The 144179-nt window shown below is 44.0% G+C and overlaps 2 protein-coding genes across 2 annotated transcripts; both read right to left on the reverse strand.

Annotated features, from left to right (window-relative positions):
- Positions 1-3454: 3454 nt before the first annotated feature.
- LOC142490604 (vomeronasal type-2 receptor 26-like) lies at positions 3455-42284 on the reverse strand. The gene is made up of 3 exons (XM_075593020.1): positions 42222-42284; positions 20596-20734; positions 3455-4353 (listed from the first exon to the last, which is right to left on the reverse strand). The coding sequence occupies exons 1-3, from the start codon at positions 42282-42284 to the stop codon at positions 3455-3457; spliced, it is 1101 nt and encodes a 366-aa protein (XP_075449135.1).
- A 213-nt stretch (positions 42285-42497) lies between these two features.
- Positions 42498-112940, reverse strand: LOC142491260 (vomeronasal type-2 receptor 1-like). Its single transcript, XM_075593551.1, has 5 exons — positions 112925-112940; positions 112327-112617; positions 63568-63859; positions 50914-51729; positions 42498-45008 (listed from the first exon to the last, which is right to left on the reverse strand). The coding sequence occupies exons 2-5, from the start codon at positions 112596-112598 to the stop codon at positions 44724-44726; spliced, it is 1665 nt and encodes a 554-aa protein (XP_075449666.1). The 5' UTR covers positions 112599-112617; positions 112925-112940; the 3' UTR covers positions 42498-44723.
- Positions 112941-144179: the final 31239 nt, after the last annotated feature.

The raw sequence follows: 144179 nt of genomic DNA on the forward strand, positions 1-144179 counted from the left end.
ATCAGCAAAGATGGAGACTTTGCTCTCGATCCCAACCTCAAGGTCATTAATAAACAAGTTAAAAAGCAGGGGTCCCAGTACCGATCCCTGAGGTACTCCACTCATGACTTTAGCCCAACATGAAAAAGCTTCATTTATGACAACCCTCTGTTGTCTGTCCTTTAACCAGTTTTCAATTCAGGTGCATATATTATTACTGAGTCCAAATTTCTTTATTTTGTACACCAACCTCTTGTGCGAAACCGTATCAAAAGCCTTTGCAAAATCTAAGTAGACCACATCAACTGCATTACCCTGTCTAAATTTCTACTTACCTCTTCAAAGAAACAAATAAGGTTCGTTTGACAAGATCTATCCTTCATAAATCCATGCTGACTATTACTAATAATTTTGTTTTCCATTAAGTATTCCTGAATATTATCCTGTATTAAACCTTCAAGTAGTTTCCCTACTATTGAAGTCAGGCTTACAGGTCTGTAATTTCCCAGTTGCGATCTAGCTCCCTTTTTAAATATAGACACCACATCTGCTTTACGCCAATCTTGTGGTATTGAGCCTGTGGAAATGGAGTCCTTGAATATTAAATATAATGGTTTTGCTATTTCTGAGCTTAACTCCTTGAGAACTCTTGGATGCATGCCATCGGGGCCATGTGCCTTATTTACTTTAATTTTATCAAGTCGCTTATGAACTTCTTCCTCAGTTAACCAGTGATAGAACAAAGTGTGCAATTAAAACATACTATAAAAATACACTGTAAAAATTATTATAAAAGTAAACCGGTGACCAATAATATAAATTAGATAGTAAAAAATACAAAGTGATCCCATTCAACCTTCAAATAAGGAAAAGTCTTCTTGTTCCTTGGTGATCAGTGGGTGAATAGGATGAGGGAGCGGGATCACATATGTAAACAAAGAGATAAAAGCAATTCCTGAGAAAGCTATTGAAGATAGCGAAACGCATAGAATCGAGGCAACAGCGGAGCGACATTGAGGTGGACCGACGCCGAGTCTGAAGTGGTGTTTCCTGCGGCCGCATTTGGATATACCGCCTGCAAGGCGCTTCCGGGTTCCACCAATCACGGAGCGGTGAGGACATCTTCGCTCCATCTGATAACTCTTACATGCTGATTTTAACTTGTGAATTTGTAAGTGCGCACTTGTGAAGTGCTTCTTTATTAAAGTACCTTATACTGTATACTGTCTATGCTATGGTGTTTCTCCGCCTTCTGTCCTAGTACACCCACATCCATCTCCTGCACCCAGAGGGTTCACTACGCGGAGTCTCAGTTTCTATACACCATTTAATGTGACACACTTGTTTGACTCACACGTATGTGAGAATAACATCTACAGACTTTTTGTCTACACTTTACATAATTTTCACTACTGTGCTGTACTATTTACTTTTTTCTCTGTTTACATATGTGATCCCGCTCCCTCATTCCATTCACCCTTTTTTAAATCCAGGCATCATGTCTGTTTTACGCCAATCTTGTGGTACTGAGTCTGTGCAAATGGAGTCCTTGAATATTAAATGTAATTGTTTGGCTATTACTGAACATAACTCTTTAAGAACTCTTGGATGTACACCATAAGTGCCTGGTGCCTTATTTATTTTGATTGATCCATACTGGTAATGGTATTGGGGCAGGTACCTAGGCAGAGACAGGAACTAAGGTTGGGGCAGGTACTTTAGTAGATGCAAGTAGTTGGGATATAGGTTTATCTTGGTTTCAGAGTTGATTGGTCTGTATTGGAAATGGTATTTGGGCAGGCACTTACATTGGAGCAGGTACTCGGCTGGAGGAAGATTGGGGGAACCGGTTTGGGAAGGTCTATCATTCAATTTCTTGGTCCAGACTATTCTCTTTCTCCTTCGAAAGCTGTCATGATAAAAATACCCATCCACAATGCGTGCAGTGCCCAGTAACCGCCCCTGTTGCCAGGATGCAGAGGTGTTATAATAAAGCAATCATTCATGCTTAAGTGGTGTCTAATAGAATTCCTCAACCATTCTTGGTTTGGTTATTCTCTGTAGAATTTGTACTTATCAACGATATACTCATAGATCCCATCTAGAGTTGATCTCTTATTTGCCCTGACTACACTATACTCATACTGTAGATCTCATCTATATTTGCTCTCTTATCTGTCCTGACTTGAATTGCTCAATATATGATATAGGCATAACGGCAAGCTGGTCTTGTGTAGCATGGAAGAAGAGTCGTGTCCCATGCCATGCGCAGTAACAAAAAAAGTTATGACACAGATTCCATAAATGCATAGTGTTTTTTTTAATTAAGTGTGAAACTGAAACAGTAGATATGCACAGCACTGTCCAAGGTCATTAAACATAGACACATCTGCACATTTATCTTCTCCTAAGACACTTGCACAGACTGCGTTGTACCACTCAGCGTATCATAGGTAAAGCTATTCAGTGTGCCACCTGCTGGACATATACTGAACTGCAGAAACACAAATGATAATTCTGTCTGACCACAAACAAGGTCCATGGGCTCACTGCAGTGAGGAGCAAGGTGAGGCTGCACATGAGGTGCACACTATTCAGGGCAAATTATACATAAATCATGGTCCATCTGTATTTACATGAATCTCTTCCACATACAGATGCAACGGATGTTATTTTAAGGAATTTCGAAATGGAATTCCGAGATATGCCCGAGATCCCCTGCTGTGTTACTCCGGCGGGCCATTAGTCTGCAACTGACCATCTCGCGACGCAACACGGGTGTACCCAGATATTCCTTAAAATAACGTCCACTGCATCTGTAACAATGTTAGATGTAAGAAACGTATTGCTATTCCACATAGCATGTTCCTACAAGCCCATAGAAACTTAACTGAAACACGTCACACGATCAGACTCATCTAAGAGTAGGAAGTGCAGAAAGGAACAGGAGAAAGTAACTTCTAGACTATTGTAAGTATTAGTTTGATGAGTTTGATAACTTAAACAGTTGGGAGTGTTGTCCTTGTAATCTTTATGCAGTTGTATACAAGTGTTACTTGCATTGCAGAACTATGTGCTGTTGCTGAGTGCTACTTATGCTGCCACTTCTTCTTGCACTCCATCCTGATCATCTCACTACACCTCTTTTCACCAACATATTTCTTTCCCAACCCTTCTTCTTTGCTGCCACCAGTGTTATTCAGAATCACTGCCCTCCCCATAGACATACTGTAACTTAATCACATGCACATTGGTTAATAATAAATCTTTATTACAGTATATTGTAGCCCATATTTGCCCAGCTGCAGTACTGGAAAGGAAAGGGTGCACATAATGTAATATTATTATGGACACAACGTGCCTTATCTGATATGCTGTGAAGCTGCTTCTCTGTGTTAGTGCTCCATTCATTTAGATAGGGCGGCACTGACACAGACAAACAGCCTCACAGCATATTTTGAGAGTAAGAAATATGTCAGTGTTTCCCAATGACATGTTCCCTGGTGTTCAGCTCAGGCCTGAGCAGGATAATGTAACACTTGGGAATGAATATACAGCCCAGAAGTCCTGCACTGGAAGCCAGGATAGCGAATATCTCCACAGCCACCGTGTTTCTGCCCTTGGTGCTCAGGTACGCTGGGAGGAAGGAGACCCAAACACTGCAGAACACCAGCATGCTGAAAGTGATCAGCTGGGCCTCATTGAAACTGGCAGGTAACTTCCTAACTAGGAAAGCAACAATGAAACTTAACACGGACAAGAATCCCATGTAACCAATCGCAATGTAGAATGCAGTGTCAGACCCTTCGTTGCATTGTAATATCATCTTCCCAGTGTCAGATTGTGTGTCATAGTCTGGGAATGGGGGAGAGTGAACCAGCCACACCATGCATATCACAACCTCCCCCAGTGAGCAGAGAAGGACCAGGCAGCTGGATACTCTGCTCCCCACCCATTTCTTTATCTTGCTTCCAGGCTTTGTGGCATTGAAGGCGATGACAACAGTGACGGATTTTGCCAGAACAGAAGAGACTGACACTGTAAAAATAATCCCAAAAGCAGCTTGTCTGAGCAGGCAGGTCACCTTCACAGGACGTCCGATGAATAACAAGGAACAGAGGAAGGACAACATGAGGGAGAGGAGGAGGATGTAGCTGAGGTTTCGGTTATTGGCTTTAATTAGAGGTGTCTTATGATTTTTTATGAAGATTCCCAGCACTGAAGAAGTGATTATGCAGAATATAATGGAAAGAGAAGTTAAAGAACCTCCTAGGGGATCCTCATGTGAAAGGAACTCTATAGTTCTTTGGATGCACATGTCTCTCTTCTCATTGGACCACTGATCTTCAGGGCACTTCACACAATTTTCAGCATCTGCAGAAAATCAACATTAACATTTTTATACAGTAAACTGTGTACACAATGCTTTGTAGTAAAATAATATACACAATACACTAAGGTCACCTTTACCTGTAATTTCACCCACAAACTCCCCCATAATATTGTTCTAAAGAACGCTACTACAGACAGCAAAGTTGGTTCATGTTCCTCTACGGCTTCCAATGTCTCTTGAGTAACTAGCTTCACTGCAGCTTTTGCCATTGACTTCCTTCTGATATTGCATCTAAATGGCTCAGTGCATTAGTTTACATACATAGGGGGCTATGCACTAAGCTTCGTTAAGTTGTTTTAAGAGCGCAAAGTGCTCTTAGAACGTGATGTTCCGCCGAACACGATGCACTAAACCACGCAAACAGGCACTTTGCGCTCTTAAACTGACTTTTCCTGGAAATCCAACTTTGCTCTTACGATAACCTTTTTGCGTTCAATTCTGCCCTTCTCTGGGATTCACTAAGCTACGCAAAGTTATCGTACGCGAAAGTTACGTTCAAAAAAGATTGCCAGCTCAAGGCAGGTGATAAAAAAGCTGGACTTTGAAAAATGTCTTTGTTTACATTTTTGAGTGCGCAACACCCATACAACAGGCCGGTGGATGTCCCCGGCTGATCTCGCGTGAATCCATAAGGGAATAATACATTATTATGACAATATTTGGGGGGCATTTGTGGCTTGGTATTGCTGTTGTTTTTTTTTTATTTCAATTTCTTATGTGGATGTGATTGTTTGTTTTTTCCTGCTTAATGGTAATAAAATGTTTGCGATTGGTGTTCGTTTGTAATTAATGTTGTATTATGTTAGCTAATGCATTTTATGGTTATTTCAGATATTGTTTGAATTGATTTCTTTGTCTTTTAATGTTTACATTCATTAATTTTGTAGTAATTCATTGGTTTGATTGGTTAGTGTTACTATTCATTTTGAGTTGGTTTAGGAATTAATTGGTTTCATTGGTTAATGGTTTAATTAATTCATTGTTGATGTTGTTACTGCTTGTATTCATTGGATTAGCTGGCTACTGTTTTTATTTACTTTATTTAGGTATGCTAATGCAGTGTTTAATAAAGGGCAAATAATCTATTATCCATATCTGGATAATAGTTATTTTGCACATTATTGTACTGAATGTGTTAGGGCGGAGGGAGGGGGGATGGGGGGGGTCGTGTTTTGATGTTTGTTAAATCTTTTTTTAATATACATGTTTTTCATAGTGTAGATGTGCAGGGGGTCTCCGGAGCTGAACCGCATTGGTTTCAGGTCCGAGGACCCCCTACTTCAGGAGATACAGGCCCCGTAATGGGGTGCCGGTATCCCCTGCACTTTCAAGCATCCGCGTCACGTGACCGGGACATTGAAATTCTGCAGGGGATACCGGCACCCCATAATGAGGCCTGTATCTCCTGAAGTAGGGAGTCCTCGACCTGAAACTATATCCCGTAATAAAGTAAGGCGCATCGGTACTTTCAGTGGACTTAGTTTGCCTGGAATACCTCCTATCCATACTGATCAAGGAATCCCTGTCAGTGTTAAGGGCTGCTTCATAGGCCTTGTCTAGATCCTCATTAGCGTTGCCCCTAGACAAAAATCTTCCCCTCATTTCATCTGTCTTCTGAACAAAGTCCTCCAGAGAGGAACAATTCCTGCGTAAACACAGGAACTGGCCCTATGGGATACCCTTGAACAGAGGGGGGGAATGGCAACTCTTTGCATGTAACAATTTGTTTCTGGCATTATCTTTCCTAAATATGTCAGATTGTACTTTTTTCTCATTATCCACATAAAGGTTTAGATCAAGAAACTGTATGCCATGCATATGGTAATTATGCGTAAATCTGAGGTTAAGTTTATTATCTGCCAGATAGTCAAAGAATTTGAAAAGCTCATTCTCCCCACCACTCCAGACCATAAGCAGGTCATCAATATATCGCTTGTAAAATGCTATATTGTGCCTGAATGGCTTTGTATCTCCAAACACGTGTTTGGAGATAAAACTGTTGATCGAAAAGAAAATAATTATGTGTGAGTGAAAAACGGATGCTATCAAGTAAAAATGCAATGTGTGCTGGAGAAAGTGAAGAATGAGCATCGAGAAAAAACTCAACTGCAGTGAGGCCGTGATCATGATTGATGTTGTCATAGAAGGAAGCTACATCCAGGGTGACCCAGATGTAGGATGTGTGCCAACTAAAATGTGCAAGCAGTGATAAAACGTGTTTGGTGTCAATGATAAGTGAAGGTAAATTGTGTACTAAAGGTTGAAGGAAGTGATCAATACATTGTGAGAGGTGTTCACCCAGGGAACCAATGCTGGAAATAATGGGTCTACCTGGGGGTGCAAAGAGTGTTTTGTGAATTTTAGGATGGGGATGAAAAATGGGAGTGATAGGATCTGGAGTGATGAGGAAATCTCACTCAGAGGGTGTGAGAACTTGTAGAATCTCACCTTCCTCCATCAACCCTGCAAATTCCTTGCGGAAACGGGAAGTGGGATCAGCGTCTAGGGTGACATAGGCCTCTGGGTCTCCAAGTTGCCTTCGTGCCTCCAGGACATAATAGTCTCTATCTAAGACCACCGTTGCGCCCCCTTTGTCGACTTTTTTGATTAAGATAAGATCATTATCTGATAGTGACTTAATTGTTGCCCTCTGGTCAAGAGTCAAATTGTCTTTATGAGATCAATGAAAACTAGACTATCTCCTATGTCCCTGGCTAGGAGTGACAGATCTCTTTCTACCGCTTTTTGAAAGGTGTCTATGAACTGCCCTTTCATATAAGTGGGATAAAAAATTGATTTCCTCTTGAAACCTGAGTTGATGCTCCCCAGGAATTCCATGGGGTCATCAGTCACAGTGTTGTTTTCATTGTAGAGATCTGTCAAATCCTGACGGTAACAAAGGTCTTGAAACCCTAAGGGAATAGAAGTATTAGAGATAACATCAAACACTGGTAGTAAAGCATCCCCAAAATTAGAAGGACCCCTATTCTCAACCTTGGTGGAAAAAAAACGTTTGAGTTAGTTTGCGTATACTGCTGCGGCAGCTTTTATTCTAACAAATCACCGTTTTTTACCTGGCTTGTTCCTGGAATGCGACACTCTTCACCTGGCGCATGCCGCGTTCATTTTGCGTTCCCAGCCACAGGTCATGCCCGGCTGACGCGCGGTTGATGGGTTTATTGATAATGGTTTAGATTTAATAGGCTGCAGTGCTTCGCGTGTCCGCAAGATGGCAGATATTCATGAATTGTAATGCGCATGCGCTTCAGTAATGTGTCGGCTTGCAGGTGTTTCGTTTAAAAAAGATACTGTACCACAGTGTGCCATTGTACTGTAACTTGGCCTTGAGACTGAAGGAAGAGTTTGCAAAAATGTATCAATTTAGGCTTTTCATATTAAAGAAAGACAAAGACCAGTTTCGGTTACAGTATTCTCCAGAGACCCGCCCGCCATGAGTGTTCAAGTGCAGCCCGCTTTCCAAAAACCCGACAGAAGTTACGCGTATTTGATATGGGTCGCGATTAAGGCAACAGAAGATAAGATGGCAACAGTTGTTCAAATTTATCAGTATTTTATCGAAAACTATGACTTTTACAAATTTTCGCCAACTCCTCATACGTGGAAGCGTGCAGTAAGGAAAAGGTTATGTAGCAATCCCTGTTTTCATCTTATTGAGCCACAATTTGTTGGAGGGTATTGGTGTGTATCACCGGATTTTTCCGGTATCTATGATCATGAAGGCGGCAAAAGGCAAAGGGTCATGTTAAAACCAACTAAGAAGCGACAGTCGCTGCCAAGCAATGCACCAGCACCGGCTTCCAATGATGGTCCCGCCATGAGTGACAACCCTGAGGCTGAGCCTGAGGCTGAGCCGTATTTTGCGTGCTGTTTTGATGAAGCTTGCATGTACCTAAGCGATTTCCAGCCTCACCAGCTGACTACAGGTGGACTAGTCCCGCAGCAAACTATCGACGTGGATGATCAAGAAAGCTGGACTGGCAGTGGACCGGCACCAGCTGAATGGGAAATACTATGGTGAGTATTGTTGCCGTATTATTTTCTGTGTTTTTTTTTATTTTGACAATACTGTATAAATATCGGTGCGATTCCAAAGTCAAGCGATTCTCCTGTAAGCAATATCATTGGCTGAGCGGCTTCTACAGTACTGTACTGCAGATACTGAACAATTGGTGGAGTGCTAGGCGCATGCGCATGTGAACAGGAGAAAATTATTGGTGGGGCTGGCTGGGTACTTCTATAGGGGGCTGACCATTACTGTACATTAAAACTTTTCTTTTTGTTTTTCCTCAGAAAAGAAAAGGCTAATGGGGGGATTTCGATGGATAATATCGCGTTGTGTGACAATGCCTGCACATTGCTGAATCGGATTTAAAACCCCACGTCTACAGTTTTTTCCCCTGGTTCCGGCCGTACAGTATACTGTGTAAAAGACCCGAAAAAATAAAACTATGCATTTATTCTACATGTACAGAATAATTTACATTACATCTACAGTATACAGTGCCAGGTTCCTAACATCTATGGGCAAAATGAATGTTATTTCTAGGTGCGCTAGAACAGAAGTTCCCACGCCATTTGGCCGTGAACTTGACCGAGGCCCTAGTTCCCAAGCCAAATGCGCGATTACCCTGACTCCGTTCTGTTGTCATGAGAGGGTCGCTATTTGCCATGCAATCCTGCATGAACTAGGACTACATGGTGACCGAATCTGAGCCCTCTAGGTTGAACAGAACCGGAGTTATGGGTTCCAGGTTTCTGCTCATTCTGACTTAGCCGTTTCAAAGCAGCCTGGCTTTCTCCGCCATTACAGTCAATGATAGGACCCTCCTCGCCGGCGTGACCCTTTCTCGCCACCATTACTGGTCGGACCCTGTTGTGGTGAAGTGAGGGCGTTCCTAACATGTAGGGGCAAAAAGAATTTTATCTCTAGGTGCCCTAGAACAGAAGTTCCCATGCCAATTGCCCTAGTTCCCACCCCAATTGCCCTAGTTCCCACGCCAATTGCGCGATCAGGCAGTAAAAAAACAGTGCAGCAAGCCTCGACATTCTAGAAACACTGTCTTTTGTTATACAGTACTATCAAAGGAGCAAATGAAAACAATGCACAGTACAGTACAGTAAGACAAATCAACATGTTCTTTTATTGGTGCTGTCAGTTCAAAAACATTTATTTACAAATACAATGTTAAATTTTATTTCTAGGTGCCCTAGAACAGAAGTTCCCACGCCAATTGACCTAGTTCCCACTCCAATTGCGCGATCATTGCTCTTTTTTGACAATGTTGCCGATCTTGCGGCTTTGCGGTCTGGCAGTAAAAAAATAGTGCAGTAAGCCTCGACATTTGTTACACTTTCAAAGGAGCAAATGGAAACAATGTAAGACATATCAACATGTCCTTTTATTGGTGGAGTCAGTACAAAAACATTTATTTACAAATACTGTACAATGTTGAAACATTTTAAGTGCACAGCAATTCAAAAAATCGACAGTACAGTCCTAGAGGGCAGAAAACAGGGCAGGTTTTCAGGGCAACCTTGAAAACCGTGCCTGTTTTCGGCCCCCAGGGACTGGAGTCGTGCATGTCCTGTGTAAAAAAACACACAACAACATTTCCTTTGTTTAAGTACAGCAGGTACAGTAGGGCAAAACATGTACAGTACAATACAGTTCACCACAACAGTATGGTCTCACATAAAGTCCTCCACATTGTCCATCCATGGCCGATTCCATGCATGGCGCAAAACGCCATTAATGCAGTCCCGAACGCCTTTAATTACAGGATCTGTAATTGGATAAAAGTGCCGCATTTCATCCACAAAATGTTTCCTTAAATTGACAGGAAGCGCCTTTTTGACGCGATTCCCATTGTAGTTCACTTTGAAGGCCCACTCGCAGTACAACGAGTAGGGAACATGGTGCTTAAAAATGAACAAGGCATACTTGTGGGGTGCACCAGCACTCTTCACCCTATACGTCTCCCTGAGCTTCGGTGGCAGATCGCACAGGGTGATGTCAGGCACCGTATCGATGCGAGCGGGTGTAGGTCTTTTGGGAGCGGGTGTGCTTGAGGCGACGGGCGATGGTAGGTTGTCTGGGAGGAAGCTTTCCTCCGGTTGTGGTCGCCGTGTTGTCTCCTGGCGTGGTCTTGACGGGGTTATCATGTCCTCCTCAATGGCATACATGTACACTACATCTTCTGGTGGAGAGGGTGCGCTTGGTGATGGAAGGGGGTCGAAGGTCCCATTCATCACATCCATGTCACCCCCCTGCTCCAGCATTGGGGAAACAGGGGCATTAGCACCGAGCAAATAATGTATGCCCGCTATGTCAGCCTCTATCTTCTCCATCCATCGATCCATCTGTTGATCCATTTGTAGCATCCGTTGCTCCACATTTAACATGGTCTCCAGAAGCAGATCTATCTTTGCCAGCACAATAGAATTCCCGGGGAGATCCACACTTATCCCATTCAGCATCCGGTCTAATGAGCTGCTTCTTGTGCATGGCGTCTGGACATCTGGGGGGATGGGTGCAACGGAGGATGAGATGGGGGTTCCATGGACAGAAGCGGCATCGACATCAAGGAAGAGTGGAGGAGGTTACCTGTGGATACCCGGTAGAGGAGAAGCGGCAGCGTCGTCGAAGAGGGATGGAGAAAGTGACCTTTGGATTTCTGGGCGAGAAGCAGAGTCGTCCAAGAGCAAAGGAGACAGTGACCCGTGGATTTCAGAGGCGGCGGCATCGTCGGATGGAACTGGAGAAGATGGGGGTGGAGAAGACGGGCTGAAGATTTCCGGGACAGCTACAGCAGAGTCGTTGAAGCATATGTGAGGAAGTGGTCTGCGGGTTCGATGGGTTGGCTCCCATTCATTTTGCGTCGAGAGTACATAACCGTATATCTTCTTCACATAATGAGGCTTACGTCTAAGAAAACCCTTAGCCTTTGGGGTCAGCAGAAGGTTTTCTTTATTGGCCTTAGCCTGTCGCTTTGGCGTGGAAACGGCAACCGCCTTTCGCTTTTTCAGCTTGACAGGCACGGCAGAGGCGAGAGGGTTCCTGTGTCCATAGAGTCGGGGTTGCTCCATGGAAGCAGGTGGCACAATGCAGTATCTGGACAAGGGCAAGTTCAGACAAAGATCATTGAGTGGTGGGCTACAGTATGCAAAGTGTGTAACATTTTATGCATGGCGACCAGGTACAGGTGTTGAAAGTGGGCGCACTCTAATGTGAGTCATTACCGTATAAATACACCATCCATTTTGTGTATTAACTGCACATAGAATACACATCGACTAAACATCGAATATACATTCTTGTGTTTGTATTTCTTTCTACTCGCAGCAATGCCTGTTAAAAAGATTTCGAAGGATCTCAGCATGCGAATTAAGGAGATGTACACGAGCGGACAACGAATTGCTGCTATCCAACGCTGGTTAGATACTTCTGGCATCATTGTGCCAGCAACCACCGTGTGCTATCATGCATACGGAAAAAACAGAGACCGCAAAAGGGCACCAAGGGTAACTAACGCGTAAGTATATTTATAAAACTTAACAAAAAAATATATAGAAAACTGTACGTACTGTACTGTACTGTTCATACAGTACAGTACATCCACAGAACAGTTCTGTATCTAATACTGTTTTTATTTCTGTTGATTTATATTATAACAGTACAGTTATATATATTTTGTATATTTATATTTATAGTACAACAGTATACATTTTTTGTATTTTTATATTTATCGTACAACGGTATAAATAGGATGTATATTTATATTTATATTACAACAGTATATATATTTTGTATATTTATATTTATATTACAACAGTATATATATTTTGTATATTTATAGTACAACAGTATACATTTTTTGTATATTTATATTTATCGTACAACGGTATATATAGGATGTATATTTATATTTATATTACAACAGTATATATATTTTGTATATTTATATTTATATTACAACAGTATATATATTTTGTATATTTATATTTATATTACAACAGTATACATATTTTGTATATTTATATTTATATTACAACAGTATACATTTTTTGTATATTTATATTCATCGTACAACATTATATTTATATACATTTTATATTGCTGTATATTAATAAAACAATATATTTTCTTTACATTGTAGGGAGACAACTCTTCTGGTGGACAAAATAAGTGAGGAGAATGATGAGAGGAGTGCATTAAGGGTTAAAAACACTCTGCAGGAAAAGCACAATCTGACTGTATCTGAGAGCAGCATAAAGAAGATGAGACGCAGCATTGGATGGAAATATGGACGTGTGAGGTTAGTAGTGGACAGTACAGGAGCTAAAAGTGTTGTTTAGCAAACTGTACTGTACTGCACTGTGCCGCTAAATTTTTTTATTCCTTGTCATTACAGAGCATACCCCATGATAAGGGACGCAAACAAAATCAAAAGAGTGGTCAAGGCCCAGGCATGGATCGACAGTGGGGAGACTTTCCAGGATTGCATCTTCACTGATGAGTCTACTGTGTCGCTGGAGAGATTTGCAAGCTTTGCATTCCACAAAAAAGGCCGCATATCTTTGAAGCCGCGGCCAAAACACCCTGTGAAGCTGCATGTGTGGGGTGCCATCTCTAGGCGTGGACTGGGTTGCATTGTCATCTTTGAAGGTAAAATTTATCAAATATAATGTCGCCTAATGCACTGTACTTTACTAGTGTTGCCTTACTGTATGCACTGTACTGTACTATTGTGCAGTTTTTTGAGCACTTTTCTTTTCTTGCTATAGGAATCATGAATAAAGCTTTCTTCCAAGACAACATTGTGCCCAAGATAGTGCAATACATCACACGCGAGTTCCCCAATGGTCACCGCTTCTACCAAGACAACGATCCGAAGCACACCGCGTCAACGGCGCATATCCTTGAGCGCGGCATCAACTGGGTGAAGACACCAGCGGTGTAAGTGCAGTAAACCGTGTCCCATTTTTGTTCCCCACTGTTTTTAGCTCTTAAACCAATTGTCCTTTTTTCCAATGACAGATCGCCAGACTTCAATCCGATCGAAATTGTCTGGCATCAGCTGAAGGACCATATCCGGAAAGTGGCGAAACCCTCCAAAAAGGACGAGTTGTTGAAAGGCATAATGAGTTTTTGGAACGATGTACTCACCGTGGAACGCTGCAATAAATATATAGACCATATTGCCACTGTGTTGCCCATTGTCATCACGCGTAATGGGCAAGCATCAGGAAAGTAGTACTGTGCTGTAGTATTGTAAGTACAGTATGATACAGGGAAGTATGGCACAGATTTTTTCTTTCCAGATAGTCAGAGTAATGAAATTGAATGAGTGACCTCGCTCAAAACTCTTATACCAGTGAGTGGCGTAGGTCGCGTGCTGCCAGGGATAAGACCATAGACAGAAAGGGATATGTGTGTGAAGAACACACGACAAAAGATCCCCATTAAGGCGCACCGCAGGCCTGAGTTGAATTAAATCCTGGTCCTATGGTGCGCTAGACATACAACATAAATATTTTTCTTTTAATCCTAATAAAATGTTTAAAAACCCAGAAGCTCTTAGTTTCTCCAGTGTAACATGAAATCAAGTCCAATCAAATAAAGTCAAATACGGCAGAAAGAGTGTCTGTGACTCTTCTTATATTCCCCTCTTGCTAGTTGTATTGCCTCTTAGGAAATTCCTGGGTGAGGTATTAATATACCTTTATAGACACCTTATGTTGATAAGAGGCGATACATCAATGGCTAAGTTTGTATATAAATATACCTGCTATATCCCTCTGCTATAACATGAAAGTTCAGAGTGGATATATGTGGTATCTAGCATGGGGTGGGAACTGAGATAGTGTTAAATACGCTGCTATTGCTGTTGTGTTAAGGTATGGTCATATCTAATGATGGAATAAGTGTAGACATATATACGCCCAGATATAATTAATTTATTCTTAATGGCATATGTATACACGTTGCATAGTGAATAACGTAAGGCCAGTATGATGATACAGATGTATGGACCATAATGTTCAAAACCAAAAGAACAACTCAGAGTACCACTGCATCCCATACCATATATATGAGGGCTTTTTGTCTAATATCAGTTATGACTAAATATACATTTGAATGTAGCTTTATCCAGTGCATTCAGGATTGTCCCTATGTCTACTGCTAATTCCAAGTGTTTATCATGGTGATATAGTTGCTAGATGTACTAACTGATTTATGACCATGTGAGCAGCTGATGTCAAATAGTGGCCCAATGTATCCAAAGTGCCCATGTATTAATACACATATAGTTGTTACATCATTAAGGCAGTGTCTTTATTAGTACATATAATACTTAGACTAATCAAGCAAGTATGGTAGATTAGTAGAGTGGTTGTATGTTAAGGCGATATATCTTCTGCTGATGCGTGCGATATTGATCACATGATTGTAGTCGCCGCTGGTTCCAAAACCAGTACTTATGTAGAGTCCGCACTACACCTGAATAGTAGGGCTAGGGCGGACAGTACTAATGTAATTCGCCGGTCTGATAGTCACTTAAACTGGCGGTATGCCAACTGTATAGACGCGTGACCTTGGTCACGTGGTAGCAGCCGTCTGCAAGACCGCGCTGCTGGTATAGAGATCAGTGCTCGTACAGCATCAGCGTATCGTGCCTATTTGACAGTATTACATGATAGGAGACTAGGACAGCTTTGGGTGAAGCAACGTAACATTAAAAAACATTAAAAAATTTACGTTGCTTCACCCACGATACGATACGCTGATGCTGTACGTGAACTGATCTCTATACCAGCGGTTTGTGTCCAGTCTAATCTGTTTGTACAGTAAAATGTACAGTTTATAAACAGCAGTAATGATGTACACAAAACCTCTCCTCTCTCAATGAACTACTGTTCTGTAGACAGAATGAGGAAAAGATAAAGACGGAAAAAATAATATTACTATACAGTATATACAGTATACAGTATATATATTATACAGTACATTACAGTATATATTATTAAATAATATTCTTATAAATGTGCATTATTCATGTTTCCCCATGTTTTACAAATGTTTTCTAAATGGTTATCCAATTTCCATCTGGCAAAAGAACTTAATAAAGACTGCATTATGTATTATTCATGATTATTTTTATATTTGTATGTTTTGGGTCCTGACAAAATAAAATACATATTTATTCACTTTCCTGCTAATCATAATCATTGACAACAACCACCCCCCCCCCCGACAGTATAAGAATGAATGACAAAACAACATGAATCAGTTAATGGTTTTTTTACTCTCAATTCTCACAATGCTGGGCACATCAGATTTACATTTCAAATTCGAGAGGGGATTTTCCAAAGCGTTACCGTAAACAAAGCCTCTAAGGGTTGGGGGGGGGGGGGCATGGTGTGATTACATGCAGGCGCACTGAGGCTTTGAAGCTCGGCTATGGACGGATTAAGAACACAATGGCAATATTCAGAAGATTAACGACTCTGTCGAGAGAGGGGGTTGGTAGGGTAGGGTGACTCATGCGCTGTAAGCAGCAAGCTCCCATCTCTAAAAGGATTAGAGTACACGCAGGCGCAGTCAGCCGATTGACGCTTGGCTAGGGACGGATTAAAAACACAATGACTACAGTAACTGCAGAAAATGAATGACTCTGGAGGTGTGTGGCTAAAATAGTTAACAGTACTGTAATTTCAAAAGGCAGTTCATCATAATAATTTGATGAATAAACCCCCAAATACAACCCCCAAATACAGTACATAAAAAGCAAGTCACTTTAACTCCCTGTGCCTCAGGCACCAAAAACAAACAGTAGATTTTATATATATATATATATATTTAATTAATATTCATATAAATGTCCATTTTTCATGTATCTCCATGTTTTACAAATGTTTTGTAAATGATTCTCCGATTTCAATCTGCCAGAAGAATTTAATAAAGGCTGCAGTATGTATTATTCATGATTATTTTTATCTTTGTATTTTTTTTTTTCCCTGATGAAATATAATAAATATTTATTCACATTCCTGGTTATCGTAATCATTGACAACAACCACACCCCCCCCGACAGTATAAGAATGAATGACAAAACAACATGAATCAGTTAATGTTTTTTTTACTCTCAATTCTCACAATGCTGTGCACATCAGATTTACATTTCAAATTCGAGAGAGGATTTTCCAAAGCGTTACCGTAAACAAAGCCTCTAAGGGTTGGGGGGGGGATGGTGTGATTACACGCAGGCGCACTGAGGGCTTTGTAGCTTGGCTATGGACGGATTAAGAACACAATGGCAATATTCAGAAGATTAACGACTCTGTGGAGAGAGGGGATTGGTAGGGTAGGGTGACTCATGCGCTGTAAGCAGCAAGCTCCCATCTCTAAAAGGATTTCTCTAAAAGGATTAGAGTACACGCAGGCGCAGTCAGCCGATTGACACTTGGCTAGGGACGGATTAAAAACACAATGACTACAGTAACTGCAGAAAATGAGCAAAGCGTTGTTATGTGTTTTTTTACACAGGACATGCACGACTCCAGTCCCTGAGGGCCGCAAACAGGCACGGTTTTCAAGGTTGCCCTGAAAACCTGCCCTGTTTGCTGCCCTCTAGGACTGAACTGGTGCAATTTCAACCCGCTCAGACCCACAGAACGGATTATTTTAAATTATATTTATATATTTATATATTTATATTTTAAAGATATTAAAGAATGTACTGTATTGTATTTAAAACATGTGACTGTAAACCATACTGACTGACAAATGTTTTCACACATGTACTGTAGCAGTAAACCCTACACCTGTTGATGTTTTGAATTGCTGTGCACTTAAAATGTTTCAACATTGTACAGTATTTGTAAATAAATGTTTTTGTACTGACTCCACCAATAAAAGGACATGTTGATTTGTCTTCCATTGTTTCCATTTGCTCCTTTGACAGTGTAACAAATGTCGAGGCTTCCTGCACTGTTTTTTTACTGCCGGACCGCAAAGCCACAAGATCGTCAACATTGTCAAAAAAGAGCAATGATCGCGCAATTGGCGTGGGAACTAGGGCAATTGGCGTGGGAACTTCTGTTCTAGGGCACCTAGAAACAAAATTCATTTTGCCTATAGATGTTAGGAAACCCCTCACTTGACCCCAAAAGGGTCCGACCAGTAATGGCAACGAGAAAGGGTCACGCCGGTGAGGAGGGTCCTATCATTGACCGTAATGGCGGAGAAAGCCGCGCTGCTTTGAAACAGCTATGTCAGAATGAGCAGAAATCTGGAACCATAACTCCGGTTCTGTTCAACCTAGAGGGCTCAGATTCGGTCACCATGTAGTCCTAGTTCAGGCAGGATTGCATGGCAAATAGCGACCCTCTCGTGGCAACAGAACGGAGTCAGGGTAATCGCGCAATTGGCGTGGGAACTAGGGCCTCGGTCAAGTTCACGGCCAATTGGTGTGGGAACTTCTGTTCTAGGGCACCTAGAAATAAAATTCATTTTGCCCATAGATGTTAGGAACCCTCTCACTTGACCCCAACAGGGTCCGACCAGTAATGGCAACGAGAAAGGGTCACGCCGGCGAGGAGGGTCCTATCATTGACCGTAATGGCGGAGAAAGCCGTTTCAAACCAGCGCGGCTAAGTCAGAATGAGCTGAAGGTATTAGACTTCAAAGACAACAGCTCGCAAATGCCCCCATGAGTTTTTACACGGCATTGCAGTATTGCAGACAGCGAGAATAAAATGCTTAAATCACGGGCGCGAAAATAACGCAATTCCCTCCGGGCGAAAACGACACAAAACCGCACATAACCGGGATAATCTGAAATTCGCGGAGCTAGCCGAGTTAGAATAAAGGGTGTCGCCACTGTAAATCTATAAACGTCAACCATGGTAAAAAAGAGGTTAAAATGCCTATTGGGTGCAAATGATAGTCCAAGATGTAAGACGGACAACTCCGCCTTTGTGAATTCGTGTTTGGAAATGTTAATCACATTACTACTCCCAATGTCTACGTTTTCAATCTCTTTGATGCCATCCCGCTGTGGGTTCTTTCTCTTGCCTCTTCTTGTCTTTCCTCATTTTTTGAGGACTTGTGACTGTCCGTTCTACTGGAGTGAGTCATCACACTAGGTATGATGTTTTCTTCCCCAGATGATGTATAAAATTCACTCTCGGAAAAAGAGAAAGAAACTGCATGCGGTGTTTGATCACTATCTTTAGTTGTTTTGAGAATAGACTTATTACCCCCGGAATCTTTATTAGATTTCTTAGGTTTGCTAGGTTTTCCTCTGTTCTTGAATGTCAATTTTTGCCAGATGTAAATCTGTTGAGATTCATAATCGGCTTTATATCGCTCAAATTTAATCTGTTTAGTGATCATTATGATCTTCTCTTGCTTGTTGAGCTTGCTCGCTACTTTGGAATCTAATTCCTTAAAGTTTTTCATATGAGCAAAGACCTGTAATTTCTTTTGTAATTCTGTCACTTGTTTAGCTACACATTTGTTTTCTTGTGATTTACTGTATGATGAATGATAGGGTCCATTAATTTAAATGAACATTCATCAAGAATGAGGCACCATTGTCACTCAAAGTCCCCTTTATCAAACCCAAAGGAAGGTGTCTTGGTGAGGCGCAAGCCCCTTGGTATGCGTTTGACTCTGTTGTAGTTCTCCATAGTAATAATGTCCCACCATATTCTCTGACGGTGTAACAAACATTTCTCCAACCGAGCAAAATGCATCTTAAGATCTGCTGTATCTTCACATAATATCTCATTGGTATTGTTAAAAATTGCTTCATCCATACAGTATGTAACCAGGTGGAAGTGTTGCAGCAGCTAAAAATGGAGTCTGAAATGTGAGAAATCAGTGTGCTTATAGAAGCACAGTCTTGTGTTCAAATTCAATTGCCATCCGGTAGAAAGCACATGAAATGAACTGTGTCCACCAAGCTGCTGACAGGGTGAGTGCAATAGAAACAGAGATGCTGTCTTGCGCTCAAGTGAGCAGTTCCAGCACTCGTGAGTGTCAATATAGCCTGATCCCTTTAACAACACCTACTGTACTCTATCCAAGGAGCTTTGTTATAGAACGGCACAGGGATATAACCTGACTATTTAGGGGAGAGAGATGGAGAGAGCAAGACTCTTCTTTGCTAAATATGTTATATTTATCTCCTCTCCAGCAAACCTACAGTATATTGCATGGGCGCATTGTCACCTTTAGGTAAGAGATAAACGGTACTTAAAAAGAGTCATGTTTCTTTAAAGATGACGTGAGGCCATGCTAAATTCACATGACATTAAGCCTATGCTAATGAGATATAAATGGTTGTTATTTTTGCATATAATTAGCTTTTTGGTTATGCATTAACATCAGAGAATATAATGTCCTTTAATGATTACTATAACATCCCGTTATTTGCATTGAGTTAATGGAGGTTTGTGACTCAGGATCCAGGTTTTTTTTAGTACCTCTCACCTGTCTCACCTACAGATGTAGCCAGACCTAATCTTCCCACTGACACTGAACTGACGCGGAACTGACCGCGGCATCCCCTGGCAGTGGGACATCTCTCCATGGGAGAAGTCAGTCTAAAGAACAGACCCCCACTGGCTGCCATGACCCATTGTTCGGGTCTTTATCAGCAAAGCCCTTGAACATTTTTGTATGGTTTATTTTTCTTACATTTCCTACTAATACTATGTAGATTAGTTCTGCATTGCTCTCAAAAGCTTATATTCAAAATATATTATAATGTCAATTAAAAAAGTGTCATCTTCTAGTAAGATACTGTACAGTGCTCACACATTTTTGTACAATTACTGTCGCTGTTGTAGTAAAATCACTAGCTATAAATGTACACAGGATATCGTTTCTGAATAATGTATTATTGTTGCAGTTTTCCATGATCCCAAAATGTAATAGTATACAGTATATTTGATGTAGGTTGTGATGCCTTTAAGTGGACCAGCATTATAGTTTTTAATAGAGGAAATCATAGTGTACAGAGTTGTAATTGTAGTGTAATTAAAGAAAGGAATCACAGCCTACATAAAATCTGTGTTTCTCCAGAAAAAATACAAATACTAGAACATTGAATGAAAGACGCAGCATGAAAAGAATCCTTCTCATACTGTATGTAATATATTTCTCAATGTATGAGGCTGTCACTTGCACTGACCTGTTGTGTTAGAGATCTCTCCTTCTGAACATCGCACACAGACATAGCAGCAGGCGGGCTGTCCCTGCTGAGAAGCTTTCCTGTATCCAGGAGAACAGCTCTCACTGCACGCTGACCGAGGAGTCTGGCCGAAACTTTCCTAAGAGAGGAACAAAATAACAGTTTTATATACAGGAATTCTTACATATATTTAATGCGGTGATGTCTACTTGTATTTACTTTTTATATTGGAGGATTTAATAAAATGAACGTACTGTATGCATGTTGTGACGGGGAAGGGGTAACCAGGCCATTAATAAAGGTATTTGGCCCGGCTGGGTGCCCTTAAGCCATATTGGGGAATTGTGAGTGCCAGCTCTTTGACCCAATCATGGCATGTAACTGCATGTATAATGAAGATCATGAGTTTCAGGGGGGATTTTATAGTAAAATTTTGTCAGGGTGTGATTGGGTAGAAGGGGGCAAGAGTTGCGGGTTACCCCGAAACATGTACTCAGGAATCCCCTCAGATTCCGGAGGACATGAGCAAAACAGACCACAGGATAAAATCCTCTCTAGAAAGCAGATTTCCACTCACCGACAAATCCCCCTGCTTCAGCACAAACCAGGACAGTAAAACCAGGCAGGGAACTGAATTACATTAAAGGTTCTCGGCATATGCCCAAACCCCAGAACCCAATGGGGGTTCCATACATCTCTCACCAGGTATAAGGTGAAGAGAGTTATAGGGGTTTAAGTTAAAGTGTAGAATGTCAGCTCTGCTACTCAATGATGGCTGTAATACTGTAATTGTAGGGGACGGTCTGTGTGTCTCCCACCAGGGCTAAGGGGGTGAGAATCACATCATACTTCAATGGTATGGGTTATTGTATGTATGTATGTATGTATGTATGTCTTTATTTATATAGCGCTATTAATGTACATAGCGCTTCACAGTAGGAATACATGTGGTAATCGAATAAATAACAGATAATATAAATAACAGATCATGGGAAAAAGTGCTTTAGACATAAACATAACATTAAGGAAGAGGAGTCCCTGCCCCAAGGAGCTTAATATCTAATTGGTAGGTAGGGAGAACGTACAGAGACAGTAGGAGGTAGTTCTGGTAAGTGCATCTGCAGGGGGCCAAGCTTTATGTATCATGTGTTCAGAATGTTCACAGTGCTATTCGTATGCTTCTTTAAGCAAGTGTGTCTTAAGGTGAGTCTTAAAGGTGGATAGAGAGGGTGCTAGTCGGCTACTGAGGGGAAGGGCATTCCAGAGGTGTGGGGCAGTCAGTGAAAAAGGTTGAAGGCGGGAGAGGGCTTTAGATAAAAAGGGGGTAGAAAGAAGACATCCTTGAGCAGAACGCAAGAGTCGGGATGGTGCATAGCGAGAAATTAGGGCTGAGATGTAAGGAGGGGCAGAAGAGTGTAAAGCTTTAAAAGTGAGGAGAAGAATGGAGTGTGAGATGCGGGATTTGATTGGAAGCCAGGAGAGGGATTTCAGGAGGGGAGATGCTGAGACAGATCTAGGAAAGAGTAGAGTGATTCTGGCAGCAGCATTTAGGATAGATTGTAGGGGAGACAGGTGAGAGGCAGGAAGGCCGGACAGCAGGAGGTTACAGTAATCAAGACGGGAGAGAATGAGGGCCTGAGTCAGAGTTTTAGCAGTCGAGCAACAGAGGAAAGGGCGTATCTTTGTTATATTGCGGAGGAAAAGCGACAATTTTTAGAAATGTTTTGAATGTGAGGGGCGAATGTGAGAGAGGAGTCGAGTGTGACCCCTAGGCAGCGTGCTTGGGCTACTGGGTGAATGATTGTAGTTCCAACAGTAATTTGGAAGGAGGTAGTAGGGCCAGGTTTGGGAGGAAGTATGAGGAGCTCTGTTTTAGCCATGTTGAGTTTAAGGCGACGGAGGGCCATCCAGGATGATATAGCAGAGAGACATTCAGAAACTTTGGTCTGTATAGCAGGTGTAAGGTCATGTGTTGAATAGTATATCTGTGTGTCGTCAGCATAGAGGTGATATTTAAATCCAAAAGATGTTATTAGGTCACCTAGAGAGAGTGTGTACAGAGAAAAAGAGAAGAGGTCCCAGGACAGAGCCCTGGGGTACCCCCACAGAGAGCTCAATAGAGGAGGAGGAGGTGTTAGCAGAAGAGACACTGAAAGTACGATGGGAGAGGTAGGATGAGATCCAGGATAGAGCTTTGTTCCGAATACCAAGAGTATGGAGAATGTGAAGGAGAAGAGGGTGATCCACAGTATCAAATGCTGCAGAGAGGTCGAGTAATATGAGAAGAGTGTAGTTACCTCTGTCTTTGGCAGCATGGAGGTCGGCAGTTATTTTAGTGAGGGCTGTTTCTGTGGAGTGAGCAGCGCGGAAGCCAGATTGTAGAGGGTCTAGGAGAGAATAGGTGTTGAGAAAATGGAGCAAGCGAGAGAATACAAGACGTTCAAGGAGTTTAGAGGCAAAAGGCAGGAGGGAGACAGGTCGATAGTTAGAAAGACAGGTAGGGTCAAGCTTGCTGTTTTTGAGTAATGGTATGACTGTTGCATGTTTGAAGGAGGATGGAAAGGTTCCAGAGCAGAGGGAGGAGTTAAAAATGTGTGTGAGCGTAGGGATTATAGTAGGAGCAAGAGGTTTTAGGAGATGGGAGGGAATGGTGTCAAGAGGGCAAGTGGTAGAGGGAGAAGAGGCGATCAACAGCGACACATCCTCCTCTGAGACAGTGGAAAAAGAGTCAAGGAAGGCAGGAGAAGAGTTAGGAAGAGGTGTAGGATGGGAAGAAGAAACAGAGGGGATGTTCTGACGTATGGATTCCACCTTTTCCTTAAAATAGTCAGCAAAGTCCTGAGCGGAGATGGAGGAAGGAGAGGCAGCAGAGGGTGGTTTGAGTAGAGTATCAAAGACAGAGAACAGTCGGCGTGGGTTAGACTTGTGCATGTTGATTAGTGCAGAAAAGTAGGCTTGTTTAGCTTGCGAGAGGGGAAAGTTGAAACAGGATAGCATAAATTTGTAGTGAAGGAAGTCTGCGAGAGTGTGAGACTTCCTCCAGAGGCGTTCAGAGGAATGAGTGGAGGAACGCAGCATGCGTGTGTGGGAATTTATCCAGGGTCTAGGGTTAGAAGGGCGAGTGTGGCAGAGAGAAATTGGGCATGTAGATCAAGAGAGGAGGACAAGACAGAGTTGTAGTTCCTGACCAGGTTGTCGGGGTCTGTAGCAGAGCTGAGAGAGGAGAGGGAGGAGCGTAAAGTGGACTCAAAGTCAGGTAAGTGAATAGAGCGCAGGTTTCTGCAGAACCGTGGTGTAGATGGAGGTGGAGAAGGGGAGAAGCGAGATAGAGAGAATGAGATGAGATGATGGTCAGAGAGAGGAAAAGGAGAAATGGCGAAATCGGAGAGAGAAAAGTTCTTAGTGAAAACCAGGTCTAAGTAGTGGCCATCCTTGTGGGTGCTGGCTGCAGTCCACTGTTGAAGGCCAAAAGAAGAGGTTAGAGAAAGAAAGCGGGAAGCCCAAGGGAGAGAGGGGTCATCAATGTGGCAATTGAAGTCCCCAAGGAGAAGAACAGGGGAGTCTGAGGAGAGGAAGAAAGAGAGCCAGGATTCAAAGTGAGAGAGAAAGGCAGAAGGGGGGTGAGTAGAGGTAGGTGGGCGATAGATGACCGCCACATGAACAGGGAGAGGAGAGAAGATCTGGACAGTGTGAACCTCAAAGGAGGGAAAGGCAAGAGAGGGGGGAATTGGAAGAGTTCGGTAACGGAAGAGAGAGGAGAGCAGGAGCCCCACACCTCCACCCCTGCCATCAGGGCGCAGAGTGTGGGAGAAGGAAAGGCCACCGTAGGAGAGGTCAGCTTCCAGAGCAGAGTCAGACTGAGTGAGCCAGGTCTCAGTTATAGGAAAGAGAAGCAGGGAGTGAGAGAGAAAGAAGTCATGCACAGAGAGGAACTTGTTAGAGAGGGAGCGAGCATTCCAAAGGGCACAGGAGAAAGGGAGAGAGGAGGGAGGGTGGCAGGGGATGGGTATGAGGTTGGAGGGGTTAACACCAGGCGTAGAAGTTGCATGTGGAAGGCGAGGACGAGCGCAAGTTGAAATAAGACAGGGAACAGGATTGGGAGAGATATCCCCAGAAGCAAGGAGGAGAAGCATGGATAGAAAAAGGATGTGTTAGGATGATTTGTAGGGGTGTTTTTTATTGCAGGGGATATAGCTGTGTGGTGTCAGAGGGCGCAGGTAAGAAAGGAGTTCATATGAACTGAGAAGTGGTGAAGGAAGGAGAGATAGAGATATATGATTAGAGTTAGAGACATACTGAGGCTGGTAAAAAGAAGTGCATAATTTGAGAAGAAGTGAAGTCACAGCAAATATAAATGGTAAAGGCACCATCACAGCAGTAATGATGCAGTCTGGTATTGATGATATCCTCCTTTCCAGCGTAGTTCAAATGGGGGTGTCCACTTCTTCATCACTTCTTTTGAACTTCCTTTTAAATTCAGTTGTTCAGTAGTCATGCCACTTATAATGGGCCACTTGGATATGGGCTGCAAGCAGACTAGCTGTTCTGACTGGGTTTATATAGGCCTAAAAAGTCACCTGACAGTGTGGTTCTGTCTGCTTAATTAGCACATCTGAGGCACATTGTAACAAGGTTTTCCTGTATAAGGGGAAAAGAAAATATTATTTAACAATTTTATATTTTTATTCCAGTACTGTTCAGAGGAAGGTATTTAGTATCGATAAAAATCCATATGCATAGGAAGCAGGGGAAGCTACTCCGCCTCTGTGCATCAAAGAATCAGCTTCAAAGGCCATCCAGGATGCAGGTGTTAAACATTTTGTAGCAGGGAGGAGAAAATGTAGAGAAGTTCAATAAGCCTTCCTGGCAAATGGCTTCTCGGTCCCGATTCACCAGAGCTGAGCTGGCAGGGAGTCTCACATGACAAGTGGGGGAAGATGGCGGTTCGCACATGCTCAGTTGCTATACTGAAGCTCTCTGCCAGGTTCTGTAAGAGACTGGCAAAACCTGATGATAGGTGGGTTATTTCGTTCCCATGCATTAGTTGGCTGCAGACTGTACAGAATGGGACTTGGAGGGTTTAAAAATCTGTGCAGCCCCTCATGTAACACTTCCATCTGAGTTCCATCATGTAATAGATTCACCTAAGGATTCCTGCAAGAAACATCTAAGCTTCCAGATTTTAAAAGTGTCATCACGAACGAAGCAGCACCATTCAGGCTCTTTTTGCGAGTAACTCCCACAACTGAGAAATTGCTCCTACAGACTTTGTTTTGCAACATTTCGTTTTGGGAACCATTATTTCATTTGACCCCATTCCAGTAAGTGTATTTTCGTAGTATTTTTTTAAATTGAGCTGTGTATGTTCATTGTTTGAATAAATTACAATTTATTTTATCTTTATGCTTTTCTTAGCCAAAGGATCCAGGTATTTTTGTGTTAAAAGCATTGGTCTCCCGTCACACATGTATTTACATGTGTTGACAGATTTACTGTCCCTGGATCCCCAGCATGAGAAGCCAAACATTGCAGTTTTACTGACCGATAAAAAAGGGCACAAACAGGTTTTATTTACAGTATGTGGATTTATGAGCAACTCAGCCTATGACATGTTGGGGCCTATTCTAGTAGCTTCGATGTTATTGCTGCCAACTCGAATGTTGTAGCATGGACCTACCTTACGTCTGACATTTGCGTTATCACAGTATTCAGAAAGAATTGCTGCCAGTCAGAAACCGTGAGTTAGGAAAATGCTAAACCGCTCAGGATAGCAGTGCCTTTATCTGTGTATGTTTCTACTTCTGCCCCTGTGATCTGCCTGCAGTCTATTAGAGCTGTATCTCCCTGCACAGCCCTTACAGGCGGTCTCTTTGAACAGAGGGAGCTGCATCACTCGTCACAGCCCTTACAGGTGATCACACTGTTTTTATTAACCAGTATTGAAGCAGGGTGTCTCCGGAGCTGAACCACATCCATTTCAGCCTCGGGGACCCCTTGCTTCCTGAGTTGCAGGCCCAGTTAAGGGCATGTCAATGTTATTTTTTTGTGTATTTCAAATACGGGCTATTAGCCATGTTTGGTTACTTGTGCCTTTGGTCATTTTTAATTGTGGTAATGGGTGTACGGTGGGAGGGGTTAGTTTCCCCGGGGTGGGTGGTTAAGCCTCCCGGGTGTGTATCGGGGGATGGGGGGTTAACTCCCTTAATTACTATAGTGGTTAGAAACCGTTAAGTTAATTAAGGGGTTACTGGCAAGTAGTTAGTATTTTTATTTTAATGTTGCTTTCCACGGAGGACGGTAAAGAGGGCAGCTATCATCCTGGCAGCCGTAAGTACAACTTTAATTTACTTTATTCTGGTGGGTAATTGTGACGATGACGCATTATCTTTGCCATCAATTAAAGGCAGGTTTCCCAGCAAGATAACCCCTGAGTCATCAAATGTGCCTTTAAAGTGTCAGCTCTGCAGTCCCGGGCCGATTGCAATCTTTAAATAAATGTATTTGCATGTTTAAAGTGTCAGCTCTGCGGACTAGGCCTGACAGCAGTGTTATAAATGTATGTTACCCTTTGTTCAGATGTTCCTGGGGGAAATAAAGGCTGCTAACCTGTGTTTAAGGGGTTAATTAGAGAAGTACATCTGGGATTGTGAAGAATACAGAATTGTAACACTGCCTTAACCCCAGACTCAAGTGGATAGTGGATACTTGACTTGTGGTTAAATAAAGCCCAAATATCAAAAGTTTATCAAATTAAGGATATAATTTTAGTTAGGAAGGGACTAGCTTTCTGAAATTTTATTTGCAGAGGGTTAGAAGGAAATCATGTAGATTGAGATGGTTTTAAAAATTGTAGAATGTGTGTTTAGCATTCCAGGGGAAGGCATGCATATATGAATGGCCAGGCTTCTGAGATAGCGTGTGGAGATATCTCAAGGATGTATACAAAAGTCCAGAGCTCCAAAGGGACATTTGCCCCAGAGGTGCGATTGGTGGGGTTAGCAGGAAAGACCAAATAATTAGTTAACCCTTCCATTCTAATTGAAGCCCCGATATCCTTAGATCAAAAGGGTCCCTTTGGCCTAGCTAGACTGAGCGGCATTCAGTAAGAAAGCATGATGGCATATGCTAAGTGGCAGGTGGCCAGTATGGGGAAGATGACATTTTAGTTGCACATGCTCTCTCACTATACTGAAGCCGGGTAGCCAGGAGTTATGAAACTTGCAAACTGTGTGAGTGGTCAGGGATAAAATTACCACGCAGTAATTCGCTGCAGACTGATAGGATAGACTTTTGGGAGTTTTTAAAAGGTCATTCAGTCCGTCGGAAAATCAGTTCCATCTAAGACTCATCTAAGTTCCATCTTGTGTGATTCACGAGATTCATCTGATTAATCTCAGCTTTACCAAGATACGTCCATGCTACAGCATCAGCGGTTCCGGAGTGTGAGGGGTTAACTACAGCATAACGAAGATTTTCACCCCTTTTCCAGAACTCGTTTGAGCCAGGGAGTCCCAAACGAATCCTGTAAGGACTGAATGAACATCTTTCCTCCGGTGGAGATACAGGGCTGGCAACTTGTGCCCCTAGCTGAGGACTGTAGAACGGCTCAAATCACGCACCCACTTGCATGCGTGCTGGGGTGCCAAGAGACTTTGTTTTCAAGTCATTTGTTCCGTGGACATTTGATTTAGTTCCCCCAACCAGTAAGTGTTTATCCAGTGTAATTGTGAAGATTTGTGTGTTTGTCTTAAGAGGAAATAAATTACAATTTGTTTTGCCCTCCTTGTTGTGCTCAATCCAGAATCCCGGTATTAATGTGTTGGTAAGACCTGGTCTACCCTGACAGTAATGTTTTATTTTCAACCGAAAAATTAGCTAGGATCCAGATGTGGATAATAGGGATTTTGCCCATAACTGTACTGTATGTGTTGGGGATAGGGTGGGTGGTTGGGGATAGAGGAGGTGGTTAGTGTGGTGTCTATTCATTACAGACACGCAGACTGGGGCTTGCCCAATAGAGACCTGTACAAGAGATCAAATGTGGCGCTCAAACGTGAATGTGATAAGTGATAAAAATGTGAGTCCTAGTACAGGATTAATGTGCAAAAAATACGGATTTGTCAATAAGTGAAAACAACCAAGCAAGTGACACTATGGAGCTATGCACTTAGCAGCAAAAATCTCCCTGCCCTTTGCTATTCAGTAAGCAGCGAAAAATCGCAGATAACAGACTTTTTCGGCAAATTAGTAGGCAAAATATATTTTTTACGGCAAATGTCCGACGATAAGCCACTTTTTGGCACTTTTTCAACCTCGCTCAATTTTAATAGCCCCGATCAGCCTATTGAGGCTGTTCGCCGCTCTAGAATTGAGAATTCCTCTCCAAAACCACCTCGCCAGCAAAGTTGGCAAGAAGGTGGGGAGAGGCTGCGGAGAAACGGCAAGAAATCACTTAGAAAAAAAAATTAATTTTTCTAGCATTGGATTGATGCCGGGGTATCCGAAGCTGATATACATTAATATCACTATCGGAGACCCCGGCATGAATCAGATGCATGAAAAATGCATTTACAGGCATTTTCGTTACCTTAGCAGCAAACCTCTAAGGAAATTAAGGCGTTAACCATCAGTGTCATGCTTATTGTGGGTAGCGGGGGTAGGTGAAGGTGGTATTATATCCTTGGTGGGTGTTTAGGCCTTATGGTGGGTAGCGAGTGGACTTAACCCCTTCATTACCTTTGCGGTCAATACCGCTAAGGTAATGAAGGGGTTAATCCCTTCCACTACCCACCCGGTAGGCCTAAACACCCATCCTGAGAACGAATACCCCCTTCACCCACCACCGCTACCCACAATAAAACAAAATACTCACAACAGGCCCACTACCGACCTCCTAGGCACCCAATAAACATTACAATAGCTAGTAATAAACCAAGACACAACACACCCACCACCTGTGCCCACACATTAAACCAATATTTATTATTTTACACACAGAATTAATACCACATGCCAGCGGGGTCCCTGGGTGTTCCCCACAGGTGTCCACAGGCCCCACAGTGCACCCTGTGAGGTACCCACGGGTGTCTAGGGGCCCTCTGGTGGTCCCCGTTAGGCTCTGTGGGCCTCCATGGGTTCCCCACAGCCCCAATTTGGGCCACGAAAAAGGGGGGACCCTGGTACTGAGGTGGGAAATTATAGAACTGCACACCCACAGCAGATGAGGCACGCCTGGAGGTTGGATAGTCAAGAACGCCGGGTCTGGATTGAAGAGAATGGGTTAGCCTTGATACTTTTATGAGGTCGTAGGAAGGTGCCAGGAGAGTAGTCTGAGTCCAGAGTGCCTTGGTCAGGGGTTGTTGTCAGTAGGAAGGTAGTAGTCCGATAGCTGTGGTCAGGGATGGAGAAGTGCGGATGGTCTGAGGCAAGCCAGGGTCAATAATCCAGAGAGAGGTCCTAAAGTGAAGTTGGGTTGGTGCACAGGAAAGCAAGCAACAAGGTTAGTAGTACACAGGAAAAAGGCAAGGCAGGGACGTCGGAACACAAGGCAACAAAGTACTACGCCATAGAATGAGAGTGCTAGCTGAGCATATATAGGAGCAGTGGACAAATAGGAAGGAGGGGAGAAGCCAAGGTGTGGCCTCCACGGAAGAGAAGCAGCAATTAGCTGCAAGGTGCAGGAGACAGGGGCGAGAGAAATTAGAGTTGCTACGCAGCTGGGGAGAGGTGCATGCGCATCATGTGTGCGCACCGCGCAGGGCGGCCACACATTGCGAGCGGAGGGGTGGAGCCAAGCTCCGAGGAATCCTTGAAAGCCCCATGTGGGTGGGAGACTGTAAGAGCAGGAGGCAAGGAGGAAGCATAACACTGGGGACGCACTCTCTGATCAATTGCAGCGGAATGGTGTGCAGCCGGAGGTACGGAGGGAACACGCCAAAGGGGACATGCTCCCCGATTCCATACATCTCCCTCCCCCAGATATGGATAATAGATTAGTTGCCCATTATTAAACACAACATTAACTATGCAGCATAAATAAAGTAAATAAAAACTGTTCTACTGTTGCGGCAAAGTTTAATCTAAAGCTTAAACGCAATTGTTCGTGGCTTATTTTTTTAGCCGCCGAACTTGGCTGCACGCCAGCCGCATGTTGCGGCCGCGCGCCGGCCATTTCTCCATTCAGCGTTAATGGCGCTGAACAATGGAAGCGCCTGCGGCGCTAAAAAAAAAAAAAAGCTGCGTCTGCACGGAGTTTAAAAATTCCTGTGGTTGCGGCCACTTTAGACTCAGGGTGGCCGCCACTGTACTTATCCCTGCCCATATGAAGTGTGTCTTCTTCAGCTTACTGCAGGTCCATGTCCTCCGTTGCCAGAAAGAATAGATAGTAGAATCCAAAAATACAATCTAATGGCCCCTAAACCCTTAATCACCTTAGCGGGTAATAACCGCTATAGTAATTAAGGGGTTAATCCACCCTGCCCCTCTACCCATGCAGGAGGCCTAACCACCCACCCTGGACACACTATACTCACCCTGTACTAATTGAATGGCATAGTGGTACCTCATTACCCATATAATATCTGCAGGATAAGCCACTATAGCACTCAATGGGCACCTAATAAAAATACATAAAGGCCAAAAATAAACAGTAATCAAACATATACACAAGCAGCTAATCAATCCCATTCAATAAATCAAAACCCTAGCCAACAAATGAAATAAATACAAGCACTAGCCAACCAATTACATAAAAACACTAACAAAAAAACAATTTATTAATTATAACCAGTAACCAACAAAGCAATTATTTAGTAAAACCATTATCCAACAAATCAAGTCAAACCAAGAGCCAAGCAAACAAATAAATATTTTAAAATGCTAATCAATGCAAACCATAACAAAAGTCAGCCACACAACACAAAATATAAGCCAAACAATCATGCCAAATCAGAAAAATAAAACTCTATAGAAAATAAGCAATTTACCAAAAAAGCATTGGCTATCACTGTATTACACTGTACCCAAACCGAGAACAAATTAATACAATGGCAGGCAACGGGCTATCAAAAACATAAAAAAAAAAAAATACAATCGAAAAATCTGTAAAAAATACATTCAATATTTAACTTACCTTTAGAAGCATTGGCCATCTGACTCCCGGGGAATCAGGAAGCTCACATTCTGCAAAGGCCTCAAACTCCATAAGATGCCATCCGTCATGAAGATCTGGATCAGGTACCCAAAATTGTCTTTATTTTATCTTACATAGTTAAATAGTGTATATGGTTCAACAGCCATCTGATTGTCTGTTAAATCCATGTGCCCATTTTTTTCTGTGACTTCATGTAAAGGGACAAGAGCAAGCCAATCAGAATGGCTGTGCTTCCTTTCCCTTTAACATCACGTCACAAAATTCAAAAAAGGTTGCCATCACATGGTACTTGAGCCAATCAGATTGTGGGAACTAAATCACCAATCTGATTGGTTGTTGAAGACCATGTGACTCCCTTTGGATGACTGTGGTGATGGAGGGGTTAATCAGGTCATTAATAAAGGCATTATACACGGATGATTAACCCAAAATCGCTTTGGGAGTGAAGGGGTTAAATGTATGTGCATCACCCTGATATATTTGCCCGTGCCCCAGCTTTCTTGTCCCCATTTTGCAACCTGTTCCTTGACTGTTGTAATAGGAATGAATACAAACTGTGCCATTAGCTTTTCATTCACAAGATGGCGTTGTTTGCGCTGAGCCAAGCGCTGATTGAAGACGCGTGGCTGTGTATGGGAGGGCTGCTTTGAAGTATAGGTATCCATTTCTAAGCACTAGAACTCGTAACCGCATGGTCAATTGAATAAGTGGTTTGCGGTTAGACTGAAGTGGCTTTCTGTCAAAATGTATCCCTTGCCTTGTTAGCGTCTTAACTTGAAAGGGGGAAGTATATTGCCGTGAGAACTAGGTTAACTATGGACCTCACATCATAGCCCTTTCAATTAAGTAGGCTAACTTGAGAACAGAGTGAACTAGCACTCTAGTTTTAGGAGTGCAGCTCATGATAAAGAAACCATACACCCACATATAAAGTTTATTCCAGTGGCACAAGCAGAACATACTTTATTAATAAAATGTATTTTTCTGTTGGTTTTAAATGTACAGGCAGGAAAAGCTTTTTCTGCAAGCCCGGAAAAAATCCTTTAGCATGCAAATATGCTAAGGGTGAATGAGCTGAGGGTATTTTCCTCTCCGTACTGGGAGACTTGGAGTCTAGTGAAGTCCGGAGTTGAAAATCCTCATAGATTCAAATTGTGAAAGTGGCCGGGATGTTGCTGAGTGCAAGATCCCGGTACTCAGCATGAGCCATTCACACAAACCCCAGACTAAGATTCGCCAGGTACGGGGTGAACCCCCCCGTATGGTAAACCACCAAGGTGTCAGGCAGACACATACGCTTTGCAAACCGGAAAGCCCTTTTTACCCGTTTTACAAACTCCGGGCAAATCAGGGATTGGTGGGTTAAATTTTCCCACGGAGGGGTTTGGGCACACATGTTAGGGATAGGACTGTAAACCCTATAAACCTGCCTGCCGAGCTATCCCATGTGTGATTCATGATTTCTTCAAGCGTTGTTCAAGTTCCCGTACAAGTACAGCGGCAGCGGTTCCGGAACGCAAGGGGTTAAAAACATCGTAACCAAGAATTTACCACTACTTCAGGAATTCATTAGTGCTGGGGAACTTGAAAAGAACCCAAATGAACCAGAACAAACTTTTTACAATTGGACGAATTATCGGGCAGGAAATTTGCGCCCTGCCAAAAGGATTGTAACCCAGAGACTTTGTTTCTTCAGCTTACGTTCAAAGGACAATTTATTTTGTTTCCTCCATCCCAGTAAGTGATTATTAAGTGTATTCTGAGGTTGTCGTGTGTTTGTCTATCAAGGAAATAAATGACCATTTATTTTGCCCGCCTTGTGTGTTCAATAGAGAATCCCAAAAATAAAAATTGTTGATAAGTACTAGTCTACCATGACAATGACTGTAACGAAATTGAGGGTATTCAGCCCATTAATAAAGGCAGTATGCTCGGCTGGTTACTCCTATTTTGCATTGGGGATGAAGAGGTTAATTTTATATGCACCATACATGTATTACAGTGGCGGCGCAGCTGAGTCTAAAGCGGCTGGAGCCGCAAGCCAGGTGGAGTGCCGTTTTTCTCATTTTTTTCCCTCGGCGTGCAGCACGTCATCGATGCGCGGTCATGCTTCATCGGGAGCGTGCGCGCATGGCGCGCGTGCCCAGAGCTCCCCAAGGGAGCCCTGGGTTGCTCTATTGTGACGGATGGCGGTGGGGGGCTTCGGGGGACCCGAGGGACCCGGTGGACCCGGAGAGGGGTGGGGGATGCCTCGATCGGAGGACCGATCCTCCGAGGCTCCAGCGCGCGCGGGACAACTCGGCGCGCGCCCGATATCTGCCGCGGCCGAGACCGGGTGAGTGTTAGACTCAGCTCGGCCGCGACAGTATTTTTCCCTCTGTCCCTTGTTGTCCCCATTTTGCAGGATTGTATATGCTTGCAGTAATGTATTACATCGTATACCGGCATTACTGGTTTTGGACACAAGATGCCGCTGCAAGCGCCAAACCGCAAGTCAATTGGATAAGCGTGGAGCGTTCTCTTTGTTCAATTGAGAGGTATAGGTATCCATTACTGAGGCTGGAAATCGTAACTGCAGAGTCAATTGAAACAAAGGGTTGCGGTTTTCAATCTCAAGTGGTTCTCGGATACACTGTATCTCCGTCCCGGTTAGTAGCGTAACTTGAAAGGCAACCGGCAATTGGCGTGGGAACTCGGTTAACAGCATGTCAATTGACGTGAGAAGCCCATAGCCCAGCACTGCCAGTTCAAGAAGACGCCTAACTTGGGAACGGAAAGGGTTAGCAACCTGAAATTTGGTGTGCAGGCAGGATACTTTTTTTCTGTTTGTCTTTGATATGTAACCAGTGACCAAATGCGTTCACATACATTGGCTGGGGGCACTTCCTTCTCAAACTTCATAGATCCCCCGTTGAGGCGGCGCCTATGGGTCTAGCGAAGGTTTGCAGCTGAAACCCTCAAGAGCCGCAAAGTGTGAAATAGCCGGGATGGTTGCTGAATGCGATATCCTGGGCTAGTTGAAAACTTGCGAGCAACCCCTAGCCTGGGAGACGCCAGGTAAAAAGGGGAGTACACATATGTTAAGCAGCCAGTGTTCGTTTTAGTGACCCGGAAGTTATCAGCTTTTTTTGACACTCCTTTACATGCAGTTCACAGCCATCTCTTCCTGTGTGGGAGAACTCTTCTCCACGTTGGGTACCTGCCTGGTACCCAGGTGCTGCTTGGCTTGGTGGGTTGGAGCTTGTCTCACGAAGGGGGAGATCTAACACAAATCCCCTCTCTCCTAAAGGGTCCTGATCCTCCTCGTAGTGTGAGCTCCAGCCAGAGGGTCTCTGTGACGGTGAGGGGGTAACCAAGCTCAATAATAAATGTTAAGCCCACTTGGTTACCCCAGATCTGTGTTTTGAGGTCCTAGATTGTCAGCTCTTGGACCTGGCTTTCATAGATGCATTACTGTGACTGTTTGTAAATTATGCAACAATACAATATTTTTGTGTTTTTGCCTTTCCAGGATATTGCGAGGCTGGGAGTCTCAGGGTGGGATTTGTGGAGAAAGTCTTGTCAGATTATGGCTATGTAGCAGGGTAACCGAATTACGGGATACCCCAAAGATGTACCCGAGAATCAGATAAGATTCTCGGATACATTAAGCACAGTGATCTGGTCAAAATACTACCCTGGAAACGTTCTTGCAACTCACAGCCAAGATTCCCTGCTTTAGCACAGACCAGAAAGGTAAAAAGGGTATAGGGGAGCAGGGTAACCCTAGAACGGTACAGGGGTCCCTATTATAAGGGGGAGGCCCAGTTCATGCCCAAGTCACCCTGACCTGGGCATAGGGGTTCAGGGGGTGCCCCAGCTATGTGATAAAACTGTGAGGTTTTTATTTTGTGTGTCAAATGTAAAGTCAGGTTTCTACAGTGTGGCACTGATAATGCTAGTAAGAGTTGAGAGTATATATTCTTATTCTATCCCTAACACCATAAAGGGGGTCTTAGACATTTTATCACAAGATACAGCGGAAAAGTGTATGTTATTAAAGGGTTATGTTTTCATAGGTATTTATGCTTGTAACCTGTGTATGAACTGTTGAATTTCCAAGTCCCTGGGTTCCGAGAGAACAGATGGCCACCAGACTTAGTGCCACTGAGTCTCCTGTGGTATCGGACTTGAAAGCCTCAGGGATGGCAAGGTGTTAGGGCAGGCGGAGTACAGGAGTTACACTCGAGTACCCCCACCGTGATAGCACAAAGGGGCTATCTGACCACCATTTGCCCCAACCCAGACTTTGCGGAGCCTGGAACTGCGGGGGGCTCAATATACTAAGAGTCAGAGGTGCCAGGTTGGCGCCTGCCCCTTAGCAGGTACCCGCCTGGCTTCATTTTTCCAGCAAATCGGTGATAGGCTATCAGTTACATGCCGAATTGAGTTCCAGGACTTTTGTGAGAACCTCCCGGTCATTGGAAAGGACTCATACAGACTTAATTTTGTAACATTTAGATCTAGGAAAGTTTACCTCGTTAGCCCAGACCCCAGTAAGTGTGTTTTTCATTGCAAATTTTGATCCATTGTGTGTATGGATCACAATTGGCCGCAGTGCGCTAAGTGGCCGTCTGGTCATTGTCGCAGCAATAACACTACAGGCCAGAATCCCTTTCTGGGGCCTTCCCTGCAACAATTCTCTGTATGTGTCTTAGGGCCTAAATGGAGCCTAGAGGCAGAGTTATGACCTAGTCCAGGGGCTTACTGACACCCTGGACATTTCCGTCCTCTCTGCCGGCTCCTGTTAGACTGGATATCCCTCAGGGTCCCGCAGAGGATATCCTTGATCTAATATGGCCGCTCACATCTCGCATGTCCTTTGTCACGGGAGAACAGGTTTATTAACACCTTTTTATACCAGGATCATTTGATTGAGCAAAGCAAGGAGGTAAAATATATTGTAATTTATTTCAGGAAAAGACATACACACAATGTAACACATTTTACAGGGTTAACACACATACTGGAAACGGGGCTACAATTAAACTTGTCCTAAAAAATGAAATTCATGAAAATGAAAATGACCTCTGTACGAGCCCTTTCCAATGACCGGGAGGTGCTCACAAAACTCCGGGAACTGATTTCGGCATGTAATGCCAGACTCGACCGCTACGTTCTCAAAAAGCGGAACTTAGAAAAGTTTTGGACTCAAAATCTCTGAATCCTGCCATGACTTCTTGGGCACTCAAGCATGACTGCAGTATCCCTCCTGGTCAAACACCTTAGCATCCCTGAGGCTTTCAAGTCCGGACTCTGCACAGACCCAGAGGCGCCAAGTTTGGCAGTGAATGTGCACCTCAGAATCCAGGACCTGGAAGTCCCACAGTTCACTCACAGGTTATCTGTGCATAAAACTATTCAACATAACTCTTTAATAAAATATACTGTGTCCTGTATCTTGTGTGATAAAAATGTTTAAGTCCCTATTCTGGTGTCAGGGATGAAGTAAGGGGATATACATGTGATGGTGAAGGGGTAACCAGACCAATAATAAAGATATTATGCCTGGCTGGATGCTCCTAAGCCTTACTGGGGGTGAAGGGGTTAACTGTATATTCACTGTAATGCCATGTATTCCCTGTATATCACCTGTGATGTCCCCTGAGTCATATCGTAGAAATGGAGTGTCAGTTCTGCAGCTCAGAATCTAGCTGTGGTCCTGTTAATATGTACTGTATTGTGTAGAATGTGCCCATTAAGCAGAGGGTGCTTATATCGCTTTAGAAAGAGTTAATTGAATAAGCGTGCCTGCGGTGAGCGGCTGCATTGTAGCCCTGAATCACTTCCTAAACCGCAAAACGCTCAGGGAAATCCTTAACCACAAACTCAAGTGGATAAGTGGCTTGTCCAGTTGAAGTGGTGGATTGCAACAATGTATCCTGCGGTCTCGTTAGCCAATTAAGGTCAATTGGTAACGTGCTTCTGCAGTTATTGATTCAGACAAGCAATGCAACATTGTATGCCGGCTTCTCACCGCAAACCATTTACACAACAAATCACAGACCACATTTATTTATTTATAAAATATTTTACCAGGAAGTAATACATTGAGAGTTACCTCTCGTTTTCAAGTATGTCCTGGGCACAGAGTTAAGACAAATAATACATGTTTACAAATACAGTTACATAATGAGCAGGGTATACATTATATACAAGACATAACGAGCACATTCAATTAAGGGGCTAACTTACTTTAGGAGTGAGCTAGCACTTTAATTTTTGAAATGCAGAGGGCTAAGAGATAATCATACACATACATCATGTTATAATGACAAGCAACTCAGATAGAAGCCACATATGATAATAAGCCTTGTTTTAGGTATTTTAAAATACGAAGATAGGAACACTTTCCTGTCAGCCTGGCAGTGAATCCATTAACATGCGCATATGTTTGGGATAAATGAGCTGAGAGATTTCCAACTCCGTACTTCAAAGGGAACCCTGCTGGGCTGCCGCTCCAATGTCTAGAGGAGTCTGAAGTTGAAAGCCTCAGAGACCCTAAAGTGTTAAGGAGGGCGGGATACAGTAAAATACCCTGTACCGGTGTAAAATCCTGGCTAGCAACAAATGGTAGCCGATGCCCAAACTTACTGTCGCTAGGTAAGGGGTTGGGTCCCGTATGCTAAGCAGCATAGGTGCTAAGTTAGCACATGCCCTTAGCAGACCGGGAAGCCACCTCTGCCAGGTTTATGAGCTACTGGCAAGTCTGGGATAGGTGGGAAAAGTTATTCCAACGGGGGGATTGGCTGTACAGGTTAAAGATAGGAGTCATAAGCCTATAAGAATGCCTGCAGACTGTTTATGAGAGAGATTCAACTAAGATTCAGCTAAGAAACATCTTAAGATTCAACCAAGGTCCGTTCCAGCTTCAGCGAATTTCCGGAGTGTGAGGGGTTAAAACATCGTAACCAAGGATTGCACCCCTCTTCCAGATTTCGCTTGAACTAATGATTCCTGAACTAATCCTATAAGGATTCCGCGCCCCTAGCCAAGGACTTTCGCACAGCTCTATTCGCGCACCACCCCGCTCCTGCGCAGTGGTGTCTAGAGACTTTGTTTGCCTGTTATTTATTCTGTGGACATTATATTTTGGTTCCACATCCCAGTAAGTGTAAATTGATTGTAATTGTGAAGGATTGTGTGTTTGTCTTAAAAGGAAATAAATTACAATTTATTTTACCCTCCTTTTGTGCAATCCAGAATCCCGGTATTAAGGTGTTAATAAGACCTTGTATCCCATGACAATACTGCCTACACTCACTAGTCTCATCCTTGACACATTCTAGAAATGCCAGAAAAAAAGAATAGGTGCAAAACAGCGCTAGGAATACTAATGAATGAATGTTCAGGCAGCCAGGTGAAAGACTGGTGGTACAACCAGTCAGGGAAACAGATGAAAAAAAGGGGTTAACCGGCGCCAAAGAGGGTAAATACCAGTCCTGTTGTGACAGTCCAAATACAGTCCTTGGGATGATGAATAGTGATGATTCTCACCTCAGCAGTGCATATGTGAAAAAAGAGAGAAAGAAAAATAATAATGCAGTAAATCAACACAGGGGGGGAGGGGGGGGGGGGAATACACAGATACTAACAAAAAAACAACAAACAAGACATACAAACATAAAACACTAGCACGGCCTAAATATTAATAAAAAGCATATTTATTGGTGTGGAAATGTGCATAAACCGCATCCGGAGGGGTAAAATTGCAACCCTACTCACAAAATGCTGGAAAGGTACAGGCAGATCTGCTGTATGCAGCTGGGCTCTCAAGATGGCGACCGGAGCACTTGTGCTGGCGTCCACACGTGACTAGGAAGCCAGGCAGATGACTCAGATGACGAGGCCTCTGGGCGGACGTGACGTCACCCCCGTTGTGTGTTCTCCACCGGCTCACAGGACTCCAGTCCTCCAGTCCTCATCAACAGCCGCAATATCGCCGTACCTCGGTTCAAAACACTTGTTGGAGACTGCAGAGTTTCTCCTTTGGAACTGCAGACTTCACCACACTGAAACACTCTAAAAACTTGAAACTTCCCGACGCGTTTCGTACGCATGCGCGTACTTCCCTTGAAGAAGTACGCGCATGCGTACGAAACGCGTCGGGAAGTTTCAAGTTTTTAGAGTGTTTCAGTGTGGTGAAGTCTGCAGTTCCAAAGGAGAAACTCTGCAGTCTCCAACAAGTGTTTTGAACCGAGGTACGGCGATATTGCGGCTGTTGATGAGGACTGGAGGACTGGAGTCCTGTGAGCCGGTGGAGAACACACAACGGGGGTGACGTCACGTCCGCCCAGAGGCCTCGTCATCTGAGTCATCTGCCTGGCTTCCTAGTCACGTGTGGACGCCAGCACAAGTGCTCCGGTCGCCATCTTGAGAGCCCAGCTGCATACAGCAGATCTGCCTGTACCTTTCCAGCATTTTGTGAGTAGGGTTGCAATTTTTCCCCTCCGGATGCGGTTTATGCACATTTCCACACCAATAAATATGCTTTTTATTAATATTTAGGCCGTGCTAGTGTTTTATGTTTGTATGTCTTGTTTGTTGTTTTTTTGTTAGTATCTGTGTATTCCCCCCCCCTCCCCCCCTGTGTTGATTTACTGCATTATTATTTTTCTTTCTCTTTTCTCTCTTTTTTCACATATGCACTGCTGAGGTGAGAATCATCACTATTCATCATCCCAAGGACTGTATTTGGACTGTCACAACAGGACTGGTATTTACCCTCTTTGGCGCCGGTTAACCCCTTTTTTTCATACATTCTAGAAATGACTTTTACATTTTTTACACACAAAAAACACTCACACCTTTATCATATAGCTGGAGCATCCCCTGAACCCCTATAATAGGTTCAGTGTACCTGGGCATGTATCTGGGTATAACCCCTTACACTAGAGACCCCCCTGTATATTGCAGATATGCATTAAACCCTTCCTGCCCCATTTACTTTGTCTGGATTATGCTGCAGCAGAAATCCTGGCGGTGAGTCGCAAAAACGTTTTCAGGGTCGGAGTTTGCCCAGAGCAATGTGCGTTGATGTTTATTTATTTATTTATTTCTAACATATTTTACCAGGAAGTAATACATTGAGAGTTACCTCTCGTTTTCAAGTATGTCCTGGGCACAGAGTAAGACAAATAATACATGGTTACAAATACAGTTACATAAATGAACAGGGTATACATTTTATACAAGACATTGTGTGCACAGTTAAAGAAAATATATATTATGGGCGTATGAAACAGTTACAGACCAGATTAAAATGTGAGACAGCCTTAGATTTGAAAGAACTTAAACTGGTGGTGGATGTGAGAGTCTCTGGTAGGTTGTTCCAGTTTTGGGGTGCACGGTAGGAGAAGGAGGAACGTCCGGATACTTTGTTGAGCCTTGGGACCATGAATAGTCTTTTGGAGTCTGATCTCAGGTGATAAGTGCTGCAAGTGATAGGGGTGAGGAGCTTGCTCAGATAGCTGGGTAGCTTGCCCATAAAGAATTTAAAGGCAAGACAGGAAAGGTGAACTTTGCGCCTAGACTCTAGTGATGACCAATCTAGTTCTTTGAGCATTTCGCAGTGATGTGTGTTGTAGTTGCATTGGAGAACCAAACGACAAATTGAATTGTAGAGGGTGTCAAGTTTGCTAAGGTGCGTTTGAGATGCCGAGCCATATACTTTGTCTCCATAGTCAATAATTGGCATTAGCATCTGCTGTGCGATACGCTTTCTGACCAGGAGACTTAGGGAGGATTTGTTCCTGTAAAGTACCCCTAGTTTGGCATAAATCTTGGTTGTCAGGGTATCAATGTGCATTCCGAATGTTAAGTGGGAGTCAAACCATAAGCCCAGATATTTAAAACTAGTGACAGGGGTAAGGGTGGTGTTAGCGTTGATTCTAATCAGGAGCTCAGTCGCTGGAAGCTTTAAAAATTTAGTCTTGGTCCCAAATACCATTGTTACAGTCTTTTCAGTGTTTAAAAACAGTTTGTTTTGGGAAATCCAGTTTTCGAGTCTCAAAAAGTCAGACTGAAGTATGTGTTGAAGGTCAGAGAGGCTATGGCTGTGTGCATATAGGATTGTGTCGTCTGCATACATGTGTATTGAGGCTTCCTTACAAGCTGTGGGAAGATCATTAATGAACACTGAGAAGAGTTGGGGCCCCAGAACAGTGCCTTGCGGGACACCACAGGTGATGTCCAGGGGGTTCGAGTTAGAGCCTGAGATGGACACATGTTGGGATCTTCCTGATAGGTAGGACTGAAACCAGTTTAAAGCATGCTTCCCTATTCCAGAGCTCTGGAGTTTGTTAAGCAGGATAGCATGATCAACTGTGTCAAAAGCCTTTGCAAAATCTAGGAATACTGCACCAGTGAGTTGTCCCCGTTCCATTCCACACTGGATTTAGGAATACTGCACCATGTATGTATCAGAGATTCTTACTTGATTCCCAGATACATCTTTTGGGGTATCCTGTAACTTGGGAACCCCGATAAATAGACACATTCTGTAAAGACTTTCCCTGGAAAACCCATCCTGAAGCTTACAGCCTAGGAATCTCCTGGTCCAAGCACCTCAAGTGTAACGCGTAGCTCATCACAAACGAAGCGCGACCGCGGTGCTGAGGTAGGGAATTGAGAAACGCCAACCCACCGCCAAGCGGGCTGGCCTAGGATGTAGTGTAGTGGTTTAAGCCAGGTCAGAATTGGAGATGGAAGAGTAGTTGGGTACTTGCCAAGTTCAGGAGAGGAGAGTTGCGGATCGTCGGGGTGCGTAGCCAGGTTCAAGATTGGAGATAGTCGGATCGTCAGAGTACTTAGCAAAGGTCAGGACTGGAGACTGGAGAATGGTCATGCACGCCGGATCAGGAGTGGAGAGAAGCGGAGTCCAAGAACTAGCAGGTTTCAGACAACAAGAGGTTAAACAGGCAGACAAGGCAAGGCAGGGTCTCAGGAACAGGATGCAGCAAGGCACGGTGCCACACTAGACTATGCTCAGCAAAGGTAAGATGCAAGTGAAGGGTATATATAGGAGGACCCACCAATGGCAATCCATGGCAGAACCAGGAAGTGAAATCCCATAGGCTGCTGGTGCACACAGGTGTGCCGTAGGATGCAGCCTGATCAGGGTGAGATTGATTGCGACCCGCGCATGTCACAGAGGTTAGATGGCAGGTCTTAGAATGCGCGATACTCCCAATCCGGTTCCGCTTGATGTCAGAGCGGGGGCGGAGCTTGGAGCTCGCATTACTGCCAAGTTGGTTCTGTTGATCAACAGAGCGAGGGCGGGGCTTAAACCGCACAACAGTGGGAAGGCTGGATGAGCGCCCGCGTCATGCATCAGAGCGAGGGGTGGTGCCAGGGTCCGCAAATACCGGATCAGACCGCGCAAGGTCCGCACGCGTGTGCGTCACAGGACCAGACGAATGTGCATTTTGAGTGTTTGTTGCCGAAGGACCAGTGAGGTGAGGAGACGGTCCATGACCGCCAGGATGGCGATTCCTCACAACGAGAAAGGCAAAACACACAAACATCTTTAATGTTGCATAATTTGCACACAGTCTCTGCAATGCATTTCCGACATCTGGGTCTAAGAGCTGACACTCTACGACCTTAACATGGTTCAGGGGTAACCAAGTGGGCTTAACATTTATTAGTGAGCCTGGTTAACACCTTTACCATTGCATCCTTCTGGGACTTGTAGTCCTGCAAAGCCCTTCAAGGCAATTTAAGATGGCTGCTGCGCTGATTGCCACTGCACAAGTGCCGAGCTCCGGAATGACCACCGTGTTCCCTCAGATTGTGCGGGGTCCCAAAGAGCAACTGGCAAGTTCCCTGCACCAGAGCAAGGTAGGGGACTCGACTATATATATATATATATATGTAAACATTTTTATTATAATATATATTATATAATATATATTATAATATGGGGGGGAGGAAAAGGGTGATGGGTGGAGAAAGTGAGGAGGTAAGTTTGAGAAGGGGGGGAGTGTTAGAGAAAACAGGGGGGGGGGGGTTCTTGCAAGTGCACCGACATGTGGGTGGGGGCCCTGGTGGAAATTTTAGTCCTTGGCCCTGGGAAAGCTGTCTGTGGCCCTGGGGAGGATGGGTGGTAGTTAATAGTAACAATGTCATGAGCCAGGTCAAGAAGAATGAGTAATGTCCTTAGGATTCAGCAAGGGGGATACTATTTGCTACTTTGGTGAGTGCTGTTTCAGTTGAGTGAGCAGTGTGCAAATCTGATTGTAGAAGTTTTAGGAAAGTATAGAAGCTAAGGAAAGAACATACAGTATATAGGAAGACATTTATGAATTTTAGAGGCAAAAGGCAGGAGAGAGACAGGGTGATAGTTAGATGGCTGGTATTTTCCTGCCTACATGTCAACAAGAGAAATAAAAACATATTTAGGATGATGGTATCTCCAATTTTGGTTTGTATACATATTTCTAATTGTAAAGTATTACTTAAGCTCCCACTACAATGTTATAGATTGATGTGTATGTGACCTTCAGTAATAACATATTGATGGTTAAAACAAGAAAAACAATAGGTGTTGCTGGGAATTCTTACCCTAAATGTGTGTTCTAATCTCAATCCTTTTTTTTACTGTAGTAGTTAATGAAGCATTGATGGGGATAAATTGTATTCATTTGGAATTTGCAACAATGGTTGACATTTTATTTGATTTAACAGGTAACCTTCAGTGTACAGTGTTTACAATGGAGAGTTCGGAGACTGGACATCCGGCTCCAATATAAGGAACAGAATAGGTTACAGGAAACAAAAGATAACATAATGTTCCTTATTCTTCTGGTCTCATAAAGACAAAGAATATCTCTCTATATGTAACACCTTCTACTTCAATTCCTACATATAAAGGTTTTCATTCTCTCTTTCATGTCTCTTCCTTTTTTAGTGTAAGTGGCATACACAATGTGATAACTTAACATGCTGAGTATCTTCTTTCCTCTGAGAATGTCACCTTTGCCTCCCTTCTTACCAGAGTAACATTTGGGTTCCATTGAATGTCATTATCGGTGATAGTGAGTTGCTGACCGACAGGTGCTGAGGAGTTGAAGCTTCCAACTTTGATACCAGTCACAGTAGGGTCAGAGGTAGTGATCCAGTTTATAATGTCATAAAGTCCAGGAACATCCCCGTCCTTAGTAAAGACAATCTCCTCTCCAGAAGAAGGTGTAAAATGAACATGTTTCAGGTTACTGTTCAGCTAATGAAAAGGCACATTAGAGTTACTGCATATAACTTCAGTTTTATCCTTAAATTATATTTTGCATTACATTTCAGTATCTGTAAACTCAAATCAGATAACTATATTACATTTACTATAAAGTAGACAGTAATACTTTCTCTTTAATGTACAGTACACACACACACACACACACACACACACACACACACACACACACACACACACACACACACACACACACACACACACACACACACACACACAACGTAGTATATATAGATACAAACCTTGCAAATCGCTTCACAAAATGTAATGATAATAAAGATTGTTCATAGTAGTTTCATATCAGCTAAGACCATACTGTAAGCTTAAGGAAAACATAGAGGCAAATTCACTCAAGGTTGAAAAATGTAAAACATGCTACTATCAGATTTTATTTATCGGTCTAATCACTAATACTATATCGCCAGCGCTTAGGCAGTGAGAACGTACTTTTTATTGAGACAATGTGTCAGAAATATGCATAATGCAATGTATGCAAAAGAACATGCAGAACAGTAATTATTCACTGCTTCTGTATTCACTATGCAGCACATCTCCAAGTGGCACATTATAAGTGGCAGGACTACTGAACAACTGAAGTTTAATAGGAAGTTCAAAAGTAGTGAAGAAGTGGACACCCCCAACTGGCCCTGATTCCTGCATTTGAACAACGCTGGAAAGGAGGATATCATCTATACCAGACTGCATCATTACTGCTGTGATGCTGCCTTTACCATTTATATTTGCTGTGACTTCACTTCTTCTCAAATTATCCACTTCTTTTTACCAGCCTCATTATGTCTCTAACTCTATTCATATATCTCCATCTCTCCTTTCTTCACCACTTCTCTGTTCACATGAACTCCTTTCTTACCTGCGCCCTCTGACACCACACAGCTATATCCCCTGCACTAAAAAACACCCTTACAAATCATCCTCATACATTCTCTTTCTATCTATGCTTCTCCTCCTTGCTTCTGGGGATATCTCTCCCAATCCTGGTTCCTGCCCTATTCCTACATGCGCTCTTCCTCGCCTGCCAATTGCAAAATCTACTCCCTCTGGTGTCAACTCCTCCAACCTCATAGCCATCCCCTGCCACCCTCCCTCCTCTCTCCCTTTCTCCTGTGCCCTTTGGCATGCTCGCTCCCTTTCTAACAAGTTCCTCTCTGTACATGACTTTTTTCTCTCTCTGCTCTTATTTGCTACTAGCTGAGAGACCCGGCGTTGCCAGGGAGTACAATTTCCCACACCCCCCTCTCTCTCCACTCCCCCTGTCTGTTCCTCCGCTCCCCCTTCTCTGTTTGTGTTCCCCCTCCCGTGCAGCTCCATTCCCCCCCTACAGTGTTCTAAACACACACACAGGGTCCCCCACACATACTGTCCCCCCACACACTGTCCCCCCCCACACACACACACACTGCCCCCCCCACACACACACACTGTCGTCGTCCCCCCCACACACACACACTGTCGTCCTTCCCACCACACACACACACACACACACTGTGTGTGTGTGTGTGTGTGTGTGCTCATGGTGTGCGGTGTTGGTCAGAGGCACACGCGGTCATGGTGTAAGGAGAGTGTGCATGTGTGTCTCTTCTCCCTGACTGGCCCGCAGGCCAATGAGCTGTCCAGCACACATACACACACAAACATTATTTGAGACATATATATAGATAACTGAGACCTGGCTCACTCAGTCTGACTCTGCTCTGGAAGCTGCCCTCTCCTATGTTGCCTTTCCTTCTCCCACACTCTGCGCACTGATGGCAGGGGTGGAGGCATGGGGCTCCTGCTCTCCTCACTCTGCCATTACCAAACCCTTCCTATTCCTCCATCTCTTGCTTTTCCCTCCTTTGAGGCTCACACTGTCCAGATTTTCTCTCCTCTCCCTGTCCATGTGGCGGTCATCTATCGCCCACCTACCTCTATTCATCTCCCTTCTGCCTTCCTCTCTCACTTTGAATCCTGGCTCTCTTTTTTCCTCTTCTCATACTCCCCTGTTCTTCTCATTGGGGACTTCAATTGCCACATTGATGACCCCTCTCTCCCTTGGGCTTCCCGCTTTCTTTCTTTAACCTCTTCTTTCGGCCTTCAACAGTGGACTGCAGCCAGCACCCACAAGGATGGCCACTACTTAGACCTGGTTTTCACTAAAAACTTCTCTCTCTGATTTCTCCATTTCCCCTTTTCCTCTCTCTGACCATCACCTCATCTCATTCTCTCTATCTCGCTTCTCCATTCTCCACCTCCATATACCCCCCCGTTCTGGAGAAACCTGCGCTCTATTCACTTACCTGACTTTGTGTCCACTTTACGCTCCTCTCTCTCCTCTCTCAGCTCTGCTACAGACCCTGACAACCTGGTTAGGAACTACAACTCTGCCTTGTCCTCCTCCCTTGATCTACATGCCCCGCTTTCTCTCTGCCGCACTCGCCCTTCTAACCCTAGACCCTGGATAAATTCCCACACGCGCATGCTGCATTCCTCCACTCATTCCTCTGAATGCCTCTGGAGGAAATCTCATACTCTCGCAGACTTCCTTCACTACAAATTTATGCTATCCTGTTTCAACTCTGCCCTATCGCAAGGTAAACAAGCCTACTTTTCTTCACTAATCAACATGCACAAGTCTAACCCACGCCAACTGTTCTCTGTCTTTGATACTCTACTCAAACCACCCTGAGCTGCCTCTCCTTCCTCCATCTCCGCTCAGGACTTTGCTGACTATTTTAAGGAAAAGGTGGAATCCATACGTCAGAACATCCCCTCTGTTTCTTCCTCCCATCCTACACCTCTTCCTAACTCCCCTCCTGCATTCCTTGACTCTTTTTCCACTGTCTCAGAGGAGGCTGTATCGCTGTTGATCGCCTCTTCTCCCTCTACCACTTGCCCTCTTGAACCCATTCCCTCCCATCTCCTAAAACCTCTTGCTCCTACTATAATCCCTACGCTCACACACATTTTTAACTCCTCCCTCTGCTCTGGAACCTTTCCATCCTCCTTCAAACATGCAACAGTCATATCATTACTCAAAAACAGCGAGCTTGACCCTACCTGTCTTTCTAACTATCGACCTGTCTCCCTCCTGCCTTTTGCCTCTTAACTCCTTGAACGTCTTGTATTCTCTCGCTTGCTCCATTTTCTCAACACCTATTCTCTCCTAGACCCTCTACAATCTGGCTTCCGCTCTGCTCACTCCATGGAAACAGCCCTCACTAAAATAACTGCCGACCTCCATGCTGCCAAATACAGAGGTCATTACACTCTGCTCATATTACTCGACCTCTCTGCAGCATTTGACACCGTGGACCATCATCTTCTCCTTCACATACTCCATACTCTTGGTATTCGGAACAAATCTCTTTCCTGGATCTCATCCTACCTCTCCCATCGTACTTTGTGTCTCTTCTGCTAACACCTCCTCCTCCTCTATTGATCTGTAGGGGTCCCCCAGGGCTCTGTCCTGGGACCTCTTCTCTTTTCTCTGTACACACTCTCTCTAGGTGACCTAATAATATCTTTTGGGTTTAATTATCACCTCTATGCTGATGACACACAAACATATTTTTCAACACCTGACCTTACACCTGCTGTACAAACCAAAGTTTCTGAATGTCTCTTCTTTATCATCCTAGATGGCCCTCCGTCGCCTTAAACTCAACATGGCTAAAACAGAGCTCCTCATATTTCCTCCCAAACCTGGCCCTTACAACCACCTACCACATTAGTGTTGGAACTACGATCATTCACCCAGTAGCCCAAGCACGCTGCCTAGGGGTCACACTCGACTTCTCTCTCACATTCGCCCCTCACATTCAAAACATTTATAAAACCTGTCGCTTTTTCCTCCGCAATATAACAAAGATAGGTCCTCTCTTCTGTTGCTCGACTGCTAAAACTCTCACTCAGGCCCTCATTCTCTCCTGTCTTGATTACTGTAACCTCCTGCTGTCCGGCCTTCCTGTCTCTCACCTTTCTCCCCTACACTCTATCCTAAACGCTGCTGCCAGAATCACTCTACTCTTTCCTAGATCTGTCTCAGCATCTCCCCTCATGAAATCCCTCTCCTGGCTTCCGATCAAATCCCGCATCTCACACTCCATTCTTCTACTCACTTTTAAAGCGTTACACGCTTCTGCCCCTCCTTACATCTCAGCCCTAATTTCTCATTATGCACCATCCCGACTCTTGCGTTCTTCTCAAGGATGTCTTCTTTCTACCCCCTTTGTATCTAAAGCCCTCTCCCGCCTTAAACCTTTTTCACTGACTGACCCACACCTCTGGAATGCCCTTCCCCTCAGTACCTGACTAGCACCCTCTCTATCCACCTTTAAGACCCACCTTAAGACACACTTGCTTAAAGAAGCATATGAATAGCACTGTGAATATTCTGAACACATGATACATACTGCACCGACACACTTTATTCGAGCAAATACCCAGTATGTACCTGGCAGATACCTGGAATGCGCCGCTCCTCACCTCTGACAAGCCCCGTTGCGTTTGCCTTCCCAGCCTGGGTTCATGCCTGGCTGACGGGCGGCTGATCTGTTAAATGATAATGATTAGGATTTAATAGGCTGCAATGCTTCGCGTGTCTACCAGATGGCATAAATTCATGAATTGTAATGCAGAATATATATATATACTGTGCAGTATTGCAGCCATTGGGAATAAAATGCTTCAATCCCTGCCTAAAAAATAACCCAATGCACTCGGGCAGAAAACAGTCACAAACCTCAATACACCCGGGTATACCCGAATTCGTGGGACTAGCCGAGCTCGAATAAAGTGTGTCGCCAGTGTAAAGCTTGGCCCCCTGCAGACGCACTTACCAGAACTCCCTCCTACAGTCTCTGTACGTTCTCCCTACCTAACAATTAGACTGTAAGCTCCTCGGGGCAGGGACTCCTCTTCTTCAATGTTACTTTTTTGTCTGAAGCACTTATTCCCATGATCTGTTATTTATATGATCTGTTAATTATTTGATTACCACATGTATTACTACTGTGAAGCGCTATGTACATTAATGGCGCTATATAAATAAAGACATACAATAAAATACAATACAATACATTAAACTGCAATACCGGACAATATTAATCGGCCACTATAAGATTTCTCGATCTGTATCACTTACCGCAGGCTGGTGTAAGGTCTTTCTTGTCTATGTATGTAATTGCCACTACAAAAGGGGCAGATAACCTAAACTAACCAGGAATAACAAATCCACAGAGCTCTGTTAACTCAAAACTTATAATAGCACATTATTAGAAAAATCAGTAATAGATTAATGTGTATCCACATACCTAATTATATGCAAAAACACCTGCCATTGTAACTCTCATTAGCATAGGCTTAACGCTACAGTATGCTGAGTAAGACCTTGCATTAGCTTTAAATAACATAGCGTTAAAGCCTGTATTCCCTAAATGTGGCGTTACCCCCATCCAGGGCCCAGAAAGGGCACGATATATAAAAGGGCTGAAATCGATTAGAAAACGTTAGGTACGTGCTTGTGCCTCTAGCAGAGTGGCCTCACTGCAGGGTTACAAATCTCCGAAACCCCTAAAGTTAACCCCTACCCTAATTGTTAAATCCTTTACTCTAGCGTAGAAGCGCGTGGTGGCTGGGTGTCCAGCGGCTGAGGTGCAGGGTCCGTCCTTCAGAGACACAGCCGCGGCCTACTGTCTCATTCTGGTACATAGTTCCAACAAGGAACATTCAACCCAAGAGAGGGAGGGGGGGTATTCAACCAAAGAGAGGGGGGCCGGGGATTCAACCCAAGAGAGGGGGGGGGAGTCAACCCAAGAGAGGAAGGGGGGATTCAACATTTTTGAAAATAGAGAAATAAGTCGACAATCATTTGTTGTACCTTCCATGGCTGTATGTCCAGCTTGCTGTTGTCCTTATATCTATTCAGAGGAAGGGACAATCTGTGCTGAAACATGTCATGCAGAGCATGAGCCAGCATGTATACGGCTGTGTAAATACTGTAGGTATATCTGAAGTTGTGCACATCATATATAAAGGGAGGAAGGGACTGTAATGTTTTATTCTCAGTGCAGGGACGTAGTATAAATATTCCTTTAGAGCCAGGTATGTACGGCAAACATCCAAAATAATTCATCCATAACTCTTTAATTACAGGGTCGCCCGGATATTTATACATATTTGCACTGTGGAGAAAATCTTTAAGTCCAGAAATGTCGCCGTTACGAACTGAAAGGGATAAAGCACCATTTAGCATAGGGAGAAATGCATCAATTTTAAATTTCTCAAAATATGACACGGTCGCTGTGACAATCCAAATTTTATTTTGCTGTTGCCGAAGAGAATATTCTAATATAAAGTTATCAAAAATATTATTGGAACTATAAATTATCACGACTTTTGCAGAAGACATTCCCACAGCCTGCACACTTTCTTGTTTTAAACGTTCTAGCTCTGTATTATATATCTGTAAAAATTCCACACAGATTCCACTGCTGATTATCAGGTCCTTTAGTTCTTGGCTTCCCCTTTGGCTGCTGTCGTCATCTGATGTCAAGATCCCAACCCAAGTCCAACCAAAGTGTTGCAGTAATTGGACAATAGCTTGCTGCTGATAATGCTCATTGGGGACTGTACGATAGAGGTTTGGAAACTGCAGACGGTCATTAAAACTTGAATCCATTGAACCATAGCTGATCTGTGGAGGAAATATGTTTAAATATGTTGTCACTTCATATTAAAGGGTTTATTCTATACAGGTGCGCCGACGAGTATTCTAAAACTTGCCTTGGAAAATCTGAGGCTATCACCAGGTACATGCTGGGTACATGCTGGGTGCATGCTGGATACATGCTGGGTACAAGCTGGGTACATGCTGCAAACATTTCAGTGGCATTTCTGCAGAGAGTAATGGCCCACAGGATCGACTCAGTTGAATGGGACTGCCAGGGACCCTGCTGTTAATATGATGTCTGATGATCTGATGAGTCTGTCTGCAGAAATGTAACTGAAATGTTGCAGCATGTACCCAGCTTGTACCCAGCATGTACCCAGCATGTACCTGGGTCTTGTTGGGGATTGCCCCAGGTTTGCTTTAAAATACTCATCGGCACTACAGTATGTAGCCTAGCCCCCGGCCACTACCTATATCCCTGCGCCCTACCAGTGTACAGGTGCGCCAACGAGTATTCTAAAACTTGCCTTGGAAAATCTGGGGCAATTACCAACAAGACGCAGGTACATGCTGGGTACATGCTGGGTTCATGCTGCAACATTTTAGTGACATTTCGGCAGACAGACTACTGGCCCATTGGATTAACACAGTGGGGGTCCCTGGCAGTCCCATTCAAACTAGGACTAGCAGTGATGTTTTGTATCTGTGCTGAGTAAATAGAATTTTATTTTTATACCACCTGACTCCCTGGCAGTGCACTGCTTTCTTCTTTTTTTCTACAAATGCTAGGCAAACACACAACAGCTTCAGAATACACTTAATACAACACTTTCTGGGATGGGGAAACAAAATAAATTATCCTTTGCAAGAAAGCGCGAGAAATGCAGTATCTGTTTAAAGTCCAGTTGGCTAGATCGCAAGTTGCCGTTCTAATAACTCCGCCAAATAAAAGAATTTCATAGAAGTACTTAGGACTTCTTCGAGAGTTACCAGGACTAACGAATTCCGGAGTTTGGCGTAAATCTTTGGTTGCGATGTTATTAACCTCTTGTGTCCTGAAACCACTAACGCTGTACTTGAACGAAATACTGTGTAGAGCGTAGTCACATCATGCATCACATCTGAATAACACTGGGGATAGTCCGGTGGACACAGTTATAGGGGTCATTAGCTTATCCTTAAAATGTATACCCAATCCCCTCCGTGGGAACATTTAACCCACCAATCCCTGATTTGCCCGTAGTTTGTAAAAGTGTCAAAAAAGGCTTTCCGGGCTGCAAAGTTCATGTGCTCACTTGACACCCATGCGATTTAGCATACCTGGAATACACCCCTTTCCTGGTGACCCTGGGTCTGGGGTTTGGCTCCAAGGTGTGAATGGCTCATCTAGCACTCCGAACCATCCCGGCCATTTTCACACCTTGGATCTCTCAGGCTTTTCATCCCTGCATATTCCCTAGACTTAGAGGCTCCCACTTAGTGGGACCTCTTTGAAATGCAGGAAGAAAATTACCCTCAGCTCATGCACCCTTAGCATATTTACATGCTAAAGTATCTCTTCCTGGGCTTACAGAAAACCTTTCCTGCCTGTACATTGTAAATTTACAGAATTACACACTTTATTAGAACATCATGTTCTGGGTGTACCACAACTGTAATTTTTATACAGTATGTATGTGAGTGTTTATTTATTTACACTTGCACACCAAAAATCAGGTGTGTCTGGGTGCCTCCGTTCGCGAGTTAGCCCGCTTCATTGAAATGTTTTCTTGCGGGAACTCAAGTTCACCCAGTTCCCACATCAAATGACCTACTTCTCACGGGCATTGACTTACTGCCTTTCAAGTTCTGCGAGCTAACAAGGTACGGATACATTGTATCAGTAAAGCACCTCAAGTCTAACTGCAAGTTACTTATACAACTTGACTTGCGGTTACGGAGTCGAGAGCTTGAAATGGATACCCGTACTATACAGAAGACCTCCCATACTCAGCGCTGGCTTTGCCGCTCACCACGCCATCCTTTGCCTGAAAATCAGATAGCACAGTTTACATGTATTTCTATTACAGCAGCAGGGAATAGCCTGCAAACTGGGGTTAAGAATGCTTGGACAGGGCAAATACATCTGTGCAAATACTTTAAACCCCTTCCTTCCAAATGCGAGTTGGGGTTAATCAGCCGGGTATAATACCTTTATTTAGGCCTGATTAACCCTCCCATCGCCACATAGATTTCCTCCAATGAGGTTACATCAAGGTGATATCCAGCATTATTGATTGTTTCCTTCAGGAGAAGTTATTGTGCATTTTTACTGGTCACTCACAGATCACACATCACTATATACCCACTCTGTACTATAGTCTATTGTAGGAGCCCTACATTTTAATGATGGAGGTTATCGCGTGAAAATGTCACCATCTTTGGAGCACCCACTTTCTATACATATTGAACAATAATAAAGGTATTATGCCCGTCTGGGTGCCCCTGAGCCATATTGGGGAATTCTGAATTGTCAGCTCTGCAACCCAATCATGGCAGAAACACTGTTTTTGTGAAAAAAACTGCATGTGTGTTTCTTACTATTCCAGGATATGGGTTGCCCAAGGTCACAAGGAGCCGACACCGGGAATTGAACCAAGCTCCCCTGCTTCAAACTCTCAGTGCCAGTCAGTGTCTTTTACTCACTGAGCCACACCCTATAAAAACCTGTGCAGCCGGCCGGGATCAGATTCATCCAAGGTAACAAGATTCAACTAAGATTTCATCTAATCTTCAAGATTTTAAAGTTTCATCACAAACTTCGTAAGAGCTGAGATTCCAAGAACCAATACTATGGAGACAGAACAAAAGAAGCAGATCCGGTGGAGTAAACAGCAGTGGCAAATTTCGCTGCTGACCGAGGACTGTTTCAGGCTTTTTTTGTGAGCAACTCCAGCTCCTGGGAAATTTTTCCTACAGACTTTGTTTTACAACTTTCCGTTTTGGGAACATTTTATTTTGTTTGACTTCATTCCAGTAAGTGCATTTTCAAGTTTAATTGTGTAACATAGTGTGAATGTCACTTGCGTGGAAATCCAGAGTGTGGAAGATCAAGTGCTAGACAATATGACCAGTTGAAAAATGTATTGATAAAAAAGCATCACGGTAGAGTCCTGACGGATCCTCTAACGCGTTTCACGCCAAAGCTCTTTGCAAAGAGTGATCCGTCAGGAGCAACACAGAACTGATATAGGGTGTCGGATAATCAGCACAGGTGTGATATAATCACTGACTTGATTGTAAGCGCCTTCAAAAATGCCAGAACTGGGAGTCACTTCTGAGTCAGATCTGTCAAGGGTTTAGCCACGGGGCTGTACGGTGGGACAAACTTCCTATAGTACCCAGCGGTGCATGGAAAAGGCATAACCTGTTTCTTAGTCCTGGGGACTGGCCACTGCACTATAGCCTCATCCTTATCTGGTTCACGCTTGAGATGCCCTACGCCCAGGTAACGGAAATGGGGGTAATCAGCTCATTAATAAAGTCAGTATGCTTTGGGGATGAAGGCGTTAATTTTATATACACTACACATGTACTATTTCCCCCTCTGTACCTTAATGTCCCCATTTTGCAGGATTGCATAGGCACAATGTATTGCATTGTATACCTGCATTACTGGTTTTGGGACACAAGATGCAGCTGCGCGAGCAAAACCGCAAGTTAATTGGAGAAGCGTGGCGCGGTCTCTCTGTTCCGTTGAGGAATATAGCTATTCCTTACTGAAGCTGGAAATTGCAACCGCAAGGTCAATTGAATCAAAGGGTTGCGGTTTTCAGTCTCAAGTGGTTCTCGGATCCAATGTATCCCGTCCCGGTTAGTAGCGTAACTTGAAAGGCGGCCGGAAATTGCCGTGGGAACTTGGTCAATTGACGTGGGAACTCGGTTAACCGCATATCAATTGATGTGAGAAGCCCATAACCCAGGCGGGAAGAAGACCCCCCCCGGAAGAAGATAGAAGAAAGAAGAATACAGATGAAGATGGATTACAAATAGAAGACCCGTGGATTGATTTGGATTTTTAGTTTAATGTTTATTTTTTTATGGTTTATTATTTTATGGGTTCCTGTGCCTGGTTGATTGGTTCATGAGTAAGCTGCGCAACGGGAGTCGGTGGGGCCAAGTAATGGTAAGTGAACTAAAGAAATGTATTTTATTTAACTTGTTAATTTTTTTAAAAGCTTTCTTAACATGTGTATTTTTTTTTTGTGGTATATCATTTCTTGCCACTGTATGTATGTATGTATATATGTCTAGAGAGATATATACATACAGGGTAAGAAATGATGTTGTTTTAAAAGCTTAATTTGATGTGTTTTAAATTAATTTGTCTATGCTGCTGTGCTTTATTGTGTGTTTAAAGTATTTTAAAATTAGATAGATGTAATTGTTGATATAGTATGGTGTTCAGGGTTAGCCTTGGTTTTAAAGTTTGTATTCTGGTTGGTACTTATATTTTCTCACATGCTAAATTGTTCTGCTCCAGGCGTGAATTAGTTAATTGTTTCATTGTTCGGGATGGACTGCCAATTGTTTAGGGATGTAAATAATGATTGCTAATTGATTTTTGTTTACTTGATTGGTTAAAATAGTTTACTTGTTTGGAGGTATTTGTATTTTGCTTGCAATGATATTGTTAACATTCATTTGCAGAATGTATATGGTGCATAGATTTTATGCATCATTTATACAATGTAAATGCAATGTATTGATTGGAATGTGAGGTGTTTCATTGCCATTTGATGATTTAGATTGTAAGATCAGTTAGGATTATTAAAGGAAATTCATTGTAATGTAGTGTGTCTGTATGGAGAAGTGTTATTTGTAGTACAGTATGGTTTTGATAACCCTTCTACATTTATTTGTATATTGGTTCATCATGTGTGTGTTTAAGGGGTTAATTGATATCTGAATGTAATTGCAATGTATTGGCTTTGTATTTGCTATGTATTTTGCGGGCAAGACAATGATGTTGCTGGCGACGGAGACTTCTTATTGATGAGGTCAGTAGTACTTTATTTATTTGAATATGCTAGTTAATGTTTTTAATAATGGGCAATGAATCTATTATCCATATCTGGATAATAGTTATTTTGCACATTATTGTACTGTAGGTGTTGGGGGGGGGTGTATGTATTGAATGTATAGGCCAGGTTTATTTTTTTTACATTCAGGGTTTGTTCCGTGGTTCTGCGTGGGACCTCTGGAGACCACCTGTTGATCGCCTCGGGTATCCCACGGGTATCAGGCTGGTGGTTCCACGGGTGACACATGCGGGGATGAAGCGGTGGCCTCACATCTGTGGGGGCACCGCCGACCCGTAGTCTGTGGGGATGAAGCTGTGTGGTCCCACTTCTGTGGGGGCACCGCCGACCCATAGGTGCGGGGATGATGATGTGTGGTCCCACTTCTGTTGGGGCACCGCAGACCCATAGTGAGCCCTCGTGAGTTCCCCAGACCCCCGTGGGAACCACCCAAGGCCCCGCAGACACCTGTGGGTCTGACCTGGGGCTCCCAGACATCCGCAGGCCTACCGTGGGGACACAATTGTGGCCCACGGTGACCCAAGGAGACCACCTGAGGGCCATGGTGCTGGCTGAACCCACCAGCAGGCCTCCAGAACCTGTTTAAAAAGGGCTGCTGGTACCCTGTAGGTCTGTCCAGGTGCCCCGCCAGCCCACCGGGGACTCACGTGGGGCTGCGTTATGAACCCTGTTTGTAAAAGGATAAATCTTGTATTTATGGGGGGCACAGGGGGTGGGTAATGTATTTAATAAATATAATGATGTTTATTGTGGGCCTGTGTATTGTTTTTATTGTGGGTACTGGGGGGGGGTTCCCCAACGGTGTGTGGGTAGGCCTCCCTTGTGGGTAGTGGGTGAGGGTGGTTAGGCCTTACGGGGTGAGGGGTTAGTGTGGGAGGGTATGTAGGCGTCCCGGGTGGTGGGTGAGGGTGGGTTAACCCCTTAATGACTGTAGCATTTAATAACCGCTATGGTGATTAAGGGGTTAGGGGACATGACTTTGGATGTTTTCATTTTTGTCTCTGTTTTGCAGCAGCGGAGTAGCAATGGGCAGGTGGGTTGTGGGTAGTGAGTGGGTGTGGGTGTGGTTAGGCCTCACGGGGTGGGCCATTGGCAGTGAGGCGCTGCATTATATTTACACTGCATCCCCCTCCCCCTCCCCACATTTACATACACTGCATTCACAGAAACACAGGCCAGGGAGATTAAACAGACACAATAGGGGGAGGGGGTCTTACACATATTAGTCAAGGCAGGGAAGTTTAACAGACAATATAGGGGGAGTGGTTTTTACATAGATTACAGTCAAGGCAGGGAGGTTTAACACACACAATAGGAGGAGGGTTTTTTACATAGATTACAGTCAAGGCAGGGAGGTTTAACACACACATTAAAAATATGTATGTAATGTATTTATTGTTTATGTATTTTAAATACACAGGGGGTGTACTGTATGTTGTTTATTGCAATGTTTATTGGGGGCAAATGTCCCCAATAAACATGCTATTCTGCCTTAACCCTTCATTGCCTTAGCGGCTATCAGCTATGGTAATGAAGCAGCATTTCTGTATTTTTAATAATATTGTGCAGGAGCAGGGGGTCCCCTGAGTTTTGATTTCTGGCTCAGGGAACACCCTGCTCACTGTACAATATTATTAAAAATACAGAAATGCTGCTTCGTTACCATAGCACATAGCCGCAAAGGTAAGGAACGATTCTTTATTGATGTGTGTGTTTTATTTATACTGTAGATGTGCAGAGGGTCTCCGGAGCTGAACCACTGTGGTTTTAGGTCCAGGGACCCCCTGCTCCCCGAGATACAGGCCCCTTTAGGGGGTGCCGGTATCCCTCTGCTTGGTTTACAGGTCGCGGTCACGTGATCGGGACCTTTTAATGCAGAGGGATACCGGCACCTCATAAAGGGGGCTGTATCTCGGGAAGCAGGGGATCCCCCGACCAGAAACCAACGCGGTTCAGCTCTGGAGACCCCCTGCACATCTACACTATGAATAAAAATGTATTTTAAATGTATTTATTTATATTTATGTATTTATTTAGATTTATTTATTTATTTTTTGGGCGGCTGCTGTGTGTGAGTTTTTTTATTGTGGGTAGCGGGAGTGGTTGAAGGGGGTATTAGCCCCAATGGTGGTTGTTTAGGGCTTGCGGGGGGGTAGCGGGAGGGGTTAACCCCTCCATGACCATAGAATATTAACTGCTACGGTCGTGAAGGGGTTAAGTGCACCCGCAACCCCCCCGCAAGTCCTAAACTCACACCAAGGGCCAAATACCCCCTTCACCAACCCCCGCTACCCACAATAAAGCGGGCACGGTGGGTTAACCCCTTCATTGACTTAGCGGCTATCAGCTATGGTAATGAAGCAGCATTTCTGTATTTTTAAAGATATTGTGAAGGAGCAGGGGGTCCCCTGAGTTTTGATTTCTGGCTCAGGGAACCCCCTGCTCACTGTACAATATTATTAAAAATACAGAAATGCTGCTTCGTTACCTTAGCACATAGCCGCAAAGGTAAGGAACGAGTGTTTATTTATATATGTGTTTTATTCATACTGTAGATGTGCAGAGGGTCTGCGGAGCTGAACCGCGTTGGTTTTAGGTCCGGGGACCCCCTGCCCCCCGAGATACAGGCCCCTCTAGGGGGTGCCGGTATCCCTCTGCTTGGTTTACAGGCCACGGTCATGTGATCGGGACCTTTAAATGCAGAGGGTTACCGGCACCTCATAAAGGGGTCTGTATCTCGGGAAGCAGGGGGTCGCCCGACCTGAAACCAATGCGGTTCAGCTCTGGAGACACCCGGCACATGTACACTATGAATAAAAATAAATTTTAATAATTTTTAATGTGCCGATGTTTGCGCAGAGAGAGCAGTGGATCTCTCTCTGCTGTAAACACATCTCGCCCCCGCCGGCCCATAGTATCATTGATGTGCATATACAGTACTGTATGTATACAGTACTGTATGTTAGGTGTTATAGGGGTTGTTGTTATACAGTATATATATATATATTTATACTGCATTACAATTCATGAATTTATGCCATCTGGCGGACACGCGAAGCATTGCAGCCTATTAAATCCTGAACCATTATCAATTAACACATCAACCGCGCGTCAGCCGGGCATGACCCGTGGCTGGGAACGCAAAAGGAATGCGGCATGCTCTAGGTGAACAGCGTCGCATTCCTGGAACCAGCCAGGGACAAACCGGTGATTTGTTAGAATAAAGTCTGCCGCAGCAGTATATTGCATTTTAATGAATTATCTCTCTGATGGACTACCATTCCAATTTTAATTCGTGAGACTCTCCACTCAATTAGGAGTCATCTAGTCAATTATTAACATGAATTAAGGAAAGGGTGTATATATATGAGTATGGACACATGCTGTAACTATCCCTGAGGAAGAAACCCACTAATAGGAGATTTGAAACATGTAGGAGGTCTTTTGGCATTACTGAGACACCGTAGCTGTGGAGAACAAGCGGTGACGTCACAGGAGGAGTTGATCGTCTGAACTCTGGGAGAAAGCAGCAAGCAGTGTGCAGCAAGCAGACACCCGAGCAGAGAAGGAGATCCTCTTCCGTGGATTGACGCAATTTCACCTCGCAGCAAGCGGTCCCATATGCTGATATGACCATTTCAATAACGCTTATGTCCTAGTCACTTTTGGTGAGTAGGTTTCCAATTTTACACCAAACGGAGCAAGTTTCAAGACATCTGGTTTTTATGCCAAGGCACAGATAGTTCTTTTTAGTATAATTCTTTTTAGTATAAATATTTGTATTTTTAGTGTAATCAATTGATTTTTATTTTATATGTTATACTGTATTTTATTGTTGAATTAAAATTGCTCTCTTTATACATCCTAGTTGTCCCTGGGTAATGCACTATTGCAGTGTGTTTGCTTGTTTTCTCTTTTTCTCTTGAGGAATCCATCAAGAAAAAAACTTTGTCTACAATCACAATTAAACCTTTCCTCAACACCACAGGAGGGGTCTTTCCCCTACATTACCAAATCTGGGTAGGAGATTCCAGATTCACTTCTTTGGGAAGCTCCAGGACTACCTTGGACTCTATATCACAGGTTTTTTGTAATTCATTGTAATTCATTGTTTGCATGAGCGCTATTGTTCACCTTTATTTTCACTAATTTCTAGTTGTGTAGATATATTCTGGAGCAATGCCTTGACAATTTCCTCCATAGTGAGTTTGAAGTGACAAATGTTACAAAGTACCCTTTTTGTCCAAGGGTTCTTGTCTCGGAACCTTAAAACTCACTATCTTTTAGGGTAAAGCACAGTCACAGGACCATCCAGCTCTGGTTTAAAGGCTTTATTTTCCTTGTCACTCCAGCAGACAAAATAAAGGCAAACAAAAAGAATCAAAATAAATCCTAGCTCTATCAGAGCATTAACTAGACAGCAATTCCCTAGCTATCTTTGGGTGGCTTTCCCACTTATGGTTTGACTCCCACTTAACATTCGGGATGCACATTGATACCCTGACAACCAAGACCTATGCCAAACTAGGGGTACTTTAGAGGAACAAATCCTCCCTAAGTCTCCTGGTCAGAAAGCGTAACACACAGCAGATGCTAATGCCAATTATTGACTATGGAGACATAGTATATGGCCCGGCACCTCAAACCCACCTTAGCAAACTTGACACCCTCTACAATTCAATTTGTCATTTTGTTCTCCAATGCAACTACAACACACATCACTGCTAAATGCTCAAACTAGATTGGTCATCACTAGAGTCTAGGCGCAAAGTTCACCTTTCCTGTCTTGCCTTTAAATTCTTCATGGGCAAGCTACCCAGCTACCTGAACAAACTCCTCACCCCTACCACTTGCAGCACTTATCACCTGAGATCAGACTCCAAAAGACTGTTCATGGTCCCAAGGCTCAACAAAGTATCCGGACGTTCCTCCTTCTCCTACCGTGCACCCCAAAACTGGAACAACCTACCAGAGACTCTCACATCCACCACCAGTTTAAGTTCTTTCAAATCTAAGGCTGTCTCACATTTTAATCTGGTCTGTAACTGTTTCATACGCCCATAATATATATTTTCTTTAACTGTGCACGCAATGTCTTGTATATAATGTATACCCTATTCATTTATGTAACTGTACTTGTAACCATGTATTATTTGTTTTACTCTGTGCCCAGGACATACTTGAAAACGAGAGGTAACTCTCAATGTATTACTTCCTGGTAAAATATTTTATAAATATTAAATAAAATAAATAATTCTCCACCTAATGTGACACAGTACCCTTTTTGTCCAAGGGTTCTTGTCTCGGAACCTTAAAACTCACTATCTTTTAGGGTAAAGCACTGTCCCAGGACCATCCAGCTCTGGTTTAAAGGCTTTATTTTCCTTGTCACTCCAGCAGACAAAATAAAGGCAAACAAAAAAGAATCAAAATAAATACTAGCTCTATCAGAGCATTAACTAGACAGCAATTCCCTAGCTATCTTTGGGTGGCTTTCCCACTTGCCAAATAATAAAACAAATATCATAAATCAAACCTGTTGCAGGCCAGTCCTGTCTGTAGCATCCTGCTCTCTTAGCTGGAATGAGGAGAGAGGGGAGAAATCATCCAGCTTGCCCTTTCTTACACTCTGTTAATTAAGGCCAGGTGATCTGCACCTGCTTTCTTTTCAGAACCTGCCCTTGCCTTTAACCCTTAGTGGGGATAGGTATAATTTGCAAATGCAGGTTTTATGTACCTCCCATCTACAACTTCACCACTGTTCCTTTCATAGTATATATATATAACATTTTTAATATAGATATATTTTGCACATACACTGAGTGTCCCATTCCACTCCCCCCCTTATTGTCTAAGCTGATATTGCATTTCAATAGAGAGAAGCCTTTAATGTCCCCACTGTTACTTTTCACACTATGCTTCTGCTTCTGCCTTATCTTATTATCCCACTTCCTCTTAACATTCGTTGCAAACAGATATCCCTCTTACAGCTCTGTATATAATATTTCTGTTTCTGTATTTCTGCCGTACCCGATGAAGAACCCTGAGAGGTTCAAAGCTTGTATCATATCAACTACTTGTTGGTCCAATAAAAGGTATCATACCCCCTACACCCTCCCGCTCCTTTATTATGTTACTACATGAGGGCCAAACACGGCTTCCCACCCTTCTTTGCCTTCTTTAACACATAATATCAGCATTGGGTAATATGGTATGGAAATGATCAACATGGGTCCAACATCTCTCTCCTGACTGAAGTGAAACACGTTGAGGATGTAGGGGGGAGAGCTAAACTGACCAGTCAGGATGTGAAGGCTCGCCAGTGATGGGGATCATAGACTAAAGCAGAACTGATTTTATCTTACTGCTATGTAAGTGAGGATACTGTATGTATGTGATAAATGGAATAAATAATGCATTTTTCAATTTTCCTCCTCTTTGTTTTTGTTCCAAGGAAAGAGAATATTTAAAATTTCTATTGAAGAAATGGCATATTGGACAAGTTGTACTTGTCTTGATGGAGCAGAAGCCTGAGCGTTAAGCAATGAATCTCAAAGCTCGTTACTGTATCTAACCAGTGTCATTAATTACATGACAAATCAAAGATGATTGAAAGTTAATTTATTATCTCTTTTCTTTAAGTAGGATATTATTATTATTATTATTATTATTATTATTATTATTATTATTATTATTATTATTATTAGTGGTGGTATTTGTGTTATTAATATAATCGCTGTGGTTTATTACAAGTCTATCAGCAGACATTACAGTACAGTACCTGGGGGTAGTGATACAGTTTTGTAATTAGGGACATTGTATAGGTTGTGGCAGAATTCAGGTCCCCAATATACGCAGCCAGGACACCTCTCCTGTGACAGACATAATTTGGAATCATGTCCCCTCCTCCTGATAATAATAAAATAGTTTTCTGTAAGGCTTCACGTTCATTGTTCTCTGAGTCATACACGACATAACCCAGAGTAATGTTGGGTAAAAGATCCTTCCTTTGGTTGATCTCATTTATTGCAAAAAGAAAGCCCAAATAGTGACGATACAGACGTGGATAATAGCTGTGGGGAATAGAGACAGGTTGTATTATTATTAACATAAGGAAGAAGTGCCTCTCCCCAAAGACAAGGAGAGCATAACATATCTAATAACTCTCAGATCTAACTAGTACAAGTGACATGCCAGTATTATGACTCAGAAATACACATGAGACACTATCATGGACAGTGTAGTAGAGAATCATATGAATAACCCCTAGGGTGATGTGTAGTGTAAGTGAAATGATTAAATTCATTTTAAGTCTAACAAAAATCTAAAAATAATTGGAGCAAGAAAATGTTAAAGCCGTGTAAAAAAATGTTCTTGATTTTTCTATACTCTCCTTGTCTGTGGGAGAGGCGCCTCTTCTTTATAGTACTCATATTACTCTAGTGCACCCAGACTACCTTCTACGGCGACAGAACGGGTGTCTCTTCTGTTTATACCCCTGTATTGTTATTAAAGTATTATTATTTTAGTTCTGTGTATTCTTTAATATAACATTTGAAATAGTGTTTGTGATTAACAACATATGTAAGTTTGTACATTTAAACTTTTTGGAGTAAAATAGTTTACTTTAGACTCATTACAAACAAATATACATTTAACATGACATTAAACACTGGAGAGAAAGTGTGATCAAAAAGATTCCCCGATATAACTATGCTGCTAGAATAAAAAGCTTTACCTAAATAACTATGCTGCTGGAATAAAAGGCTGCCCCTATATAACTATGCAGCTGGAATAAAAGGCTGTCCCTATATAACTATGCTGCTGGAATAAAAAGCTATCCTTAATAACTATGCTGCTGGAATAAAAGGCTGTCCCTATATAACTATGCTGCTGGAATAAAAGGCTGTCCTATATAACTATGCTGCTGGAATAAAAGGCTGTCCCTATATAACTATGCTGCTGGAATAAAAGGCTGTTCTATATAACTATGCTGCTGGAATAAAAGGCTGTCCTATATAACTATGCTGCTGGAATAAAAGGCTGTTCTATATAACTATTATGTTGGAATAAAAGGCTGTCCCTATATAACTATGCTGCTGGAATAAAAGGCTGTTCTATATAACTATGCTGCTGGAATATAAGGCAGCCCCTATATAACTATGCTGCTGGAATAAAAGGCTGTTCTATATAACTATGCTGCTGGAATATAAGGCTGTCCTATATAACTATGCTGCTGGAATAAAAGGCTGTTCTATATAACTATGCTGCTGGAATATAAGGCTGTCCTATATAACTATGCTGCTGGAATAAAAGGCTGTTCTATATAACTATGCTGCTGGAATATAAGGCTGTCCTATATAACTATGCTGCTGGAATAAAAGGCTGTTCTATATAACTATGCTGCTGGAATAAAAGGCTGTCCTATATAACTATGATGTTGGAATAAAAATCTGTCCCTATATAACTATGCTGCTGGAATAAAAGGCTGCCCCTATATAACTATGCTGCTGGAATAAAAGGCTGTCCCTATATAACTATGCTGCTGGAATAAAAGGCTGTCCTATATAACTATGCTGCTGGAATAAAAGGCTGCCCCTATATAACTATGCTGCTGGAATAAAAGGCTGTCCCTATATAACTATGCTGCTGGAATAAAAGGCTGTCCAATATAACTATTATGTTGGAATAAAAATCTGTCCCTATATAACTATGCTGCTGTAAAAATATTTTGTCACTATAAAAATAGGCTGCTAGAAAAAAAACTGTAACTAGATAACTACTGTATGCTGCTGGAATAAAAAGCTGTCCATACATACTGCTGCGCCAGCCTTTGTTTTAAAACTTCTCGGGGGCGTAGCGGGTGCATCTTCTGAATTCCACGCACAATAAATTGGGCATCCCCGCATTCATGACGCATTCACGCCGCCCAGCACCCGCGGCTCATCCGCGGTTGATTTGTTTAATTATAATGGTTCGGATTTAATTGGGGGAAATTATTTGCGCATCCTCCAGGTGGTAGATATTCATGAATTGTAATGAATCCTAATGTGCTACAGTAATGTATCGACTTGCAGGTGTTTAGAAAAAACCACAGTGGTCCATTGTGAATTGACCTTGGTACTGAAGAAGTTACTGTATCAATTTAGGCGTTTCATAATAAAAACTCAAGGCGCTGTGTCTTTTATACATTTCTGTAATGTATGTCTCCTGCAATGAGTACAATGAGTACACCGCAGTACGTTTGGAAAAAAGCCTGACATAACGTACGCTTATTTAATATGGTCCGCAATTAATGCTGCAGATTATAAGATTGCCACAGTTGGTCAAATGTATCAATATTTTGTCTAAAATTATGACTTTTACAAATTTTCACCAGATGCTCATGTGTGGAAGCGTGCAATAAGGAAAAAGTTAGGCAGCGATCCGTGTTTTTTTCGTATTGCTCCTGCAAACGAAGTACGAGGAGGGTATTGGTGTCTGGTGCCAGATTTTTCCAATATCTTTGATCATGGAGACTTCAAAAGGCAAAAGTCATGATAAAACCAACTAAGATTCGTCAGTCCAAGGCCAGCAATGGAACATCGCCTGTGCCGGCGCCAGCACTGGCTTACAATAACGGTCCGACCGTCAGTGGAAACCTGGTGGCAGGCAACCCTTGCTATCTATCCCCGCCAGGATACCTGCGGCCTGAGCAAGATTTCACGTACAGATACCAGCAAGCTTGCATGAACCAAAAAAATTTCCAGCTTCATCAGCTCTCAACTACAAGTGTAGCAGGCCCGCTGTCACCTGTCAACTACGTGTATAATCAAGAATAAAGCACTGGCAGTGGCTCGGCGCCAACCGTTGGCAAAGTCTATAATGAAGGTAAAAACCTGCAGTTCAAGCTGCCATATTTTATTCCTTTTTTTAAATATCAATACATTATGCACACAGATAAGCGATTAGTTACTGCAGATGGGTCGGTTCTCCTGTAATCAATCGCTTTGCTTATGGTTATTTAGTTCTATTATTTTATTCACAATTCTAGAAAATGTAGTCCAGCACTATGATTGGCTGAGCAGCTTCTACAGTAGATACTGAACAATTGGTGGACAGCTAGGTGCATGCGTGTACTGAATGCCTCATTGGAACCTTGTTGAAACGCATATCCGTGTCATCACATTTAGTCGCATGCGTGTATGTGAACAAGAGACGACCCCCCCCCCCTCCCGAGAAAATTATTGTGGGCTTCTTGAGGGCACTGATTAATTTTAACCAACCAGTATGTGAAATATTATACAATACTTACTGTATGTTTTTGAGACACTGAAATTTGTATAAAAGGTTGCATAATGCAACAATGAAACAATTTTAAAAATATTCAACTTTTTTTATTTTTTTGGAGTTAAAAACATTATGTTATAAATTTTGAACAACAGAACAGCAATAACGGAAACATATACTGTAATATACAGTACCAGTAATATTTTATTTTTCCTCAGAAAATAAACTTTGTCATCAAGCGGAGAACGGCAAATGGAGGGATTTCGATGGATAATATCGCTTTTTTGAAACGTTGCTTGCGCATTGATGAATTTGATGTAAAAACCCAAGTACTGGAGGCAACAATTTAGTGACAGTGCAATTTTTATTGATTAGGATAGTATAACTGTGAGCTTTATAGAAAACCTTAAATACTGTTTTCATATTCAATACTTTTTTACATACTGTACTGTATAAGAAACCCCAAAATAAAAAATTATAAACTTTTATTCTATACAGTATGTATTTATTCTACAGTATATGTATCTATTGAGTCTCTCACGATACTCATTAAATGATCGGTAATTTTGAAATACCTCCACAATTATTCTCCTTAAATTTTCTGGCAGAGCCTTTTTTATTCGATTCCCTTTGTAGTTCACGTTGTGGGTCCACCCGCAGTACTCCTCATAACTGACGTGGTGTTTGAAGATGGACAGGGCATATCTATGGGCTATACCAGCACTTGCAACCTTGTACTTCTCCCTGACTGGCTGGGGCAGGACGCGCAAGCTGATGTCGGGCACCGTTTCAATGCACACGTGTGTGGGCGTGACTCTGGGAGCGGATGTGCTTATTTGAACGGGTGTGCTTCTGGGAGCGGGTGTGCTTATGGGAGCGGGTGTGATCCTGGTAGCGGGCGAGGGTAGGTGGTCTGGGAGGATGCTTTCCTCCTGTCGAAGTCGCCTTATCGGTGTTGACATCTTCTGTCGTGGTCTTAACGGGGTTGTCATGTCATCCTCATCATACATGTACATATATTCTTCAGACGGAGGGGGTGTGCTTGGTGATGGAATCATGCCACACTCCTGCTCCTGCGTCCGACATACAGGGGCAGGAACTCCAAGCTAAGAATGTATCCCCGCTATGTCAATATCCATCTTCTCCATACACCCATCCATCTTCTCCATACGCCCATCCATCTTCTCCATCCGCCTATCCATATTTAACATGGTCTCTAAAGGAAGATCTATCTTTTGCACCATAGAATTGTCAGGGATCTCAATACAACTTAACCCATTCAACATGCGGGCGAACAAGCTGGATCTTGTGCATGGGGTGCTGTGGACATCTGAGTGAATGGGTGCTGGTGCGGATGAGATAGGGGAAACCAGCAGCAGAGCATCATAGGGGATGGGTGCTGGAGCAGATGAGATATGAGGTCCCTGGAGAGCAGCGTCGTTGATGGGTGCCAGAGCAGGTGGCCTGGGGGTTCCCAGGAGAGCAGCGTTGTGGATGGGTGCAGGAGCAGGTGGCCTTGGGGTTCCTGGGAGAGCAGCATCGTGGATGGGTGCAGAAGCAGGTGGCCTTGGAGTTCCTGGGAGACCAGTATCGTGGATGGGTGCAGGAGCAGATGACCTAGGGGTTCCTGGGAGAGCAGCGTTGTGGATGGGTGCAGGAGCAGGTGACCTAGGGGTTCCTGGGAGAGCAGCGTTGTGGATGGGTGCAGGAGCAGGTGACCTAGGGGTTCCTGGGAGAGCAGCGTTGTGGATGGGTGCAGGAGCAGGTGACCAAGGGGGTCCTGCGAGAGCAGCGTTGTGGATGGGTGCAGGAGCAGGTGACCTGGGGGTTCCCGGGAGAGCGGTGTCGTGGATGGGTGCAGGAGCAGGTGACCTGGGGGTTCCTGGGAGAGCAGCGTTGTGGATGGGTGCAGGAGCAGGTGACCTGGGGGTGCCTGGGAGAGCAGCGTTGTGGATGGGTGCAGGAGCAGGTGACCTGGGGGTTCCCAGGAGAGCAGCATTGTGGATGGGTGCAGGAACAGGTGACCCGGGGGTTCCCAGGAGAGCGGTGTCGTGGATGGGTGCAGCAGCAGGTGACCTGGGGGTTCCCGGGAGAGCAGCGTTGTGGATGGGTGCAGGAGCAGGTGACCTGGGGGTTCCTGGGAGAGCAGCGTTGTGGATGGGTGCAGGAGCAGGTGAACTCGGGGTTCCCAGGAGAGCAGCGTTGTGGATGGGTGCAGGAGCAGGTGACCTGGGGGTTCCCAGGAGAGCGGTGTCGTGGATGGGTGCAGGAGCAGGTGACCTGGGGGTTCCCAGGAGAGCGGCATCGTGGATGGATGGCTCCCATTTGTTTTGCATTCTTTGTACACCAGCGAACTTCTATTTTCCATAATAAGGCCCAGGCTTCTTAGCCTTTGGGGTCGTCTGAAGGTTTTCTTTATTTCTCTTGGCCTTTTGCTTTGGCTTTGGGTTGGAAAAGACTTCCGCCTTTCTCTTTTTCATGGTGGTCGGCACGGCAGAAGCAAGCGGGTTCTTGCGTCCGTAGAATCCGGGATGATCCATGGATGCAGATGGAATAAAGCACAATGCCGTATCTGGACAAGAGCAAGTTCAGATGCAGATCAGCGTGTGGTAGGCTATTCAATTTGAGTGACCTTTTATACACAGTGTCCTTATTTTAATTGAGGGGAAGGTGTTAAAAGTGGGCGTACTGTGTATTAAACCTGTTGAGTGAGGTTGAGACAAATTAAAGTATAAATACACCATCCATTTTGTTGATTCACTGAACATTGAATATTTATTTATTTATTTTATTTATAAAATATTTTACCAGGAAGTAATACATTGAGAGTTACCTCTCGTTTTCAAGTATGTCCTGGGCACAGAGTAAAACAAATAATACATGGTTACAAATACAGTTACATAATGAACAAGGTATACATTATATACAAGACATTGCGTGCACAGTTATAGAAAATAAATATTATGAGCGTATGAAACAGTTACAGACCAGGTTAAAGTGTGAGACAGCCTTAGATTTGAAAGAACTTAAGCTGGTGGTGGATAAGCTTGTGCTTGTATTTCTTTTTAAACGCAGCGATGCCAGTTAAAAAGATGTCTAGGGATCTCAGAATGAGAATACAGAATATGTACACGAGAGGACAACGAATTTCACAGATTCAACGCTGGTTAAGTATTTCGGGCCTCGTTGTACCAGCAGCCACCGTGAGCTATCATGCCCACAGTAATGCCAGAAATGTCAAGCGGACACCAACAGTCACTACCGCGTAAGTAAAGTATTTTTAATATGTTTTCTTTACTGTACAGTTCTGTAATAGCACGCTTACTTGTTAAATGGCTTATTGTTTTTAACAGTACCTTTTTCCTAGCAATTATTTGAGATAAAAAAAATTGTATGTCACCTCCCCCCAATGCAGTATACTGTATCCCCGTATCTTTACCGTACAGTACAGATTAAATGCATGTTTTTACATTCTTATATTCTTATAATCAATACATTTATAGACACCCATTGTATTTCCAAGTGAGTTGCACCTCTTTCCTTAATTATCACTCACTTCATTATGACTCATTATGACACTCACTCACAACCCCCAATGCAGTATACAGTACAGTATACTGTTTACTGTATAAAGTATGACACACACATAAAGTACACATAACATATTATAATTTAATATTATATTTATATAGCTGTATATTTATATAACAATATTATATATACGGTATATTATAATTTATATAACTGTATATTTATATAACTATTTTATATATATTGTTTTTAACAGTAACTTTTTCCTAGCATTTATTTGTGATGAAAAAATCAAGACAGAGAATTAATGAATCTATAATGTTACAGTATATTTATTTAGCGGCTGGTAGAGTACAGTATATATATATATATATATATACAGTCATGTGAAAAAGAAAGTACACCCTCTTTGAATTCCATGGTTTTACATATCAGGACATAATAACAATCATCTGTTCCTTAGCAGGTCTAAAAATTAGGTAACTACAACCTTAGATGAACAGCAACACATGCCATATTACACTGTGTCATGATTTATTTAACAAAAATAAAGACAAAATGGAGTTGCCATGTGTGAAAAACTAAGTACATCTTTACTGCTTCCATAGGAATTAAGATGCTAAGTAGCATACATGTGCTGCTTATCAAATGCCCTTGATTAATTGATCAAGTGTGACTACCTCTATAAATGCCAAAGTTTTAGCAGTTTGCTGGTCTGGAGTATTCAGGTGTTTGTTAACACATTCCCAAGGAGGAAAGACATCAGCAATGATCTTAGAGAAGCAATTGTTGCTGCCATCAATCTGGGAAATGTTATAAGGCCATTTCCAAACAATTTAAGTCCATCATTCTACAGTGAGAAAGATTATTCAAAAGTGGAAAACATTCAAGACAGTTGCCAATCTTCACAGGAGTGGATGTCCCAGCAAATTCACCCCAAGGTCAGACCGTACAATATTCAGAAAAAATTGCAAAAAAAACAAGAGTTACATCTCAGACTCAACATACCTCAGTTAGCATGTTAAATATTAAAATTCATGACAGTACAATTAGAAAAAGACTGAACAAGTCTGGCTTGTTTGAAAGGGTTGCCAGGAGAAAGCCTCTTCACACAAAAAAAGAACATGGCAGCACGGCTTATGTTTGCAAAATTACATCTGAACAAACCACAAGACTTCTGCAACAATGTCCTTTGGACAGATGAGACCAAAGTGGAGATGTTTGACCATAATGCACAGCGCCACGTTTGGAGAAAACCAAACACAGCATATCAGCACAAACACCTCATACCAACTGTCAAGCACGGTGGTGGAGGGGGTGAGGATTTGTGATGGTTTTTCAGCCACAGGACCTTGGAACCTTGCAGTCATTGAGTCGACCATGAACTCCTCTGTATACCAAGGTATTGTAAAGTCAAAGGTGAGGCCATCTGTCCGACAGCTAAAGCTTGGCCGAAATTGGGTTATGAAAGAGGACAATGATCCGAAGCACACCAGCAAATCTACAACAGAATGGCTGAAAAAGAAAAGAAACAAGGTGTTGCAATGGCCCAGTCAAAGTCCAGACCTCAACCGGATTGAAATGCTGGGGAGGGACCTTAAGAGAGCTGTGTATAAACAAATGTCCACAAACCTCAATGAACTGAAGCAATGTTGTAAAGAAGAGAGGGACAAAATTCCTTCACAACGATGTAAGAGACTGATAAAGTCATACAGAAAACGATTACTTCAAGTTATATCTGCTAAAGGTGGTTCAACAAGCTTTTGAATCTTAAGGTGTTCTTAGTTTTTCACACATGGCTTCTCCATTTTGCTTTATTTTTGTTAAATAAATCATGACACACTGTAATATGTCATGTGTTGTTTTTCATCTGAGGTTGGATTTACCTAATTATAAGACCTGCTAAGGAACAGATGATTGCTATTACAGTATGTCCTAATATGTAAAACCATGGAATTCAAAGAGGGTGTACTTTCTTTTCCACACCCTGTGTGTGTGCGTATATATATATATTTTTATAAATAAATAATAAATAATATAGAGAGAGAGAGACAACAGAAAAAGCAACCTTATAAAAAGCACACGGACATAGATATAAAGTGTAAACAGAGAATTTATTAAAGTGAGTTAAAACAGGGGATGAAATTTAAAAGGAGAGGGGGGCTCAACTGTACCATACAATGTGAACCTGGAGGCAAGGGTCTAAACATAGAACCAATACTGACATGCACAGGACACAGGGGGCTCTGTAAAAGCACACCTGTAAATTGAAACCCACACTGAAAAAATATATCCACATTAATAGAATCACCATACAAACATCTTGGGTAATTGCGTGGAGTGGATACAATAAAAATGCAAGTAGCAATGTGAGGTATACATCACCACTCAGTGTAGGAGTGTCACGGGCAGAAGAGTAAGTCAAAGCTCCATATCAGGTAAATGAGGGTAGGGGCCCCCCTCAGCAGACTCCCACTCCAACGCGTTTCGACCAGAAACTGTCTTCTTCGGGGAGTGGTGAGGGGAGAAATGAGCTAGCATATATAGGGGAAATATAGCAGCAAAATTGGCGCCAAACAGATTGAAAATTGTAAACAGCTGTGAGAATTTAGATGGATCTACAAGCAAAACGGCGTCATGGGGTCTATTGTGCAAAAATGAACAACCTCATTGGTTTGGTACAGTCATGTGGTATCACCAGCGTCATCACGTATGTAAATTGTGAAATGACGCTCGTGACGTCATCACGTTGACCGCGTCATAGCGCGCGGTTGGCATGGCGACCGTACACATAAATATAGGGCGGACGCAAATCATGGAAGGAGAGGACCGAAGTTCACAGTATACTGCTTGTACTGTCCTATGGCCAGATCTAGGGGAAATGCGTGTGACGTCATCCCGTAAAATACGTCATGACGTGCGGTTTTCATAGCTACCACACACAAAAAATACTAGGGGGCATACACGAGCCAGGAAGTGGTACATAAAGGCAAACTATACCCCATAACGCTTAATTAAAAGCTATTTGTCACAATGTCAGATCCTAATGCAAATCCATAAGTACTTAAAAGAAAAGAGGATGATGTATAACAGCAAAATATAAGTATTTGTTACAGCAAACATAAAGAAATACTAATACATTGCTAAGCAGGTAAAGTACAAACCTAACAGGAACCACTTACTATTAAATTGTATTAACCCTCATTGCAAGTATAAATAAACAAGGATTATAAACATACATTAACTGCAACTATTGATATAAGTAATATATATATATATATATATGAAGAACACACAGAATGGGTGCAGCTGTCAAATTAACTCAAGATAGATAATGTAATACACAAAACCAGAAATAAGAGTAAATAATAACCTCTGGCGGTGCTACCGACCTAAGAATTAAATAATAAAAAAAAGAGAAAAGAAGGTCAAAAAGGGAGCACTCAAAACGTATGTGATGAATAATAGAAAAATGGATTTAATTAGCAACGAAAAATAAAAACAAATGAGACACACCTCAACACATACCACATATGAATAATTACTGTATACATGATCTAATAAGCAAAAAAAAAAAAAAAAAAAAGTCCTAATGAGACACAAACAAATCTAGGGGAAAGATAATTCCCCTAGAAGTGTAAACTTATCGGCCGATCACAGATATAAATGGACTCAAAGTTACAGGGAAAAACAAAATAAATCAAAACCTACATGTGAAGCAAATAGAAATGATTAACTAAATGCTACCTAATAAACACATGAAAAGATCAAATAAGGATAAATACTGGCATGGGGAAAAAGATGGAACTTTAGCCTTTTCAGGTTTTTTGCTGCTTACATGTTACTCCCCTCTTTTTCCCCATGCCAGTATTTATATATATATATATATATCTATCAGAAAATTTTTGTTTATTAATTTATTTATATATATATATATATATATATATATATATATATATATATATATATATATATATATATATATATATATATATATATATATATATATATATATATATATATATATATATATATATATATACACACACACATGTATATATATATATATATACATATACCGTATTTCCTCGATTGTAAGACGCAGGTTTTTTCCCTTTTTCACGTTGCTGAAATAGGCCTGCGTGTTACAATCGATGTACTGTGAAAAAAAAAAAAAAAAAACAGCCAGGGGGCGCTGCAGAAAAAGCCACAGCAGCTTTCCGCGTTCTACCATCCCCTGGTGCTTGCATCACGTGCCCCCCCCCCCCCCCACGTGCGCGCTAGCGACCCTTTATGAAGTGCCAGCCCCCCCACATAAGGAGATGCTAGCTGCCTCTCCTATTACCACCCTCACGACTGTCAGCTGTCCGGCTGCCTCTCCCATTGTACCCCCTCCCTCGCAACTATCAGCTGTCTGGCGGTAGAAGTGCCTTTCTACCGCCAGCTGCATCCCCCATTCCCCCCCCCCCTCTCTATCTCCCTCTGCGCGGCCCGCGATCAGCTGGGCTGTGCTGCTGCCGGTCACCTCTCCCATCTCCCCCCCCCCCCCTGTGTGCAGGAGACATCTCTCCCTCGGCGTGGGGCTGTGCTGCTGCCGGTCACCTCTCCCATCTCCCCCCCCCCCCCCTGTGTGCAGGAGACATCTTCCCTCGGCGTGGGGCTGTGCTGCTGCCGGTCACCTCTCCCATCCCCCCCCCCCCCCCCTGTGTGCAGGAGACATCTCTCCCTCGGCGTGGGGCTGTGCTGCTGCCGGTCACCTCTCCCATACCCCCCCCCCCCACCCCCCCCCCCCCCTGTGTGCAGGAGACATCTCTCCCTCGGCGTGGGGCTGTGCTGCTGCCGGTCACCTCTCCCATCCCCCCCCCCCCCCCCCCCTGTGTGCAGGAGACATCTCTCCCTCGGCGTGGGGCTGTGCTGCTGCCGGTCACCTCTCCCATCCCCCCCCCCCCCCCCCTGTGTGCAGGAGACATCTCTCCCTCGGCGTGGGGCTGTGCTGCTGCCGGTCACCTCTCCCATCCCCCCACCCCCTGTGTGCAGGAGACATCTCTCCCTCGGCGTGGGGCTGTGCTGCTGCCGGTCACCTCTCCCATCCCCCCACCCCCTGTGTGCAGGAGACATCTCTCCCTCGGCGTGGGGCTGTGCTGCTGCCGGTCACCTCTCCCATCTCCCCCCCCCCCCCCTGTGTGCAGGAGACATCTCTCCCTCGGCGTGGGGCTGTGCTGCTGCCGGTCACCTCTCCCATCTCCCCCCCCCCCCCCCCCCCCCCCCCTGTGTGCAGGAGACATCTTCCCTCGGCGTGGGGCTGTGCTGCTGCCGGTCACCTCTCCCATCCCCCCACCCCCCTGTGTGCAGGAGACATCTCTCCCTCGGCGCGTCCCACGATCAGCTGGGCTGGGCTGCTGTAGAGGTGCAGGCTGCCTCTCCCATTCCTCCTCTCACCCTCCTCCGCGCATAAGGCTGCTGTCAATGCTTCTACCCCTCCCCCTGGCCGGAACGTGTGAATGCAGCCAGAGGGGAAGATGAGCTGAGGAGCACCTGTCACTCAACATACAGTAAGTACAGCATCCCCAGCGCAGCTCCCATAATGCTTAGCAGTATCCTGTTTGTAGTGCTGAGGAGAAAAGTTGTACTGTAGTATAGTGTAGTGTACTATTGTGCAGTGTTACGCAGTGTACTATTGTGCAGTGTGCAGTGACACAGTTTACTGTTGGGCAGTGTGCAGTGTGACACAGTGTACCGTAGCGCAGTGTGCAGTGTGACGCAGTGTGCTATTGCGCAGTGTTACGCAGTGTGCTGTTGCGCAGTGTGCAGTGTTGCGCAGTTTACTGTTGCGCAGTGTGCAGTGTTGCGCAGTTTACTGTTGCGCAGTGTTGCGCAGTTTACTGTTGCGCAGTGGGCAGTGTGACGCAGTGTGCTGTTGCGCAGTGTGCCGTGTTGCGCAGTTTACTGTTGCGCAGTGTGCAGTGTGACGCAGTGTACTGTTGCGCAGTGGGCAGTGTGACGCAGTGTGCTGTTGCGCAGTGGGCAGTGTGACGCAGTGTGCTGTTGCGCAGTGTGACGCAGTGTGCTGTTGCGCAGTGTGCAGTGTGACGCAGTGTGCTGTTGCGCAGTGTGCAGTGTGACGCAGTGTGCTGTTGCGCAGTGTGCAGTGTGACGCAGTGTGCTGTTGCGCAGTGTGCAGTGTGACGCAGTGTGCTGTTGCGCAGTGTGCATTGTTGCGCAGTTTACTGGTGTGCAGTGTTGTGCAGTGTTGCGCAGTTTACTGTTGCGCAGTGGGCAGTGTGACGCAGTGTGCTGTTGCGCAGTGTGCTGTGTTGCGCAGTTTATTGTTGCGCAGTGTGCAGTGTGACGCAGTGTACTGTTGCGCAGTGGGCAGTGTGACGCAGTGTGCTGTTGCGCAGTGGGCAGTGTGACGCAGTGTGCTGTTACGCAGTGTGACGCAGTGTGCTGTTGCGCAGTGTGCAGTGTGACGCAGTGTGCTGTTGCGCAGTGTGCAGTGTGACGCAGTGTGCTGTTGCGCAGTGTGCAGTGTGACGCAGTGTGCTGTTGCGCAGTGTGCAGTGTTGCGCAGTTTACTGGTGTGCAGTGTTGTGCAGTGTTGCGCAGTGTGCTGTTGCGCAGTGGGCAGTGTGACGCAGTGTGCTGTTGCGCAGTGTGCAGTGTTGCGCAGTGTACTGTTGCGCAGTGTAGTGTTGCGCAGTGTGTACTGTTGCGCAGTGTGCAGTGTTGCGCAGTTTACTGTTGCGCAGTGTGCAGAGTTGCGCAGTGTACTGTATAGTGAAGTGCAGTGTAGTGCACTGTGACTTACCGTAAAATGTCATCAAAAAGACTTCACTATGATGCAGCATTGAAACGCAAAGTTATTGCGTACGCAGAAGAGCACGGAAATAGAGCTGCGGAACGTAAATTTACTATAAATGAAGCAAATATTCGTCGCTGGAGGAAGGACCGCACTACTATATTTGCTTGCAAAACAACAACCAAGTGCTTTACAGGACCTAAGAAGGGAAGATACCCACAAGTAGATGAAGCTATGCTTCGTTTTGTCATTGAGACACGTGCAAGAGGATTGGCTGTCACACGTCAGGCAATGCAAGTAAAGGCAATAGAAATTGCCAAATCTCTCGGAATAGATTACACAATTTTCAAAGCAAGGAGAGGTTGGTGTGACCGATTCATGCGTCGTGAAGGACTATCACTCAGGCGCAGAACATCTATCTGTCAAAAGATTCCAGCTGACTTTCAAGAGAAGCTGCTTAACTTCCAGCGATATGTCATTGACTTAAGAAAGAAAAAAAACTATGATTTTAACCAAATTGGAAATGCAGACGAAACCCCGGTATACTTCGATATGCCCAGAAATTACACTGTCAATCCTAAAGGGGCTAAAGAGGTCAAGATCATGACCACGGGTTATGAAAAGCAGCGTGTCACTGTGATGCTATGCATTACTGCCGATGGCCGAAAGTTGCCACCTTATATCATTTTAAACCGCAAAACCATACCCAAGAATGAGATCTTTCCCACAGATGTAATTGTGTGCGCACAAAAAAATGGATGGATGACAGCTGAGCTGATGGAAGACTGGGTAAAAATCGTCTGGAGTAGACGTCCAGGCGCCCTACGTAACACACCCAGTATGTTGGTTCTTGATGCATTTCGTGGACATTTATCTGAACAGATAAAGAATAAGCTCGCCAGAATGCGCTGTGACTTGGTGGTTGTTCCTGGAGGCATGACTAGCCAACTTCAACCCCTCGATGTTTCTGTGAACAAACCGTTTAAAGATCATCTAAGGAAAGAGTATGAGGGATGGTTGCTATCTCAAAACCTTCCTTTGACACCTTCTGGTAAAATTAAGAGGGCATCTGCATCAAAACTTGCAGAATGGGTGTCCGCTGCTTGGAAGAAAATACCAGAAACAATAGTAGAGCACTCATTTAAGAAATGCTGCATCACAAATTCACTTGATGGTACAGAGGACGACCTTCTGTGGGAAAACGCTGACCTCAACAACTCCCAAAGTGATTCAGAAGAATCTTTAGACTTAAACTCTAACTTTGAATGTGATACTGAAGAAGAAAATGATATGTAATTGTATGGATAAATTATTATTGTCTGCTAGTAAAAATATTTATTCTGCACATTTAATTTAGTGGGGTTTTTTTTTCCCAATTTTTTTTATTAAATCAAGGGTGCGTCTTAGAATCGATGGCGTCTTAGAATCGAGGAAATAGGGTATATACACGGAATGTTGGTGCCCTACTGTAACAAATTGTTGTTTTTCCTGTACACGGTAGGGCGACAACTCTTCTGGTTGACCAATTAAGTGAAGAGAATGATGAGAGGTGTGCCACAATGGTCAAGAACGCTCTTGAGCAACAACACAATATCATCACATCTCATAGCAGCATCAAAGTGATGAGAAACCGATTGGGATGGAAATATGGACGTGTAAGGTTAGTATTGGACAGTACAGTACTGTAGGTTAAAAGGGTTGTTTTATTGTACAGTACCTCTAAAATTATTCCTTGTCATTAAAGAGCATATCCTATGATAAGGGATGCCAACAAGATCAAAAGAGTGGTCCAGGCACGAGCATGGATCGAAAGTGACGAATCTTTTCAGGATTGCATCTTTACTGACGAGTCTACTGTATCGCTTGAAAGATTTGCCACCTTTGCATTCCACAAAAAAGGTCGCATATCTATGAAGCCGCGTCCAAAACACCCAGTGACGATGCATGTGTGGGGTGCCATCTCTAGGAGTGGACCAGGATGCATCATTATCTTTGACGGTAAAATAATGCACAAAGTCACATGCTGTAGCCTTATGCACTGTACTGTACTAGTAGTGTGCACTTTTCTTTTCTTGTTACAGGAATCATGAATAAAGAATTTTTTCAAGAGAAAATAGTGCCCGAGATTGTGGAATACATCACACGTGAATTCCCAGATGGTCACCGGCTATTCCAGGACAATGATCCCAAACACACTGTGTCTAGTGCGCATATTTTTGCCTGCGGTATCAACTGGGTGAAGACGCCAGCGGAGTAAGTATGGTTACCGTTTCACATTTTTTTAGACTGTTTACTGTGTGTCTCTTTAACTCCTTCTCCTTCTTTCCCCCTCCAATGACAGATCGCCAGATTTCAATCCTATCGAAATTGTATGGCATCAGCTGATGGATCATATCTGAAAAGTAGTGAAACACTCAAAAAAGGATGAATTGGCGGATGGCATACTGAGTTTTTGGAATAACGTACTCACCGTAGAAAGATCTAATAAATATATAGATCATATTGCGACCGTGTTGCCCATTGTGATAGAGCGCAATGGGCAGGCATCAGGAAAGTAGTAAGTTACAGTGCAGTACTGTAGTATGGTAAGTACAGGTGCAGCAAGTATGATACAGGTAAGTATGGCACAGATTGTCTTTAATATGCCCTTTACTGCACTGATTTTATTCTTTTCTTTTCAGATCCTGCTGCACTACAAATCTTGTTATAAAGTAGTTATACAGTAGTTATAATGTAGTATAGAGTTCCAGTATACAGTATACTGTAGTTAGACAGTTACTGTGTACTGTACAGTATACAGTATAGTTTGACAGTAGTAACTGCATAGTTCAATATGCTGTAGTTATAGTGTAAGCAATGCCAATTAATGCACTTTACTGCACTGATTTTTTTTCTTTTCTTTTCAGTGCCTGCTGCACTACAAATCTTGTTATTGTGTACTGTACAGTATACATTATAGTTTGACTGTAGTAACTGCCAATAAATGCACTTTACTGCCCTCATTTTTTCTTTTCTTTTCAGAGCCTGCTGAACTACAAAAGGAAGGGTGGGTGGAGGGGGGCATGTGTAAATTGTGTGAAATGTGTGTATAGTTTATCTACAGTAGTCATAATTTACACAAACCCCCCTCTCTCAATGAACTACAGAATGCAAATCGGCCATGACGAAGAAGATAAAGACTGAAACATTTTATTACTGTTTTTATTATTATAAATTTGTTTTATTCATGATTATTTGTATTTTTTATTCTTCCATGATTATCCATTTTCATGATGTCAATGTCAAGTGATGCTGAAGTGATGAAAGGTGCTACCGTTACCACCGGCCCTTAATTTATAACTGACAGAAGAACTACAGTATAAAGAAGATAAGGCAATAAGAGATACCGGCGCCTAATAAGTCCTATTAGGTGGAATCCTGGATGTCCAGTAGAAGTAATTCTAGTCCCAAAGTAAGCAGCTGTCTCTTAATCTTGAGGTGACCTGATGTGACTTCGTTCATGGGATTGGAACATGAAATGAAAAAAGAGATATTTCGTGCAACATTGCTAAGAATAATCACACAGACATGAACTCACAGACTTACTAACAATACTAACAAGACAGACAAACACAGAAGCAAAGCTAGTAATAAGAGATTAGTTTAATATAACTAGATTGAATAAAATGCTGGACAATAACAGGAACGCCAATCCGGTTGGGTAAAACCTGAGTGACACTCACAGGACGGCGAATGGTTACTGGCATGAGATGGTGAAGTATTAGCTCCATGTGTAGAGATTCCTCAGAGCGCCGAGTATGCCGTGTGCTCCTCCGTGTATCCTGTTTCATAAAACCGGAAGTGACGTCTCCGATGCGTGGCAGGACGGGGAGTGACGTCACCGGACGTGGCGTCAAGGCCTGGCAGAGCCTTCCAACGGAGCCGAAAGAAGCGGCGATCCTCACTCCTCTGTCCCTCCACACCAAGCTGCAATACTCAGCGCTGCACCTGCTTGTCCCTGCTTGTCCCTTAATGTCCAGCAAAGTTTTTTTCGGGGTTGGGGGGTGGATGGAGGATTCATTCTCACCACACCTGTGCGAATATGTGTGTGAGACCGCCGGCCTCAAGAAGACTCAGTACTTGGATTTTTAAATCAGATTCATCAATGCGCAAGCAACGTTTCAAAAAGCGATATTACGGTACACTGTAGGTGTATCTACAGTAAATCCCTCCTTTTGCCTTTCTCCACTTGATGACAAAAAAAAAATAATGTTTTTTATTGTTTCATTGTGTCACCTTTTATTAAACATAAGTATAACATTTCACATAATGGTTGCTTAAAACCAATCAGTCACACACAAAGGGGAGGGGGGTGTTGATAAGCGGTTGCATGACCATAGTCTTGTTAGTAAGAGTTTGCGTGCATGCGTACGTGCGTGGCGGGTTGAGGCTGGGGAACGCTCTTGTCCACATACAGTATACGCATGCGCAGAAATGTGAGAACACGCCCGGGAAGATTAAAGCCACAAAGCCACCCATTACAAATGAATGGTTTCGGAGAGGTGTCGATAAGAAGTAGAAATACTTTAGCCTTTGTGTGTGCGGGAGGGGGGGTGTGTAGAGGAGGGGGAGAGCGATGTATGCTGGATTATTAGTTCAATGAAATATTTTCAACAGTTCATCATAATGTATTGATCCCCACCCCCCAAATAAAAATCACAGTATGCCAACCACCTCATAAAGTACTTACATAACTAGTGTAGAATTAAATAGATTCAGTAGTGATTGATTCTCAGAATATCAAGAATTGTTATGCAGGCCAATGTTGAGAAACGAAAAAAAAAATTCAGACTTGAAATTCAAATTGAATGAGAAGTCATACATACACGCATGTGCCTAAATGTGATGATACGCATATGCGTTTAAACAAGGTTCCAATGAGACATACACGCATGCACATAACAAAAAAACAGAATGAAAAGAAGAGCAAGCCTAGCAAAAGTATTGATTAATAAATAATACATACAGAAATGTGATGACACGCATACAATATGCGTTTCGACAAGGTTCCAATCCGCATGAGCGGGAAAAATATTTTATATTCGGAAGAAGACCCAACGTTATATTAATGTAATACTGTATTTCTTTTCCCTTTAGTATCCTGTATACAGTACAGTATGTGTCCTATTTTTTTATGAATAAAATGTATGCTATCTAAGATAAAATTGGCTTGTTCATGAGTCATATTAGGGTCTTGTGAAAGTATTTTATCTTTTGCTTTGAACCCCTGCTCCTGCTGATGGCTGATGGATGTATACAAGGATGTAACATCACCTGTAAGTAAATAAAAATCATCCTCCCATCTTTGTCCTTTAAGAGTTCTTAAAATATCTGTCGTGTCTTTGATGTATGATTATTGAATCTTTACATATTTTTGGAGATAAATATCTACATAGGTCAATAAATTCGAGGTAAGGGAATTTATACCTGTTATGATAGGTCTTCCATGGGGGTTGATGGGTCATTTATGTAATTTAGGCAGGTAATAGAAGATAGGCAATTTAGGATTTACCTTATTCAAGAAATCAAATTCCTTATCATCAAGTATTCCTTCAAGAAATCAAGGGGCTTATGCAGAGAGGATAGAGAAGGGAAATAGCACCATATTTTGGAGAAAATACTTCCCAGAGAAGCTTCTCCTGCAGAGAACATGGAGAGATTCATAAAATTCTCCACAGCAGGTTTCTTTACTTTAAAAATTGCCAAACACGTGGAGAGATTGGTAAATTTGCCATGTTAAAATAGGGTGGTATGCAGGTAGCATAGATGCACTGCAACTCGCCATTCTGCCCTATATTATAGTGAGTTCAATCTAGCCAGAAAAACTTGGCAATTTTGAATCTCATCAGGAAAATTAGGTAACGCAGCTTTCTGCATACGCCCATAACTTACTCCAATTCTGTGGCTATTTTCTTGCCGTTTTCACATTAAATAACGTTCCTCTCTGCATAAGGCCCCAAATTCCTTATCATCAAGTATTCCATCTCTCCTTCCTCTATTGTAATTCTTTTGAAATTGAGCTGTAGGATCTCTAGGGAGTTTGCAATATGTAATTGTATCTCCCAAGATTCTCTCAGACTCTTTAATGTAGTCTTCTCTATTTAATATAAAGCCCCCCCTCCTCCCCCTATCAGCTTGTTTTAAAACTATTTCCTTATCTTCGGTTAATACTTTTAAAGCTTCCCATTCTGGTTTTGTGAGATTATTAGTGCATTTGGAATCATTAGATATCAACTTTTCAAAATCTTTTGTAACAAGCTCAGAAAAAACTTCCAAATTTCTTCCTTTACAATAACCAGGATAAAATTTTGATGGCATCTTCAAGCCACAGAAGTACACTTGCCTAGACAAGTTGAAGAACCCCTTTGAACAAGCACTCATATGATGATGAATACAAATATTTAAAAAGTACCTTTATTAGAGTATATTGGTATAGTTAGTGGAATACGTAACACTCAACACACTTAAAACACGTATTAAACTGAATGCCTCTTAGTCTGGCTTATAGACTAATAGAGGTAGTGCTTGAAGGAACTAAGTTTGACTGGCACCAAGGAAAAAAGGTCAAAAAATAAAAATAAGATGTAAAACATACATGGTGCCTCAGTGTGGTATATATATTTTGGTTGAAAGAGTCTGGTGTTTGTCACTGATGTGTTATGACAATCACACCACTTTCATGCCACATCTGATAGATATGTAATTCTCTGACAGTATACATGGAGTGACTCAAGTTTGTTGCTGGTACACGTTAGGCCAGACCCACGTACTGAGTGCAGCCTAATTGGACTCTATTGTCAGGAAAGGCAAGGGGTTTAAAATTGTCCTTCAATACAACGCTGGATACAATAAAAAAATATCAGGAAGGGAGGCTACTGTGTAGCTGGGGAAATCAGGCTATTCAGTGGGAACTCTGGGTATATTGTTTAGTTATTTCCCACTAGGTGAACTGACAGTGGTGAGTGCACACTTCAGAATGCCTTTAGCCTAGAATGAGCACAGCATAGCACTAAGCAGTAGATGAATAATAAATTGCTGCTCATATCCCCTATGAGGATAGCATGTGTGATTGTAAACAGGCTAGCTGGTATGTCAATGCTAATAAAGCCGTTAGAGATTTGTGCTTATCATTAGTGTACAGCTGCCTTTGAAAAAGTCACTCTATATCTGCGAACCTGGATAGATAATGTGGGTATATTGATGGTAATAGATAGCCGCCCAAATGTGTCACTCCATACAGTAGTTGTAAATGAGCTGACTATATTAGCGTGGAGAAATCAATCTCTGTTGCCACATATCATCTAGGGCTGGTAAGCCCTGTTCGCTGAGTATTAGCGGTAGTAATATATGGTGCCCTGCAGCCGCTCGTTGGTATACCCACACTAATGAAGGGGTACCTGAGTGGCTGCTATCTCGGAGCGTTCGGTCACAGCTCCCAAGTAACGGCGTCTGTGAAAGCTCTACCCGGCATGGTGTATTGATGAACACCGCCAAATATTAAACTGCCGGGTGGAATTCTAAATAGAACAGCGGCTATTCTCCGCTCTATTACAAGACAGCAGACGTCGCTGCACCAACACGCGTGCTGACGTCACAGAGGAGCGCCCACTCATATGAGTGCTTGTTCAAAGGGGTTCTTCAACTTGTCTAGGCAAGTGTAATTCTGTGTTCCATGATTCCTTCACCCCTGGCACCATCTCGTTGACAGTAGCTAGATCTCACCATCCCCTCCCCTCTCACTCCCCATTATTTCATCTTCAAGCCAGAATGAATCACCTGTTTATTCATCTCTGGAATAGGAATACACATATTAGTATCATTTTTTACATTTTCATTGGTCCTAATTTCCACCTCTTTAGATTTAAAAATCCGCTTTAGTGTCAACTTTCGCAGAAATTTTTGAGCATCTACAAACAGGCCAAAACTCTTTGGACCTTTATTGGGTGCAAATTGTAATCCTTTAGATATTCTATCCTTCTCTGACGATGTTAAAATCCTTGAGCTTAAATTAAAAATATTATGTGCTTCCCCTATTTTCCAGGGATTTTCTTTTTTTCTTTTTCTTCTCTTTCCTCGTTTTCCTCATTTCTTTCTCTCTTTTTGGTGTATTTTTTGCCTGATGGGGGTTCCTTCTCCCGCAGTGGATAAAACCGATTGGAGGACCCCCTTACCCTAAAAAAATTATCATTCTTTTTAGTTGAATATTTGAAGAAAATTTGTTCTCTCTTTTCCTCTCTTGTTGTGACACTATGTGTATTAGTTCTCTCATCATCAGAATCTTCACTGTCACTTTTCCTCCTTGTTTTTTCACTGGGAGGATTGGATCTTGGAGGTCTTTCCGTAGGTCTTGGGGGAGACCTTTTACGTTCGGACCTCCAATTTCCCCTCTCAGGGACAGAATAACTTTTTTTATTATTATTTGATTTGTAAAAATTGTCTTTTCCCCCTTTTCCCCCCCTTATGGTTTATTTCCCCATTAGAGGAAGTTTTCTGAGTTTTTACCTCTTGTGTATTGACACTAATCTCTTTTTTATTAGTGATAAAACTTTCCTATTTTTCGGTACTAGCTTTTGAGGTGGACCATTTTTATAATCTTGCTCATCTCTATAAAAAAAATTCACTTTGAGAGAGATAGTTTCCTTTTCTAGTTTTTCTAATTTTAGTTGGAGTGCTTTATCTTTTTCTTTAAACAAGGCTGTTTGGTCTAAGTCACCTATCCTTTCTTTGCTTTCATTGATCTCTTGATCTATTTTTAATAGGTGGTTTTTTTTGTTCAATAAGATCTTGAGAGCCTTTTTCCAATACTTGATACCATTTGTCTAAAAATTCTTTATCTTCAAGATCAATTGATGGGTTTTTCTTTAATCTAAGACCTCTTGGTATTCTATCACAAACTTTATATTGTTCCAAAAAGGTATAGTCCCACCATTTTTTAATGTCTTTTGTAAATAGATTTTCAAGTACAGCTTAACCCCATAATAGCATGGTCCTCGGGGGCCACCTGCGACCACCGCGTTATAAACGGGGTCGCAAAAAAAAATGGCCGCCGAAATGTTGAAAACAAATTTTTTAAAGTTTTTTTTTTTTTTGTGGTGGTATTGCGTCTGCCAGAGGGGGAAAGCTGAGAACTCTCCCAGCGTTCCCAGGCCTGGTGTGGAAGCGGCAACAGCACGCAGCACTTACCCGGCATCTTGCAGCTCTTCTCCCTGTCTCTGCTTCCGTCTTGCGAGGCAAGCTCCCTTAAAGAGACAGTGTGTCTCTGTGTGTGTTTTTCTGTGTATTTGACTGTGTGAGACGGTGTGTGTGTCAGCGTGTCAGTTTGTGTGTGTGCAGTGTGCTGTGAGTGTATGCAATGTGCTGTGAGTGTATGCAGTGTGCTGTGAGTGTATGCAGTGTGCTGTCAGTGTGCTGTGTGCTGTGTGCTGTGTGTGTGTCAGTGTGTGTGTGCAATTGTTTTAAATTAGTTTTAAAGTAATTAATGTATGTAGCCATGTGGAAGATTGGTGTACATATCTCTTTCTCATGCTGGCAGTAAACCTGGTAAGTATGCAGGATTGCCAGCAACAATAATGGAGGTTTGCCCTCAAACCCTGGTGAGGTGTCATATGTCCCAAAGGAAGTGACAACATGCTTTGTGTCCATGGTTAGTGACATCAGAGATGTGCCTGTTCCTAGGTGATATAAGACACAGAACTGCCTAAAATTAGCAGTTCAGTCCTGTTGGTGTTCTGACTCTGTTCAGGAGAGTCATGTGGAGGTCTGCAACAGTGTTGCAGAGGCTAATGCAAGAGCTGTGAGTTTGGCAGCTCAAAGAAGAGACAGACAAGCTGGTGAATCTCCTTGAGGGGAGAGGTGGAGAACTACTCTATTAGAGGAGAAGGAACCTTCCTAATGGAGTGCAGCAAAGGAATGAGCGGCTGAGCTGTCTGCTGAGAGGGGCAGTCTGCCTATCCATCAATAAAGATGCCCTGTTTCACAACAACCCTCATGTGTAAGTGTGGAGTGATTACACAGAGGAATGCACCACAGAGGAGTTCCTCATCAGAACCATCCCCATGCGGACGCAGGGATCCTGATGAGGTGGAGGCGCTGCACTTGATATAGGTAAGACTCGCACACACACTACCTCAGCTGCCTCTCTGGGTTGACAATCCCCAACCACCATCATGCGGGAGAATCAGGAGCCCGGTTGCCAACAGGTGCACCACCAGACACGACCATGTAATGAGGGATTGTTAGACCACAGGGGCCAATGTGAGATTGGGTGGGTCAGGCTGGCCAGAAAATCCATTACATGTAGATTATAAAAGTTGTCATATTAGTTAGAAGAATAAGAATAAAAAGAGTATATTCTTATTAAATTAATTTTTGTAGGGATAAGAATCAAATGGTATTTGTTTTTTTCTCAGCAAGAATGTAGGTAAACAATGCAATACTGTTTAATGTTGTCTTTTGGTGTCATGCAAAGTTTTAAGTTAGAAAGTCAGTATATTTTATCAGAAATTGCAAAGCCTCTAAAAGAGATGCAGGCATTGGCTAGAAAAAGGTATAAAGCAAAAAAGTAAGAATTACAATTTTCCCAATTTAAAGTTAAGATATGCTGATCAGTGAACACGCCTACGGAACAGGTTCAAAAGTTTGGAAAATCAGTTTTTCCTTAAAAAGTTTTATTACATTCTCAAGTATAAATATGATAACAGGTTGAATGGTTGATTGTTTGTTTGAATGAATCTTGTGTGTCTGTGGTAATGGTTTTTTTCTTTTCCCCACTGCAATAAGTGGCTGATTCGGGTTTTTGATACAGGAGCAGTCTAGGAGTTGACAATTTATTTTTTGCCCTTCATACTGTAAGACCTGTAAAAAACAAACCTGAAATATGCTATTTAATTGTATCTGGGTGAATCCTATCTGTGTGTGAGTTTTGTGTGAAAGTTAAATAATGGGGATACCGGTTTATTATATGCATATAAAAATGACTATCCAGAAACTTGCAAGTGCTCATAGAAATAAGAATGTTATTAATAGCTCGCGACGAAGTTTAAATGAAAAGAAAAATGAAAAGAAAAGAAAAAAAAGGTGAACATCCATTCATTACAATACGGATAAAGGAGAGTTTGGGAATCTGTGGAAAGGAGCAGGAGGAAAAAAAATGGGCATAAGCAGGAAATATTTGATCTTTACTATTTTTATAATTAGCCCAGTTACTGGTAGAATTTGAAAAGTTCATTCGTTCTGCAGACGAGTGAGGCTTTTTAAATCCAGGAGATTTTTTTTCTTTTTCCCTCTGCTCATATCTAGATAACCACACCTTCTACAGTTTAAAGAATGTGCAGCGGCATTCCAGAAGAAGAGAAGGAATTGTTTATTAATTTAGTTTATAGGATCAAACTATTATTATTAGAATAAGTGAGAAATATGTGTTTTTTGGTTTTTTTTGTAAAGTTGGTTGTGTATTTGCTATGAAAATTTTAGCTTGCAACGGGCTGAGAGAGGAGCTCAATTTTTTAAATTCTAAGTTTCTCAAGACAGTAGGTTAAAGGTTTTTTTTTTTTCTGTTCTGAGCAGACTGTTTATAGAGGTTTTGTATGTTATGGAGTATAATGTTTGATATGTTATTTTATCGTATAAAATGTTTTTTAGTATATAATGTTTAGGATTAATATGTAGTATAATGTAATATACACAAGAGTAATGTTTTAAGAGTGTTGCAGTGATACAAAGAGTGTGTCACCATGTATAAATAAAATGTATGTTATAAAAATGAGTAATACTGAGTATTTTATTTGTATACTGTCAGAAGTATACTCAGTGCTTCGCAAAGAATGCAGTACAGAAAATTAGTGTGGAGTCCTATACAACATAATTTTTCTACTGTAAGCTTAATTGAATATGTTATGTATTTTATAATGTTTTACTGTTTTCTCTCCGGAGGTGTCCCATTTTGAGATCTATACCTACAGTATAATACCTGATTTTAAAGAATATATTTTTGAGAAATCCAGACTTCATCTGGTATATTGATGTTTACTGGCGGAGTAATATACAGCAGCATAAATCGATGACAAATTATATGTTTCCAGCATGAGGTTTTAAACGCAAATTTTATATCTAAAGTTTTGGGATTTTTAAATCTAAAGGTTTTTCTATTGTTTATGCTATATAAAGATTTACTATAGGTTTTATTTTTACCATAGGCATAAGCTTTGTTGAAATTACTGCATATATAAATCTCAAAGACCCTATTTACCAGAATTTTTTGTAGTGTAAAGCCAATTAGCAAGGAGGGCTATTTATAATGATATATGTTTGGACAGGACTCAATAGTCTCCCGGTCTGGCTATTGTTTTGAATGTTATATACTGTTCACATAGTAATTGGGTTATATGTGAACAAGAGAAGGGAGATATCTACAGACAATATAATTTTGGGTGAGGCTATCAAGCATTTGTAGAGAAATAATTTTTTGCCCATGAGGCCCTTTTGGTAATTATTCTGGAAGCCAGAGGATCACGTGGTTATGACTTAGCTCAGATAGTGCCAACTCGCCCTCTTTCCTAAGCACGACAAGATCTGTTTCTTTTCTTTGTTTTATTGAGGGAAAACAGGATAAGGTACAGTCTCTTGTGTAGAGGTGTAGGTGTCTCTGTGTGTGCTCAGTATTCAAGGGAGGTGAAAAGATTCTCCTTCAGCACCATTACAGGGGTTACAGAGAGGTACTCACGAGTCCAGGGAAAATGGTGGAAAGGAAGAAGCAGTGTATGCTGGGTGGTAAGATAGTCTGGGGACAGACCATCTGTGGGCAGAACAGAGGGGGAGACAGCAGACTAACCCATTTGAGAGAAAGGCTGGGGCTGCCATGGCAACTCACAGGAGTGCCAGGGGAAGCTACAACATGTAGCAAAAATGTAGCATCTTTAATGCAACAAGCTGCTGGGAGAGGAGAAATGGCACTGTGTTTTGTGTGCAGAACCAAACACATACAGCTGCCACTAAGCAGGCTGACAAGCAGGGCTGCAAGGACAGGGGGGGGGGGTGAGACAGAAGTGCAGACAGGGGTATTCCTGTTCCATGACACTCCCCGTCTGGTATCAGTAGATACCACGATATAACAGGCTATGTGGAACATATGTGCAATGCAGACATAATATAACAATGCAAGAGTCCATATTCCCATAGCAAGGTGATACCGGCCGGTACCACTGGCGTTAAAGTTCTTTGGCCAACCTTCCAATAAAGGAAGCCGGATGGTTGCACAGCTCTTGGTTAGCTTGTTGCAGCACAGTGTCTTTTGTAAGAGTCTCTGGCACTGTTTCCTTTCAACTTTGTGAGAGAACAGTCCCTTTGATTCTGTAGTTTTCTCTACAGAGTGCATCACCTCGTGGATGTGCCAGTCATGGTAGTTTGTCATCCTTTCACCTGGCATTTGGCGGGAAGAGATGGCTTTTGGTTCCTTGCGGAAGCGGATTAATGTCCCTGGAGGACTGATCATTAAGTCTGGTTCAGTGAGGAGGGCGTCGTTCAGGGAGACTCCTTGGAGCGGAGCGCTAGGGTTGAACATTACCCGGATTTGATCGGGTTCCTGGGGGTGGTTGGCCCCAGGTGATTGGAGGTACCGACATTCTTCACCTTCCTTCATTAGAAGTGCTGGCTTTGCGTGGCCGGTAAGGAATATCTTTTGGATGAAGGCCACAAAGTTGCTTTTGATCTCCGGCTCCCTTTTTGGGTTGCGGCGGAGCGAAGTGAGCCTAGAGATGACAGGTTCTCTATTGTTCAGTAGGCGTCTTTTTGGTGAACGGACTGGTAGCGGAGTCACCCAACTGCTTAGTCCGTCTTTAGAGAGCTCCTTGACTGTTAACTTCGGGAATCCTCTATCTTCCCTTGATGGTGTTTGCTTGTCATCGTCCCTTGTTGTCTGGAACGCTGTGCACCGTAGTTCATCGTTACATTTCTCTTGCATGAGAACATCTCCACGCGGCTTGGTGAAACGCTTTTGTGTTTCTTTGTTGACTGCCATCGGGAGGTTATTGTCTCCCCGGACGTAACGAAGAACAGTCTCATTTGCCTTAGTTAAACCCTTTATGAAATGTCTCTGTGGCTGTCTCTTTTTGGATGTGTGATAGGACAGTCCTTTGGACACTGTGGCTTCACCTGTGGAACGCAATCTTTTGCGACTATGCCAGCCGTGGCAGTTGGTTGCTCTGTTGCTTGATACTCTGTGGAGAGGAACAACTGTACGTCTTAGTTGTGCCCTTGCTCGTGGGAGTATTGTCTGATTGTTCATTGCCCTTTGGATGATCCCTTTGTCGGTCACCATTGGGAGGTTACTTTCTTCCTTCGGTGGAATCGACTCCTCATCCTTAGCTGTCTGGACTGCTGAGCATCCTAAGCCATTGTCGCATCCCATCGACGTGAGGATGTCTTTGTTGGTCTCAGGAGTATGATCTTGTCTTTCCTCTTCACTTGGCCCTTCGGTCACTTGGAGATGGCCAAGACATGGTTCAGAGAGAGATGTGTGTCCACATTCTGTCACCACCGTTCTGCGGGCATCAACGTAGTCTTGCCCATGCTCTTTGTTGGTGCACAAGTTGCCCACTATCACCCATCCTAGGTCGAGTCTTTGGGCGTATGGTGCATTGTGGGGTCCGTTATGTTGTTTACGGACTTTATGTACCCTCATGATGTCCCTACCGAGCAGCAGCAGGATATTGGCGCCTTGTTCTATCGGCCGATGTGGTCGGCTATTCCTTTGAGGTGGGGGTAATGGAGTGCCACGTCTGGTGTGGGAATCTCGACCCTGTTTGTGGCCATGTGGTTGCACTCGATGAGTGTGGGAAGGGGCATGTTCACTTTGCCGTCTATAGAGCATATGGTGTAGCCATTCACTCTTCTCCCTGTGGTCTCCATTCACCCTGCGCACGTTCTGAGAGTGTAAGGAGAAGCACCGTCTTGTATGTTAAACATGTCGAAGAACTCTGACCTGACCAGCGATCGGTTGCTCTGGTCGTCGAGGATTGCGTACATCCGAATAGCCTTCTCAGGTTGTCCCTGGGGGTGCACTGCGACGAGGCATATTTTGGAGCAGGACATTTTGTCACCTTCTTTTCCGCATACCTCAGTGCGCTGAGATGTGACGGATGTTGACTCTCCTTCTTCTTTCTCCCCGCCATGCTCCGCTATGGAGGATGGGTTCTTGAGTTGGTGGAGTGTCATCGCCTCTGGGTGTAACGCTGTCACGTGCTTGTCACTTTCGCACACTGTGCATTTGATCTCTTCCTTACAGTCCCTGGCTAGGTGAGACGTAGAACCGCAGCACTTGAAGCAAACTCCGAATTCTCCAAGTAGCCTCTTGCGTTCCTCTAGGGACGTCATCCTGAACCCAAAACACTTGTTGAGTGGGTGTGGCTTCTTGTGTATGGGACATTCCCTGTTTGGGTCCCTTGGTTCCTTGTCTCCGGCGACCGACTGGTCGGGAGTAGTTTGGTTCGTGGGGGGCACGTCCGTCCTGCGGGCCGAGATGAGTGTTTTGGGGTTACCATATCTCATCGCTGGTCTCTTATTCCTCAGGCTGCTTGCACTGTGTGTGGTTTGCGCATCTAAGATGAAACTGGGATCGTTCCTTGTCCTTGCCGCTTCGCGGATGAAGCTCACGAAGAATGAGAATGGGGGGAAGGCGACTTGCTTCTCCCTTTTGTATTTGGAGCCTTGTGAGATCCATTTTTCTTGAATGTTGTAGGGTAGCTTCTCCAGGATGGGTCTCACTCCACGAGCTGAGTCTAGGGCATTGAGACCCATTAAGGAATGGTCTTTCCTCACGAACTCCATCTTTTGCAGCAGGTCCCCGAGCTCTCGTAACTTCAAGTAGTCTTTAGTTGTGATCCTGGGGAAGCTGTCGATTCTTTTGAAGAGCGAATCCTCGACCGCTTCGGGGCTGCCGTAGGACTCTTCCAGCCTTTCCCACACTAGGTCAAGACCTACTTGGGGTTGGTGCACGTTTGCCGCCCGAAGTCTCTGCGCTTGCTCCCTGGATACGTTCCCCAGGAACTTGACTAACAGGTTGAGCTCTTCCCTTGCTGAGAAGTCCAAGGTATTGATCGCGTCTTTGAACGTGAACTTTCACGTCTGGTAGTTCTCAGGGCGGTCGTCGAAGCTGATGAGTCCTGCGTGCACCAAGTCGCGCCGGATCATGTACTTGGCTATATCTGTCAGGCCTAAGGCATCGGCGTGTTTGTCCCATTCTGAGGTAGTTGCTGGGACGCCTGTGCGGTCGCCTCTTCCTTGGCGTGAACGCGTGATGGCTGCTGGCCAGTGTGAGGGTCTGTTTTCTCCCGCGTGGGCGTACCTGGATTGCGAGCCTGTCGTGGTGCATCCGTGTGCGCGCTGGCGTGTGGATCACTATTGTGGCTGTGGCTATCCCAGGCAGCATGTACCATTGCAGGAACAGCGTCTTCTCCTTGTGGGCTTAGCAAGTCTTCGGTGTCTGTGGAGTCGCTGCCTCCGTGTAGAGATGGCACGCTGGTGTTTGCGCTGGAGAGGCTCCTTACGTAATCTTCAGTGCGTCGGGCTGGGTCCTCTGAGGCTATCCGTCTGTACGGTAGCTCCCCGCCGTCCTGTTGTGCGGCTGCTTCTAGGACTTCAGCTTGGGCTATGGCGGCGGCGGCTTCCTTCTCTTGATTAAGTGCCTCTAGATCCGCATTCAATTCGGCCTTTTTACGCGCAGCGGCAGCGGCGGCATTTGCAGCGGCGGCGGTAGCAGCGGCGGCATTGGCAGTGGCGGCGGTGGCAGCGGCGGTGGCATTGGCAGCGGCATTGTGCTCCTCCTCTTCTATGCGCGCTCTTTCTGTCCTGACGGCTGCCTCTCTGCGACTTTATTCGGCCCTGGCACGTGCGGCCTCTGCGGCGGCTCGCGCCTTGGTAGCGTTTGTGCTTGCGCTGGACGCGTTAGACTGCACTGATCTTGCTGATCTAGATGAGTGTCTGGATATGCTTGAGCGTTGTTACGCGGTCTCCATGAGGAGCCCTTTTTTCTCGTTTTGGGCATCCGCGATGGCGGCCTGCACGATGCCATCATGTTCTAGGTCAATTGCCTTTTGTAGGTCGCGCTCTCGTATGCTATCTTCCGTGTTAGTTCTTGTTAGATAGGTGAAGTATGCCTGTGACAGCGCTTGGTAGCCGGAGCGGTCTACCTTCAATTGAGTTATCCCCTGCTCGAGCTGTTGCACATTATTGCCAGCGCCGGCGACATTGCGTGCCCCAAGTGCGGTTGTTTCCCAGGCCAACTCTAATTTAGCGCGGTGCGCTTCAATGTCAGTCTCATATTTTTCGCAGCCCTTTTGTGTCAGTGTGACTGTCCGTTTAGGCCTTGCGCCTGCCTGCGCCTGTTGCAGATGCGCAGCGGTCTCTGTGTCTGAGAGATCGCTTTCTTGCATGATGTCTGGTGAGGCTCTGAGTTCTGCCATGCTGTAGGTGTGTGTAGGCCTTTTGCCAGTGCGTGTGGCGTGCGGTCTTTTACCTTGTCAGCGATGGGCGTCTGTCTCAGATGATGCCGAGCGGTGTCCTGCAGCGTGCAGCGTTGGGGTAGCTGTACTTACAGGTGTCCATTGGCTCTGATCCGTGTCCTGGCAGGTGTCCGGTGGCGTGGCCCTTGATGGCGCTGGCCGTGGGAACGTGCGCAGGGGTAGGTCGGAAGGTGGCTCCTCACTGTTTGGCTGAGCAGCGGTGGACTCAGACAGAGAAAAAGGCAGTTAGGTATTGTGAGAGAAGCACTGTTTGTTGCAAGGCTGCTGTGCAGTTTGAGCTACTGGTTGTCTGTGAAAGCTGCAGGCTGTGTGCAGTAGCAGAGGCTGCTCTGTGTTAGCTGTGTAAGCTGCTTGCTTGTACTGCTGTAGGGGCTGCTCCGTGTTAGCTGTGTATGCTACTTGCATGTACTGCTGTAGAGGCTGCTCTATATTGTCATGGAGTCTGGAGTAGCAGCTCTTGTAAGTGTCTGTAAGGCACACGATTATCGTTTCACTATTCTGGAAGCCAGAGGATCACGTGGTTATGACTTAGCTCAGATAGTGCCAACTCGCCCTCTTTCCTAAGCACGACAAGATCTGTTTCTTTTCTTAGTTTTATTGAGGGAAAACAGGATAAGGTACAGTCTCTTGTGTAGAGGTGTAGGTGTCTCTATGTGTGCTCAGTATTCAAGGGAGGTGAAAAGATTCTCCTTCAGCACCATTACAGGGGTTACAGAGAGGTACTCACGAGTCCAGGGAAAATGGTGGAAAGGAAGAAGCAGTGTATGCTGGGTGGTAAGATAGTCTGGGGACAGACCATCTGTGGGCAGAACAGAGGGGGAGACAGCAGACTAACCCATTTGAGAGAAAGGCTGGGGCTGCCATGGCAACTCACAGGAGTGCCTGGGGAAGCTACAACATGTAGCAAAAATGTAGCATCTTTAATGCAACAAGCTGCTGGGAGAGGAGAAATGGCACTGTGTTTTTTGTGTGCAGAACCAAACACATACAGCTGCCACTAAGCAGGCTGACAAGCAGGGCTGCAAGGACAGAGGGGGGTGAGACAGAAGTGCAGACATGGGTATTCCTGTTCCATGACAGTAATCTATAGATCAATTGTATTGTGTTACCCAGGAGTTTGTATTTTTTGATCTGTATTGTTTATGATAGGTATTTTTAGGATGAGTTAAGCTCTGTCTCTGTCTATATGCGGATGCAAAGACAAATGGTAAAAAAATGTTACAGAAATGTATTCCTAGGTATAGATAAGATATTATCTACTCAGATATAAATGATCTCCCTATGAGACACTTGTGGGAAGTATCAGTAGTGCAAATGAATTAATTATTAAAGACTATGTTATTTGTAATTAAACAATTGACAAGTATTGTGTGCAACTAATACATTTTTTGCAGTTTCTCTATATACAGGTTTAAGTTGCAGGTCAAAGTTGTACAGTTTCCATACAAGAATTTGAAAGTGTATCTATTCGAGCTTGGAGATTGGATGATGGTTAAATTTTTAAAAGAAAACACGCATTACAGCCCAAATGAAAGTCTGTGACGGGTATTGTTACAACAGAGGCAAAGCTTATCTTCCATGTGACTCATTGTAAAGTGGTTTCCTCTATCAAAGACATCAAAGACATTTAAACAAGTTTTAAAGAACCAAATGATATTTACAGAAGTTTTTTAAAGATCAAAAGACATTTATACACGTTTTTTAAAAGAACTAAAAAATATATTTATACCAGTTTTTTTTATGGTTGAAGAATCAAAAGAATAAGAACTTTACATTTTTATATATTATTTATAGCTGAATTATTTTTTTATGTTTTATATTTTAGATACTAACATATAGTTTAGGATTCTGACTTGAAACTACTAAATAGATCAGTGGATCCTGGTTAGGTTATTATTAGGGTTATTTCTTTTATTTTATTTTTTATCTGGTAACTAAATGTAAGTGGTACAAAGATGAAAAGGGTTCCATATTCTATTATATCTATGTGTGTTAGGATATTGGAAGATAGCAGAGGAGAGAAATGTGTTATTAGATTTAGTATACAGGATGGCTTTAGTATCAATATTTTAGTTAGTTATATTGATATATATATATTTTTAAGTGTTGTAGGGGGAGGAGTGAGCTATATACTAATATCTATATTAAGGGATATATTAAGATCCAATGTGTTTATAACCATTTATATAGAAGAGATAAGAGCTGTACTAGTATTGGTTTTATATGTTACTAGCTGAGAAACCCGGCGTTGCCCGGGATGTGAAGTGTGAATAAGTACTCTATGTGTAAATGTTGTATGTGAAAGTTGTAATGTGATGCCAATGTTATGTAATATTAGTTAGAATTGTGTTTGTAAATCAACAGTAGTAGAAAGCACATGTATATGAGGGCAAATGTTTGAAGTGTATGTTAGTTGTTACGGTAGTTATTTTTGAAAATGTTATTGTTGGAAATGCTTCTTGAAAGATGTGAATGTCCATTGTTGAGAGGAGTGTATTTGATGTAATGTTAAAGTGTGTGTTGTAAAATAATGTAGTAATAAAAGATGACAGTAGTGTATTGAGTGTCTTTCATTTTTTTGTAATTTCTTATGGCAATATGTAGAGTTCATGGAAATTGAGGAAAGTCAATGTTCATTGTAATGCTTGTTTGTAAACGACATTTTTGGTAGTTCCAGTTGGAGCAAAGATGTACAATTGTTGGGGGGATCCAACTCTAGAGCACGCAACATATAACTGGCCGTGGGAGAAACATGGTGATTCTAAGTTGATACCAGTGCACTTTATAGATTGTCCTTGTGCTTTGTTAATGGTGATAGCAAAAGCTAGTTTGATGGGGAACTGTAGCCGTTTGAAAGTAAAAGGCATGTCTGTAGGAATGAGTGGAATGCGGGGGATGAAGACATCTTGGCCTTTGGCGTTGCCAGTTAAGATAGTAGCTTCAATTAGGTTGGGCATCAATGTTTTTATGCACAGTCTGGTTCCATTACAAAGGTTAGGTGTGTGTAGGTTGCGAAGTAGCATGATGGGTGCTCCAACTTTGAGGCGAAGATGATGTGGTGGCATCCCTGATGGTTCGAGGGAGTGTAGGAATTCAGGTGGATAGTTAACGGCTTCATCGCAATCCACAACTGTATCGATTGAGTTGTATTGAGTAATTGTGTTTGGAATAATGTCTTGAATTTGATGATTGATGTCATTGACAGAAGTATTTTTGGCAGCAAGGGTGGCTCTTTCACAGAGCCACTGGTGGTTTGTGTAATTGTGTAAGAGATTTGGATAGACGTGATGTATGAGATCTTCAAGTGATGTCATCATGTGACAAAAATGTGTGGGAAAAGCAATTTCACCTGATGTTAAGTCAGTAGGTAAAGTGCCTTCACCTATTTGAAGAAGTGTGTGTGCAAAAAGTTGTTCATTTGAGTGGCCGAGATGTTGGACTCGCATATTGGTTGTTAATGGAAAATGTTTGACATGTCGCCATAAAATAGAGGATTTAAGGCATGCATGAAGTTCGTCTGCTGGTGTGGATCGTGGTATGACTGGAAGTGTTTGTCTGAAATCACCAGCTAAAAGAATGACAGCACCACCGATTATTTGTTTATTGTTACGCAAGTCTTGCAAGGTTCTATTAAGGGCTTCAAGTGCTTTTTTATGCGCCATGGTACACTCATCCCAAACAATAAGTTTGCAAATTTGAAGAACATGGGCTTGGCCAGATGTCTTGGTAATATTATATGTTGGGTTTTCTTCATGAGCAATGTTTAGTGGTAATTTAAGAGCTGAGTGCACAGTTCTTCCTCCATCCATAAGAGTGGCTGCAATGCCAGATGATGCAAGTGCAAGTGCAACATGATTGTGCATTCTTATTTCTGCAAGGAGTAAATTTATGAGAAATGTTTTGCCTGTTCCACCTGGAGCATCAAGAAACAGGATTGCACCTTGTTCGTTGTTTATGTGCTGCATGATGTTGTCATAGGTGTTAAGTTGTTGTGGAATTAACATTGGTTTTCTTGTGGCAACATATTCTTGTAGTATGGAAATATTGTATTGTTTCTCTCGCATAAGGTCTGTATTGAGTACATCGTGATGATGACGTTGGGGAGCTTCTAGACCTAATTGAAGTAGTGTTTTGTTATTGATAGAGAGACATGTATCTTCTAACAATATGAGTACCTCGTTGAAAATGTCAGGTGAAAAGGTAACATTGAGTGATGGGTTGTGTCTCTGTGCTTTGTGAAGTATATCTTCACTCATGCTTTCTCGATATGTGTTCCATAGAGTGTTGGGGTTTGATGAGTTGCACGTGGTAAGGATAATGGCAAAAAGATTTCGAATTTTGGTTGGCAATGACTGTAATGCAGCTTCGGCTAATGTAGTATTCCAGTGTTGATCATCCTCTAGTAATCCAAGTTTTTGGCAAGCTTCTCGATAAGTCTCACACACTTGACCGTTGACAGTTTTTATAGCGTCAAAAGATGTTGGGCCTGGAACGGTATGAAGTAGAATTCTGAGAAAGAAGCATTCAGCGTTGTTTGGGTGAACTGTGTAGACACGCCCTAAGGCTTCACTTGCAAGGGCATCAGTTCCGGGAACAGGTGTGCCCTGCTTTCTTTTCTTGAACTGTTTTGTGGATGCATTCAAAGTGTAATATCGTGGAGTTTGTGGATAAAGCAATGTGCGTGCAAAAGAGTCGTGTTGACATAATTGAAAGAAGGCAGTTAAAGTAGTGTTTGGTGGTTGAGCAGCAAGTGCCTCTGCGTTGGCAGGTGTGAAATATACTCTCTGTCCATTTTCTAAATGAATAGTCAGGTGAACAACGGTTGGGTGTCGTTCGTGAATGGGAAAAGCGAAAATCCTCCAAACGGCTTCATTACTACTTATATATCTTCCTAGCTGGTAGAGTGTAACTTCGTCATGGATGTGTTCATTTGTGATTCCAAAAATGGCCATGTCGCTTCCTTTGTTGACATACTTGCAAATGTATTTAATTGATTTAACAGAATTACAGTATTCCACATTAATGTGTGCGTTATAAATTTTTGATAGAAGTGGACAATATGGAACAACCCATTTGTTGTCGACTTGGATGTGTTTGTTGTTGCGAATAGTAATTGTTGCTGTGTATCCGCCGTCTGTGGGAGCGCGTCTTCGATATTGAGGATATCCATCATCTCCACTTTGTGTGTCTGCAATGAATGTTTTAGGGAATTGTTTGGTGCATTTACCGTCTTTCATACATGGTGCATGAATATTGATGTTTCCACATGGTCCATGAATCATATTTTTAGTGACTATTGCAAATAGTATTGGGTCTTCTTGAGGATTAGGCAACTCAGCAGAGATAACGTTATCGATGTCAATGGAATGTAGTTTTTCTTTGAGCCATATAAGAATATGAGCATGTGGAAGACCTCTTTTCTGCCATTCTATTGAGTACATCCAGCATCGTGTTTGTCCAAATATATAAGTCTTAGTGATGATGTGAATTAATGTGATGAGTTTTTGGCGAAATACTCTTGCGATTAAGTCGTGTCGATCACTGTGAGCCTGTCCATCCTGAAGTTCTTGTTTTATTTCTGGCCAAGCTGGATTACATGTAAATGTAATAAAAAAGTCTGGTCGTCCATATGCGCGAACATATGCCATAGCGTCCTGAGCATATTCGTGCATGTGTCGAGGACTTCCCGTGAATGTTGCTGGTAGAATGAACATTTTTCCAATGTTCTCAACGTTACCATCGTTGCCAACAGCATCCCTGAGATGTATGTATTGATCAACGCGTAGTTTTTTTTGATGTAAGCGTATGTATAGAAGACGCTCACTTTAAATTTTAGCATACATGTCAACAATAAACTGATGAAATAGTTGTCGACAATGTAAAATGTGGTTTTGCGATGCATCTCGTATCATTAATCTGTAAGCGTAGAAGTCCATAGCGGATACAGTTTTGTTAGTGTTTGCCTTTGAAGTTGGGTGTACTTGCATGATGTTGAAGTGATAGCCATCGTCACCGTTCTAAAGTATGAGAGGGTATTGAAGAGCATCATATGAGCGATGTGTTTCAGAAATGCGTGTGAGTGAATGAGCGCGCCGCTGAAGAATTATGTCCCGTGTATTAAATTGTTCCCCCGCTATAACAATAGCGACTTCGTTGATTTGAGGTGCATTAAAGCGACGTTCATGTTGACCCACTGGTGTTTTGTCGGCTCGGATAATGACTTGATAGTCATCAGTTGCCATGCGTTCAAGTGATGTTTTGAGTGTGTTAATGAGATGGTTGTGTTGATGTAACATCCTTTGTAAGGAGATGACAATGTCACGTCTTGTATTGGGTATCCAATGGCATCGTTGATCAGCTTCTTGTTGTTCATCGCCCATGAAGTAAATTTGCAAGAATTGTGGATCTTGGTCTGGTAATGGGAGAAGAGAGCCGGCCCTGTGGTAAACTTGACCTTGTACTTTAAAAGTACTTTTAAATCCAATTTGTTCAACTATGGATGTAGCACCAAAGGATGTCATTTGGAAACAGGAGTTGTATTTGCGTATGTTTTGTAGGAAATGTTTAGATTCTGAAGTTGTCCCTGACATGTATGAAAGAAGTGGATTTGGGGGTGAGTGTAGAGGTGGTAGCTGAACTTTGCCATTGCTGCAGCACATTCCAGCTGATTCATGTTGGAATTTTTTTGCTTGACAGTAGCGACATATAGTGTCCATGTGTCCAATGTTGACCTTTGGATGTTGCTGGTATAGTATGTGTGGATTATATATGAAAGCGGCACGTAGCAAAGTGTAATTAGTTGAATGCGTACATGTAGTATGTGTGTCTTGTAGTGCTTGTTGTACTGTGTGTGTTGGTGTGTCTTGGTGTTGTTTTGATGTGCGCCGTATTGTTCTGTCTTTAGCAAGGCGTGTTTCATGTTGTTGTGGAGTCTCGGTGGCTCTTCTTGTTGTAGCTCGTAGTCGCATTTTCTGCAGACGTATTTCATGTTGTTCTGTAGTCTCTGCGTCTCGTGATGTTGTAGCACGTTGTTGGTCTTTTGCAAGGCGTGCCTCATGCTGTTCTGTAGTCTCTGAGGGTCTGGATGTTGTAGTACGTTGTTGGTGTTCTGTAGTGTGAGCGTCTGTTGATGTAGTGGGTGTGTCTCTGTGTTTTTGTTGTTGTTGTTCTCGTTGTGTTGCTCTTCTGATTCTGGCTCTGTCTCTTTGTTGTGCAAGGCGTGTTTGGCGCTGTAGTGTTTCATTAGCAGGTGATGTTGTGTGTGTGTGTGTGTGTTGTTGAGTAGTTGTGTTAGGATGCTGTGTGTGTATTTGTGCGTTTGATATACCTGCTGTGTGTGTATTAAATGGAATTAGTGTGTGATGTTGTTGTGTGTAATGTGTTGGTGTTGATGTTGTGGTTGTGAGGATTTGTTGTTGACCTATTGTGTATTCCGTTGTGAGTTGTTTGTTAGCATTGTGTGCGTGGATTTCAATGTGTGTGAAATGGGTGTGTGCATTGTGTGGTGCAGTACATATAATTTGTGTGTGTGTGTGCGTGTCACGTTCATTGTCAGGGTGTGTATGTTTTGTTTTGCGAAGGTGTTTTTTGGGTGGCATGTTTTGTGTTGTGAAGATGTGTGTTTGGTGTTGTTGTTGTGATGTGCGTTATTGTAGGTGTTGTAGAGGTGTTGTGTGTGTAAGTTGTGATGTGTTGTTAAAAGTTGTTGATGTGTGTGTTGAGGTAGGTGTTGTGTGTGATGTTAGTGAAGTGTTTCAGTGCGATTGTGTTTACAATACTTCCTGATGTTGTTGTGTCAAGGCGCAGTTCGATCCAATGATTGTATTGTGTGTTTTGGCACAGCGTTGAAGCGTCGAGGTGTTGAAGGCATCCGGTTGTGGTCTGTGAAAAGTTTGTAAATTGATAAAGTGTGACAGTATTGAGGGGTATTTATTTGTGTTTGGTGTGCGTTTGTGTAGGTGTTGAAATGTTGTGTGTGTTTTTGTTTTGTGTTAATGTTGGCTGTGTGTGTGGCAGAATAGTGTGTGTATGTAATTATTGTGTGTGATTGTTGATTGTGTGGGGTGTGTGTGTGGATGAGTGAGTGTGTGATGTGATAGTGAGTGTGTGGTGTGTGAGTGTGTGTGTCAGTGTTGGTTAGTTGAGTGTTTGTGTGCAATAAATTAGACAGATGTGTAAATAGTAATGTTTTGTGTAAAATATGTTATTGAAAGGAAGAGGTGATTTATTGTGCTAGGTGTGTTAGTAGCGGAGGTGTTGTGTTGTTGTATATGTTTGTGTGTGGTGGGATGTTGATGTGCAATGGGAGTGGGTGGTGAGACGTGTAAATGTGCATTGTATTCAGTGTAGTGTGTATGGTGAAGGGTAGGTAATTGGAACAGTGGGTTGGGTGTGTGTTTGTTTAGTGGTGGTTGTGTTGTGTGTGGTAGTTAAGGTTATGTTGAAGTGTTGTTTTGTGTGTTGTATCAGCAGAGGAGGTTGGTGTGTGTGTGTGAGTACGTGTGTTGCGTGGTTGAGGGCGTGTGGCGTTGCTGAGTGCGTGTGTGTGTGCATGTGTTTGTGTATTTGTGTGTGTGTTGTGTGTGATGGTGTGTGGTGTGTGTGAGAGCATGTGTGTATGTGGCATGTGTGATGGCATGTGTGTGTGTATGACGCATGTTGTGTGTGTGACATGTGTGAGTGCGTGTTGTTGGTCATAGACATGTTGTAAATTGCATGTTTTTGAGTGTAGTGTGTGTATTATGAGGGTGAAGGTGAGGTGTGATTTGTTGTTATGTGTGGCATAGAATGACAGGATGTTTGCGTGTGTGTGTGTGTGTGTATGAGGGGGTTTTGTGTGGGTGAGTGTTGTGTGTGAGTGGTGGTGTGAGAAGTGTTTTAGAATAAATTATACAGACAGTGAAATTGTTAGGAAAACATATTTTATTGTAAGGAACAGCTGAGTTTCAGTGGTAGGTGTTGTCATACAGTGTGTGAGGTAGCGGGAGTGACATTGGTGGCATGCTGTTTGACTGTAGTCCGCGGCGTCGCGGTCCGGTTGCGGAGGGAGATGTGTGAGGTGCAGGAGATGTCAGGCGTGCTGGTTGTTCCGCGGGAGGTAGATTGTGTGAGGTAGCGGGATAGCGGGAGTGACATCGGTGGCATGGTGTGTGGTGTGTGTGAGAGCATGTGTGTGTGTTGCTGGTGTGTGATGGCGTGTGTGTGTGTATGAGGCATGTTGTGTGTGTGACGTGTGTGAGTGCGTGTTGTTGGTCATACACATGTTAAAAATGGCATGTTTTTGAGTGTAGTGTGTGGCATAGAATGACAGGATGTTTGCGTGTGTGTGTGTGTGTGTATGAGGGGGTTTTGTGTGGGTGAGTGTTGTGTACATTATACAGACAGTAAAATAGTTAGGAAAACATATTTTATTTCAACGAACATCTGATTTCCAGTGGTAGGTGTTGTCATACACTGTGTGAGGTAGCGGGATAGGGGGAGGAACATTGGTGGCATGGTGTGTGAGTGTAGGCCGCGGCCTCGCGGTCCGGTTGCGGTAGGGAGCTGTGTGAGGTGCAGGAGATGAGGCGTGCTGTGCGGTCCGCGGGAGCTACACTGTGTGAGGTAGCGGGATAGGGGGAGGGACATCGTTGCCATGGTGTGTGAGTGTAGGCCGCGGCCTCGCGGTCCGGTTGCGGTAGGGAGCTGTGTGAGGTGCAGGAGATGTGGCGTGCTGTGCGGTCCGCGGGAGCTACACTGTGTGAGGTAGCGGGATAGGGGGAGGGACATCGTTGCCATGGTGTGTGAGTGTAGGCCGCGGCCTCGCGGTCCGGTTGCGGTAGGGAGATGTGTGAGGTGCAGGAGATGTGAGGCGTGCTGTGCGGTCCGCGGGAGCTACACTGTGTGAGGTAGCGGGATAGGGGGAGGGACATTGGTGGCATGGTGTAGCGGGGTAGGGGGCCTCGCGGTCCGGTTGCGGTAGGGAGATGTGTGAGGTGCAGGAGATGTGAGGCGTGCTGTGCGGTTCGCGGGAGCTACACTGTGTGAGCTAGCGGGATAGGGGGAGGGACATTGGTGGCATGGTGTAGCGGGGTAGGGGGCCTCGCGGTCTGGTTGCGGTAGGGAGCTGTGTGAGGTGCAGGAGATGAGGCGTGCTGTGCGGTTCGCGGGAGCTACACTGTGTGAGGTAGCGGGATAGGGGGAGGGACATTGGTGGCATGGTGTAGCGGGGTAGGGGGCCTCGCGGTCCGGTTGCGGAGGGAGATGTGTGAGGTGCAGGAGATGTGAGGCGTGCTGTGCGGTCCGCGGGAGCTACACTGTGTGAGGTAGCGGGATAGGGGGAGGGACATTGGTGGCATGGTGTAGCGGGGTAGGGGGCCTCGCGGTCCGGTTGCGGTAGGGAGATGTGTGAGGTGCAGGAGATGTGAGGCGTGCTGTGCAGTTCACGGGAGCTACACTGTGTGAGGTAGCGGGATAGGGGGAGGGACATTGGTGGCATGGTGTAGCGGGGTAGGGGGCCTCGCGGTCCGGTTGCGGAGGAAGATGTGTGAGGTGCAGGAGATGTGAGGCGTGCTGTGTGGTCCGCGGGAGCTACACTGTGTGAGGTAGCGGGATAGGGGAGGGACATTGGTGGCATGGTGTAGCGGGGTAGGGGGCCTCGCGGTCCGGTTGCGGTAGGGAGATGTGTGAGGTGCAGGAGATGTGAGGCGTGCTGTGCGGTCCGCGGGAGCTACACTGTGTGAGGTAGAGGGATAGGGGGAGGGACATTGGTGGCATGGTGTAGCGGGGTAGGGGGCCTCGCGGTCCGGTTGCGGGAGGGAGATGTGTGAGGTGCAGGAGATGTGAGGCGTGCTGTGCGGTCCGCGGGAGCTACACTGTGTGAGGTAGCGGTATAGGGGGAGGGACATTGGTGGCATGGTGTAGCGGGGTAGGGGGCCTCGCGGTCCGGTTGCGGTAGGGAGATGTGTGAGGTGCAGGAGATGTGAGGCGTGCTGTGCGGTTCGCGGGAGCTACACTGTGTGAGGTAGCGGGATAGGGGGAGGGACATTGGTGGCATGGTGTAGCGGGGTAGGGGGCCTCGCGGTCCGGTTGCGGAGGGAGATGTGTGAGGTGCAGGAGATGTGAGGCGTGCTGTGCGGTCCGCGGGAGCTACACTGTGTGAGGTAGCGGGATAGGGGGAGGGACATCGTTGCCATGGTGTGTGAGTGGAGGCCGCGGCCTCGCGGTCCGGTTGCGGGAGGGAGATGTGTGGCGTGGAGGGGAGGGGGGGGTTTGAAGAGGCAGTCTGCAGTGTTTGGTGTTGTGTGAATGTGTGTGTGTGCTGTGTTTGTGCGTTGTGTGTAGATTCTGTACCTCAGTGGTTCCCAAACTTTTTCGGTTCAAGGCTCCCCAAGGCAATCAGAATTTTTTCAAGGCTCCCCAAGGCGATCAGGATTTTTACGCGGCGCCCAAAGTAAAAACAAAGGTGTATATACATACCTAACAGTTGCAGTGCGCAGTTGGTGTCTCTCTCACACACTCTCACTCTCTCTGACCTCACTCTCTCTCTCTGACCTCACTCTCTCTGACCTCACTCTCTCTCTGACCTCACTCTCTCTCTCTCTGACCTCACTCTCTCTCTCTCTGACCTCACTCTCTCTCTCTCTGACCTCACTCTCTCTCTCACTCTCTCTCTCTCTCTCAGACCTCTCTCTCTCTCTCTGACCTCACACTCTCTCTGACCTCCCTCTCTCTCTCTGACCTCACTCTCTCTCTGACCTCACTCTCTCTCTCTGACCTCACTCTCTCTCTCTGACCTCACTCTCTCTCTCTGACCTCACTCTCTCTCTCTGACCTCACTCTCTCTCTGACCTCACTCTCTCTCTCTCTCTCTCTGACCTCACTCTCTCTCTCTGACCTCTCTCTCTCTCTCTCTGACCTCACTCTCTCTCTCTGACCTCACTCTCTCTCTCTCTGACCTCACTCTCTCTCTCTCTCTGACATCACTCTCTCTCTGACCTCACTCTCTCTCTCAGTCTCCCGGTGCTGCTCCTCCAGCGTGCGCGCCGGGCCTCCCTCTCTCAGCGTCGCTGAGCCGGGCTGAACAGATGCACAAAGCCCCTGCATCTGTAATCAGCGCTGCTATAGTTCCTCTGGCCTGGGACATAGTAAGCGCTTAGGTGGTGCTGCTCGCTCTTGCTTGCTGCCGCTCGCTCTACCAGGAGCTTTTCGCTGTCCTGGCAGAGGAGACAGCAAGCACGCTTGGTAGGCGGGTATCACTGTGTGTGTTTGTCACTTGGTAGCTGTCAGTGTGTGTGTGTGTGTGTGTGTGTGTGTGTGTGTGTGTGTGTGTGTGTGTGTGTGTGTGTGTGTGTGTGTACATTATATAATATTTAAAAATGAAAAAAAAAAAAGACATGTGAGAATAAATTATTTATTAACATTGTGCAACTTTGATAAATATATTCACACGCACACACCACACACACATCACACACATCCATATACACCACACATACATATACACACACACACACACACATATATATATATATATATATATCACACATACACATATATATATATATATATATATATATATATATATATATATATATATATATATATATCTATATATACATACATACACACACACCTCACATATATATACACCACACATACACATTATATATATATATATATATATATATATATATATACACCACACATACATATATACACACCACACATTATATATATATATATATATACACACACCACACATACACACACATATATACATATATACACACACACACACACACCACACATATATACACACACACCACACATATATACACACACACACACACCCTGCAGCCCGTTTTTCTCACACACACACACACACACACACACACACACACACACACACACACACACACACACACACACACACACACACCCTGCAGCCCGTTTTTCACACACACACACACACACACACACACACACACACACACACAACACACACACACCCTGCAGCCCGTTTTTCACACACACCCTGCAGCCCGTTTTTCACACACACACACACACACACACACACACACACACACACACACACACACACACACACACACACACACACACACACACACCTTGGTGCTGTCTGGTGGCTCTGCAGTTGCAATGCGGGCAGGCTGCAGCCCCATTGGATGGGAGCGGTCATGTGACCGCTCCTCTGCTTCCCCTCAGAGGTTTTTTTTTTTTTTTAAATGAGCTAGCAGCCCTTGTTTCCCGCTGCTGGCGGCCCTGATCGCGGCGCCCCTCTAGCCAAGCCGCGGCGCACCAGGGCGCCGCGGCGCACAGTTTGGGAAACACTGCTGTACCTGATTCGGCAGTCTGTGGTAGCAGACGTGAAGGTTTTGATAGCTGTGAAGCGTGGCCCCAGAGCAGGTTGAGGATTAGAGGATTAGGTGTTGCAAAAGCAAAGCGTTCCCAAAACTCAGTGAGGGGTGGGACAGTGTGGAAGTATTAGGGCATTGGTGTTGGACGCAGGCCAATGAGAGGTGTGCGGGGGCGGGCATTGGACGCAGGCCAATGAGAGCCAGTGAGGGGTGGGACGCAGGCCAATGAGAGGTGTGCGGGGGCGGGCATTGGACGCAGGGCAATGAGAGTCAGTGAGGGGTGGGACGCAGGCCAATGAGAGGTGTGCGGGGGCGGGCATTGGACGCAGGCCAATGAGAGTCAGTGAGGGGTGGGACAGTGTGGCATTGGTGTTGGACGTAGGCCAATGAGAGGTGTGCGGGGGCGGGCATGGCCTGAGCAGGAGTGACAGGCCCAAAGTCCAATGCGATTGACCCTTGGGACGCAGACATACAGTGATTTCACAAATATATAGTAGTTAGTTAGATAGAGTTTTCAGTATAGTACGGTATATCAATTCAGAAGATGCATATATATATATATATATATATATATATATATATATATATATATATATATATATATATATATATATATATTTATATCAAATGAAAGATCAGAGAGAAAAAATGTGGGAATATTTTGTTTGTTCAGATTACCCAAGTCTAGGTATTCAAATTTGATTATGATATATGTAGGTATATCAAGTGTAATTATACTATGTATTGTGCAGAAGATTTTATTTTTCGTTTGGTACAGTTAAAAACGAATTTAATTATAAGAGCAGAAGTGTTTGTGTAGTGGTGGAGAAGAATGTTGTACCTAAGAATCTGACAATATGGCTAAAAGTATATATGATATAGTAGGTATAAAAAGAATAGTGTTAAATTGGAAGACTCGTTGAAAAGTATTCTATAGCAGGAATTTGGGATTTGGCACATGGTTTAAATTACTAGAAGTGAAATTTGTGTGTGGTGCTGATTGTATGTGTGTTTGTTGTCATAATCATTTTAATATTTTGCGTTAAAGGATTGATAACCAATCTAACCGTTAATGTTATTCTCTCCATGCCCCTCCAAGAAGATATATATGAAGAACAAACAGAAATCTCCTTTGTACAACAATACCCTCCTGATGTGGTCCAAAAACAAATAAATGTTTGCCAAGAGAGGGAAAAAACAACTGCGAATGGATAAGGAGTGAGTGAGACTCCAAGGGATTGAGGATCCGGACCGAGGGTTATATTTTGGAACATTGACAGATCTAAATAAATGCTTAAAAGAACTTTAAATATGTGCAGATAGACATTGCCGCTAGTCACAGTGCCCATATATCCAGAGTTTACTGTATTTCTTTTTCAACACTGGAAAATCTATTGTATCACATAATGATAGTTCAGCACATAGTAACATACAGTATATTGTATCACATAATGATAGTACAGCACATAGTAACATAGTTGCAGACAAAACACATATATGGAATACACAGTGTTTGAAGCCTTGCATGTTGTGCAATGCTGATTATGCATGTACAATACATATAAGAGCATTGTTATACCCCTGCTGTTGGTGCTAGACATTAATGATTAATAATTCTGCAGTGAGGTATTGGAAAGTGCTAGAGAAAGGGCAGGGAGTCAGACAGAGGAGGCTTTACCAAATGCCATCATCCTTAGTGTCAGTGCCAGCCCCTGTAACCAGAGCCCTGGAGCTGTTACAGTTCCAGGAGCAGGTACAGTACAATAGGTGAGCAGCATCAGCTCATACAGCAGACTTCAGGCACGGGGCTGGAGCTTTTACAGTCAGAGAATGGACATACCTGACACAGAATAACTTACATAGTTATAGCTCCTGAGACTTAGCCTGAGACTTGTGATGTCAGTGATAACATACTGTACTGTTTCTGTTACTGCTGCTATACAGGAGATAAGGGCACAAGGAAACAGTACATGCCTTACAGGGTCAGCAGTTCTTCAGCTATCTATAGCCTGAGCTCTCACTGCTGCTTTTTCTATGTTCTTCTACGATTTTTTATTTGTATCATCTCTTATTATTCTGTATAATCTCTTAATCTCTTATTTCTCCCTTTCTGTCTCTCTATTCAACTGTGCTGTGCTGCCTGACACCCTGAGGGGAATTCAGTGACAAGTGCCAGGAACATGCATTTCTTCTCCACTAAAAAACTTAAACCAGACCAGCACACAGAATACAGTAAAAACTAGCTAACATTTCAGGGCTTCCCTGCCCTCTCCTCAGGCTCAAGCTTCCTGGAAGCTGGATATTTAATCCGTTGGCCACCCACTTGTGAACATTTATATACTCCTACTACTTGGTCTCACCGTTGCTCCAGAGGGGTTAATACCCTGACTCTTAGCATCCTCTGTCCTCTATATCCCACCAACATTAAGTGGTCAACTGGGATAGTATGACTTTATAATTGACGACACGGATGCCTGATAGCGTTGATTTAATATAATTTTAATTCACATTACACATTACTTTGGAAATATATGTTTTAAGTAAATTTATTTAAAGTTAACTTTTATACCTGGTGGTGTGCATTTAAGTGAATTCTTTTAGGGGGCACATCCAATTTGTGTTTCCCCTTCACCTTTTCTGATTCACTTTTCAGTTCACAGTTTGCACCCATCATTTGATTACCTTATTTATGTACATAATCACTTTATTCAATTAGTATGGTCCTGTGATCACTCCCTATCCTTCTCTTGTCACAATAAAAACTAGCTAACATTTCAGGGCTTCCCTGCCCTCTCCTCAGGCTCAAGCCTGCAGGAAAGAGCTGAAACTCTGGCATTGCTTTGGACATCTGTGTGGGGATTATTGTATGCACCTCTTCCATTGTACTTGTTATTATATTCTATGTGGATTATATTATCCATTTTGTATGATGTTAGATTCACAGGTTTGTGCATATTTACTATTTCTGTAATTACTCATTAAACGTATTTTCTTTTATAATCACTCAGTGAGTTAGTATTGTATTGTATTCTGTGTGCGGGTCTGATTTACCTGTTTTATGTATGTTCTATGTACCTGGTGATGGAGGTACTGGGACTGAGCACCAGATACAATGATTAGTATATGCTGAAGTGCAGGTTATATTTCTTGTCTTTTCTTCTCCCTTATCCTTTCCCATCATTACTGTAACTTGTCACTTTCCAGCCATCAGCCTTTGCAGGGGCTCCTAGGTATATTCTATACAACTTGCAAGTCACTGCCCACACAATACAGAGCTCAGCTATCACATGCAGAATATAGGTTCCTATATTATATATTATTTCCCTATTCACACAGTAAATCCTCATACTACAATATTGTAAATAATCTGACCTGTTGTACAACTGCCACATCGCAAAAACAACCCTGTGAGGTTTGAAAGCTTGAACACTGTAATCTTTTGTTAATACAAACTATCACATTACCTAATGTTTTCTATTCCTTTTTTTTACATGAATAAGGGACGAATACAATTACAATTATTTCTGTTTCCGCTTTTCCCTTTACACCTGTCTTGTAATATTTTCTGTCTTCCCTCTCTCTGTCTCATACCTACACACACTTTCCTATTTCTCCACAATACCCCATCTCTATAATGGATATATTATATTATATACTGCAGTGGTTCTATGAAGGAAAATTACCTTTAAAGCCCCTCACATGCACTAATCTATTAATGTGTCAGCATAACTGGGGACATCTCTGTACAATCTAGAAATTAAAAGGATACAAAAACATTCTTCATATAAATTATATTTATCTGTATATAATTCTCATATCAACAACCAGTACAGTATCTGCTCCCTCCTGCATACATTTATATAAAGAGAATACTTTCATTTAACTGTACTGGTTGACTTAATAAGAATGGAAAGCTACTGTACCAAGGAGGGATATTCAAATGTTACTTGCTTACCATAAATATACCTTTTTCTTGTATCATTACATTCTCAAGACACGTATACAGCACAAAGGTAAATAACACCAACCTGTGTCTGTAAGAATTCATGGGTTCGTCTTCAAAAGTGGGGACATTATCTTTTTCTCCATCTCCAAACTGTAGCAGCCCTGCTAACATAATGTCCCCACTGCTGTAGTAGGTGTATCTTTCTCTGAATTTCGCCACTAACTTGCAGTTAGAACTGAGACTCACATCTCCTCCAGCTGCAGAACAGAACAGCAAAACCAGAGCCAGAGAGAAGAGTCTGTGTCCGCTGATCAGCAGCAGAGCCCAGGATGTGAGACTTGCTGCAAACTTCATATTGGGAAATGCGCAGATGCTTAAAGCAGAGAATAAAATAAAAATACATATGTCTGATAAAAGCATAGAGACAGATATACTATTTTACTTCAATAAAGGATCCTATGCAAGGATTGTAAAAAAGAATAATATTCATACAGTGTTGAATGCATTTTGATAATGAGTAATTAACTGTAAGGTCAGTGAGTTTCTGTGGAAATGTGATCTCTTTAAATACTGAAACCATAGAAGTAATTACTGCTAATAAAGATAATCTCTATGAATATCACTCATATACAGACATAACTGTGTACACTGGAAGCATCAATAGAAAATAATAGACATACGCTCCTCTCTCTCCTGTCACACAGCAACTGGGTGATTCTTAGTCTCTGCCTCTGTATTTATAACACATAACAAACATTACTTGGTATAATTAGGCACCCTCACTGAGGACATTCTGTATAATATGATGGTTAAAGAATATGTTTCTATTTTTACTTAAACAGGAAGATTACTAGTCAATAGCCATGCATTATAAAACATTTATTATCAGACTACATTTTAACCCTTTGCTGAATTAGGATCCTTCTTTACATTATTCTGCAGTATAGTCCCTCTCAGTGGTGTTTTTATACAATATCGGAAAAAAAGATGTCAGAATCCTGAGCAAAAGAGAATTCATTTATTTTTTAAACAACAAGCTGCCTTCTGTGTAATTCTTTATCTGCAGCATATTTTAATAATACAGTGGTGGCCGCCTTTAGTCTCATGCGGCCGTAGCGGCACAACTCTGATAACCGTGAACAGATGCATTTTTTTTTTTTTCCGGAGTGTATTGCGGTATTTTAGCACTCGTAATATTAGCATTTTATTATCGCTGTCTGCAATACTGCAATACCGTCTAAAATCTCAGGGGGCATTTGCGAGCTGTTGTCTTCGAAGTCTAATACTTTAGCAGTTCAACCTACGTCAGTACACAGTCTGCGTGTGCGTGCGCAGTAATTGTAAATTTGCACATTTATACATGCATTTGCAGTGCTGTACAGTATGTCTCATTTGAAAATTTTTGAAACACCTAGGCGTGTACAGTACTGTAACAGTATCACATTTCGGCATATACATTACTCTCCACTCGCTCGCCCCCGCACACACACAGGATAATTTACTGCACTGCAGGGTATTTCAACTTCTTATCTTCTCTACAGTGCAGTACACCTCTCCCACACCATTCCGTTGAATGTCTGTCATTCTGGTTTCAATAACATTCCTGCTTGCTTGCGAAGTTCAAAAGTGATATTTTATTTTTATTTTCTCCACGCGCATGCGTCTGTAAATTCACCACTGCTTGCTTGCGAAGTTCAAAAGTGAGTGACCAAAAAAAAAAAAAATAATAATTTTTCCTCATTTTTTATTTTTATTTTCTCCACAAGCCTGCCTAAACCATCTTGATTTTACAATATTCAATCTGTTCTGTAGCTTTTGACTGCAATACTGTGCATTTGACTGCACAATGTTGATTTGTGTGCTTTTTATGTACTGTATTTGGGGGTGTAGGGATCAAATTATTATTATGACCTGCCTTTTGAAAATATGCCATTTCTGCAGTACAGCTAATCCTTCATGCAGCTGTACCCTGTACCCCCCCCCCCACGCACACACACAAGGCTCGCTCAAGGATTTGAAACTCTTATCAACAGACACCTCTACAAAGTCATTCAGTTTCTGAGGCTTGCCATTTTGTTTTTAATCCGTCCCTAGCTGAGCATCACCTCTCTGCGCCTGCGTGAAATCCTCTTTGGGATGGGAGCTACAGTACATAGCTGATTATTACTGCGCATGCGTCTGTAAATTCACCACTGCTTGCTTGCGAAGTTCAAGAATGAGTGACCAAAGAAAGAAAAAAAAAAATTTCCTCATTTTTTATTTTCTCCACAAGCCTGCCTAAACCATCTTGATATTTGTGTGCTTTTTATGTACTGTATTTGAGGGTGTAGGGATCAAATTATTATGATGACTTGCCTTTTGAAAATATGCAATTTCTTTGAACTGCAGTACAGCTAATCCTTCATGCAGCTGTACCCTGTACTCCCCTCACCCACGCACACACACAAGGCTCACTCAATGATTTGAAACTCTTATCGACAGACACCACTACAGAGTCATTCAGTTTCTGAAGCTTGCCATTGTGTTTTTAATCCGTCCCTAGCCGAGCATCACCTCTCTGCGCCTGCATGCCTAATTTTCCTATTGTTGTCTTAGAGTCACCTCTCTGTAATCCTCTTTGGGAAGGGAGCTAGCTGATGATTACTGCGCATGACTCACCCATCCACCCCCCCAACCCTTTCAGGCTTTGTTTACGGTAACACTTTTGATAATCCCTTCTCGAATTTGATATGTAAATCTGATTTGCACAGCACTGTGAAATTGAGAGTTAAAAAAAACATTATCTGACTCATGTTATTGATGCAGTAAATGACCACTTTTTGTCAATGATTATGATTATCATGAATATTAATAAATATTTATTTTATTTTATCAGGAACAAAAAAAAACAAATATAAAAATAATCATGAATATTACAAAATGCAGTGTTTATTAAGTTCTTCTGTCAGATGGAAATTGAGGGCCGGTGGATAATCATGAATAATGCACATTGATAATAATATGAATTAGTAATATATAATATATACATATATATATATACATATATATATATATAGTAATATAATTTTTTCCGTCTTTATCTTCTTCCTTATTCTGTGTACAGTAGAAAAACAAAAGAGAAACAGCGCAAGAAACCTCATGGTGTAGTATAATAAAATATTTTTGTATTAGTGAAACAGGTGAGTATTGCACGTACATCAATTATCTGTAAAATTAGCATGACATGTATATGGACATGTTACCACTCTGTGCTCTGAAACCGTGGATATGATGGTATCGGTCACCGGATCAATTCTCCTCCTGCACTTCCGTATGGTAATCTTTAAGTGTCCTCCGCTCAAATGGATCGAGACCCTTAGCCGTAGGGTGTAAGCGTGGTCACCGCCACCACGGAGAGAAGGACTCTCCTGCCAGTTCCTCTGCGTTGAGTCAGCAAACGCACGCCAGTGACGTCATCAAGCGGCACCAACAGAGTGACACAAGTCGCGTCTTTAGCAGGTCACCAGCAAAGATAGCCAGAAATGCAACTGGAGGATGTCCCATATAACAAAGAATAATGGCAATATACAAAAAAAAACTCGGTGGGTAATATTAGGAATGCGCCCTCTTCAGTCCAACGCGTTTCGTATATACTGTTGCAGCTCATTTTATTCTAACACATCGCCGTTTTTTTCCCTGGCTTTTTCCTGGAATGCGACGCACTTCACCGGGAGCATGCCGCATTCATTTTGCGTTCTCAGCCACAGGTCATGCGTGGGTCATGCGCGGTTGACGCACGGTTGATGCGTTTATTGAGAATTGTTCGGATTTAATAGGTTGCAATTCTTCGCGTGTACGCCAGATGGCAGATATTCATGAATGGTAATGCGCAAGCGCTTCAGTAATGTGTCGACTTGCAGGTGTTTCGTTTAAAAAAGATACCACAGTGTGCTATTGTAAATTGGCCTTGAGACAGAAGGAAGAGGTTGCAAAAATGTATCAATTTAGGCTTTCCATATTAAAGAAAGACTAAGACCAGTTTCTGTTACAGTATTCTCCAGAGAGCCGTCGCCATGAGTGTTCAAGTGCAGCCCGTTTTCCAAAACCAGACAGAAGTTACGCGTATTTGATATGGGCCGCGATTAATGCAACAGATGATAAGATGGCAACGGTTGTTCAAATTTATTAGTATTTTATCGAAAACTATGACTTTTACAAATTTTCGCCAGCTCCTCATACTGTTGCGACCAGATTTATTCTAACAAATGCCCAGTGTCACCCATGGCTTTTCCCGGCTGGCGCACGGCCAAGTTCGACGCCAGCCGGGAAAAGCATCTTCTCCGCATCTTCCCCGCATCTTGCCCACATCTCCCCCTCCCCCTTCCCCTCGCCTCGTGACCCCCTGGCACAACGCCGATCTCCCGATGCTCTCCTCATACATCCCCCCCTTCCCGATGCTCCCCTGATGCAAACCCCCCTTACCCCATCCAACGGGCGGGAATGCCGGCGGAACCCTAGCACGCAGCACGCGTGACCACGTGACCGGCGCTCCAGTGACGAGCGGCATGCTCCGTAAAAAAAAAAACTACTGTGTCTGCCCGGCGGCTGCCTGCACAGTGCGGTCGCAGCCGCATGAGAATAAAGGTTGTCGCCACTGTACGTGGAAGCGTGCAATAAGGAAAAGGTTATGTAGCGATCCCTGTTTTTATCGTATTGAGCCACAATTTGTTGGAGGGTATTGGTGTGTATCACCGGATTTTTGCTGTATCTATGATCATGCAGACGGCAAAAGGCGAAAGGTTGTGTTAAAACCAACTAAGAAATGATAGTCGCTGCCAAGCGATGCACCAGCACTGGCTTCCAATAACGGTCCCACCGTCAGTGACAACCCTTGCTGTCTATCCAGCAAGCCTGAGACGGATTTCGCGTGCAGTTTCTATCAAGCTTGCATGTACTTAAGCAATTTCCAGCCTCATCAGCTGACGACAGGTGGACTAGTCCTGCTGCAAACTATCGACGTGGATGATCAAGAACACTGGACTGGCAGTGGCCCTGCGCCGGCGCCAGCTGAATGGGAAATTCTATGGTGAGTATTGTTGCCGTATTATTTTCTGTGTTTTTTTAATTTTGACAATACAGTATCAATATCGGTGCGATTCACAAGTCGAGCGATTCTCCTGTAAGCAATATTATTGGCTGAGCGGCTTCTACAGTACTGTGCTGCAGATACTGAACAATTGGTGGAACGCTAGGCGCATGCGCATTGGAACCTTCTTAAAACGCATATGCGTGTCATTACATCGACGATAGGCGCATGCGCATGTGAACAGCAGACGCCCCCCGAGAAACTTATTGGTGGGACTGGCTGGGAACTTCTTTAGGAGACTGACCATTACAGTAAAACATTTCTTTTTGTTTTTCCTCAGAAAAGAAAACGCTATTGGAGGGATTTCGATGCATAATATCGCTTTGTGTAACAATGCCTGCATATTGCTGAATCGGATTTAAAAACCCACGTACCGGAGTGTACAGTTTAGTGGCCATTGTTATTGATTAGGATAGAATACTGTACCTGAAACAGTATGCTGATGTTTTCCGGCCGTACAGTATACAATACTTTTTTATATACAGTATACTGTGTAATAAACCCGAAAAAATAAAAACTATGCATTTATTCTACATGTATTACAGTACTGTACATACAGTATGTGTCTTCTATACAGTGCCAGTACATACAGTACAGTACAGTATGTGTCTTCTATTTTTTTAATACTCTTGTACTGAGCATGCCTACAGTATACAGTACAGTATGCCTGGACAGTAGTGTACATTCTAGAAACACTGTATTTTGTTATAGTAGCAAAGGAGCCAAAGGAACAATGTGAAGCAAATCAACATGTTCTTTTATTGGTGGAGTAAATACAAAAACATTTATTTACAAATACTGTACAATGTAGAAACATTTTAAGCGCACAGCAATTCAAAACATCCACAGATGTATTGTTTACTGCTAGTAAAAACATTTATGTACTGCTGCGGCACAGTTTATTCGAGCATTTGCCCGTTCTGTGCCGCAGCAGTAGCCTGGCGCGCGCCCGAGTGTGACGGGCGCGCGCCGAAGCAGCGGAAGAGCGCCCTCCGATCGGGGCGCTCTCCCTACCGCTGCCGGGTCCGCCGGGTCCCCCGGAACCCCCTGCCGCTGTCCCGCGATCGCGGGACACCAGGGCTCCCTCGGGGAGCCCCTGGACACGCGTGCAGGGGGCGCACGCTCCCGATGACGCGTGACCGCGCGTCTATGACGCGCGGCACGCCGAGGGGCGGCCACTAGCAAGCCGGGAGATTTCCCGGCTTGCGGTACCGACAACACTTCAATAAAGTGTGTCGGTAGTGTACAGAAAGTAAAAACCTTTACAGTGAGTCAGTATGTTTTACAGTCACATGTTATAAAAAACAAATTCTTTATTCATAAAATATACAAAACGCAACATCTCTTTTATTAAAGAACGGCAAGGCAAAACATATACATTGGGATGGTGTGCAAAACAGTCTGCACCAGTAAAGTCCGCGAGGGCAGCAAACAGGCCCAGTTTTAAGGGTAACCTTTGAAAACCGTGCCTGTTTGCGGCCCTCAGGGACTGGAATTGTGCAGGTCCTGTGAGTGTGTACAGCAAGTTAAACATTTCTGTATAAATGCAAGTTAAAACATACAAAAAAAATTTATTAATAAAAGTTAAAACACACAACATCTCCTTTATTTAAATACAGCAGGTCAAAACATGTACAGTACAGCACAACCGTATGGTCTTTCCTGTGATTAAAAAAAATCTTTATTCATAAAATGCAGTTTACAAAACGCAACATCTCCTTTATTAAAGAAACATATACAGTACAGTGGGATGTTATGCAAAACAGTCAGTCAGGCCTGCACCACTACAGTCCTCCAGGGCAGCAAACAGGCCCAGTTTTCAGGACAACCTTGAAAACCGGGTCTGTTTGCGGACCTTCGGGACTGGAATTGTGCAGGTCCTGTGTGTGTGTGTACAGCAAGTTAAAACATTTCTGTATAAATACAAGTAAAAACACACAACAACATCTCCTTTATTTAAGTACAGCAGGTCAAAACATGTACAGCACAGTTCAGCACAACAGTATGGTCTTACAGTACACGTGATTAAACCAGAAAGTCCACCAGATTGTCCGTCCATGACCGATTCCTTGCATGGCGCAAAACGCCATTAATGCAGTCTCGAACGCCTTTCATTACAGGATCTGTAATTGTATAAAAGCGCTGCATTTCCTCCAGAATGGTCTTTCTTAAATTGGCAGGAAGCTCCTTTTTTACGCGATTTCCTTCGGAGTTCACTCTGAAGGCCCAGTCTTAGTACAACGAGAAGGCACATGGTGCTTTAAAAGTAACAAGGCATACTTGTGGGGTGCACCAGCACTCATCACCCTATACGTCTCCCTGAGCGCCAGTGACGATCGCACAGGCTGATGTCGGGCACCGTATCGATGCGAGCGAATGTAGGTCTTCTGCGAGCGGGTGTGCTTGAGGTGACAGGCAAGGGTAGGTTGTCTTGGAAGGAAGCTTTCCTCCTGTCTTGGTCACTGTGTTGTCTACTGGTGTGGTCTTGACGGGGTTGTAATGTCCTCCTCAATGGCATACATGTACACTAAATCTTCTTGTTGAGTGGGTGCTCTTGGTGATGGAAGGGGGTCAATGCTCCCATTCATCACATCCATGCCACCCTCCTACTCTGGCGTCGGGGAAACAGGGGCATTAACACCGAGCAAATGATGTATACCCGCTATGTCAGCCTCTATCTTCTCCATCCGTCGATCCATCCGTTGATCCATATGTTGCATCCGTTGATCCATATCTAGCATCCGTTGATCCATATTGTATGATCATAGGTATGTTCCTGATGTGCAAGACCTGTGTAAAAGATTGACTCTGGCCTCTAGCATTGATATAAGTATGTTCCTGATGTACAAGACCTGTGTAAAAGATTGACTCTGGCCTCTAGCATTGATATAAGTATTTTCCTGATGTGCAAGACCTGTGTAAAAGATTGACTCTGGCCTCTAGCATTGATATAAGTATGTTCCTGATGTGCAAGACCTGTGAAAAAGATTGACTCTGGCCTCTAGCATTGATATAAGTTAGTATGTTTGAATATCAAAAGGTGTCCACCCCCCTTCCCTCTTAACTCTGTGCTGTTAATTGACTAACTGGAACAAGCTGATTTATTGGGGAGGGTCATGTGACTGCTTTAGCTGTATAAAACTAATACCCCTCCTGCATTTGCAGGAACTGCATTGCCATGATATAGTGAGCCATTTAAAGTGAGCTTTTAAGAGACAAGTTATAGTAAGACTATAGTTTGACTAGAGGTGACTGGGGACTGCATCTTTCTGCAAACTCTTTTACTCACGACAACAAACGGTAAGCTATTCAGATCACACTATGATCCCATTCTTTCTAACCTGCATATTTTAACCCCCACCCCTTTACAACTTATTTCACTGCAGCCTCTCCCAAAACTGACTGCACAATACACTGAAACCCTGAACTGACTCTAGCATTGCAATGCACCAAAACATTTGACAAGGAACAGGCACACCCCTGCTGTTTATTCTGCACACAGTCACTTCGTTCACAACAGCTCCTTGCAGCACTGCCTACCTCTGGCATCATGAACCTGCTATGTATCTTAACTTTTTTCTTTCTCCTGGCCTCATGGAGATGTTACTCCCTCTATCCACTACAAACTCCTCCATCCTGGCACACACCCAACATCACCATACACCATGGACTTATCAAAAGCCTTGCACTATCTACTGAATGTTGGTGGAGAACTCTAAAAAGCAGCACACCAACCACTGCTCACTCTAATAGCAAACACCACAAATTTACAACCTGCAAACAACTACCCAAATTCCTACTCGTACTGTTACTCTCTTTAGCAGGTGAAATTGAACCTAACCCAGGTCCTCTCATTTCAGCTCTGTCCCATGCCCCTGAGAATTCAACCTTTAAATTCCAAAAAGGGCTATCTGTCACCCATATAAATATCCGGAGCCTGCTGCCCAAACTGGACGAACTAAGGGCATGGTGCCTTATGCATAAACCCAAAGCCATCATTCTTACAGAAACATGGCTATCCCCTAAAACCCCTGATGCAAATATCGTCATTCAGGGATACTCCATTTTTAGGAGAGATAGGTCAAAGAGAGTAGGAGGGGTGTTATTTTATATTGCAGACACCTTACAATTTACACTGTTAAATTGCCCACCAAGCCCATCCTCTTTTGAAATTCTAGTTGGCAAAATCTGCCTCCCCTTTTCTAAGCCAATCTTGCTTGCTGGCATCTACCGCCCCCCTAAAGCCCCTCTACAATCCCTGACTGATATCACCCAATTTCTTGGCTCCATTTCCTCTCTGAATGAGAAGAGTGAGCTGCTAGTTCTTGGAGATTTCAACTTCAATTGGCTTGACCCTAAAAACCACAAAATCCAGATACAACTCAAGTCATTTAACCTATCGCAACTCATTTCCCAAGCCACACGGATAAACCTGAAATTGCATAACCATTCCTTGCTAGACTGGATTCTCTCCTCAAATCCCAGCAGAATCCAATCCTCTGGCATCCTTCCTGACATTTTCAGTGACCATGCAATAGTGTACTGTGTAAGGAAAATGAAACTGCCCCAATCAAGCCCTAAAGTTCTCCTCATTAGAACATTTAAAAACTTTAACCCACAACAGTTTCTGGATGACCTTACCAACTGCCCATGGCACAGAATCGATTTAATTCCCGACCCTGATTCTGTGCTTGACTATTTCCAATACGAGTTCTTAAAACTCTGCGATACCCATGCTCCACTACGCAAAATAAGGGTACGGGGGGCCCACCTTCCATGGGTTACAACTGACCTTATTGCACTCTACCAGCTCAGGGATACCTTGTGGAAAAGCTACAAAGTAACTGGCACTACCAAGGATCTCAATCACTACAGATGCATGTGGAACATGGGCACAAGGCAAACAAGGCATGCAAAAGCACAATATTACTCTGACAATCTCCAAGAAAATACAAAAAACCCAGCTAACTTCTGGAAGGTTATCAACAATATATTCCAGCCTCCTAACCATCAACAACCAAGTAATATCACTAAGGGGGATATTACTCTGACAAACCCCACTGACATTGCAAATGCATTCAATGATTACTTTGTGGGGTGTGCCACTAACTTATTAGCAAAACGCAGCCCAAACCACAAACCTGAATCTCATCCTGGGAGTACCCCTATAGTCCCACCCCCTCCCAACACTGCCCACAATTTTCAATTTGGCCCAGTATTGGAAGAGGAGATTATACAAGCGCTCCTCAAACTAAAACTAAGCAGCCAATGTGGACCTGACTTACTACAATCTAGGTTCCTACGACTTGGTGCCCCAGCCATTGCCAAACCAATTGCGTCCATAGTCAACTCTATCCTGTCTGCAGGCCATATCCCTAAGACCTGGAAAACTGCCAGAGTTGTCCTAATTTTCAAAAGTGGGGATAAAAACACTGTCTCAAACTACAGGCCAATCTCACTTCTCCCAATTCTATCCAAAGTTATGGAAAAATGTGTCCACTCCCAATTAAGCGATTTATATACCGAGACAAAATTCCCTAGCCAATTCCAATCTGCGTTTCGTCCCAAACACTCCACCGTAACTACCCTGCTAAAAGTTTGCAATGAAATCCAGTGTGGAATGGAACGGGGACAATTCACTGGTGCAGTATTCCTATATTTTGCAAAGGCTTTTGACACAGTTGATCATGCTATCCTGCTTAACAAACTCCAGAGCTCTGGAATAGGGAAGCATGCTTTAAACTGGTTTCAGTCCTACCTATAAGTAAGATCCCAACATGTGTCCATCTCAGGCTCTAACTCCAACCCAATGGATATCACCTGTGGTGTCCCGCAAGGCTCTGTTCTGGGGCCCCTACTCTTCTCAGTGTTCATTAATGATCTTCCCACAGCTTGTAAGGAAGCCTCAATACACATGTATGCAGATGACACAATCCTATATGCACACAACCATAGCCTCTCTGACCTTCAACACATACTTCAGTCTGACTTTTTGAAACTCGAAAACTGGATTTCCCAAAACAAACTGTTTTTAAACACAGACAAGACTGTAACAATGGTATTTGGGACCAAGACTACATTTTTAAAGCTTCCAGTGATGCACATTGATACCCTGACAACCAAGACCTATGCCAAACTAGGGGTACTTTACAGGAACAAATCTCAATAATCTCCTTGGCAGAAAGCGTTTCGCACAGCAGATGCTAATTCCAATTATTGACTATGGAGACATAGTATATGGCTCGGCACCTCAAACCCACCTTAGCAAACTTGACACCCTCTATAATTCAATTTGTCATTTTGTTCTCCAATGCAACTACAACACACATCCCTGCGATATGCTCAAAGAACTAGATTGGTCATCACTAGAGTCTAGGCGCAAAGTTCACCTTTCCTGTCTTGCCTTTATATTCTTCATGGGCAAGCTACCAGCTATCTGAACAAGCTCCTCACCCCACCATATGCAGCACTTATCACCTGAGATCAGACTCCAAAAGACTGTTCATGGTCCCAAGGCTCAACAAAGTATCCGGACGTTCCTCCTTCTCCTACCGTGCACCCCAAAACTGGAACAACCTACCACCAGTGTAAGTTCTTTCATATTTAAGGCTGTCTCACATTTTAATCTGGTCTGTAACTGTTTCATACGCCCATAATATATATTTTCTTTAACTGTGCACGCAATGTCTTGTATATAATGTAAACCCTGTTCATTTATGTAACTGTATTTGTAACCATGTATTATTTGTTTTACTCTGTGCCCAGGACATACTTGAATACGAGAGGCAACTCTCAATGTATTACTTCCTGGTAAAATATTTTATAAATAAATAAATAAATAAATAAATAAATATGTAGCATCCGTTGCTAAACATTTAGCATGGTCTCCAGAAGCAAATCTATCTTTGCCAGCACAATGGAGTTCCCGGGGATATCCACACATCCCATTCAGCATCCGGTCTAACGAGCTGCTTCTTGTGCATGACGTGTGGACATCTGGGTGGATGGGTGCAACAGAGGATGAGATGGGGATTCCATGGAGTGAAGCAGCAGCATCATCGAAGAAGGGAGGAGGAGGTGACCTGTGGATATCCGGTAGAGGAGAAGCGGCAGTGTCGTCAAAGTGGGATGGAGAAAGTGACCTTTGGATTTCCGGGCGAGAAGCAGAGTCGTCTAAGAGCAAAGGAGAAAGTGACCCGTGGATTTCAGAGGCACCAGCGGCAGCATCGTGGGATAGAACTGGAGAAGATGGCCTGTGGGTCTCTGGGAGGGCGGCGGCAGCATCGAGGACGAGGGGTGGAGAAGACGGCGGAAAATTTCCAGGACAGCGGCGGCAGAGTCGTCGATGCGTATGGGAGGAAGTGGTCTGCGGGTTCGATGGGTTGGCTCCCATTCGTTTTGCGTCGAGAGTACATTACCGTATTTCTTCTTGACATAATAAGGCTTACGTCTCTGAAAACCCTTGGCCTTTGGGGTCAGCAGAAGGTTTTCTTTATTAGCCTTAGCCTGTCGCTTTTGCCTTGGCGTGGAAACGGCAACCGCCTTTCGCTTTTTCTGCATGACAGGCACGGCAGAGGCGAGTGGGTTCCTGCGTCCGTAGAATCGGGGTCGATCCATGGAAGCAGATGGCATAATGCAGTATCTGGACAAGGGAAAGTTCAGATAAAGATCATCGAGTGGAGGGCTTTGCAAAGTGTGTAACCTTTTATGCATGGCGGCGAGGTACAGGTGTTGAAAGTGGGCGTACTCTAATGTGATTCATTACCATATAAATACACCATCCAATTTGTGGATTCACTGCACATTGAATACACATCGACTAAACATCGAATATACATTCTTGTGTTTGTATTTCTTTCTACTCGCAGCAATGCCTGTTAAAAAGATTTCCAAGGACCTCAGCATGTGAATTAAGGAGATGTACACGAGCGGACACTGAATTGCCGCTATTCAACGCTGGTTAGCTACTTCTGGCCTCGTTGTGCCAGCAACCACCGTGAGCTATCATGCACACGGAAAAAACAGAGAACGCAAAAGGGCACCAAGGGTAACTAACGCGTAAGTATATTTATACAACTTAAACATTTTTTTATATCAAATAATGTACTGTAGATCTACAGTACTGTATCTAATATTTTTGTTATTTCTGTAGATTTATATTACAACAGTATATATATTTTTATATTTATATTTATATTTATATTGATATTACAACAGTATATGTTTTGTAAATTTATATTTAAATTAGAACAGTATATATATTTTGTATATTTATATTACAACAGTATATTTACATTTATATTTATACTAGCTGAGAGACCCGGCGTTGCCCGGGATGTAAATGCGTAATAGGTAGTATTATTTATAAATTGTGGAACAATAGGTGAGTATTTGTTGTAAAGGTTGGATAATAATATTGAAAAGAAAGATGGAAGAAAATGTAATACGATGTTGTATAAAAATGGTTTATTGTAACCACACCACAGTACAATGTATATTTTGGTGCCATAAGTGATGTAAAAATGTGAGGCGTGTGTCCTGCTAGGGTGTGAGGCGGCGGGTGGCGCGTGGGTTGTGAGTGCTGTCTGCGAGTGGGGGTCCTGCTAGGGTGTGAGGCGGCGGGTGGTGCGTGGGTTGTGAGTGCTGTCTGTGAGTGGGGGTCCTGCTAGGGTGTGAGGCGGCGGGTGGCGCGTGGGTTGTGAGTGCTGTCTGCGAGTGGGGGTCCTGCTAGGGTGTGAGGCGGCGGGTGGTGCGTGGGTTGTGAGTGCTGTCTGTGAGTGTGGGTCCTGCTAGGGTGTGAGGCGGTGGTGGCGCGTGGGTTGTGAGTGCTGTCTGTGAGTGGGGGTCCTGCTAGGGTGTGAGGCAGCGGGTGGCGCGTGGGTTGTGAGTGCTGTCTGTGAGTGGGGGTCCTGCTAGGGTGTGAGGCGGCGGGTGGCGCGTGGGTTGTGAGTGCTGTCTGTGCGTGGGGGTCCTGCTAGGGTGTGAGGCGGCGGGTGGCGCGTGGGTTGTGAGTGCTGTCTGCGAGTGGGGGTCCTGCTAGGGTGTGAGGCGGCGGGTGGTGCGTGGGTTGTGAGTGCTGTCTGTGAGTGTGGGTCCTGCTAGGGTGTGAGGCGGCGGGTGGCGCGTGGGTTGTGAGTGCTGTCTGTGAGTGGGGGTCCTGCTAGGGTGTGAGGCAGCGGGTGGCGCGTGGGTTGTGAGTGCTGTCTGTGAGTGGGGGTCCTGCTAGGGTGTGAGGCGGCGGGTGGCGCGTGGGTTGTGAGTGCTGTCTGTGCGTGGGGGTCCTGCTAGGGTGTGAGGCGGTGGGACAGTGATAACGGTGCGTAGGGGCGGGAGGCAGCAGGTGTGTGTGGCGGCAGGTATGTGTCGAGTGTGGCAGGTGTCTGTTGAGTGCGTGCAGCGGCTGTGAGGCGGTGGGTGAAAGGCAGAGGCGGCCGGAGTAAGGGCGGGTGAAAGGCAGAGGCGGGGTGGGGAGGCGGTAAGGCGGGCAGGAAGGCGAAGGGCGGCGGGAAGGGGAGGAGGGGGTGGTGGAGGGGGGCAAGGGGTGGAGGAGGGGGGCAAGGGGTGGAGGAGGGGGGCAAGGGGTGGAGGAGGGGGGAAGGGTTAGAGGAGGGGGGAAGGGTTAGAGGAGCGGGGGGGAAGGGTTAGAGGAGCGGGGGGGGGAAGGGTTAGAGGAGCGGGGGGGGAAGGGTTAGAGGAGGGGGGGAAGGGTTAGAGGAGGGGGGGGAAGGGTTAGAGGAGGGGGGGAAGGGGTGGGAGGGGAGGGGGGTGGAGGGGAGGGGGGTGCAGGGGTGGAGGGGAGGGGGGGGGTGTAGGGGAGCGGAGGGGGGGTGGAGGGGAGCGGAGGGGGGGGAAAGGGGAGCGGAGGGGGGGGGGGAAAGGGAGCGGAGGAGGGGAAAGGGGAGCGGAGGGGGGGAAAGGGGAGAAGAGGGGGGGATAGGGGAGCGGAGGGGGGGAAAGGGGAGAGGAGGGGGGGAAAGGGGAGCGGAGGGGGGGGAAAGGGGAGCGGAGGGGGGGGAAAGGGGAGCGGAGGGGGGGGAAAGGGGAGCGGAGGGGGGGAAAGGGGAGCGGAGGGGGAAGGGGGGGGGGAGGCGGTGGGAAGGGGGGGAGGCGGTGGGAAGGGGGGGGGCGGTGGGAAGGAGGGGGGAGGCGGTAGGAAGGGGGGGGGAGGCGGTGGGAAGGGGGTGGGGAGGCGGTGGGAAGGGGGTGGGGAGGCGGTGGGAAGGGAGGCGGTGGGAAGGGAGGTGGTGGGAAGGGGTGGTGGGAAGGGGGAGGGCGGTGGGAAGGGGGGGGGTGGTGGGAACGGGCGGTGGGAAGGGGGGGGCGGTGGGAAGGGGGGGGGCAGTGGGAAGTGGGGGGGCGGTGGGGGGGGGGGGCGGTGGGAAGGGGGGGGGAGGCGGTGGGAAGGGGGGGGGAGGCGGTGGGAAGGGGGGAGGGGAGGCGGTGGGAAGGGGGAGGGGAGGCGTTGGGAAGGGGGAGGGGAGGCGGTGGGAAGGGGGGAGGGGGGGCAGTGGACAGGAAGGGGGGGCAGTGGACAGGAAGGGGGGGCAGTGGACAGGAGGGGGGGCAGTGGACAGGGGGGGGGCAGTGGACAGGAGGGGGGGCAGTTGACAGGAGGGGGGGCAGTGGACAGGAGGGGGTCAGTGGACAGGAGGGGGGGGCAGTGGACAGGAGGGGGGGGCAGTGGACAGGAGGGGGGGGCAGTGGACAGTAGGGGGGGCAGTGGACAGTAGGGGGCAGTGGACAGGAGGGGGGCAGTGGACAGGAGGGGGGGGCAGTGGACAGTGGACAGGAGGGGGGTGGACAGTGGACAGGGGGGGGGGGCAGTGGACAGTGGACAGGAGGGGGTGGACAGTGGACAGGAAGGGGTGGACAGTGGACAGGAGGGGGGGCAGTGGACAGGAGAGGGGGGGCAGTGGACAGGAGAGGGGGGGCAGTGGACAGGAGAGGGGGGCAGTGGACAGGAGAGGGGGGGCAGTGGACAGGAGAGGGGGGGCAGTGGACAGGAGGGGGGGGCTGTGGACAGGAGAGGGGGGCAGTGGACAGGAGAGGGGGGGCAGTGGACAGGAGAGGGGGGGCAGTGGACAGGAGGGGTGGGGCTGTGGACAGGAGGGGGGGGGCTGTGGACAGGAGGGGGGGAGCTGTGGACAGGAAGGGGGGGGCAGTGGACAGGAGGAGGGGGGGCAGTGGACAGGAGGGGGGGCAGTGGACAGGAGGGGGGGCAGTGGACAGGAGAGGGGGCAGTGGACAGGAGGGGGGGCAGTGTCACACACACACACACACACACACACACACACGCGCGACACCTACCTGTACTTCCGGCCGCCGCCATCTTCTCACTTGGCGCCGCGAGGGAGGAAGGGGGTCCGCCATCTTACGCGCCGCGTGGCAGCCTGTTCCCACGCCGGGGAGGGAGCTGAGTGGAGCGGGAGGGAATGGAGCGGGAGGGAATGGAGCGGGAGGGAATGGAGCGGGAGGGAGGTGAGTGGAGCGGGAGGGAATGTAGCGCGAGGGAGGAAGGGGGTCCGCCATCTTACGCGCCGCGTGGCAGCCTGTTCCCCCGCCGGGGAGGGAGGTGAGTGTAGCGGGAGGGAGTGGTGTGTAGCGGGAGGGAGTGGTGTGTAGCGGGAGGGAGTGGTGAGTGGAGCGCGAGGGAATGGAGCGGGAGGGTGGTGAGTGGAGCGGGAGGGAGTGGAGCGGGAGGGAATGGAGCGCGAGGGAGGAAGGGGGTCCGCCATCTTAGGCGCCGCGTGGCAGCCTGCCTGTTCCCCCGCCGGGGAGGGAATGGAGCGGGAGGGAGTGGTGTGTAGCGGGAGGGAGTGGTGTGTAGCGGGAGCTACACTGTGTGAGGTAGCGGGATAGGGGGAGGGACATTGGTGGCATGGTGTAGCGGGGTAGGGGGCCTCGCGGTCTGGTTGCGGTAGGGAGCTGTGTGAGGTGCAGGAGATGAGGCGTGCTGTGCGGTTCGCGGGAGCTACACTGTGTGAGGTGGCGGGATAGGGGGAGGGACATCGTTGCCATGGTGTGTGAGTGGAGGCCGCGGCCTCGCGGTCCGGTTGCGGGAGGGAGATGTGTGGCGTGGAGGGGGGGTTTGAAGAGGCAGTCTGCAGTGTTTGGTGTTGTGTGAATGTGTGTGTGTGCTGTGTTTGTGCGTTGTGTGTAGATTCTGTACCTGATTCGGCAGTCTGTGGTAGCAGACGTGAAGGTTTTGATAGCTGTGAAGCGTGGCCCCAGAGCAGGTTGAGGATTAGAGGATTAGGTGTTGCAAAAGCAAAGCGTTCCCAAAACTCAGTGAGGGGTGGGACAGTGTGGAAGTATTAGGGCAGTGGTTCCCAAACTTTTTCGGTTCAAGGCTCCCCAAGGCAATCAGAATTTTTTCAAGGCTCCCCAAGGCGATCAGGATTTTTACGCGGCGCCCAAAGTAAAAACAAAGGTGTACATACATACATAGGTGTACAAACATACCTAACAGTTGCAGTGCGCAGTTGGTGTCTCTCTCAGACACTCTCACTCTCTCTCACACACTCTAACTCTCTCTGACCTCACTCTCTCTCTCTCTGACCTCTCTCTGACCGCACTCTCTCTCTCTGACCTCACTCTCTCTCCTCACTCTCTCTCTCAGAACTCTCTTTCTCTGACCTCACACTCTCTATCTCTGACCTCACACTCTCTCTCTCTGACCTCACACTCTCTCTCTCTCTGACCTCTGACCTCACATTCTCTCTGACCTCCCTCTCTCTCTCTCTCTCTCTCTCTGACCTCACACTCTCTCTGACCTCACACTCTCTCTCTCTCTCTGACCTCACACTCTCTCTGACCTCACACTCTCTCTCTCTCTGACCTCACATTCTCTCTGACCTACCTCTCTCTCTGACCTCACACTCTCTCTCTCTGACCTCACTCTCTCTCTCTCTCTGACCTCACTCTCTCTCTCTCTGACCTCATTCTCTCTCTCTCTGACCTCACTCTCTCTCTCTCTCTCTCTCTCTCTCTCTCTCTGACCTCACTCTCTCTCTCTGACCTCACTCTCTCTCTCTCTCTCTCTGACCTCACTCTCTCTCTCTCTCTGACCTCACTCTCTCTCTCTCTGACCTCACTCTCTCTCTCTCTCTGACCTCACTCTCTCTCTCTCTCTCTCTCTCTCTCTCTCTCTCTCTGACCTCACTCTCTCTCTCTCTCTCTCTCTCTGACCTCACTCTCTCTCTGACCTCACACTCTCTCTCTCTCTGACCTCACATTCTCTCTGACCTACCTCTCTCTCTGACCTCACACTCTCTCTCTCTGACCTCACTCTCTCTCTCTCTGACCTCACTCTCTCTCTCTCTGACCTCACTCTCTCTCTCTCTGACCTCACTCTCTCTCTCTGACCTCACTCTCTCTCTCTCTCTCTCTCTCTCTCTCTGACCTCACTCTCTCTCTCTGACCTCACTCTCTCTCTCTCTCTCTCTCTGACCTCACTCTCTCTCTCTCTCTGACCTCACTCTCTCTCTCTCTGACCTCACTCTCTCTCTCTCTCTGACCTCACTCTCTCTCTCTCTCTCTCTCTCTCTCTCTCTGACCTCACTCTCTCTCTCTCTCTCTCTGACCTCACTCTCTCTCTGACCTCACTCTCTCTCTCCCTGACCTCACTCTCTCTCTCTCTGACCTCACTCTCTCTCTCTCTGACCTCACTCTCTCTCTCTGACCTCACTCTCTCTCTCTCTCTGACCTCACTCTCTCTCTCTCTCTCTCTCTGACCTCACTCTCTCTCTCTCTCTCTCTGACCTCACTCTCTCTCTGACCTCACTCTCTCTCTCCCTGACCTCACTCTCTCTCTCTCTGACCTCACTCTCTCTCTCTCTGACCTCACTCTCTCTCTCTCTGACCTCACTCTCTCTCTCTCTCTCTGACCTCACTCTCTCTCTCTCTCTGACCTCACTCTCTCTCTCTCTCTGACCTCACTCTCTCTCTCTCTCTGACCTCACTCTCTCTCTGACCCCCCTCTCTCTCTCTCTCTCTGACCTCACTCTCTATGACCTCACTCTCTCTCTATGACCTCACTCTCTCTCTCTCTCTCTGACCTCTCTCTCTCTCTCTCTCTGACCTCACTCTCTCTCTCTCTCTCTCTCTCTCTCTGACCTCACTCTCTCTCTCAGACACACACAAATAAATACACACATAAATACACACAAACACACACACACACAAATACACACACACACACAAATAAATACACACACACACACAAATAAATACACACAGATACACACACACTGATGCAGATACACACACACACACAAATAAATACACACAGATACGGGGGGTGGGGGAGGGTATGGCTGAACGGCCCGGTCCCTGCACGGGGGAGGTCAGTGCTGCGGGGGCCTGTGCCACGTGGGGGGAGGGCCAGTGTGCTGCGGGGAGGGAGGGGGGGGGGTGACGCTGCAGTGCTGCTGGGAGACATCTGTCTCCCGGTGCTGCTCCTCCAGCGTGAGCGCCGGGCCTCCCTCTCTCAGCGTAGGCAGCTCAGCGTCGCTGAGCCGGGCTGAACAGATGCACAAAGCCCCTGCATCTGTAATCAACGCGGCTATAGTTCCTCCGGCCTGGGACATAGTAAGCGCTTAGGTGCTGCTGCTCGCTCTTGCTTGCTGCCGCTCACTCTACCAGGAGCTTTTTGCTGTCCTGGCAGAGGAGACAGCAAGCGCGCTTGGGAGGCGGGTATCACTATGTGTGTTTGTCACTTGGTAGCTGTGTGTGTGTGTGTGTGTGTGTGTGTATATTATATAATATTTTAAACATTTAAAAAAAAAAAGACATGTGAGAATAAATTATTAACATTGTGCAACTTTGATAAATATATTCACACACACACACACACATCACACATATATATATATATATATATATATATATATATATATATATATATATATATACACACACACCACACATATATACACACACACCACACATATATACATATATATATATATATACACCACACATACACCACACACACACACACACACACACACACACACACACACACACACACACACACACACACACACACACACACACACACACACACACACACACACACACACACACACACACACACACACACACTCACCACATACATACATATATATATATATATATATATATATATATACACCACACACACACACACCACACATATATACATATATACACACACACACCACACATATATACATATATACACACACACACCCTGCAGCCCGTTTTTCACACACACACACACACACACACACACACACACACACACACACACACACACACACACACACACACACACACACACTGCTGTCTGGTGGCTTTGTAGTTGCAATGCCGGGCACTGAAGTTGCAATGCCGGGCAGGCTGCAGTCCCATTGGATGGGAGCGGTCACGTGACCGCTCCTCTGCTTCCCCTCAGAGGTTTTTTTTTTTTTTAAATGAGCTAGCAGCCCTTGTTTCCCGCTGCTGGCGGCCCTGATCGCGGCGCCCCTCTAGCCAAGCCGCGGCGCACCAGGGCGCCGCGGCGCACAGTTTGGGAAACACTGTATTAGGGCATTGGTGTTGGACGCAGGCCAATGAGAGGTGTGCGGGGGCGGGCATTGGACGCAGGCCAATGAGAGTCAGTGAGGGGTGGGACGCAGGCCAATGAGAGGTGTGCGGGGGCGGCCATTGGACGCAGGCCAATGAGAGTCAGTGAGGGGTGGGACAGTGTGGCATTGGTGTTGGACGTAGGCCAATGAGAGGTGTGCGGGGGCGGGCATGGCCTGAGCCGGAGTGACAGGGCCAAGGTCCAATGCGATTGACCCTTGGGACGCAGACATATAGTGATTTCACAAATATATAGTAGATATATATATATATATATATATATATATATATATAGCTAAACCCCGTTATAACGCGGTCCTTGGGGTCCACAACCCAAAGACCGCGTTACAACCGGGGTCGCGTTAAAAGCATCAGCTCTGGAGCTTCCTCATTACAGATTTAAATCTCCTCCATTTTGCCACCTTACCAGTGCTCTCCTCTTCCTGCTGTCCACGTGCTCATATCTCTCTGCTCTCTTGCCATCGTATGCCATTGTTTTTTTCAAACATTCAATTCAATGCTTTATTGACTACCAGACACAGACACATTTTGTTCATTTTGTTCATTTTGTTCATTTTGTTCATTTTGTACAAAACACATGCAGGGATTGAACTCGGGACCTTCTGATACCAATGCCTTGCTTCTTACCTCTACACCATAGGTTTGGTGTGACAAGACAGAACCTATAAATATATTTATCCTCTACAACACAAGGTACATGTCAATGTGAAATCTTAAGTCTATTTAGAGCTGTCTATGACATCACACAGTTCTGTGGTCTAGTGGAAGAACTTCTTACCAACATATGCAAGGGTCCTGGGTTCAATTCCTGTATGAAATGGTATAATTAACTTTTTTAATAAATTATTATTTTAATTATGTTGTATAATTTATAAATATATAATTCTTTATTATTCTTTATTAAGTAATAATTATTAATTAATCAATATAGATGTATTAATAATAATTCATTATTAATCATTCTTTATGATTAATTATGTATTATTAATAAGTATGATGATTAATTATTATTAGCCGTTAATTAACTAATTAATAATTAATTAATAATTATGTATTAAGTATTAATAATTATTTTTTAATAATTATTAATTAATAATACTATTATTATTAATTATATTATGATTAATAAGTATGATTATTAATTATCATTAACAATTAATAATTTTGACTAATTAATAAGTATTACTAATACCTAATAATTATTAATACCCAATTAGTAATAATAATTATTAATACTTAATTATTAATAAAACTTATTAATACTTAATAATAATCACGTTCTATTGCTCCTAATAAAAATGTGCTTGGCATTACAGTGTCGATGTGATTCACATCATCGTGTCACCGCTTACGTTTATTATTGGCAGAACATTGTACTTTTCTATGTTATGATGTTTTGCGTGTCACATTAGTCTTAATGTTATGATGTGTCAAGGGAAACTCCTATAGTAAACTTTTAAAGGAAGAGGTCACATAATATGAAACATGTTACTTAAGTGTGCTTCAAATTATTATATGATGTTACAGATTTCACACGTCTAACAGATCTAGCATATAGTAATGTTGGTATACATTAGAGAATGCTTTTAATGTGTAACGCAGGATCAATTGTAAATGTAGCTGTTTGTTTTCATGTTTACATGTAGTTTGTGACCTCCCTCTTTTTATGACGTCCGCAATTGGACACTCAATAACATTGCATGTTTACATTGTACACGATGCATTATAATCACTTCATGCTAAGTTATACACAGATCTATAATAGTTACTCATTTTTACACAATTGAAACATAATCAATAGCAAGTATCATGATGGCATTAAATTATGCATATGCACATTAGAATTAGTTCATGTGAACATGTGACAATAACATGCGAAATTAGACATGTAGGAAGGTAGTTTTACAACGTCAATGTCAGGGTTGTATCCTAATGAGATGACTGAGTGTTGCGTTCAGAAGTGGTACATGCATTACACATTCCATAAATACTTGCGAAAAAATTGTTGTACAAAGCTTAACGTTACATCATTGTCAAATATCATGATTGACACATAAATAATCCGTTTAATTCGTACTGGATACCTGTTTGGAGTTAACAACTTGGATATGTTAATGTAACAACTTGCACTTCATCAAGTCACGTGACATCATCACATAGGTATTTAAATGAGGGCAATTACCTGCGCATTGACAGCTACAGACCTGAAAATTATGCAAATGTTTATGAGACGGAGGAAGATTCTATTGGAGGAGAGGCTAGCTGAGGGACAGGATGTCACAGGCCAAAGAAGGGACAGGGACGCAGAGAGGAGAGGGAGAGGGATAGGGAGAGGGCAAGGAGATGAGAGGAGAAGAGAGAGGAGAGAAGTTGTGCCTCATCCACTTTTGTAAAGGGAGAGAACCATGTTAGATGGGATGAGTGAGGAGGAGATCATAAGTCGGTATCATTTGAGTTCAGCTGCAATCTTATCTCTTTATGAAGAGATACGGGTTGATTTAGATTTTGTGACAGCCAGAGGTCGTGCAGTCCCTGGGCTTGTTAAAATGCTGTGCTCATTCCATTATCTTGCTTCCGCGTCATTCCAGACAACTGTGGGCATAGTGGGCGGGGTCTCGCAATCTACATTCTCGCGGGCCTTTACCCAGTTTCTATGTGCATTGAATAGACACGCTAGGAATTATATTCATTTTCCTACAGAGCACACAGAGTGGCTGGAAGTGAGGAATGGCTTTTATGCCATAGCCGGGATACCATGTGTGATGGGTGCAACAGATTGCACCCATGTTGCTTTGATCCCGCCTAGTCAGAGTGAGCATGCTTACCGCAAACGTAAGCACTACCATTCCCTGAATGTACAGGTGGTATGCAATGCCACGATGAAGATTATGCATGTGGTAGCCAAATTCCCTGGTTCCAGTCACGATTCCTCTATCCTGAGAAACTCATCAGTCTTCCATGCTTTCGAACAAGGCTATTTTGGACCTGGTTGACTGGTGGATGAGTACATATTATGATGTATTAAAAAACAAATCTTGGTTTTCTAGGAAATGTTGTATGTAATAATGTTAACACAAATTATTTCATATTTGTGCACGATGGATTATACTGCTGCGACACACTTTATTCGAGCAAATGACCAGTTTGTACCTGGCAGATACCTGGAATGCACCGCTGCTCACCTCTGGCATGCCGCGTTGCGTTTGCCTTCCCAGCCACGGGTCATGCCTGGCTGACGGGCGGCTGATGTGTTAAATGATAATGATCAGGATTTAATAGGCTGCAATGCTTCGCGTGTCCGCCAGATGGCATAAATTCCTGACTTGTAAAGCGCTGAATCAGTAATGTGTGGGCTTGCAGGTGTTTCGTTTAAAAAAGATACTGTACCACAGTGTGCCATTGTAACTTGGCCTTGGCCTTGAGACTGAGTTGCAAAAAAGTATCAATTTAGGCTTTTCATATTAAAGAAATACAAAGACCAGTTTCGCTTACAGTACAGTATTCCCCAGAGACCCGCCCGGCATGAGTGTTCAAGTGCAGCCCGTTTTCCAAAAATATGACAGAAGTTATGCTTATTTGATATGGGCCGTGATTAATGCAACAGAGGATAAGATGGCAACAGTTGTTCAAATTTTTCAATATTTTATCGAAAACTATGACTTTTACAAATTTTTGCCAACTCCTCATTTGTGGAAGCGTGCAATAAGGAAAAGGTTATGTAGCGACCCCTGTTTTCACCGTATTGGGCCCCAATTTGTTGGAGGGTATTGGTGTGTGTCATAGGGTTTTTCCCGTATCTATGATCATGGTGGCGGCAAAAGGCGAAGGGTCGTGTTAAAATCAACTAAGAAACGACAGTCCCTGCCAAGCAATGCACCAGCACCAGCACCGGCAGCGGCACCGGCTTCCGATAACAGACCCACCATCAGTGACAACCCTGAGCCCGAGCCTGATCCTGAGGCAGAGTCGGATTTCACGGCCAGTTTTGATGAAGCTTGCATGTACCTAAGCGATTTCCAGCCTCACCTGCTGACTACAGGTGGGCTAGTCCCGCTGCAAACTATCGACGTGGATGATGAAGAAAGCTGTACTGGCAGTGGATCGGTGCCGGTGCCAGCTGAATGGGAAATAGTATGGTGAGTACTGTATTGTTGCCGTATTATTTTGGTGGGGCTGGCTGGGTACTTCTTTAGGGGGCTGACCATTACTGTACATTAAAACTTTTCATTTTGTTTTTCCTCAGAAAAGAAAACGGCTAATGGGGTGATTTCGATGGATAATATTTTGCTGTACAGTATGCTGATGTTTTCCGGCCTTACAGTATACTGTGTAATAAACCCGAAAAAATAATAAAACTATGCATTTATTCTACATGTTCTGTATACAGTACTGTATATGCACATACTGTACAGTACATACAGTAAATGATACTATGGGCCAGTGGGGGCGAGATGTGTTTGCAGCAGAGAGAGATCTGCTGCTCTCTCTCAGCGCAAACAGTGGCACATTAAAACTTATTTTCAATACATTTTTATTTATAGTGTAGATGTGTAGTGGGTCTCGGGAGCTGAACCGCGTTGGTTTCAGGTCGGGGGACGCCCTGCTCCCCGAGATACAGACCCCTTTATGTGGTGCCGGTATCCCTCTGCGTTTAAAGGTCCCGATCACGTGACCGCGACCTGTAAACCAAGCAGAGGGATACCTGCACCCCAAAAAAGGGGCCTGTATCTCGGGGGGCAGGGGGTCCCCGGACCTGAAACCAAAGCGGTTCTGCTCCGGAGACCCTCTGCACATGTACAGTATAAATAAAACACATATATAAATAAACACTTGTTCTTTACCTTAGCGGCTATGTGCTATGGTAACGAAGCAGCATTTCTGTATTTTTAATAATATTGTACAGTGAGCAGGGGGTTCCCTGAGCCAGAAATGTAAACTCAGGGGCCCCCTGCTCCTGCACAATTTTATTAAAAGTACAGAAATGCTGCTTCATTATCATAGCGTATTGCCGCTAAGGCAATGAAGGGGTTAACCCACCGTGCCCGCTTTATTGTGGGTAGCGGGGGTGGGTGAAGGGGGTATTTGGCCCTTGGTGTGAGTTTAGGACTTGTGGGGGGGTTGCGGGTGCACTTAACCCCTTCCCGACCGTAGCAGTTAATACCGCTACGGTCATGAAGGGGTTAACCACTCCCGCGACCCCCCCCCCGCAAGACCAAAACAACCACCGTTGGGGCTAATACCCCCTTCACCCACCCCCACTACCCACAATAAAAAATAATCACACACAGTATCCCCGCAATTAATAAATAAAAAAATAAATAAAAAAAAAAATACAAATAAATACATTTGAAATACATTTTTATTCCTAGTGTAGATGTGCAGGGGGTCTCGGGAGCTGAACCGCGTTGGTTTCAGGTCCGGGGACCCCCTGCTCCCCGAGATAAAGACCCCTTTATGAGGTGCCGGTATCCCTCTGCGTTAGAGTCCCGATTCCTGACCGCGGCCTGTTAAACCAAGCAGAGGGATACCGGCACCCGCAAAAGGGGCCTGTATCTCGGGGGGCAGGGGGTCCCCGGACCTGAAACCACAGCGGTTCTGCTCCGGAGACCCTCTGAAAATCTACAGTATGAATAAAAAACATATATAAATAAACACTCGTTCCTTACCTTAGCAGCTATGTGCTATGGTAACGAAGCAGCATTTCTGTATTTTAATAATATTGTACAGTGAGCAGGCTGTTCCCTGAGCCAGAAATGAATGCTCAGGGGACCCCCTGCTCCTGCACAATACTATTAAAAATACAGAAATGCTGCTTCATTACCATAGCGTATAGCCGCTAAGGCAATGAAGGGGTTAACTCACCATGCCCGCTTTATTGTCGGTAGCGGGGGTGGGTGAGGGGGGTATTTGGCCTGTACAGCAAGCAGAGGGATACCGGCACCCCCAAAAGGGGCCTGTATGTCGGGGAGCAGGGGGTCCCCGGACCTGAAACCAACGCTGTTCAGCTCCGGAGACCCTCTGCACATGTACAGTATGAATAAAAAACATATATAAATAAACACTCGTTCCTTTCCTTAGCGGCTATGTGCTATGGTAACGAAGCAGCATTTCTGTATTTTAATAATATTGTACAGTGAGCAGGGGGTTCCCTGAGCCAGAAATTAATGCTCAGGGAAACCCCTGCTCCTGCACAATATTATTAAAATACAGAAATGCTGCTTCATTACCTTAGCGTATAGCCGCTAAAGCAATGAAGGGGTTAACCCACCGTGCCCGCTTTATTGTTGGTAGCGGGGGTGGGTGAAGGGGGTATTTGGCCCTTGGTGTGAGTTTAGGACTTGCGGGGGGGTTGCGGGGGCACTTAACCCCTTCACGACCGTAGCAGTTAATACCGCTACGGTCATGAAGGGGTTAAGCCCTCCCGCTACCCCCCGCAAGCCCTAAACAGCCACCGTTGGGGCTAATACCCCCTTCACCCACCCCCACTACCCACAATAAAAAAACTCACACACAGCAGCCGCCCAAAAAATAAATAAATAAATCTAAATAAATAAATAAATAAATCAATATAAATAAATACATTTAAAATACAGTGTAGATGTGCAGGGGGTCTCGGGAGCTGAACCTCGTTGGTTTCAGGTCCGGGGTCCCCCTGCTCCCCGAGATACAGCCCCCTTTATGAGGTGCCGGTATCCCTCTGCGTTTCAAGGTCCCGATCACGTGACCGCGGCCTGTAAAGCAAGCAGAGGAATACCGGCACCCTCAAAAGGGGCCTGTATCTCGGGGAGCAGGGGGTCCCCGGACCTGAAACCAACGCTGTTCATCTCCGGAGACCCTCTGCACATCTACACTGTGAATAAAAAACATATATAAATAAAAACTCATTCCTTACCTTAGCGGCTATGTGCTATGCTAATGAAGCAGCATTTCTGAATTTTAATAATATTGTACAGTGAGCAGGGGTTTCCCTGAGCCAGAAATTAATGCTCAGGGACCCCCTGCTCCTGCACAATATTATTAAAAATACAGAAATGCTGCTTCATTACCTTAGCTGATAGCCGCTAAGGCAATGAAGGCAGAATAGCATGTTTATTGGGGACATTTGATTTGCCCCCAATAAACATTGCAATAAACAACATACAGTACACCCCCTGTGTATTTAAAATACATAAACAATAAATACATGACATACATATTTTTATTGTGTGTTTTAAACCTGCCTGCCTTCACTGTAATCTATGTAAAAAACCCTCCCCCTATTGTGTGTTTTAAACCTCCCTGCCATCACTGTAATCTATGTAAAAAAACCCTCCCCCTATTGTGTGTTAAGCTTCCCTGCCTTCACTGTAATCTATGTAAAAAACCCTCCCCCTATTGTGTCTGCTAAATTCTCTGCTTTGACTAATCTGTGTAAGCCCCCCTCCCCCTATTGTGTCAGTTAAATCTGCCTGGCCTGTGTTTTCTGTGAGTGCAGTGTACTGTATGTAAATGTGGGGAGGGGGATCCCGTGTAAATAACCACACATGGTTTTAATGGCCCAATCAGGATCGTGGGAACCATGATGAAAAATGTGACGTCATAGGCCTTTAAAAGCCTATGTCGTCTCATTTTGAATCCAGACGCCGCGGAGGAAGGACCTCCGGGCAAAAAAGAAGACCAGGGCGTGGCCGCAGACGGGGAGAAGACCCCGCCCCACCCCGCTGGAAGGAGATAGAAGAAAGAAGAATACAGATGAAGATGGATTACAACTTGAAGACCCGTGGATTGATTTGGATTTTTAGATTAATGTTTATTTTTTTATGGTTTATTATATTATGGGTTCCTGATCGTGGATTGGTTCGTGAGTAAGTTGTGCAACGGGAATCGGTGGGGGCAAGTAATGGTAAGTGAACTAAAGAAATGTATTTTATTTAATTGTTAATTTTTTCAAAAGGTTTTTTAACATGTGTATTTTTTTTTATGTGGTATATCATTTCTTGCCACTGTATGTATGTATGTATATATGTCTAGAGAGATATATACATACAGGGTAAGAAGTGATGTTGTTTTAAAAGCTTGATTTGATGTGTTTTAAATTAATTTGTCTATGCTGCTATGCTTTATTGTGTGTTTAAAGTATTTTAAAATTAGATAGATGTAATCGTTGGCATTGTATTGTGTGTTGCCTTGTTTTTAAAGGTTGTATTCTGGTCGGTACTGTATTTTTTCACAGGCTAAATTGTTCTGCTCCAGGCGTGAATTAGTTAATTGTTTCATTGTTAGGGATGGAGTGTGAATTGTTTAGGGATGTAAATAATGATTGCTAATTGATTTTTGTTTACTTGGTTGATTCATTTGAGAAGTGATGTTGTTTTAAAAGCTTGATTTGATGTGTTTTAAATTAATTTGTCTATGCTGCTATGCTTTATTGTGAGTTTAAAGTATTTTAAAATTAGATAGATATATTCCTTGGTATTGTATTGTGTGTTTGAGGGAGGTCAGCGATAGCCTTGGGTAAGTGAACTAAAGAAATGTTTTACTTAACTTGTTAATTTTTTTAAAAGCTATTTTAACATGTTTTTTTTTTTTTTGTGGTATATCATTTCTTGCAACTGTATGTATGTATGTATGTATATATGTCTAGAGAGATATATACATACAGGGTAAGAAATGATATTGTTTTAAAAGCTTGATTTGATGTGTTTTAAATTAATTTGTCTATGCTGCTATGCTTTATTGTGAGTTTAAAGTATTTTAAAATTAGATAGATGTATTCCTTGGTATTGTATTGTGTATTTAAGGGAGGTCAGCGATTGCCTTGGTTTTAAAGGTTGGATTTTGTTTGGTACTTATATTTTTTCACAGGCTAAATTGTTCTGCTCCAAGCGTGAATTAGTTAATTGTTTCATTGTTCAGGATGGAGTGTGAATTGTTTAGGGATGTAAATAATGATTGCTAATTGATTTTTGTTTACTTGGTTGATTCATTTGCAGAATGTATATGGTGCATAGATTTTATGCATCATTTATATTGGAATGTGAGGTGTTTCATTGGCTTGTGATGATATAGATTGTGAGATCAGTTAGGATTATTAAAGGAAATTGATTTTAATGTAGTGTCTGTATGGAGAAGTGTTTGGTTGTAGGACAGTATGGTTTTGATAACCCTTCTACATTTATTTGTATATTGGTTCATCGTGTGTATATATACTGTGTATATATACTGTGTATATATATATATATATATATATATATATATATATATATATATATATATATATATATATATATATATATATATATATATATCTGTATATATAATCAGTATATATATATATATATATATATATATATATATATATATATATATATATATATATATATATATATATATATATATATATATATATATATATATATATATATATCTGAATATATAATCAGTATATATATATATATTGTATTGTATTGTATGTCTTTATTTATATAGCGCCATTAGTGTACATAGCGCTTCACAGTAGTAATACATGTGGTAATCAAATAAATAACAGATAATATAAATAACAGATCATGGGAATAAGTGCTTTAGACATAAAAGTAACATTTCGGAAGAGGAGTCCCTGCCCCGAGGAGCTTACAGTCTAATTGGTAGGTAGGGAGAACGTACAGAGACAGTAGGAGGGAGTTCTGGTAAGTGCGTCTGCAGGGTGCCAAGCATTATGTATCGTGTTTAGAATATCCACAGTGCTATTCATATGCTTCTTTAAGCAAGTGTGTCTTAAGGTGGGTCTTAAAGGTGGATAGAGAGGGTGCTAGTCGGGTACTGAGGGGAAGGGCATTCCAGAGGTGTGGGGCAGTCAGTGAAAAAGGTTTAAGGCGGGAGAGGGCTTTAGATACAAAGGGGGTAGAAAGAAGACATCCTTGAGAAGAACGCAAGAGTCTGGATGGTACATACCGAGAAATTAGGGATGAGATGTAAGGAGGGGCAGAAGAATGTAAAGCTTTAAAAGTGAGGAGAAGAATGGAGTGTGAGATGCGGGATTTGATCGGAAGCCAGGAGAGGGATTTCATGAGGGGAGATGCTGAGACAGATCTAGGAAAGAGTAGAGTGATTCTGGCAGCAGCATTTAGGATAGATTGTGGTGGAGACAGGTGAGAGGCAGGAAGGCCGGACAGCAGGAGGTTACAGTAATCAAGACGGGAGAGAATGAGGGCCTGAGTCAGAGTTTTAGCAGTTGAACAACAGAGGAAAGGGCGTATCTTAGTTATATTGCGGAGGAAAAAGCGACAAGTTTTAGAAATGTTTTGAATGTGAGGGGCGAATGTGAGAGAGGAGTCGAACGTGACCCCTAGGCAGCGTGCTTGGGCTACTGGGTGAATGATTGTAGTTCCAACAGTAATGTGGAAGGAGGTAGTAGGGCCAGGTTTGGGAGGAAGTATGAGGAGCTCTGTTTTAGCCATGTTGAGTTTAAGGCATCGGAGGGCCATCCAGGATGATATAGCAGAGAGACATTCAGAAACTTTGGTTTGTACAGCAGGTGTAAGGTCAGGTGTTGAAAAGTATATTTGTGTGTCGTCGGCATAGAGGTGATAATTAAACCCAAAAGATGTTATTAGGTCACCTAGAGAGAGTGTGTACAGAGAAAAGAGAAGAGGTCCCAGGACAGAGCCCTGGGGTACCCCCACAGAGAGATCAATAGAGGAGGAGGAGGTGTTAGCAGAAGAGACACTAAAAGTACGATGGGAGAGGTAGGATGAGATCCAGGATAGAGCTTTGTTCCGAATACCTAGAGTATGGAGAATGTGGAGGAGAAGAGGGTGGTCCACGGTGTCAAATGCTGCAGAGAGGTCGAGTAATATGAGCAGAGTGTAATGACCTCTGTCTTTGGCAGCATGGAGGTCGTCAGTTATTTTAGTGAGGGCTGTTTCGGTGGAGTGAGCAGTGCGGAAGCCAGATTGTAGAGGGTCTAGGAGAGAATAGGTGTTGAGAAAATGGAGCAAGCGAGAGAATACAAGACGTTCAAGTAGTTTAGAGGCAAAAGGCAGGAGGGAGACAGGTCGATAGTTAGAAAGACAGGTAGGGTCAAGCTTGCTATTTTTGAGTAATGGTATGACTGTTGCATGTTTGAAGGAGGATGGAAAGGTTCCAGAGCAGAGGGAGGAGTTAAAATGTGTGTAAGCGTAGGGATTATAGTAGGAGCTAGA

The sequence above is a fragment of the Ascaphus truei genome, chromosome 3 (assembly GCF_040206685.1).
Source record: "Ascaphus truei isolate aAscTru1 chromosome 3, aAscTru1.hap1, whole genome shotgun sequence".
NCBI lineage: Eukaryota > Metazoa > Chordata > Amphibia > Anura > Ascaphidae > Ascaphus > Ascaphus truei.

Coding starts and splice junctions, on each gene's coding strand:
- LOC142490604 (XM_075593020.1), bottom strand. CDS start 42,284: ATGTGTCTATTTATCGGGGTTCCCAAGTTACAGGATACCCCAAAAGAT. Junction 20,735..42,221: donor AAGATGTATCTGGGAATCAA/GTAAGAATCTCT, acceptor TTCCTCTCTTAG/GAAAGTTTCGGCCAGACTCC. Junction 4,354..20,595: donor AGAGATCTCTAACACAACAG/GTCAGTGCAAGT, acceptor GATTTTCTGCAG/ATGCTGAAAATTGTGTGAAG.
- LOC142491260 (XM_075593551.1), bottom strand. CDS start 112,598: ATGAAGTTTGCAGCAAGTCTCACATCCTGGGCTCTGCTGCTGATCAGC. Junction 63,860..112,326: donor ATGAATTCTTACAGACACAG/GTTGGTGTTATT, acceptor TATTCCCCACAG/CTATTATCCACGTCTGTATC. Junction 45,009..50,913: donor TGGACATACAGCCATGGAAG/GTACAACAAATG, acceptor CCTTTTCATTAG/CTGAACAGTAACCTGAAACA.